Source organism: Panthera pardus, unplaced genomic scaffold, assembly GCF_024362965.1.
Source record: "Panthera pardus isolate Hobbes unplaced genomic scaffold, ASM2436296v1 HiC_scaffold_6, whole genome shotgun sequence".
NCBI lineage: Eukaryota > Metazoa > Chordata > Mammalia > Carnivora > Felidae > Panthera > Panthera pardus.
This window is the reverse complement of record NW_026526991.1, coordinates 59254865-59371009: the sequence shown is the minus strand read 5'-3', so window position 1 is coordinate 59371009 and position 116145 is coordinate 59254865. Positions and strand designations below refer to the sequence as shown.

At 46.4% G+C, this 116145-nt stretch overlaps 9 protein-coding genes and 1 long non-coding RNA gene across 20 annotated transcripts; 5 read left to right on the top strand and 5 right to left on the bottom strand.

Moving 5' to 3' along the window:
- Window positions 1–7254: 7254 nt before the first annotated feature.
- Window positions 7255–10960, top strand: BLOC1S1 (biogenesis of lysosomal organelles complex 1 subunit 1). Its single transcript, XM_053894832.1, has 4 exons — window positions 7255–7425; window positions 8220–8292; window positions 10369–10501; window positions 10775–10960. The coding sequence occupies exons 1-4, from the start codon at window positions 7365–7367 to the stop codon at window positions 10883–10885; spliced, it is 378 nt and encodes a 125-aa protein (XP_053750807.1). The 5' UTR covers window positions 7255–7364; the 3' UTR covers window positions 10886–10960.
- Window positions 10961–10964: 4 nt separating this feature from the next.
- Window positions 10965–15791, top strand: RDH5 (retinol dehydrogenase 5). 2 transcript variants are annotated; one of them, XM_019454694.2, is made up of 5 exons: window positions 10965–11777; window positions 12360–12687; window positions 12843–13101; window positions 15019–15182; window positions 15469–15791. In XM_019454694.2, the coding sequence occupies exons 2-5, from the start codon at window positions 12378–12380 to the stop codon at window positions 15690–15692; spliced, it is 957 nt and encodes a 318-aa protein (XP_019310239.1). In that variant the 5' UTR covers window positions 10965–11777; window positions 12360–12377; the 3' UTR covers window positions 15693–15791. The 2 variants fall into 2 exon arrangements, with proteins under 2 accessions (XP_019310239.1, XP_019310238.1); XM_019454693.2 differs by having other exon boundaries at window positions 12341–12687.
- An 846-nt stretch (window positions 15792–16637) lies between these two features.
- On the bottom strand, window positions 16638–19837 carry CD63 (CD63 molecule). The gene is made up of 8 exons (XM_019454695.2): window positions 19725–19837; window positions 19054–19130; window positions 17994–18182; window positions 17743–17817; window positions 17548–17643; window positions 17295–17435; window positions 16972–17055; window positions 16638–16797 (listed from the first exon to the last, which is right to left on the bottom strand). Exons 2-8 carry the CDS (start codon window positions 19117–19119, stop codon window positions 16732–16734), a joined length of 717 nt encoding a protein of 238 aa, XP_019310240.2. The 5' UTR covers window positions 19120–19130; window positions 19725–19837; the 3' UTR covers window positions 16638–16731.
- A 4836-nt stretch (window positions 19838–24673) lies between these two features.
- LOC109270593 (uncharacterized) lies at window positions 24674–27135 on the bottom strand. Its single transcript, XR_002081597.2, has 3 exons — window positions 27044–27135; window positions 25905–26079; window positions 24674–25626 (listed from the first exon to the last, which is right to left on the bottom strand). It is a non-coding gene; the product is annotated as an uncharacterized LOC109270593 (long non-coding RNA).
- Window positions 27136–30990: 3855 nt separating this feature from the next.
- Window positions 30991–40775, top strand: GDF11 (growth differentiation factor 11). The gene is made up of 3 exons (XM_019454703.2): window positions 30991–31538; window positions 36458–36855; window positions 37378–40775. The coding sequence occupies exons 1-3, from the start codon at window positions 31103–31105 to the stop codon at window positions 37756–37758; spliced, it is 1215 nt and encodes a 404-aa protein (XP_019310248.1). The 5' UTR covers window positions 30991–31102; the 3' UTR covers window positions 37759–40775.
- On the bottom strand, window positions 38342–94066 carry SARNP (SAP domain containing ribonucleoprotein). 2 transcript variants are annotated; one of them, XR_008419630.1, is made up of 12 exons: window positions 93833–94066; window positions 82972–83071; window positions 81257–81303; window positions 80977–81044; window positions 76444–76495; window positions 75310–75383; window positions 74838–74866; window positions 72392–72417; window positions 71191–71259; window positions 49355–49444; window positions 45085–45304; window positions 38342–40727 (listed from the first exon to the last, which is right to left on the bottom strand). XR_008419630.1 is itself a non-coding variant. In XM_019454709.2 (11 exons), exons 1-11 carry the CDS (start codon window positions 93866–93868, stop codon window positions 45263–45265), a joined length of 633 nt encoding a protein of 210 aa, XP_019310254.1. In that variant the 5' UTR covers window positions 93869–94066; the 3' UTR covers window positions 45014–45262. The 2 variants fall into 2 exon arrangements, 1 of the variants encoding a protein (XP_019310254.1); XM_019454709.2 differs by lacking the exon at window positions 38342–40727 and having other exon boundaries at window positions 45014–45304.
- Window positions 94067–94170: 104 nt separating this feature from the next.
- Window positions 94171–96753, top strand: ORMDL2 (ORMDL sphingolipid biosynthesis regulator 2). 2 transcript variants are annotated; one of them, XM_019454710.2, is made up of 4 exons: window positions 94171–94283; window positions 95203–95377; window positions 95543–95694; window positions 96270–96753. In XM_019454710.2, the coding sequence occupies exons 1-4, from the start codon at window positions 94198–94200 to the stop codon at window positions 96403–96405; spliced, it is 549 nt and encodes a 182-aa protein (XP_019310255.1). In that variant the 5' UTR covers window positions 94171–94197; the 3' UTR covers window positions 96406–96753. The 2 variants fall into 2 exon arrangements, with proteins under 2 accessions (XP_019310255.1, XP_019310256.1); XM_019454711.2 differs by having other exon boundaries at window positions 94199–94283; window positions 94876–95377.
- Window positions 96754–96983: 230 nt separating this feature from the next.
- On the bottom strand, window positions 96984–104979 carry DNAJC14 (DnaJ heat shock protein family (Hsp40) member C14). 5 transcript variants are annotated; one of them, XM_019454699.2, is made up of 8 exons: window positions 104712–104967; window positions 104009–104524; window positions 102092–103557; window positions 99461–99567; window positions 99113–99232; window positions 98348–98508; window positions 98163–98265; window positions 96984–97962 (listed from the first exon to the last, which is right to left on the bottom strand). In XM_019454699.2, the coding sequence occupies exons 3-8, from the start codon at window positions 103499–103501 to the stop codon at window positions 97752–97754; spliced, it is 2112 nt and encodes a 703-aa protein (XP_019310244.2). In that variant the 5' UTR covers window positions 103502–103557; window positions 104009–104524; window positions 104712–104967; the 3' UTR covers window positions 96984–97751. The 5 variants fall into 5 exon arrangements, with proteins under 5 accessions (XP_019310244.2, XP_019310245.2, XP_053751546.1 ...); XM_019454700.2 differs by having other exon boundaries at window positions 104009–104157; XM_053895571.1 differs by having other exon boundaries at window positions 96984–97957; window positions 104009–104979.
- A 370-nt stretch (window positions 104980–105349) lies between these two features.
- LOC109270299 (transmembrane protein 198-like) lies at window positions 105350–109834 on the top strand. 4 transcript variants are annotated; one of them, XM_019454704.2, is made up of 5 exons: window positions 105351–105583; window positions 106590–106849; window positions 107452–108033; window positions 108448–108608; window positions 108729–109834. In XM_019454704.2, the coding sequence occupies exons 2-5, from the start codon at window positions 106675–106677 to the stop codon at window positions 108864–108866; spliced, it is 1056 nt and encodes a 351-aa protein (XP_019310249.1). In that variant the 5' UTR covers window positions 105351–105583; window positions 106590–106674; the 3' UTR covers window positions 108867–109834. The 4 variants fall into 4 exon arrangements, with proteins under 4 accessions (XP_019310252.1, XP_019310249.1, XP_019310251.1 ...); XM_019454706.2 differs by having other exon boundaries at window positions 105353–105583; window positions 108451–108608; XM_019454707.2 differs by lacking the exon at window positions 106590–106849 and having other exon boundaries at window positions 105350–105583.
- Window positions 109835–110045: 211 nt separating this feature from the next.
- On the bottom strand, window positions 110046–115660 carry MMP19 (matrix metallopeptidase 19). The gene is made up of 9 exons (XM_019454712.2): window positions 115434–115660; window positions 115034–115119; window positions 113992–114122; window positions 113550–113765; window positions 112819–113064; window positions 112261–112386; window positions 111499–111663; window positions 111210–111337; window positions 110046–111030 (listed from the first exon to the last, which is right to left on the bottom strand). Exons 1-9 carry the CDS (start codon window positions 115521–115523, stop codon window positions 110575–110577), a joined length of 1644 nt encoding a protein of 547 aa, XP_019310257.1. The 5' UTR covers window positions 115524–115660; the 3' UTR covers window positions 110046–110574.
- Window positions 115661–116145: the final 485 nt, after the last annotated feature.

Below are 116145 nucleotides of genomic sequence, written 5' to 3'. Positions count from 1 at the left end.
CCACAGGGAACTGCAAGCCTGTCCCTTTTCCTCTCCCTTTCCCCCAGGCTGAGACAGAAGCAAAGGGAGGGGGACATTTTCCAACCCTCTGCTATTTATAACTCCAATCCAGAAACGGAGCCAGGAGGAGAGATAGGAAATAATTTGGGACAACTGGAACCTAGCTTGTTCCCACCTCCCTTCTCATTGGGTGTTGGTCTTTTGTATATCCACCTGTCCATCTTTCCCTTGTCTCTCTATCTTGTTTTGTCTCATCTCAAACTCTTTTTGTCCCTCTTCTTGTCTCTGTCACTTGGAACCCTTCTTCAACAATTTTTCAATATCTATATGTTGTCTCTGCCCCTCAAACTTTATTACACTCTTGAGATTTTCTCTTCTCAGGGGCGCCTGGGTGGCTCAGTGGGTTAAGCGTTCAACTTAGGCTCAGGTCATGACCTCACAGTTTGTGGGTTCCAGCCCCTTCAACTCCCCTTCGGCCTCTGTACTGACAGCTCAGAGCCTGGAGCCTGCTTTGGATTCTGTGTCTCCCTCTCTCTCTGCCCCTCCCCTGTTCCCTCTCTGTCTCTCAAAAGTGAATAAACTTTTTAAAATATGTATTAAAAAAAAAGATTTTCTCTTTTCATGGAGCACCTGGCTGGCCCAGTCTGTAGAGCATTTGACTCTTGATCTCAGGGTTGTAAGTTTGAGCCCCACATTGGGTGGAGAAATTACTTAAAAGTGAAATCTTTGGGGGGAAAAAGATTTTCTCTTCTACCCTTTCTTAAAAGCCCCAATGTGTCCTACCTAATTTTTCCCCATGCTCCCTTTGTCTCTCTTACTTCTTTGTCCAAGATTATACTTTTAAAAAACAAACAAAAAGGTAGGCTTTCATTCTGCTGGCCCTGAGACAGTCCTTGCCCTGGGTAAGTTACCATACATTTGAAGGTTTGGTCCTCTGTTTTTGCAACACTACATTTGTGGACATCCCTTCCAGGGGACTAGCACTATAAATAAGTACTATCAAGGAAATACATGTGCTGCCAGCAAGTTGGCACCAGGATCCTACTTTTATTATCCCCAAGATCTGCCCTCTCCATCCCTTTTCTATCTCAGAGCCCCAGACAGTAGAGCTGATATGTGACTGCAGAGTAGTAAAATCAGGATCGAACCCAGGACTCCTGACTCTGAGCCCAGATCTCCAACAGGAGTCAGAATGCCTTTAGAGCCCCAGGTGCCTTCCTCTCTGCACCTGCAGCTTCTGCCTCCCTTCATCTCCACCCCACTGGCTCCTGCTAAATCCAAGGTTGAAATCAAATGCCAAGAATCTGCTTCTGACCTCCTCTGCCCAAATATTTGAGAAGTCATCTCACCCGCCACAGGAGGAAGGAGCAGGAAAAAGAGAGAGAGAGGCTGCCCAAAATTAGCCTGGCTATAAATAGTGGGGCAAGGGAGGGCAGTTGAAAATGTAAGAGCCCTAAACCAGCCTAGTAAATTTAGACATGTAGATTTTCCCTAAACCTCTTTTAGGAGGACCAGGGGCGCCTGGGTGGCTCAGTCGGGGTTAAGCGTCTGGCTTCAGCTCAGGTCATGATCTCCCTATCGTGAGTTTGAACCCCGCATGGGGCTCTGTGCTGACAGCTCAGATCCTGGAGCCTTCTTCGGATTCTGTGCCTCCCTCTCTCTCTGCCCCTCCCCCACTCACACTTTGTCACCCTCTTGTCTGAAAAATGAAGAAACCTTAAAAAAAAAAAAAGTGGTTTTAAAAAGAAAAGGAGTGAGACCAGATTGTTGGAGTGAGGCACAATATCATAGGTAAAGGGGGGGAATGAAGAAGCAAAAGGGATCTGAAAAATAAAGGAAGCTCAACGTGTAAATAAATAATCTGCCAGAGAACTTCTTGTATTTGAGTGAAGAGTTTGGAAATTCATTAAATTAAAACTATAAAGATGAAGAACAGGTTAGTGATTGCCAGGGGACAGGGATGGGAGGAGATAAATATAAAAAGATAGCACCTTATACCTGAAACTAATATAACACGTATGTTAATTATACTTTAAAAATAAATAAATAGGGGCCCCTGGGTGGCTCAGTTGGTTTAAGCGTCCATCTTCAGCTCAGGTCATGATTTCACAGTTTGTGAGTTCGAGACCCATATTGGGCTCTCTACTATCAGTGTAGAGCCCACTTCAGATCCTCTATCCCCTCTCACTCTCTGCCCCTAGCCCACTCTCGTGCACTCTCTCTCTCTCTCTCTCTCAAAAATATATAAACATTTATAAATAAGTAAATAAATACCAAATACCAAAAATATATATATATAGCATGGGAGGTTCCATTGTGATGATGAAGAAATCTGTATCTTGATTAGTTACTCAGATCAATACATGGGATAAAATTGCACGGAACTACACACACATGTACACACTTACACACACATGAATACATGTAGAGTACTGATAAAAACTGAATAAAGCCTGTAAGCTAGTTAACGGTATACCTATGTCAGCTTCTTGGTTTTGATATTGCTACAGTTATATGAGATGTCACCACCGAGGAAAGCTGGGTGAAGGGTACACAGGGCTTCATGTACTATTTTTGCAACTTCCTCTGCATCTATAACTATTTCAAAATAATTTTAAAAATTGATAAATGTCCAAGCCCAGCAAAGCTTTCAGCCTCTATCTGAGTGGAAGTTGAGACTTTCTCCAGCCCCACCTCCATGTAGGATCCCTGTTTTTCAGCTTCCCCAGACTAGACATTTTCTAACCACTGCCTCTAGCCTACAAGCAAACACTTCTAGAACACACTGCAGGGTTAACTTCCCTCCACCTCATCTGGCAGCAGAGGCTTGGAGCATACATCCCAGGGTCAGCCTCTTCCTCCCCAACACACACAACATGAGGACTTTCTCACCCCACCCACATCTCTAGCACTGGATTCCTTCTGCCTGCCTCTGAATGCTGGCTGTAGCCAAAGCTCAAACTATGGGAGTAGCTGGGAGAGAAAGAATATAAGTTTGATTGAAAGGAGTCACGGGGGAAATGACTTGACTGCTTTAGGGATCCTAGGGAAACCCATGCATCTTCTGGAGAAGGGCTGGGAGGTCACTTCCCACAGGGAGCCATTTAGGCTGTCTTGAGGGCCCTTTTCTTGGAGCACTGGCCTTGGGCCAACATTTGGAACTTGGCCACACCACCAACGGCACCCCCCTTCTTGAAGCCCAGCCAGACTTCCCAGCATGAGAAGCCTTCTCCACTCACTCCATGTTCTCCTTCAGTCCCCACCCAACCCTTAACAATTCAGCAGCTTCCGGCCCTAATGTTTGGCCCCATCTTCAGTTTGAAGCTTGCTAATTAAAGCTAACTCAGAAAGAGATTTCAAAAGAACAAGGAAATGAGTGGGGGAAAGGAGCGTGGAGTTGCATCCATTCATTCATTAAGAAAAAATAATCTAGGTGGGAAAGTGTACAGAGAGGTGGGCAAAAAGAGATTTCACATGTCAAGTCATTCTCCAGGGAGGCACGAATCTTGTGCCCATCTCTACCAAAGGCAACTGGGGAGCTGAGCTTCAACTCAGCAGAAACTCAAGTTACACAGTGAGCAGCAAAAGCCTAGAAAAAGAGCATCTGGACGATGACCCAGAGAGATCAGCTGGGGTCCCCAAATACAGGTACCTGTGTCCTCTGCCCAGCTCTAGGGCAAAGGAACAGCCAGTGTGGGGAGGAGGGCAGGGCTGATGTCTGCAGAATCCTGGCAGTCTCCATGCCGATTGTGAAAATGTCAGGCGGTTGTGCCAAGGGGGGTGAGGGTAATGCAGGATGGGCTGGCACTCTCCCTGAGTCAACTTAATCTTAACATTCACAAACTCACCACTGAAACCCCCGACACCAACCCCCCCTCATTAGCCCCTGCCCTCTGTTTCACATCCCCAAGTAGCCATTTTCTGGAACCCCTTCCAACCCCTGCTCGTCTCTCCCAGGCCCCACAGCTCTGGGAGTGAGGCACCCAGCATCTTCCAATGTGCTTCTATTTTGCTTGCTCATTGCAGTTGGAAGCTGGAGCCAAGTGGGGGGTTGGGGGTAGGATTGGAATAGGCTGCCCGGTGATGCTCTCACTCTTCCCACTTCTATTGATCAGCCCCTTGCTAGAGCAGAACCTCTTCCCAAACACTCCTCCCCTTGCCAGGATTCTCTTCAACTGTGCCCACAAGCTAGAAGGTCATAGTGATGAGAGACAGACTCTCCCCTCCTGGGGTCTTTCCCATGGTTTGTGCAGCATAGTACAGTGGTTACACTCGGCCTCTGGAGCCAGATAGCCCGGATTTGTATCCTAGCTCTACCACTTAGCTCTATTACTTATCTGCTCCGTATCTCAGATTCTTCATCTGAAAATTGAGGACAATACTTCACATGATAGTTCTAGGGATTAAATGAAGTAATACATGCAAGGCGTTTGACCCATGAGAAGTACTCAGGAAATGTTGGAAAAGTAAATGATAGGACACATACAAGCATAGACACAGACGTACACACTCCAACATTTTTAAAAAAATTTTTAATGTTTATTTACCTTTGAGAGAGAGATAGTGACAGAGCGTGAGTGAGGGAGAGGCCGAGAGAGAGAGAGACAGAGAGAAACAGAGACAGAGACAGAGAGAGACAGAGAGAGAACAGACAGAATCTGAGGCAGGCTCCAAGCTCTGAGCTGTCAGCACAGAGCCTGACACAGGGCTCAAACTCACAAACCATGAGATCATGACCTGAGCTGAAGTCGAACACCTAACCAACTGAGTCACCCAGGCGCCCCCACAGTCTAACATTTTTTTTTTCAACGTTTTTTATTTATTTTTGGGACAGAGAGAGACAGAGCATGAACGGGGGAGGGGCAGAGAGAGAGGGAGACACAGAATCGGAAACAGGCTCCAGGCTCCGAGCCATCAGCCCAGAGCCTGACGCGGGGCTCGAACCCACAGACCGCAAGATCGTGACCTGGCTGAAGTCGGACGCTTAACCGACTGCGCCACCCAGGCGCCCCTGTAACATTTTTATTCAGAGTTTTTATGTTGGGGGCATTTAATGTCCTGCTTTATGCTACCACTTAACTATTTCATTCACTAACACTTTCAAGGTTGCACACCTCCCAGGACTTAATATGCTACTCTCCAAATAGCTGAATGACTCAATCAATCAGTGATCCTCAACTCTTTCTCAGAAAACCCAAGAAGAATGTTTTATTCTAAATCAGCACCTATCGGGGTGCCTGGGTGGCTCAGTTGGTTGAGCTCAAGTCATGAACTCACACCTCGTGAGTTCGAGCCCCGCGTCAGGCTCTGTGCTGACAGCTCAGAGCCTGGAGCCTGCTTCGGATTCTGTGTCTCCCTCTCTTTCTGCCCCTAACCCACTTGCATTGTCTCTGTCTCTGTCAAAAATAAATAAACATTTAAAAAAAAATTTTAATAAATAAATAAATCAGCGCCTATTTCTCTTCCCCTGCAAGTACATATAGCAAGGCTAATTTTCTTTTTTTTTTATTATTTTTTTTAACGTTTATTTATTTTTGAGACAGAGAGAGAGAGAGCATGAACGGGGGAGGAGCAGAGAGAGAGGGAGACACAGAATCGGAAGCAGGCTCCAGGCTCTGAGCCATCAGCCCAGAGCCCGACGCAGGGCTCGAACCCACGGACTGCGAGATCGCGAGATCGTGACCTGAGCCGGAGTCGGACGCTTAACTGACTGAGCCACCCAGGCGCCCCAAGGCTAATTTTCTAGTATGTAACTGGATCACAAAATGAGACTGCCAAAGTTGGAAACAGCCTTAGATATGGTTTAGTCCAACGATTCTCAATGTCAGATGCATACTAGAATTAGTTAAATAACTTTTTAAAAAATACTTGTACTGGGGCGCCTGGGTGACTCAGTCTGTTGAGTGTCTGATTTCGGCTCAGGCCATGATCTCATGGTTGACAAATTCGAGCCCCTGGTCAGGCTCTGCGCTGACAGCTCAGAGCCTGGAGTCTGCTTCCGATTCTGTGTCTCCCTCTCTCTCTGCCCCTCCCCCACTAGCGCTGTGTCTCCCTCTGTCTCAAAAATAAATAAACGTTAAAAAAATTTTAAGTTTTTTTAATGTCTATTTTTGAGGCAGAGAGAGACAGAGCATGAGCGGGGGAGGGGCAGAGAGAGAGGAAAACACAGAATCGGAAGCAGACTCCAGGCTCTGAGCTGTCAGCGCGCAGAGCCCGACGCAGGGCTTAAACTCACAGACCGTGGGACCATGACCTGAGCTGAAGTCGGATGCTTAACCGACTGAGCCACCCAGAAGCCCCTAAAAAATCTTTTTCATAAAAAAGTAAAAAATATTTGTACTTGGGGTCCACTCCTTACAGATCTAAGTTAATTTACCTAGGGCCAAGGCATTTTTGCAAACTTCCCCAGGTGGACCTAATGTTTAGCCAGGGTTGAGAGCTGCTGATTTAATCCAATCCCCTTATTTTACTAGGGGGAAAATCAAAATCCAGAGTGCATAAGCAACTTGCCCAGAATCACCCAGCATGTTAGTGCGTGGTGCACCAAGAGAGATTATGGCAATAGCAAGAATATGTTGATAATGTTTACAGATTTTTCTTGTTGGAGTTAATCCCGGAAGCATTTCTCTTTAATTCAGAGAGGTGTTATATGATTTACCTTTTACTGTGACAGCAGCACTTTTTCTTCTGGTCAGACTGAAAGGGTTCGCATTCCCTGACCACAAAAGGACAGAGATGGGATTATACTTTCACCACACATGGTCAACCAAATTAGCAAAGCTCCCTAGGAGGCCGCTTGAAATGCCGAAAATGCTTCTTCTCCACAATGATCACCCAGAGCTGAAGAACCTTGGCAGAGTACTAAGAGAAAGGGCTGGAAACGAGAGGAATGCTTTCCCTCCCAGAGGGAGAGTGCTCAGAATCAACTGAGAACCGGCCAGAGCTGCCAGAAGGGAAAGGCGAGGAAAGGAAAAGAATTTCAATGAGTCCAGGGAGTCTCTGCTCCCCCAATACGGAACAAGGATGGATATCCTGGCAGTACCAACCCTCCCGGGAGCCTTGAGATCCAAAGATGTCCAAAACGAGCTCTATAATATGGGTACTGGAGAAAATTTCTTCCAACACTGACCAAAAAGGGAGCCCCCAATAAAGACAAAAGCTCGCTTACCCCCAACCCTCTACAAGTCCCTCTGTTCCCAGCCAAGATCTTCTATGTCCTCTACCCTAGGTCTCAAAAGGGGGCGGTCCAGGGCTCACGTGACACTGCGGTCACGTGACCCGGGCCCCTCGGGAGCCGAAGCACCAGTTCCAGTTCCCGCAGTCGGAGAGGGCCGGGCGCGCCCAGCCCCCAGCGCGCCGCGATCATGCTGTCTCGCCTGCTGAAAGAACACCAAGCCAAGCAGAACGAACGCAAGGAGCTGCAGGGTGAGCAGAACGTCCCTGTCCGCCGTTTTCTCTCCCGCCGCGGCCTAGCCTCAGCCGGAGCCTGGACCTCAAGTAACGGCCCAGATCCAGGGAAGGGCGCGGGCTAGTGGGCATGGGCGTCGGGGAGGGGGTGGGGGCGCTTTTTTGGAAATTCGGTTCCCTTGCCAACGGGCTCTGGCCCCTCGGCAACACTACGGCCTCCTCTGGGCCACGCCCCCCACGCTCTGTCTTCCCGTATCCTGGTCCCGCCCCTGCGCGTGGAACGCGGTGCCGATTGGCCCAGGGAGCCTCGCGTCCTGAAAGTGGCAAGGGACGCTCCTGAAGGTAGGGGGGTGCTAGGACCCGACTGAGCCGGGACTCTTAGAGGCCTGAAACCACCGAAATAGGGGTGGGGCCCTTGTTTCCTGAATCTGGCCAGGGAATCCGGGAGTTACCAATCCTCAAGCCAAGACTGTGGGAAAATAGTGCCCGAGGGTCTGGAGTCCTGGGCGCTGCCACTGGAAGTCGTTAGCGTTCCCGGGTGAGTCGCTTCCCCTCCCAGGGTACCAGTTAACTCACCTCTAAAATGAAAAGGCCTAGAAAAAAAGTTTTCTAATAAAAATTTTTTTTAAATAATGAAATAAAATGAAAAGGCTTCCTTTATGTTTTGCAAGGTCCTTTTCAGCTCTGGCGCTGTGAGATTAGCTGAGATGTTCCCGCAACTAGCGGAATAGTAATTAATGGGTGGTGAACCTTCAGCACCACGCTTCAAAAAACCAAGTCTCCACTCCAATCCCTTTTCCCCCCACCCCCAGAGAAGAGGAGGCGAGAGGCTATCACTGCAGCGACCTGCCTGACAGAAGCTTTGGTGGATCACCTCAATGTGGGGTATGAACCTCTTCCCATCAACCACCACCACCCCCCCGCCCCCCAAATTTAGGCACTGGCAACGTCTAGCCCTCAGATTGCTGTTGAGGGGATGAGATGTTCCATTTCATTCCCTCCATTCCTGTCACCCAGCTTAATTTTATAGAGAAAGGCTTGAGTCAGCTCTGACCCCTAACGTTGCACAAGGAGGAGCAGCAGCAGTGGTTGAAGAGGCAGCCAGATTTCCCCCTCCCCCTAATAACTTCCCTGGTGCTCACAACTTGATGCCATCTGCCCACTTCCCTTCACTCCTCCAAGTCCAGCTGTCACTTCAGCAGGAGGGAGAGCACCCTCCTTTACCACAACTTGCCACCCTCTCCTTCTCTACCTCCCACCCTCTGGCAGGCCTGGGGAGCAGCTGGCAGGAAAGAGGTGGCACAGCCAGTGAGGGTGAGGGCAGAACCTATGCCAGGAGCTGTAGCAGAGCCAGGCTGTCTCTTCCCTTCCTTCCCGGTCTCCAGAGACCACCCCCTGTGCCAGCCCTATATGAGAATGCCAGTAATAACCAAAAACTTGGGAAGGAGCAAAGAATATTGTCTCTTGACCCTGAGTGACCCAGAAGAGTGCTGCGACGATGATGTGATAGGCTATCTGTCGGAAGAAAAGGGGCAGTATGATGTCTTCCATGGCAGGGCAAGTAGAATAGCTTGGCTGTGAATCCAGAGACTGAGTCACCCAAATGAGCCATGCAGGGACTGTCATCTTCATTACTCATCTCTGGGGAAGATTAAGGGACAAGAAGGCAGTGGTTGGAGCCTCTGATCTCTCCCCTCCAGACCTCTCCCTTCACTCAGTGTGAAAATAGGAGGTCAATAGGAAAAACTGGCATTTTAGGAACTCCCAGGGGAATCTCTTGAAGCATTGGGAGCCCGCTATTACTGTTTCAGCTCCTACACTACCCCCTACTATGGCCAAGCTGTCTCCCAAAGAAAAAGGACAGGGTCTGCCCCCTTTCCTTCCTCCCACATTGGCGCCTCTCGGGCTCTGCTGTGAGACTGGCCCAGGCTTCTCCCTATGCTCTTCCTTTGCTAGGGGCCACCCCTCTTTCAGCTTAAAGGACAGCTAAGCCAAAGCCAGATTAGAAAGGGTTTTGTGTTCTGCCCACGGGTCCTCTCATTCCCTGGAAAGGAAAACAAAGGCTCAGTCTATCTCAGCCCCTGTCAGGTGTCCTTCCCACTCTTTCCACCCACCCCAACCCGTTGCCCCCTCCAGCCCCCACAGATTCCAGTGGGGGGTGGATACCGGATGCGGAGTCTCCCAGCTGACCTAGAGCTTTGGGATGGTGAGTGAAAAGACTCCCTAGCCAGTAAGAGAGAACAGTTATTGTGAGATTGGGGGAAGGGGGAACAGGGCAGAGAGTTGGAGGTACCAACCTCATGGTATTAATGGTAAGTACAGCCAACCTTGGTTGAGGAGAAAAGAAAAACTGCCTAGAGCAGAAAGAAGGAAGGGAGAGAGAGAGATTATGTGTGTGTGTTCGTTCATCTGTGTGGGCGAAAAGAGAAGGGTTGGGAGAGAGACTTGAGAGCCAAGAGGCAGCCCCTGGGATATCTTCTCTTGACCCTGAGTTCCTGGGGAGGGGAGCCGCTCTCCCATCGCATCCCAGAGTCAGGGAGGGGCCCAATTTCCCTTCCCAACTTCTTGCACAGACCCTTGGGCTTCCAATCACTGCCAGATGTGTCCCTGCTGCTGGATTTTCCCAGCTTCTCTGCACCCCCTTTACCCTCTCAGCTTCTTCCTCAGGGAATCCTCCCTTCTCTCACCCAGCTTCAGGAATTCCTTTGGGGGGGTAGGAGATGGTAAGTTTCTAGTCAGCTCCCAGCTAGGCTTTCCTGGGAATCCTGGGAGTGGGAGGAAGAGGCTGGTTCGTTTGCATGTACAGTAGTCATTTGCATCACATCCAAGAATGGCCAAAATCATGAGGTTTTCCCCAGCCTGACTCCTGGCTGACCTCCGGCTCTTGCAGTGGAATATTAGTCCTAGAGACCACTCCCCACCAGCCGGGTGAGTTGATCTCGTCTCTCTTCCAACCTCTAGTGTGGCCCAGGCCTACATGAACCAGAGAAAGCTGGATCATGAGGTGAAGACCCTACAGGTCCAGGCTGCCCAGTTTGCCAAGCAAACAGGCCAGTGGATCGGGATGGTGGAGAACTTCAATCAAGCACTCAAGGTGGGCCACACTCCCTACATCACTGGCCCCATCCTGGGCCCCCGTTAAATGCCTCCAGTCGGGTCACCTTAGGCCTCAGGTTAAAAAAGAAGTGGGGCTGGTCCCAGAAATGCCATGTATGGCCCCAGTGTCAGAAAAGCTAGAGAGATGAAAATAGCTGGTGGGTCCAAGCAAAGCCCTTTCTAGGGGATGGACGGAAAGTGCCCGTCTGTCTCCTTAGAGCTACATTCTACCCACCCTGATTCCCCACCTCCCACCTCCTCCCCTTCCCAGGAAATCGGGGATGTGGAAAACTGGGCTCGGAGCATCGAGCTGGACATGCGAACTATTGCCACCGCACTGGAATACGTGTACAAAGGGCAGCTGCAGTCTGCCCCCTCCTAGCCCCTCTTCCCTTTCCTCTGCCCCGCCCCTCCTATCTCCCCTGGGGCGGGGGGGCGGGGGGTGGGGGCAGAAGACAAGAATAAAACACAAGCCTCCATTTCTCTGTGGTATGTTTCAAAGAGCTACCAGCCCAGCATGGTGGGTAGGAGTGGAAGATTCAAAGACTGTCTCCCTAAGCTACAGGTACCCTTTGGCTAGAGGGTGGAACTAGCTTCCTCTTACTATCTCACCCCTCTTTTCCTCTTTGGGCCTGGTGCAGGTGTATGTTGGGTACCTAGAGGGTAGAAGTTTCCCGCACCTCCCCAGAGAAGGTCTGGGTGCCCTGCCCCAAGCTTCCTAACACAGGACTTCAGTTTCTTGCAGAGGAGAAATAGGACAGGGAGCAGGCCTGGTGCTGGCTCTGGCTCTCTGCCTCTCCACGTGCTCGTGGCCTCTCCCAGCCTGGTGCTAAGCGGTGTCATGAGTCCGGACCAGGTTGGAGATTAATTCTTGGTCATGGGGGCACTTCAGGGCTTGGAAGAAGGAGGAGTGTCAGGTCCAAGGTCACCAACAGAGAGGGGTAGGTGCCATCCTTGACATAGCCCTCTTCCTGGGAGCCCACGACACAGGTGGTCAGGTACCCCCAGCTGGTAAAGCCAGCCAAGAAGGGGGCTGGGGCACACCTGGCCTGTGCCAAGCCTTGGCTTCAATTGCCAGGCTCCAGCTTCCCTGGCTCCTCCTCCCAGCCCCTCCCCTCACCCACATCCACTTAATACCCTGACACCCAGTCCGCCCACTGCAGACATTGGCATTAGCTGTAGCTAGTGTGGAAACCTGGGAAGACTGGGAGCAAAGCCTCTCGAACAAAGGAAAAGGATTTGGGGCACCTACCTGCTAGCTTTCCCCAGAGGAGGTAAGCAGGGCACTGGGAGCTGGGTGCTATGAGAGGAGTATCCAGGTGTTGCATGTATTGATAAGTCAAAGCTTTTCATGTGTTTCCTCACACATTATCCCCTCTGACCCTCCACAATTCCCAGGTGGACCACGGTGGGTGTTGGCCCCACTGGTAAAATAGAAAACAGGTGAGATACTCAGCATCCCACAGTAAGTTTAGGGCCACCAGGACTAAAATGTGGGGCTCTTTGCCCCATGTGTTTCAAAAAATAAGGCCCAGTTTACATTTAGACAATTTAGATGTCCCTGGCTTGGCGGGAGAGGTGACTGCGAACCAGATCCCTCTGCTCCCGTGCAGCAGGCCTGCACACAGGACCCCGCTAATCTGATTTTAGTTAAGTTAGCAACAAATATAGGGTCTGCCTCAATCTTTGCTTTGCTTAGATGAGCCCTAGTTTGCTAATTACCCGCCCAGCAGGTAATTTCTCAATATGCTCAGACCAGACTTCCAGTGAGGGAGGGGAGGATATTAGGGGCAAGGGTTTAAGAGCCAGAGTAAACTAGACAAGTTTTCCTGCCCAGTCTCGGCTGCCACCTGCAGGTCACTTGGGCTCTGGCCATGTGGCTGCCTCTGCTGCTGGGAGTCTTGATCTGGGCAGCGCTGTGGTTGTTCAGGGACCGACAGAGCCTGCCCGCCAGCGATGCTTTCATCTTCATCACCGGCTGTGACTCAGGCTTCGGGCGGCTTCTGGCACTGAGACTGGACCAGAGAGGCTTCCGAGTCCTGGCCAGCTGCCTGACCCCCTCAGGGGCAGAGGACCTACAGCGCGTGGCCTCCTCTCGCCTCCACACCACCCTGCTTGATGTCACTGAGCCCCAGAGTGTCCAGCGGGCAGCCAAGTGGGTGGAAACACATGTTGGTGAAGCAGGTGAGTAGCAGTGGGGCCACAGGGCTCGTGGTGCAGGGTGCTCAGTCACAGGGGCGGCGGGAAGCAAGAAAAACTGCGTGGGGAAGGAGGAGTGATCAGGAGAGAGTGTTGGAACGCCTTACCTACCCGACGGGATCTGTTTCATCTCTCCACAGGGCTTTTTGGTCTGGTGAATAATGCTGGTGTGGCTGGTATCATTGGGCCCACGCCGTGGCTCACACGAGATGATTTCCATCGGGTGCTGAGCGTGAATACGCTGGGTCCCATCGGGGTCACCCTTGCCCTGCTCCCCCTGCTCCAGCAGGCCAGGGGCCGGGTGGTCAACATCACCAGTGTTCTGGGTCGCCTGGCAGCCAATGGTGGGGGCTACTGTGTCTCCAAGTTTGGCCTGGAGGCCTTCTCTGACAGCCTGAGGTAAGGGGTGCAGAGCCCTGGGCTGCCCGGCAGAGATGACTAAAACACTGCAGAGTGCGATACTGAAGAGGAGACAGCTGAGGGCTTAGCTTTGTGGCTTCAGACGCCAGCCGTCTCTCATGGGTGCTTTGTGACCTTGATAGGTTACTTCTCTTTTCCCCCAGTTTATTCCCTACCTGTTAAATCAGAATGAGAAGACCTGCCTCATGGGTGTTGTGAGTAGAATGAGGTACATGTAAGGCCCCAACAGAGACTGGCATGTAGAAAATGCCCCAAGAAGCCTGCTGTCATTATTAGTATTATTATTAATAACTGTTACTTGTGATGAGCTAGTACCTTTGTGGAACATTTTCTCATTTCTTCCAGCAACCTTATATGGGATTAGGTATTAATATCCTCAGGGTAATATAACTTACCCAAGTTATTACCCAAGACCACACAACTAGTTAGTAGAAATGCGGGGACTTGCCCCCAAGTCTGCTTGCCTGGTCATTACATTCTCCCATCCCTCATCTTTAAGCAATAATGTCCAAAGTCCCTTGAGAGCATAAAAGAGACTTGACAAGTACCACATGAGACCAGAGCCTGAATTCTGAGCAGTACAAGTACCCCCCAGCCAGCCTATCTTCTGTAGGAAGCCTGCCTTCGTCACCTTCACTCAGCAATGAATTTAAATTATATACCTTTGGCGGGGGGGGGTTGTTTTTTGGTTTTTTTGAAAGAGAGCGCGCATGTGCGTGCACAAGTGGAAAAGGGGCAAAGAGAGAGGGAGAATCTTAAGCAGACTCCATGCCCAGCACAGAGCTTTCGATGCAGGCAGGGCTCAATCTCCTGACTGAGATCATGACCTGAGCCGAAATGAAGAATCTACCACATAAGCGACTGAGCCACGCAGGCGTTCCCTATCCTTGGGTCTTTTCATTTTCCACTCAGCATCATGGAACACAGACTTTATACTTGGATTTCTGCATCCATGTCAAGGGAGTTGGATGTATCCCTGCAGTCTCCACAGCAAACACCAATCTACTCCCTTCATGTCCAGCACTCAGGATTCCATGCTGTGTTCTGGGACCTAGGGAAAGGGGTTCTTCTAGCTCAGGAGTTGGTAAACTGGTTCTTAAGCCAAATCTGGTCAGTAGCCTACAAGCTAATAATGGTATTTACATTTTTAAATGGTTACACTGTAAGTGATTATAGAAGTACCTACCTGAGGGCACCTGGGTGGCTGTCAGTTAAGCTTCTGACTTCAGCTGAGGTCATGATCTCCAGGTTCGTGAGTTTGAGCCCTGTATCAGGCTCTGTGCTATCGAAGTAGAGCCTGCTTCGTATCCTCTGTTTCCCTCTTCTCTGCCCCTCCCCCACTCACTCTCTCTCTCTCTCTCTCTCTCTCTCTCTCACTCACTCAAAAATAAACACCTTTTAAAGTACCAGGGCACCTGGATGGCTCAGTTAAGGATCCAACTTCAGCTCAGGTCATGATCTCACAGCTTGTGGGTTTGCACCCCACGTCAGACTCTGTGCTGACAGCTCAGAATCAGGAGCCTGCTTCAGATTCTGTCTCCATCTCTCTCTGCCCCTCCCTCCCCCCTCAAATACAGACATTTAAAAAAATGTAAAAATAAAAAAAGTACCTACATGATATCATTAATTTTTATGTCTGCGATGCCAAAAGTATTTACTGCCTGGCTCTTTAAGAAGTTTACTGACCCCCCACTCTAGATCATAGAATATAAAGGAAACCTCAAAAATACCTGTTCCACTTGTCCCCATCCCAGGACAGCAGGGATCTCCTTTACCATCAGGACCTCTGTCCCTGGCCTGTGATAACTTCCCCATTTTAGCCCCCATACCCATGTGTCAGAAGATCCCTTTCCTATAGAGCAAGAACCCAAAAACCTCCGGTCTACTCCCATCCAGGCGGGATGTGGCTCCTTTTGGTGTCCGAGTCTCCATTGTGGAGCCTGGCTTCTTCCAAACCCCTGTGACAAACCTGGAGAGTTTGGAGAACACGCTGCAGGAGTGCTGGGCACGGCTACCTCCTGACACACAGGCCCACTACGGGGAGGCCTTCCTCACCAAGTGTGAGTATCTGGCCCCACACAGGGTCGTACGAAGGGAAATGAAAGTGCCAGAAGGGCCCATCCTACACCAGCCTGCTGGGAGGAGGTGGGCAGAGAGGAGGTGAGGGAGAATGAGATGCCAAAGAACATCCAGGCCATGTGGAACCTGCCCACTCGCCAAACTGGGGAGGGGACTAAGGATCCATCTCACCTCTGCCGGGGACCAGTTCCAGGACCCAGAAGACAGGGCCTGAGATAGGCTGGGGTGGGACAGGGACACTGATTACAACCACCTCCTGGACTGCAGACTTTAAAATGCAGCGGCGCATCATGAGCCTGATCTGTGACCCAGACCTGACCAAGGTGAGCAGGTGCCTGGAGCATGCCCTGACTGCTCGTCACCCCAGAACCCGCTACAGCCCAGGCTGGGATGCCAAGCTGCTCTGGCTGCCGGCCTCCTACTTGCCAGCCAGCCTGGTGGATGCTTTGCTCACCTGGGTCTTTCCCAAGCCTGCCCAGGCAGTCTGCTGAATCCAGCCTTCCAGCAAAAGATTGTTTCAGTCCCCACCCGGGTACTGCCTGGTACTGGTACAAAATAAGTACTGAATAAATGTGTATTGTTAAAAAAAAGCACTGGAAGTGGGCAGAAATGGAGTTGCCCAGTGGGGGACTGACCCCATTTAAGTGCTAGCCCCTAGGCTGATTTAATGCCCAGGGTCTCTGGCCTGTTTAATGACTGCAAAACAACTAGCAACTAGCGGGAAGGGGGACAGAGGCTAAGGGAACTGGCTTGTGACTAGGTGCTCTTTGAAGCACATGGAAGAATGGCCACCAGATGGCACTATTGGGCATGTATTTTCTACAAGGAGTCAAGTTGCAGCTCAGTGTTGGGAGTGCAAATGGCCTTCACCTGCTTTTCTTGGGAGGGACAGAAGGTGGTGAGGAGGGGTCAGGGCCAGGATGGGTGGTTTCCATTGGGGAAAAAAGGCAATACCCACTTCAGTTGTCTTCTATTATCTAAGTCCAGAAAGATGGATACTGGCCACAAAGGTGTCATAGCAACTTATCACCAGCCTGAAAGGAGCCAGGTCCCCTTTGTTGGGGAGGGAGTTGCTGGGCCCTCAGAGGTGGGCAGAAGGCCAGGGAAAAGATGTCCATGGTAAATCTGGGCTGGCCTCTCCCAGACAGAACCTTTGTGGGGAACCCCCTGACTTTTGAAGGAGATGGCTTCATGAACATTGCAGCACATGGCTAGGAGACAGGGAGGACAATGGGCCACAACCTCCAGATCCCCCTTCCACTGCTAGCCCCACTAACGCCTTCAGCAAAACCTGCCTTTCCAAAACATCCCTCCCCACCCACCCCCCCCAAAATTAGCCTTTCTTGCCCAAGGTGCAAATACAAGGTCCCACAGGACAGGAACACGGTGGAGGAGAGGGAAAGGATAAAGTATCATTCTTCAAGACAAACTGAGACTTTTTTTCAGTCTGAAAAAATAATCAGTTTAATTGAAAAACCTGGAGTGTGCTACCCCACTCCCTTAGATGAGGGGGCTGAAGCGACCAGACCCCTACATCACCTCATAGCCACTTCGGATGCTCTTCACGAGGCAGCAGGCAAAGATAATTCCCAGTACCTAAAAGCAAAGATAGAGGGGTGGAGAAGAGTCAGAAAGGCAAAGTACCCCAGACCCACCCAAGAGACCCCAAACACAACCAGGGCCCTCATCTCCAAGCCAGTACCTCCTCAGCACCTCTTCCCACTGCCCCTACTGCTCAGATGCCCCAGAAGTCCAAAAGATGCCTCTCACCTCCACAAAGGCAATGCCCAAGGCTGCTGCAGCCACCACCAGCACATTGCTCCTCAGCCAGCCCCCAATCTTCTGCACACAGCCCTGAAGGGTAGTAGCCACACAAGGCAAGAACACAATCAGAAATTTCCCACCCACCTCCTGGGTCCTTTGATCTCTCCCGCACGCTCTGTATCTTTCACCCTGCCACTAGCATTCCCAGATACCGACACCCCCCCCATCCCAAAACCCCAACCCTCTCCACCTCCATCCCTGGTCCCTCTCAACTCTTGAAACATTTCCCAGGTTTCCCAAGTCCCCTGTTCTCTCAACTTCTCCCTTACCTCTTCGTGGATCTCCTTCACCTTGAAAGAAATCCCACAGCCCTGGGTGACATTGATGCAGCAGGAGTCCGGGACTCGGTCCTTGGGCATGAGAGGGATGCTCTCCCAGTCTGTGTAGTTAGCTGCCCCACAGCATTTAAACTGCACGAGAGGAGAAATACCAGGCAGAAGGTTATTGCGTGAACATCCACCTTCAATATGAAGATGAGAATCTTCTTCCCCCACTATCCCTGCTCCCAGAAACCTCACTCACATCTTCCTGCATCCTGTCCACAATCGAAACCGTGTGGTTGTTTTTTGGATAATTCTGCATCTGCTGCCGGAAGTCCTTATTAAATTCTGACATCACCTGGGAATTGGAAGGAGCATTGTTGAGGTCAAACTAAGGCAAACGGGTCCCAGAGCAGCCAGACCTCTGAGGCAGGGCCCTCCCCTTTTCCCTGCTTACCTTGTCTCTAAACACATAGCCAGCAATGGCTACAGCCACCTCCACCAGCATGATAAGAGACAGGAAGATGGCAAACTGCAGGCACAATGGGCAAGGGTCAGGTTTGGAGTCTTGGTGAGAGTGGCCTGCTGTGGCCCAGCCAGCCTCTAGCTCCTTCATAAAGGTTTTCCTCACCCACCTCCTAAGCCCTCACAGTAGAAGTGCCCTCCCAGCAGTCCCAGACACCCATGCTGGCCCCACACTGTGCTCACCGTGACCATAAGACAGTAGTTCTCCTTGCAGGCCCCACAGCAGCCTACGAAGGCCACCAGGAAGAGGAAGGCACCCACTGCGATGATGACCACGGGCAACAGGGAGCCAGGCGTGGCCCCCTGGACAATGGTCTGCCTCAGGACCAGCTGGGCCCCTACACCCACGGCGATCAATCCCACTGCACAGGCCTGCGAGGAGGGCAGGTCAGGGTTAGGCCAGACCCACGACCTGGCAGACCTCCGTGACAGAGGGCAGCAGCTGCACCCAGGACACAGACTTAGCCCCATCCCAGAGAGACAGATTCTCACACCTGGGAGAATATGGTGTGGGATGACCCATATTTGCCCCACAGTTTGATCAAAGGCCAAAAGAGGAGTTCCCAGAAAGCCTTGACCCCAGGGCACATATTTCTAACCTAGAGTGGTGCTTCCTGTGGGCCTCTAGGGCTCCCAGAATTGCCATCTCACTATCTTCCAATGGCCACCCCCTCCTCCTCAGCTGTGACTCAGGTTCCTCAGGCCCACAAGGCCAAGGAGGAGAAGGGAGAAGGAAAAGAGGTAAGAGTGGTGAGCTCCTCCCTGGACATAGAGCAGTCTCTCAAGCCAGGACCCCAGGGCAGGAGCAAATTGTGGCCGGCTGAGCCCTTCCCCACCCCGAAGCGGTGAGAGGGATGAGGGAATGGAAAGGAATGGGGGGTAGGGGAGAAGGGTGGGGAGGAGGGGGAAGCCCCAAGGCGATAGCATCAGGCCGGCCGTTGGCTGGTTGCCCCATTACCCGGTATCACAAGTGGTTGGTTGGGTCACCAGACAGGAAGGGCCAGAAGGGGCGAGGGGGAGGGTGCTGCACACCCACGCAGTCCATTCTTGGTCCAAACTAGCCTCAGAGGTCCCTGAAAGCTGGAGGGGGTGGGGTGGCCCTGCTGTCTTCGGCCCGTTTCCCGGGCTCTCCCGCATCTGGTCTCCAGCTGCCTTCATTCGTGGCCCCCCAGCCCTCACCACTCCGGATCCCGGTCTCCCCACACCCTGCCAGCGCGCCCCGATCATCCCCCATCCCACTCACGCAGAAGGCCAGCAGAAGAATGTAGAGCAAGAACTTGACACATTTCATTCCTCCTTCTACCGCCATGGCTGCCGGGCCTGGGGCAGAGGGGAGGGCAGGGGGATCAGAACAGGCCGAGGAGGGGGACCTCGGTTGCAAAGCTCCCCGCCGGCCCTCGAGGCCTTCCCTGCTCGGCCCCCTTTCCCGGCCCCTCCCACCCGGAAACCCGCGGTCGGATCCACGTCTCCCAGCCCCCTCTTCTTCCAGGCTGGAGAGGGGTGGGGGCGACCGCCGCGAAGCCCGGACCTGCCCCGCAGCCTCCCGGGCCCCGGGGCAAGATCCCAGGGCGCCGACAGAGGCCGGAGCCCGACGCCCACCCTCGGCCCGCCAGCCCCCCGGCGCCCAACACCCCCTCCCCACCCCGCCAGTCCCTAAAACAATGGTCCTCGGCCAAGCGCGACCCCCAGCCGCCTTCCCCTGCGCCCTGACCACCCCCAAAACAGAAGCGCGACCAGCTCGCCACCGCACCCCGCCCGGGCCTCTGGAACTTTTCAAAGTTGCAAAGTTTGTAGGGCCAGGGCGCGCCCGGGAGCACGGCGGATCTCCGGGGACCCGGGCCGAGCCCCGGAGGAGGGAGCTGCCAGCGACCACCCACCCGAAGCCGAGGCCGGCCGTGGGCCCCGAGGCCTCACCTGGGCTCCCCGAGGCTGTGCGCTCCTCTCCCGCCGCGGCTCAGGGGCTCTCTAGCGGCGCCCCCGGCTGCGGCCCCGCCCGCCGCGCGGCCCCGCCCCGGCCTCCAGCCACAGCCCCCTCCCCCGCCACCTCCCCCGCCCAGTGGCCGCCTGCCTCCCTCATGTGACGCGGTAACAGCTGCGGCCTGAGTCACCCGGCCGCGAGGGGAGGGCCGAGCCCCCCGCCCGGCCAAGGCCACGTGGCCCCTACCCAGAAGACGGCGCCCACCCCCGAGAGGGGAGGCCACCGAGGGCAGGACCTCAGGGTGCCTGGGGCCCTTCTGGCGTCCCCGTCCCCATACCACCTCGACTGGGAGAGCGGGACCGAGCGGCGCCAGATTCTCTCTGGTTCAGGGAAGCGGAGGAAGCGTGTGCGAGCCAAGCAGGCGTGAGCGGCCCGGAGTTACTCTCTGAGCGCCCGGACCGAGCGACCGAGCTGAGGCAAGGTGACGGAATGGTCTTCAAGAGGCCGCTTCATCCTGCACCCGGAGCCCACCTTCCTCTGGCTCCATCTCTATTGAAGCCCCCATCCCCATCCCCGAGTCGGCAGAGGGCGCTGCTAGATCCCTGGGATCGGGTGGGGTCAGAATAAACACTTCCAGAAAGTCCCTGGCCTCACATCCTGGGAGTCCCCCAACATTCTAGAGTGGGTATTCTGGTCCCCCTTCTGTTAGTCCCTTTCTCCATATTCTGGGGCTCCGGAGTAGTGGGCTGAGCACGGGAAGAAGTCAGTCAATCGTGACGCCCCAGAGTCTGGTTCCTCCCTCTGGGGGTGGGTTGACAAGGTCTGTGCTCCCACCACCCCCACTCCCTGATGAGCTTCTTATCAGGTGGAGGCCTGGGGGAGGACACTAAAGCAGGCATGGCATCTATCTTATGGATCTCCCATCCCATACCAGCAGGCAGCACTTCACATCCCAGGGGGCAAAGCCAGATGAGGGCTGGAAGGGGAGGTGGAGGCCTCAAGCTGCCTCCCTCCATTGTGTGCCACAGTGGACCCCAGAAGGAGCTGTGTGAACCGCCAAGGACAGAACCAGCCATTACTCCAGGCTCCCCCAAGCCTGGGCCCCACGCCCGAGGTTCTTATGGTCCTGACTTAAGAACCACTTCCTGAGTCTTAGTATGTGTACACAAAGAAGGAAAGAAACTGTTAACAGCCAAAGGAAAGAGATCTGGGCTGGGCTGGGAACCAGTTAACAGAATCACAACCTCCCAGCAAGGCACACCAAGCCCATTCTGAACCTTGCTCCCTAGTTACCACAGTAGGCAGGCAGTGGAAGAGGAGAGAAGATGCTGGAAAAAGTATTCATCTGTTTATTGTGCTGCCACTAGATGCCAGGCATGTGCTATGCACAGGAGATGGAGAGGGTGGACAAGGGAAGGAAGACAGTGGCACTAACCTGGATCAACAGACAGAGCCAAGTCCACACTGTAAGCACAGACAGAAACCCCTGGTGGTAGGTGGACAAGCTCAGAGGGAGGGGCAGGTGGTATCTCTGCCCCAGAGGAGAAAGAGAAGGAAGAGATTTCAGATTTCTTATCACAAAGGTGGGTGGTACTCTCTGAGATGACCTTAGAGAATAAAGAAACAAGCTCTCAGTTCCAGGGACCAGGAAAGAGCCAAGTATAAAAAAGGAATATTTTTAAAAGCCCAGGGCAGGCTGGGGTTGGCTAGCTCAAAGGGTTCAGGAAGGATGTGGTGAAAAATGGACAGGACGGTGGTCTGAAGTTAAGATTGAGAAACTTTAGATGGATAACAACCAAGTATAACGCTTGGTCTTTGATTAAATCTTTGTCTGAACAAATGAACTGTGAAAGACATTTTGAGAACAACTGGGGGAGTTTGAATATGGACTGAGAATTAGACATGAAAAAAATAATTTTGTTAGTTATGATGATGGTATGATTATATAAGAAAATTATTTTTTAAAGATGCATGCTAAAATATTTAAGAGTGATGTGATAGCTGTATTTGCTTTGGAATACTTCACTAAACAGATGCAGCAAAAAGCAGAGAGTCTAGGTGATAGGACCATTGAGGGCCTAGAAGGCTATATTGGGTTTTTTTCTTTCTTTTAAGTAAACCTTATGCCCAATGTGGGGCTCAGACTCATAACCCCAAGATCAAGAGTCACATCCTCTACGGACTGAGCCACCCAGGCACGCCAATGTTCTAAAGGCAGTGGGGAATGTTCTAAAGGCAGTGGGGAGTTTTTGAGAGGTTGAACATCTTGGGGCTGGTCCTACATTGAAATAAGGAGGAATGAATGGCAGGTAGCCCAGAAGATCTTTGAGACATCACTGCCACCATCCAAGGGAGAGTTAATGAAGGCTGGAACCACAGGGTGCCTGTGTGGCTCAGTCGGCTAAGCATCCGACTCTTGATCTCAGCTCAGATCTTGATCTCAGGGTTGTGAGTTCAAATCCCACACTGGGCTCCGTGGTGGGGGTGAAGCCTACTTAAAAAAAAAAAAAGAAAAAGGAGCCTGGAACCCTGGAAAAGAGGGAAGTCTGAGTGGCATTTCAGAGGGCAAATAAAGGACTGGGTGACTGCCTACCTGTGGAAGGGGAGAGTAAGTGGGAAAAGTCCAAAACAACTCAGAGCTTCCAGACCTGGGCACCAGGGGAGGAGGTGGTGGTCACCCAAGACAGGAGGCACCCACAAGGGGCATCCAGGTGGAGATATCCACCAGAAATTGGAGATGTGAAACTCAGAAGAGAGGAGTAGTCAGACTAGAGATAAAAAGTGATATTTAAATTCATAGATGGATGAGGACCAGAGCAAGAGAAGAAAACAAAGACAGAGCCTCAGGGAACCCTTATGTTTCAGGCACATGTGGGAGGGGTCAGTATCCAGTAAAGGAACCAAAAGGAAAAGAAAGCTGTGGAGCAGGACCCCCACACTCTACCAGGCTCGGTACTGGCATTATACACATGAGCTCATTTGACCCTCAGAACAACCCTTTGAGATCTGTATGATTTGTCCTGTTTTAGAGATAGGAAACTGAGATTCTATGATAGGGAATGACATGCCCAGAGTCCAAACCAATAATCACCAGTGTTAGAATCTGAACCCAGATCTCTCAGGGTTCCAAGGCCTGTGTTCTTCCACTTTTCTTTTGGGAGTTGGGAGAAAACAGAACTTCACAGCAAGAGGAGGGACAGCGGCCAGAAGCATCAAATAGTATAGAAAGGTCAACTTGGGTGAGAAACAAGAGAAAACCGTTAGATGGGGTGGTCTTCTCCAGAGCAGTGTCAGGGCAGGATCTGGAGCACCTGCTGGGCCTGAGAAGGGAGGAGAGGGAGGTGGAGACGTCCAGGTGGGCAGGGGCAGAGCTGAGGTGAATGTCAGGAGAGGAATTCCAGATTAGGGCCAGAGAGACCCCTGGAAAACAGCCAGTGTGGTGCTGGTAGCGGGAGGACAAGAAAAACCCACACCGAGTCAAGTTCATGGAGACAGATAGTAGAAAGTTTGTTGCCAGGGGCTGGAAGGAGGGAGGAATGGGGAGTTAGGGGTCAATGTGTTTCAGTTTGGGAAGATGAAAAAGTTCTGGAGATAGATGGCCATGATGGTTGCATACCACGGTGAATGTACTTAGAACTGTACTCTTTTTTTTTTTTTTAAGTTTATTTATTTATTTTGAGAGAGGGAGGGGCAGAGAGAGGGAGACGGAATCCCAGCACAGAGCCCGACTCAGAGCTTAAACCCACGAACCATGAGATCATGACCTGAGCAGAGATCATCAGTTGCTTAACCAACTGAACCACTCAGGTGCTCCTGACCTGTTCTCTTAAAAATGGTTCAACTGGTAGATTTTATGTCATCTGTATTTTAACACACACGCACACGCACATGCACACACATACACACAAATGGCCTACCCCCTAGTCTGGAAAGTTGGCATATAGCCCTGTGCCCCTCTGAGTGGGGAAGCAGCTGACTGGGACCTGGCCCCTCACATCATGTCCTTCAGAGCTCCCAGCACCTACTCCAAAGGTCTGGCATCCAGATATGTCATCCAGATATGCAACTGTGGGTGCCCTGGTAGGAGAGGCCCCATGACCTGGGAGCTGCCACCTGCAGAGGCCAGTGGGGGTGGGGAGCATGAGAAAGGAGTGAGGAGACTGGGAAGGACTGGAGGAAAGAAAGAGTGAGGAGACTGGGAAGGACTGGAGGAGAGAGAAGGGAAGAGAAGAGTTGAGGACAGCTGGGAGATACAGGAGAGAATAGGGGAAGGGGAGGCATGGAAGGACGGCTGGGGGGTGGGGGGGTGGGTAGTGGTGGTGAGGGAAACAATACAGAGGGGAAAAGAGATGCCAGGGAAACGGTGGGGAGGAGGAAGAGGAGGAGAGGGGAGGGAGACAGAGGAACCAAAGGGTGCAGCATCAGGGCCATCCCTTTGCTAAAGAGGATAGAAAGGGTGGTGGCTAGAACTTAAGGTCAGGAGGTTGTGTCTGAATTAGGGAACTGAGATCTAAATCCAAAGGCCCCAGCTTTGGTTATAAGGGAGGTGTGGGTGCTCGATGGCAGCTCCCAGACTACAGGGTTAGATCAAAACAAGGGCAAGGTCAGAGATGCCCTGGTTGGTGGAGTCACCATGGTGGCCCTCTCTGACTCCCCCAGATGCCTGGCAAGACAAGGTCACAGCACCCTAGTACCCAGGAGAACACCATCACTGCCAAAGTCACCTTACATCCTTTCTTCAAGGAAAGCGAGGCTCAGGGGTAGCCTGCAGATCCCGCAGGTACCAGACACACAGACTCTGGGTGCACCCCGCCCACCTCCAGCAGGTGCTCTAAGTTCAGAGGCACTCGTGCCACACAGGCTCTGCATGGCACGAATGGGGGGACTTTGGCCAAACGTTCACACTTCCTGAGCCTCAGCTTCCTCCCCACTTAAGTAAGAGGAAAACTACTCCCTTCCACACTTTACAGGGCAGTTGTGAGGATTGCAGAAGACATTAAGGGGATCGATTTTGTTACCTTAAGCCTTTATCCTACCCTGTTTTGGGGTAACATGAGAATGAAAATGATTTTGCTTTGAGAAATATCTGGACTCCACGCCACTTGACGTGGCCAAGGAAAGTGTTGGAAGGGACAATTCAGCCTCCTTGCATCCCTCCTTCCCACCTTGGTCTCAGCCCAGAGCCCCGTTTCAAGCCCCAGGGCCTTCCCCAGAACCCCCTCCACTGCCCAGGCTCCATCCGCAGCGCTCTGCCCCAGTTCTTGCCTGTTCCTTTCCCTGCTCCTTGGGCCGGACTTCTGGCCCCTCCTTCTCCCCAACCTTGCCTGGCTCCTGTCCCAGCCTCCTCACCGTTGCCAGTGGGGTCAATCTAGATGCTCAGCTGGTGAGTGAGCAGGGCAGGTGCCCCAGGCTGTTCATGCACAGCCTGGGCCAGGAGGTCAGCTGCTGTGTGGTTCTGGTCCAGGGCCAGCTCAGGAGGGCAGTGGTCTCCCACCTGACAATCACAGACCCACACAACTAACCAGTCCCCTGGGATGCAGCAGACATGAACATGGGAGCAACGAGAAGAGGCAATGCTGGGACAGGGTAGTTACTTCAGCTTTCTGTTCCTTGGGGCATTCCTTCATCCATCCATCTATCCATCCAGTTACTGAAAGCCTAAACCAGCCAGGCACAGGGACTACACAGAGATGAGTGAGACACAGTTCTAGTTACAGCCTGTAGGCACAGACAACAAATAGTGTGGGTAGGGGTGTGCCAAAGAGAAGCTCTGGGTGCTGGGAGCCACCTACCACAGGCTGAGGGGAGCAGAGAGTACTGAAGGCCTCGGGGAGCATTCACTCAACCTGCTCACACAGTAGACTCCTTCCCATGGATGCGGCCTTGCAGTCCAGGGCACTAGAAGTGAGGAGAGCATGCAGGGTTGAATGGGTGGGGGTCGCTGGCACCACCAGGCAGAGCCCAGAGCAGTCTGTCCTGCCCTCACATCTCTAATCTCTGGTTCCCATTCCCAGACCCCACCCAGACCTTCTGGCCATCCGCACACCCTCGCCATTGCTACACACAGACACGCGCGCACACACGCACACACCTCATTTGGCAACAACCTTGACCTTCACTGCCCCGTGCTTTCTCCTAGACATTGGATTCCCTCTGAACATTCCAGCTCTCCTCACCTGGCAGCCCACCTCCCGGGTCAGCACAGCCACCAGCGTTCTGAAGTCCCTGGAGAAGGAGAACCGGCTTTATGCTCAGACCCCTCCTTTCCTTGGATCAGCAGGTGCCTTGTGCTGGCCAAACTGGGCACGGGGGCGGCCTTGGCCGTGGCCCCCAGCAGGACCCATGTCAGGCCTGGGCCTGGAGAGGGAGCAATTGTTGAGAAAGATGGGAAAAGATGGAGAAGCCTGGGGAGACTGAGTGAAGGTGGGACAGAGGGTGCACCTGTGAGTCTGGAGGGCTGGGCCTGCCCTAAGAGGAGCTGAAGGGGGCAGGGTAGGGTATCTTTAGGAAGGCCAGTGGGCAAAGGAAGATGTGACTTCCAAATGACTCTCAGAGTTCCCCAGCTGTACTCCACCTCCACCTGCTCCCCACAAAATACAAACTCTCTGGATCCCTCCTCCCGACCTCCAACTTCTCTTCAAGGCCTGGGGTTAAAGAGGTTAACAGGCCTGCTAGGAGATCCAGCAGGGTAATTATAGGGTTTAGAATGTGGTGTGGAAGAGGATGGTAATTACACAGTGAGGTCCTCTCTGGGGGCTTCAGGCTTTGTGGGCAGAGACCTGGGAGGAGTCCATTCCACTAACATTCCAGCCCAGAATAGTCTCCCCAAACCACATTCCCAGAGGCTCACCCTGGGAGGGCAGGAGAAGGGGGAAGCAAGCCTAGTAGGGAAGCCCCTCAGCCCCTTCCCCTCAGCAGCTTCTCAATGACCCAGTCCCTCCCCTCCTTGGAAAGACCTGCGGTGCCAGGGAATGAGCCACTGATCCTAAAAATAGGGACTTTAGGAGGAAAAAGTGACAAGAGATGGCTTTAGGGATCCTGGGTTGCTGCCCACTGACCCAGCTGTGAGGGATAAGGCAGTTTAAGTATGCGGGGTAGTCTGCGGGGAAGGGGTGCACGATGGCAGGAGTCCTCCCTCTTTATAGAGCTTCCCCAGTTCTGGTGTCTCCTGCTCCGAGAGTGGCCCAGGTGTCTCTGGCTTGAACCCTGGTGACCGGCTCCCAAGACCTCCAGTTCCTCTTCCTGAGCATGGAACAGACCCTCCACCCGAGGCTACACGGGCGCCTCTTTCCTCCAGTAGCTCCGGAAACCTTACCCCTCCCCCTGGGACACCTCCTGCTTCTCTCCGGGCAGCTCGCAGCCTTCAAACCTCAATGCCTTCCCTTAGGCCCCGACCCACATTTGCCGTGAACCAGTCAGGACCTTGAAGGAGGCGGGCCTTGAAGGTTGCCTGGGTAACGCCTGAGAGGGGCACCCCTGGCAGGAAGACAGTTGCTAGGGAGACCAGGACAGTGGGCGGGGCCCCAAACCCTGGTTAGCCTGTTTGGGGATGAGAAAAGATCTAAATGTCCAGATCCTCTCTCCCAGTTCCTTTTCTGTGAAGCCTCCAGGGCCCCCTCCTGGGGACTGGGTCTAGGGCAGCTGGAAGTCTGAAGCTTCTGAAAGAGACCTCCCAGGGGTTAGTTCCTGCAGCTCAGGGGAACCCAACAGTAATCAAGCCTGAGAGAACTAAGGAACGAGGCAAGATGCGGGAAGGTCTGGAGAAAGAAACAAGGCTTAATGCATTATGATATAGAACTCTTGGGTTAGAAATCTAAAGTGAAAATATGCAAAGTATGCAAAGCAAAACAGCAGTTCTAGTCCCACCTCCAAGGAGCTAAAATTCCAGATTCTACCACCAGATGGCAGTCTTGCCCATTCATTGGATTAAGCCCAGTCCTGGAACTGGTGGGGAAGCCAGGAGGTGAAAATCTTTTCTGTCTCACAAGTTGTTCCTGACTCCTGCTCTCTCTCTGGCATTTGGCAGACACTCATAACTCCTCATGGCCATAAATACCCAGTTTTCTCTCCCCCCAACCCGGCTCTGACCAGATCCAGTTAGCGGGGTCCATTCATTCTTCTTTCAAAGGAGCTAAGGAACACTTCCGTGGAAAAATTTCCTGTTGCCTTGGATCCCAGTCACAGTGTAAGGGTGATAAATTGGGGTAATAGGAATGACTAACTAACTCATTTAGAATTGTGTGTCAGGGGGAAAAAAGAATTCTGTGTCAGGGAGTTAATCCTCATAACCTTATGAAATAGGTACAATATTGTTATCCCCATCTTACGGATAAGCATAAAGAGCCAAGTTTACACAGCCAGGTAAGCAGGAGGGCGGGACCTTGAACCCAGGCAGCCTGGTTCTAGTCTAGAAGCTATGTAAGAATAACCTCCATACCACACAGAATGGTGCAGAGGTAGCTAAGAAAAGCATCTACTCTAGGCTTTGGAGTCAGGACTGGACTTTTGGAAGACATGTCTAAAATCTCTACACTGCAACCTGAAGACAGAATAAATTTGGCCAAGAGACTGGGGAGTGGGGGCAGGGGAAGTAGAAAGGGTAGTTGTTCCAAGAAGAGGAAACAATTTATGCAAAGATTCAGAGATGATCAAGAGAAAAAAGGTGAAGTCTAGCTCCAGGTTTCTGGCCTGATGATTCTTATTCAATAAAATGAAAATGTGCCTCAGCAATGGCACACTGGGGGCACATTTTCAGGGGAGAGAAGGAGTTATCTATTTATCATATTTAACTCATGATATTTGAGGTATCTTGGGACATCCAGATAGAAATATCAAGAAGGCATCTGTCTTGGAGTTTTGGCTGCTACTGTTTACCTAGTGTCATGTCCACTCTAGATGATTCCTGAGGAAAGGGGCTGAGTCATTTATCTTTGCATCTCTCGTAGACTTACCATTAGAAACATGCTTAGTGAGGAAGAGAAGGCTAGGCAGCTTCCTCCGAGGAAGGAGAAGGAGGTGATATCACCTCTGCTCTCAAGGAGTTTCACTGAGGAAATTACATCAGAGAAACATTTTGGAGAACAGGCTAGGCCAGGATATGTGGTAAAGGCAATCATTGCTCTAGGAGATCAGAAAGGAAAGAGTCACAAAGAAGAAGGAGCCCATCAAGGCCATTATTGATTGATTGATTGATTGATTACTATGTAATCCTCGCAGCTTGTTGCAGAGAGATGGTGTGATCAACATTTTATAGATGAAGAAACTTGATGAAATGTTGAGATGCCCGTGTCTTGGTCCAAAGCAAGAGAGAGAACAAACTGTCTAATTTACTCCATTCTGTTGCAGTCTTAGTTCCTGTTCTCCATGGAAATGGTTCATCTCTTCAAAGCTCCCCAGCTTGGTTTTCCGGACCCCTACCCAACCTTCCTGCCTCACACCTGGACCTCCAGTTTCTTCCCTCATTTCACTCCAGCTCCCAACCCAACTTTGTCCTTATGCCTAGTGTTCCATTTCAAGACATTCTCTTGGGCTCTAATCCACAGAGGAAAGCGGTGTCTCTTTTTTCTGCCTGAGAAGCCCAATAATGATCATCTCGTTACTCAATAAAATACTGTGTGTACCAGGAAGTGAGCAAGACCCAATCCCTTCAAACATTTTCAATCTACTGGTTGTCTATTGATCTCCAGGGCTCTGGACTCAAGAAATAAGCATGGGCAAACTGAGGACTGGGAAAAAGAATCCAGAACCAGAAGTCAAGCACCTCAGGAGCATTTTAGCTCTCTTTCACTCTGCCCTCTAGCTGTACCCAGAGTCACACCTGCAAGGTAGGGCTGGTCCCACATCTGGGTTTCTCCCTTTGCAACTTGCTGTCTCCAACTCAAGGCGGCTGAGGGCAGACTTCTCTCTCATTCTCTGCAATTACAAGAGCCTTCTCAGACTTCTAAGACCCTGCAGATGCAACAGTGTAGCTAGGAATTCAGAGTCCCAGATTCCTCTGCAAGCAAGTGGTCTCCCGCCTGCTTCCTCTACTCCTCCCCCAGTCCCAGTGGTCCCCAGTGGTCCATAGTTCCTGCCTTTTTCCAGCCTGCTGACTCCTTTATCCCTTTCAGGCCTCAGTTTCAGGCTCACACTCTTCCCAGCTCTAAGACTCCCTCTTGTATCAGGGCTTCCCCACCACCTCCCCAACTGCTCAGATTGTCCCTGTTCTCTTTCTCTCCTAGTCTCTCTTGCTACCCCCATGTCCCTTCCCTCCATTTCACTGTTCCTGAGCCCCTAGGGAGCCTAGCCTGATGCTTCCCTCCATGGCTTCTGGAAACATTTTATTTGGGCTACCTCTGGTAGCTGGGGTTCCTCTGGGTTCAAATTCTCTACCTCCTCTCCCTTGGGCTCTCCATACTCCCACCAAGGCTGACCCTGTCACTGTGCTGTCTCTCCTTCCCTTGCCGAGTCTCTGTCTTCTCATCTCTGCCTTCCTCTGATCTTCTGTGCCTGCCTCCTCAGGGGCTCCCTTGGCATCTCCCAAGCCTCCCTTTCTAGATTTCTCTCCCTCTCCTTCTTTCCCGGGGCTCTGGTCTCTGTCCCATCAGTTCCTCTGCCCCGGTTCCCATCTCTCTGTATCCCTGACCTCTTGCGGTCTGGCTCCATAGACCTCCATCTCTTCCCTCGGTCTGGCCATACTTCTCTCCTCTCTCTGGTCTCTCTCCCCTGTCTTTGTCCCTGATTCTCCCCCCTCTAACTGTCCCACTAGTTCTACCAGTCTCTTTCCTTCTCTGTCTCTGTCTCTCTAGCTAAGTCTCTCCTCTCTCTGTCTTCTCCCCTCTGTCTTCTCCCCCCTTTGTCTCTCCTCTTGCTGCTGCTCTTCCTCTCTGTCTCTTGATCTGTCTCCTACGTCTCTATCTCTCTGTCTCTCCTTGGTCTCTCTGACTCTGACTTTCTCTTTCTCTCCATTCCTCTCCCTCAGCCCGGTATCTCTGTCTCTTCATCTCTCTCTGGGCCCTCGCTCCCTCGCTCCCTCTCCCTCTCTCCCTCCCTCTCTCTCTCTTTTCCTCGGCTCTCTCCGGCTCCCTCTCTCGCCTCGGATGACAGCGCTGCCTCTTTTGTTGGCTCCGCAGCCAATCGCGGCCGCTGACGACACGGGGGCCGGGGCTATAAAGGGCCTGGCCCGGGCTCGGGCCCCCCCAGCCGCCCGCCCCGGCCGCCCGCCCGCCCCGCCCGCGTGCCCGCCGCCCCCGGCCCCCCCGGCCCCCCCTCGGCCGGGCAGCCCCCAATCCTGCGCCGCCCGGACCCCCTCCTCCTCCCTCCCTTCTCCCTCCGCCCCCTCCCTGCGGGACTCCGGCGTCCCCGCCCCCCAGTCCTCCCTCCCCTCCCCTCCAGCATGGTGCTCGCGGCCCCGCTGCTGCTGGGCTTCCTGCTCCTCGCCCTGGAGCTGCGGCCCCGGGGGGAGGCGGCCGAGGGCCCCGCGGCGGCGGCGGCGGCGGCGGCGGCGGCGGGGGCCGGGGGGGAGCGCTCGAGCCGGCCGGCCCCGTCCGTGGCGCCGGAGCCCGACGGCTGCCCCGTGTGCGTGTGGCGGCAGCACAGCCGCGAGCTGCGCCTGGAGAGCATCAAGTCACAGATCCTGAGCAAACTGCGGCTCAAGGAGGCGCCCAACATCAGCCGCGAGGTGGTGAAGCAGCTGCTGCCCAAGGCGCCGCCGCTACAGCAGATCCTGGACCTGCACGACTTCCAGGGCGACGCGCTGCAGCCCGAGGACTTCCTGGAGGAGGACGAGTACCACGCCACCACCGAGACTGTCATTAGCATGGCTCAGGAGAGTAAGTGGGCGGCGGGGCGCGAGCAGTGGGGTGCTAGCTCGGGCTCCGGGAAAGTGAGCGCCTCCCGCTCTGAAGCGGGGCGCTCGCGGCTGCTCTGGCCCAGAAGCCTTTTCTGCGAAAACTTGACTGATTGGGGGACGGGGGCTGCTCTGCAGAAGTTTTTTGAGCGGTGGAGATGGGCTGCGGAGTTGTATGCACACTCCGTTCCCTGAGGTGGGAGGGCAAACCGAGAGGGTTGCGAGATACCGCCTTCCACCCCATGTGTGCGAAAAAAGACCCGTGTTGCGGGGAGACTGGGGAAGCTGGGGCCCATTCGCAGCGGAGTGGAAGGGGCAACAGCTCAGTCCTGAGGGGCGATGGTAGAGAGGCTGGAGAACCGAATCGGGACGCTTCAGGACCCCCGCAGTCCCTAGCGGGCTGCGGTGCTCTCTGCCTCCCAATGGCCTTGGCACCAACTCTCCACCCTTTCCACCCCTGGCACCGCAGCGCGCCCACTTGAGCTGCAGAGAACTGAGTGCTCTTCTCCCTCCAGCAGGAGTGGGGTCCCAGAGCCCCGTGTCTCTCCTGGCAGCCCAACTGGCACTCATTTCACCCAGAGCCCTTCTGACACCAGGTCTCCCAAGGGGCTGGAAAAGCTGTGTCTTCTCCGTACTGACCGAGCTCAGAGAACTCAACTCTTGCGCTAGGGCTAAGGGCAGCCCTTTGGCTACTCAAAGCTTATCGTTCCTTTCCATATTCACCCGCCTTTACTAGAAACCGGATTTGAGGAGAGAGAGGGAGACCTAGGGAAAAAAAGAAAGAAATAGATAAGGAGGGAGGGGGAACCCAGGCATTCAAGCCCCTGGCCAAACGGAAGATGAACATGTTAATAGACTTGAGCTGCTTTGAAATTTTATGGCCTGGAAAATCCAGGCCAACCCCCACCCCCCCCCCCCCAGCTCTCCCTAGGGTCAGATGACTCCCTTTCCCCTCCCCCACTGAGGTCCCTTCACCCCTTCCCCGCTCCAACTCCAGGGAACCAGGCCCTCCCTTATTCCCTAGTGGTTTGGCAAAGTCACTCCCCCCACCCCACAGTTTGGTTTTATGGCTCTGAACAGAAGGGGGGGGGGGGACTGGTTTATTGGCAGATGGGTCATAAAAAGCTGGGGGCTGAGGTGGAGTCCTAGTAGCCCACCCCATGGGAGAAGCAGGAACCCAGGTGTGCTTCTGGGAGGCTGAGTGCCTCATACTGCCACCAGTCTTTCTGCAGACCCTAACTCCACAATACTTGCCCAGGCCATAAAGAAAAGAAAACCCAAATGACTAGGAAACTTGCTGAGGAGGGTGGTGGTGGTGGTGAAGAAAGCCTGGGATCTGTCTGGGTTCCTCAGTCTCCCTTGTGTTCCTAAGGTTTCTGCTTTACAGAAGCTAGGGTCAGTCTAAGATTGACTGAAGGCAGGGGTGGGGGTGGGGATTCTAGGAAACAGTTGTAGAGGAATTCTGAAAAAGAGTTTGCTGGAAGAAGATGAAGGGTACAGAGAGAAAAGGTACTCTGGTCCCTGTGGTATAGTGTGTGTAAGGAGTTTCAGAATGGGTGATGGACCTTCCCCTTGCCTTTCTCCATCCTTAGCATCTCTTAACCAACGGACTTGAGCCCAGAGTTAGTCTTGGTAAAGGGGGTGCAGGAAGTGAAGGCACTCTGTGCTTGCATCGGGAAGTGCAGGTTAGGCTGGGGTGAGGGGGGGTGCAGGGAAGAACACCAGTAGGTGGGGTTCTTCCCGAACTTCCGCCCTCTTTTCACTTAAGGATAACTAGGGAACTAGGTCTCCAGCCAGGTATTGTACGTCCCCTTTAAGAGCAAAGCTGAGCTCTTATGAGAGGGAGGGGGAGCGGAGGGGAAGGGAGGGAGAGAGGGGAAAAGGAAAAAGAGACTTTTATAGTCTAATCCCCAGGGACCCGCTTTAATAAGAGACTTGTGCTCTGCTAATCGGGGGAGGTGTTTGTCAGCAGAGATGGCCTCCGCTCCCCTCCCCCTTCCTCCCCTCCCCCAGCCCTCAGCCCTGGACCCCAGCCCCCACCTCTCCTAGGCTGCAGTGCCTGCCCTAGTTCCCTCCACCCTCTCAGGCTCTCCCACCCCAGCCTTCATCCTGGGAACCCAGCCCCCTTGCCCTTCTGGGAGCCAAGCCCAGCCCCTCAGTTTCTCTCTGCTCTCATACACCAAGAGGCCCCTGCCCTCTCAGCCCAACCTCCTGCCCCTAGGCCTTCCAGCCTGGGTAAGGAGAGTGTGTAAGGGGGTTGGGGGGGGTGGGTGGAGGAGGAGGTGGTGAGCTGGGAGGGGGTTGGGCTTTTGCTGAAAATAGTGCAATGACCTCTCTCCAGACCAGCACCGCCTACTAAACCTGACCTGCTGCCTGCCATCAACCCGATCAATCCAACACAGATGTGGCTCCTTCCCCTCCCCTTGGGAGCTGGGCCTATGTGTGTGTTGGGGACTCTCCCAAGCCTCTTGTTTCCCTCTGTGGCACTACCTGCTTCTCCTTTGTTCCTCTCTCTGTATCCTTCTATCCTTTCTCTTTACCCCACAGAGCTTACTACCTTCCTCCTTTCACTTTTTAGCCTCCACCTATTCCTTTTGCATTCCCCCTTCTCTCCCAGTGTTCTTCAACTCCCAAGCTTATTTCTTCTCCCCCTACCATGATCTTCCCCTCTCCCTTCCTCCTCTCCTCCAGTTCTCTTGCCTGTCTTTTTCAGCCTGCCTTCATCTCTTAACAGTGTCTTCTCTGTTCTTATCTCTCTCACCACCTCCAGTCTCTCTCCTGTCTCTTCTCCTTTCCCTTTTCTTTCTCCATCCATCTTGGCCCCGTCCCCTTGTAGTACCAATTGTCCCACATCCACTGGGGGAGAAGGGGATGGTGATTCCCTGGGGTATCTGTCTGAAGAAACCAAACACTTGGAGAGATGGGGCCCTGGTGCCCAATTCTCCATTTCTAAACCTTGGGTCAGCTTAGGTAGGGCAGTATGTTTAGAGTTTACAAAACTAACAATAAACCACCATTTACTGAGAAGCTACTACTATTTTCATTCTTTATTTAATGCTGAGAACTCCTATGAAACAAGAATTATTAACTGTATCCCTGAGACATTTGGTGGGTAAGGTCAGATACAGGTTAATGAGAAGTCAAGCAGTGATCAAGCCCACTTTGACTGTAGTCAAAGAACAGTGTTTCAATGCCAGGAAGAACTTTTAGGCCCTTGCCTGTATAATATAAGATTTGAAGTTTCGGGAGTTCATTCAGCATGCATTTATTGAACACTGCTTGGTATTATGGGAGGCATTAAAGCTACAACAGGGAGCAAAACAGACACAGTATTGACAAGTGTCCACCCTCATGGAGATTAATAGCTAATAGTGAAGACAGGTGGGAAAATAAGACAACCTGATGAAATTAGGCATAGTAAGTAGCCCCATCTCACCAACAGCTTCCCCGCCCCATCTACTCTCTGAATCTCTACTCCCTGAACCTTCCCTTGAATACTGGCACTACAGCTCCAGCAGGAGGATAACTGGGAGGACTACCAGTGCCCTAGGACCTCAGAGAAGAACCAAGGGAAAGGAAGCTACCAGAGGAATTTTGTGTCTCATTCCTGAATATATGAAGATCGTAGAACACTTTCCTCCTCACTTCACCTGGAAGACCCTCCTTCTCCTGGGGGGTGGGGGGGAGGCGGGGATGGGGCAGTGCTGATGGGAGACAATAGATGCTAAGTCCTCCATGATTATGCAGAACTCAAGACCTGGGCATGATACCTAAGGTCCTGGACTTCCTGCTCATAATTACATAGCTCTGGACACTCATTCCTCTTTTTCTCTCAGTTTGTTTAGAATGAGAAACATTATTTAGGGCATTTCCAACTGACTTAAGAGCTCAGAAAGCGGAACTGAGAGGAACTGAAATGGAAGCAAAGGCAGATGCTGAGGATCAGCCATTAGGCCCAAGAAGGGTCAATTTATAGTCCAGAATAAGGGGTAATGGGCCAAAATGTAAAGTTGAGATGTTAAACCTTTGTAAAGACTTATTGGCCTTGGACTGAGAAACCAAAAGAAACTAGGGGGAGAAAAGAAGACTGATTCCAGTTGATCTGATGTGTTGAATATTATTGCTGATGCTTTTGGGCAGTAGGAGTAAACAACATGGAGGTAGTTTTTCCCTTCCTCAAAAGTTGAGGCAGTATGGTGATGATGAGGAAGAAGCAGCTCAGGAAGCTTGTTCTCAGGTTCAAGGGACTGGAGAGTCAGATGCACAAGAAGTACTTGAGTAGCTCCATTCTTCTGAGTATATTATTTCTAGCATGAATGGTACAAGAAGCCTAAGATGCTTCTTGGTTTACCTCATGGAATACATTTAGCCCCTGTTCCCTACCTGGACCCTGGTTATCCACCCTCAAGACCATCTGGTTGGGGGTGGGGGCTGTGCCAGGCTCCACCTGGCCACCATACAACACAGAGCAGAAATGGGGCAAGGTGCCATGAGGACAGCAGGTGTGATATGAGGTTTGGCTTCTATGAAGAGCATCAAAAGTTCAGAAAAATGTGGAGCCCTACATGCTGGGGGGCAGGGGGTGCAGTTGGAGGAATGGAAGGCTGCAGGTGGAAGGGGATTTCCCTGATAGCTATCTGTGCAGGTTATCTGGTAGAGGGGATTGTGTGTACTGGGGAAAATGGATGCAGATCAGTAAGGCCTGAGAGAGATATCCTATAGAGAAAGAAAGGAGGCACTGTTCTGAGTACCAGTGACATAGTAGTCAACAAGACAAACACGAGAAGGGTAAAGAACTGGACAACTCAGGAGGAGTTTTCTAAGTTGTCAATGCCACCCAGGGCTGCTGATGCCCTTCACAAATACCCTTTGCTGATGCTGTGCCCCCTTCTCTCTTATCAGCGGACCCTGCGGTGCAGACAGATGGTAGCCCTCTCTGCTGCCATTTCCACTTCAGCCCCAAGGTGATGTTCACAAAGGTACTGAAGGCCCAGCTGTGGGTGTATCTACGGCCCGTGCCCCGCCCAGCCACAGTCTACCTGCAGATCTTGCGACTGAAACCCCTAACTGGGGAAGGGACTGCAGGGGGAGGGGGCGGAGGCCGGCGTCACATCCGTATCCGCTCACTCAAGATTGAGCTGCACTCACGCTCAGGCCACTGGCAGAGCATCGACTTCAAGCAAGTGCTACACAGCTGGTTCCGCCAGCCACAGAGCAACTGGGGCATCGAGATCAACGCCTTTGATCCCAGTGGCACAGACCTGGCTGTCACCTCCCTGGGGCCGGGAGCTGAGGGGCTGGTGAGCAGGGAGCTTGAGATGGTGTCAGATATGTGTAACCTGGTCCTGAGGAGGTGGGATGTTGGAAAAGGTAGATCAGGGATGAGAAGGGCTGGGGACCAGCATTATTTCTCTTGGGCCAGGAGCTGATTCTAGAGGAGCAGTTTTGGGGGATTGGGTGGGGAGTGGCAGCTAGTGTTTTTCAGATACAAGCCAGACAACAGCTGAAGACTGGATTTGGGGTGAAGTGTGAGTTAATGGGAGATCCAAGAGAACACAAAAATGGGCTGTTGAGGCCTGGGGCCAAGGGGCTGATCAGGATCAGGTTGCCAGGAGAGGGGGAATTCAAGAAGTGAGTTGAAGGACAGATAGCTAGCTTACAAGGAGAGAGGGTAGAAGATATGGGGTATGGGAGCAGAGGAACAGCTTAGAAGGCAATGGTCTCTGTTCTGATGCCCCTGTTGAAGGGCAGGTGAGAAAGGAAAGGGAGTAGGAACTCTTCAGGGCTCTATCACATCTCTTTCTCCTCTCCCTCATCCCCAGCATCCTTTTATGGAGCTTCGGGTCCTAGAGAACACAAAACGGTCCCGGCGGAACCTGGGCCTGGACTGCGATGAGCACTCGAGTGAGTCCCGCTGCTGCCGATACCCCCTCACAGTGGACTTTGAGGCTTTTGGCTGGGACTGGATCATCGCGCCTAAACGATACAAGGCCAACTACTGCTCCGGCCAGTGCGAGTACATGTTCATGCAAAAGTATCCGCACACCCACTTGGTGCAACAGGCTAATCCAAGAGGCTCTGCTGGGCCCTGCTGTACTCCCACCAAGATGTCCCCAATCAACATGCTCTACTTCAATGACAAGCAGCAGATTATCTACGGCAAGATCCCTGGCATGGTGGTGGATCGCTGTGGCTGCTCCTAAGGTGGGGGACAGAGGATGCCTCCCCCATAGACCCTACCCCTAGACCCCCAGCCCTGATCCCCATGCCCCCAGGCCCTTGAGCTCCCTCCACCTCTTCCCATGAACATCACACCTTGTTCCCTGCCCAAGCAGTGTGCAATACAACAGAGGGAGGCAGGTGGGGATTGATGGGTGAGGGGTTTGGGGGACAGGGGGAAGAGGGGGCATGGTCAGGTGGGGAGTGTTTGAGGTTTGCAAGTGAGAAGGTTTGGCAAGAAGACGGAGAGACGTAGAGACAGAGGTAGAGCAGAGGGATAGAGACAGAGGAACAAAAAGAGCAGCAGTGAGAAGGCAAAGGGAGAGAGAGGCAGAAGAGACAGAGACCAGGCAGAGATAAAAGATGAGAAAGAGGCTGAAATGGAATAAGAGAAAGCCCCACACCCAGCCTCCTTTCTTCCACTGGCAAGGTGGGGGCTTGGTATGGTTTGGGGAGATCCCCTGACTACCATTCTCAGTAGGAGGAAATAAAAAATCCATTCTTAGCTTCTTCCCTTTCTCCCTCCAGCAGTGGCCAGGGGAAGGGAAGCGAGGGCAGGGGCAAAAGTAAGGATTTTGGAATTTTATTTATTTATTTATTGTGACTTTTCATTTTTTGGTATTTGGCTTTACTGAAATAGAAGGGCCCCTGCCCACTGTGCCCCATTTCTCCCTTATTACCCACCTACCCACCCACTGTTCTCCCTCAATACCCACCTACTTAAGCACTTGTATAAAGCCTCCAGGGTTGGGAATGGGAGTAGAGGGCAAGAGGGCTAACACATGGAAGTTTCCAACCCATAATCACCCAACTTAACCTTCCTGAGCCAAATGGGTTGAACTGAATTCCAGCAGTCATGGAAACTGGTAAGAGGTTAGGGCTTAGGAGCTGGAGGTGGGGAGAAGGGGAGGGGAGCACCCTCAACATTCAGGATCTGTATGAGAGCCACTAAATTAACCCTCATATCCACCCTCATAGTCCTGAGTTATTTAGCCAGAGGGTGTGGCCCACATATGCCCAAATTCCCCCCAGCTAAGAGAGAGACCAAAGAGCCTGTGGAATACCCCTACTCCCAGCCTCTATCTTCAGGTCAATAAAAAAAGTATAGAGATCCCAGAGTCCCAGGTCTGGGAAGGGTTAGGAGGAGTCAAGAAATTAGTAAGAAGGTTGAAGGTTACAGGGCATTTGAATCCAAATCACTGCTCTGGGCTAGGGAGTAGAGCCAGCAGACCAAGATGGAAGGGATTCTGGAGGGGGGACATTCTAGTTCCTCCAAACCCAAAGCTCAGGGTGGAAGGGGGGAGAACAAGGGAGCAGAGTGTCTATAATTATTTTTATCTTTTATTTTTGGAATCTAGCAGTACCTGGCAGCAGGGAGGGGACAATACAATGGGGAAGGAAAAAGCATCTGACAAGGCCAGTTAGAGCAGAGGATTAGAAGGATGGAGACTCCCTGGTTTGGAAGGCTAGGAAACAGGCAGGGACTTGTTGCCACTCCAAGTCACTAGCTGGGCCTATTCATTCCTCCCATAATCCTGACCCACCATCCTCTGGACTCACTGTGCCTCAGTTTCTTCCCCTCGATGGAATGAGAAATAGCAGCACCCGCCACAGCCAAGAGATGAATTCTGAGCACTTACCACGGGCACTTTATGGACATAAAATACCTCTCGCTGTGGGACAGATAACCAGGGCACCAGAGTAGTGGTGAAGAGATGTGAGGCTTAGAGGAGTCACAGGCTTCAGAGTACAAGTTCCCCTCTGCCTCCCAGCTGGACAGTGTGCCTGAAGCCAAGGAGTTGAGATTCTCCTGATCCACACCCTATCCATACCTCACCACAGACCTCTTGGCTACAGGAAAGAGCCTAGAGGATGTCAGGAGAGGAGATAAAGAACCTTCAGCAAAACTGTCACTCTAAGTAGAGCCAGCAGTTATGGGTCTGATGCAAACAATACCGGACTAAAGCCCGGCCTGGAGAGATGACCTGGAAGGCCTGTTCTTCCCGAGTATGACTCTCCTGACTGGCCCAGGTAGAAGGGGCAAAGGTATGTGACCACTCTTGGGAAGGTGATGTTGGTGAGCTTTAGTATCTTCTTCCCATTCCCATAGTGAAAAAATGAGATGAGGTGTTTTGGTACAGGAATGGGCAAGGGCTGTTAAGTATTTCAACTCGCCTCCCATATAACAGCTATGCTAACCCCCAGCCTCTCCTCTCTGGCCCTGTTCTTCATCCTTCCTTCTACCCCAATCTTGGAGAACAAGATACACCTGACAACACCATTCACATTTCCTTGGTTGAAGGAGAGGAACAGAGAAGTGAAGAACAGAAGATGCCTCCTCCAAGATCAAATGCTCCGGTCTCCTAATCTTGGCACAGGGTGGGGGTTGGGCAATAGACATCAGGTGACTTCCCTCTACAAATTCTAGAGAGCTGAAGCATTAGACTTGGGGGACACTTAGACTATGCCCCTTTAACACCGCCAAATAATTACCTTTGTTGGGGGAGGGTCTTTTTCTTTTGAACATAAATCTAAGAGTTGAAATCTCATTTCCTTGGTCCCCCTCACCCCCAAAGAGGCATGGGGTTAAAGAGGCTTGGAGGCACAGTCCAGCAACCTAGTGGGAACTAGCACCCCCTCTCCCACTTTATGTTGTGTGTGGACCTGGCCAGTGCCCCTCTGATCATAAGTAGTGTAATTATTATTTACTTTGTGTATTTGTTACACCATGTGTGTGATTGCCTTTGTTTGTTAAGGGTGACTGAGGAGTATGGGGATGACAGGGGCACTGGAATGCCGGGAAAGGACTTCTTCACTGAGATCAAGGCTTCCTGGAGGGAACCATTGCAAAAAGGCCATCTGGCAGTTTTCAAGTTATGTGACAGAGGGCAAGGATGGCCATAGGGTGCTCTGAGTTTTGGGATGGTCACATGACACAATCCAGCACTTGAACCTGAAAAAAAAAAAAATAAATAAAAGCAGTCAAAGAGTTTAGAATTCAGTGATGAACTCTTCTCCCTAATCAAGCGCCACATTTATTCATCGGAGACCAGGAACAAAAGAGGCTCTGACAGGATGAAACCTTGTGCTCAAAGAAGATGGGGGTTGGGGGTGGTGGTGGTTTTTGGAGCAAAAAAAACATTAGGGGTATTTGGGATGAGGGTGGGGACATATATAGTCCGAGGGAGGATGGGCAGAGAATGGGAAAGGGAGGGGACCTGCAACAACTCCTCTCTGGATAACTTGATCCAAAACAGTCCCAAAGATTACCAAAACCCTCTTCTAGGCTCACACTAACAGAAGATCTGTAGGTTCTCTTAAGATGATCCAGCTAATATCTGTCCCATTCTCCTACAGTTCCCTGATCCTAGGTTTCCTCAACAGTTTCACCAAAATCCACAAACCAAACCAACATAGCCTTCAACTTGTAAATGTACCGAGATGATTCAGCATCTTAAATAGTCTTTCTCTGATTCAGCCATAAAAATGTCTCCCATGTACCTAGAACAAAAGAATATTGCCTAATTCACATTTAAAAAGCAAGCAAACAACAACAAAAAACAAAGGAAAGCTCCTATCACATCAACCTGATCTGTAATAGGGGCCACTGTAACTGTTAACAGTGGGTTCAGTGTGCCACCATGTTTTCCCTGTCCTATCAGTTCTGTCAGTAGACTGACCCCACCTCAGACCAACTACAACAATAAGGTTGAAAGAGGATGAAAGTGCTACATATTGTATTTTCCCAAGGAACTGCTTTATCCACACCTACTCCTAGATTTTGGCTTGAGCTAAAAATAGGTTTTCTCTCTCATCACTCATTTCCTATGTTGAAAGGACACCTAGAAGAGATTGCCGGATGACTTTTATCCCCAAACCACCCCCCACCCCATGCATGAGTAGCTATCCTAGTCTCTTCCTTGGCCCACTTTTAGGATGCCAGGGCCCCAAGCTAAGAACCAGCAACCAGTGGCATTTATAGCTTCTGATCCTTAGTGAGGCAGAGGCAGGGAAGTCAATGCCCCAGGCCACAAGGTCAGCTTTCCTGCCCCTGAGCTGGAGTATGGGAGCAATTGGGACTCCCACCTCTTCCCACCCTCAGAATCCCTACATGCATCTGCATATGCAGCGCTTGAGCACATACACTCACAAACACAGTCAAATGAATCTACTCAGCTCCCTCCCTACCCTCTGGCTGGAACCTACTCAGGGAAAAGAAATATTTCCACTGTAAGTCACCTAGTAAAATTAAGAGTTTACTGAATGATTACTATGCAAACTATGGTAAACAAATTGTGCTGAGTACATAATCTGTTATCAATTTTCATAGGGTCGCTACTGGGTAGTCTGGAAAGTCATGGAATGATTTGCCCAGTCTGAGCCAGTAGAATTAGTATGGAGGAATGAGGAATTACATCTAAGTAGTTGCTACACAATATTCCACTCTAATCTGTTCTAGTAATAGTAATCTGAGAGGCAGAAAAACTAAAGGCAGGGAAAGAAAAGGACAAGAAAATTTTTTCTTTATTTCTAAAGAGAAAGCTGGGATCACCCTGGGCACAAAGGGTACGCAAAGGTATGAAACCTGCCATTATTTTTCAATCCCTTTGAAAGTAAAAAACAAGAATGTGGACATGTAGCAAGAGGGGGAGGTTAGATTTTAGTGGATTTCAAGAATCAGAGGGAAGACATTACCTGTGAGAGGCCCACATGGAAGAGAACAGAGAAAAAGTTATTCTCCCTTATATTAAGTTCCTTTCTTCCCCCTCATCTGTTTCTCATGTCAGACATGGCAATACGACTCAAACCCAAGAAGTCCTGCTCTTATTCATGTCTTCCTTCCTATAGCTCTCACCACTACAGAAACTTCTAGCCTTCTATCTTCAGAAGTTCCCAGGAGTTGGAGTAGGGGGAAGGGCAGTTTGGGGTGATGGTGGAGAAAAAGAACGATCCCATGGTTCTCAGAGAACCATAAAAAGGCACAGATTTATAGCTGAGAAAGGTAGTTCCCTCCACATCTTTTATAGACTCTCTCATTAAGAGCTTCCAGGTATGCAGAGAATGTCACAGCTTCAGGACAGGGAAAAGAGGACTGGAGTCAGCTAACTATATCTGGATCTTAGATCAGCTACACTAGGGCGAGTGGGGAATAGAAAGGAAAGGTACTTGGATCTTAGATAATGAATTCCAAGCCTGGATGCTTTTAAAGGGACTTACTATGTTAAGATTTGAATTATTAAAAAAGGCAGGCATCCTGAATTTTCATACACTCAAAAAGTATGCAAGGAATGACTACAATGAGACAGGAAGAGGAGGATTTGGTGATCAGGTTTGGAGATGAACTTCTGATCAACATAAGAACAGCTGCTGGAATTGGATGAAAAAGGTTATTAAAAAATCCATTTAGGGGCACCTGGGAGGTGCAGTCAGGTAAGCGTCCCACTTTGGCTCAGGTCACACGATCTCACTGTTCTTGAGTTCAAGGCCCACATTGGGCTCTGCACTGACAGCTCAGAGCCTGGAGTCTGCTTCAGATTCTGTGTCTCCTCCTCTCTCTGCCACTACCCTGCTCACACTGTCTTTCTCTCTCCCAAAAACAAACGTTAAAAATTTTTTTTAACAAAGATGATGATGAAGAGACAAAGTGAAGAAAACTTCTGAAGGACCCAGTGCTCTATTCCTATACCTATTTCTTACTTTTCCCATCCTTGGGTAGAAAACCCTTACTGAATCTATAGTCTCTCTCAAGCTACAAAACAACTAATTTTCTGTGGTTCTGTTTTCAAATAAAGTAAGAGACACAGTAAAGAGAGGAAAAGTTAGCCTCAAGATCAGGGCCTGGAGAAAAGAAAAGGAAGGCAAACAGAACAGGCCAGAAGGAAGAGAGGGAAGGAAAAGTTTAACCAGTGTTCCCTTTTGTTCACCTCTCCAAAGTCTCAAATTGGGGCAATTTTCACAATAAATAGGCAATCTTTGGATCTGCTCTCCAAGGCATAGTTTTTTTAAAGCATCTAAACTTAGGTCCCCATCCTACTCAGCTACCAAAGAGGCATTGTGGAAGGAGATTCTTGTTAGGAAGGAATTCAAACCATTACTTTTCTATTAACCACAAAACCAGGAGAGTTTTAGTAGAAACTGAAATAAGGAATTACACCACAGCAACACAGGATCTGATCAAGGTATGAAAGTCTTCACGTAAGGTGCCAGGCATTTAAGTTTTATTCTAAAAAACAAAACAAAAAAACCAAAAACTAACCTTACAGAGATGTCTAGAAATAAAGAGTAAGAGGAGAAACCCTATACCAACATATCCAAAAAAGATTAAGTAGGATGTCTCAAATCTAGGTGAAACATCAAATACAAACAAGTAGCCTGCTTAGAGCCAAACCTAAGAGGCTTAGCAAGGAAAAGGAGTTTTAGTAATATCTAAGAAACACAACCACCAAAACTGTATACTTCTGAAGACAACAAATTAGCACAGGATTTGATTAGATAGAATGTAGAAGCTTCCAGGGGGGCCTGGCTGGAAGAGCATGCTTTTGATCTCCAGATCTATCTTGAGTTCACTGAGCCCCAAGCTGGGTGTAGAGATTACATACATACATACATAAACAAACAAACTTAAAAAAAAAAAAAAAAGTAGAGGCCTCCAGTCCACTGCTTCCTAATGACCTAGATAACAATTCTTAACACCTCTGACCATCTTCTGTCTTGCTTTGAATCCCTACACTTTCTTCTAGCTCTGAGGGGTAACTGACCCATCTCCTTTCCTGAACTGCATAACCAGTAGGGTTCCACATATTGGCTCTGACTGAAACCAGATAGTATCATACCATGTCACTCTTGAAAACAGGGTCCTGCTAGTCTCCTTAATAGGGACACGGAACTCCATTCCCTAACAGACTACCAATCATCAGCCCTTGTATTTATATCCTTTGCACCTCCTAAAACTCAGGGTTCCCCCATGTTCTACTCCTATGGGTCACGCCAACCTGCCAAAGCAAAGAGTCAGGGCGAAACTTGGCCTCTTCATAGAGGATAAAGAATAAAAGGATGCTTGTGAGTATGAGAGAAGGGAATAAATAGGCTTAAAGGGACAGACTCAAATCCTTTTCCTTATTCTCTTTTGTAAAGGATAAAGGCCTTATGGCTAATTTCCTGTAATATTTGCCCTTGAAGCTCCCCCTTATCTAGTCTAATCTGGCCCCAAGAACTCAAAGGAGCATCTGATAAAACGCATTGTTTTCTTTTCTATTTGTTTTTTATTAACAAGCAAAATAATAATTAAAAAACAACACAAGAACAACAACCTTAAAGTTGGAACAGCAATGAGTCAAATTGCTGCTGAAGTTCCTGGATGTACCCGGGGTACATGCTCTCTCACTGTGAGGCAGGACCTAGGCACATGACTGTGCATTTATATATATGACCAAGAAAAGTCAGAGAGATGGAAACCACTGGAGAACAGAAAGCATTAAGAGCTTTTCATCAGGCAATCCCAAAGCGCTCTGCCCTTTTCCTCTTCTTTGCCTGTAAGGAAGAAGCAAGAAGAAAAAAATTAGATTGCAAGACAACAGTGGCCTGGATTCCTGGATGCTTTAATCCAAACTCACATGAGCTATCACAAGGTTCAAGAAGGAGGGAAGACCCAGGCTTAAGCTTGCTAGCCAGAGATTTCATTCCTGAATCTCTCTAGTTATCTAGTTAGGGCTGGGAAGATCTGGTAGGAAAGGAGGGGAGAAGACTGTAGGGAGTGGGGAATAGGGAGTGGGGGGGAAGAGAAAGAAGAGAATAGTGGTAGAAAAAGATTCCTGAAGGAGAGGGCCACTCAGCCTTATAGCAAGTTAGTCTGGAAACAATGGACTCTTAACAGGCTGGAGAGTATTCCAGTCAGTGGGGAGATGACAGATCTCACAGGAAAAGAGTTGACCAATGCTATTTTTTCACAGAGAAAGTGAGGAGGATGCCCTTCTGGGCGTTAAGCCCCAACCACCAGCTATTCGGTAAGCCTCCAAATCCACAGAGGACACATAAATCTACAATGCTCACAGAATAACTGGGAGGGAAGTGAGTCCTTAATATGAATCTCCTTAAGGGAGTCAGTACTGGAGAGAGGCACAAAATGAGGAGTGGAGGAGAAGGAGATAAAGATGTTTTTGTTCTGGGAGTGACTCACAAACAGCACTGAGTCTTTCATCCTCACTCCAACTACTGCCTCCAGCAGAGGGGACTTTTTTTTTTCATTCCATCCACACAGGAAGTTTAATTTAGATTAAAAAGAAGAGTGTAACGGGGCGCCTGGGTGTCTCAGTTGGTTGAATGACCGACTTTGGTTCAGGTCATGATCTCATGGTTTGTGAGTTAGAGCCCCACATCGGGCTCTGTGCTGACAGCTCGGAGCCTAGAGCCTGCTTCGGATTCTGTGTCTCGGTCTCTCTGTCCCTCCCCTACTCATGCTCTGTCTCTGTCTCAGAAATAAACATTAAAAAAAAAAAAAAAAAAAAGAAGAAGAGTATATAGAGGGGTGCCTGGGTGGCTCAGGCAGTTAAGCACCTGACTCTTGATTTTGGCTCAGGTCATGATCTTGCGGGTTGGGAGTTTGAGCCTTGCATCGGGCTCTGCACTAACAGTGCGGAGCCTGCTTGAGATTCTCTCTCTCCCCCCCTCTCTCTCAAAATAAATAAATAAACTTAAAAAAAAAAAAAAAAAAAAAAAAAAAGAGTATATAAGCCCAGCCCATTTTACCTGGATGACTGACACAATTCTTTGGAATCAAATAAAAGTTACCTGATTCATGTAAACTCCATCAACCTCTGATGTTACTACTGCTTTACATGCACTGACTCTCCCAACAAAAGCCACTATTCCTTGGCAAGCAACAAAATCCTCATGTGCCTTATCTTGGAGAAGCCAAATGTACCACCTTAGTGAACACCACTAGTTCAACAGTTTCCTTGGCAAAGAGGGAGCAGTTTTACTACAATTAAAACAAGCCTTTAAGGGGGCACCTGGGTGGCTCAGTAGGTTAGGCGTCCGACTTCAGCTCAGGTCATGATCTCACAGCCAGTGAGTTCAGGTCCCTCAACGGGCTCTGTGCTGACAGCTCAGAGCCTGGAGCCTGCTTCAGATTCTGTGTCTCCCGCTCTCTCTGCTCCTCCCCCACTCACACGCGCTCGCTCTCACTCTCTCTGTCTCTCAAAGATGGATAAATGTTAAAAACAAAACAAAACAAAAAAACAAGCCTTTAAGTTTACTACTGCTCATTCTGGCGAGTCAGTAATTAAGCTGATATTTATAACAGGTAATGCTTTATTCTGAGGCACCTGGGTGGCTCAGTTGGGTGAGTGTCAACTTGGGCTCAGGTCATGATCTCACGGTTTGTGAGTTCGAGCCCATCAGGCTCTCTGCTGTCAGTGCAGAGCCCACTTTGGATCCTCTGTCCCCGCCTCTCTCTGCACCTCCCCTGCTTGTACTCTCTCTCTCAAAACTAAATCAACATTAAAAAAAAAAAAAAAAAAATAGGTAATGCTTTATTCTAAATTAGTAGCACAAAGAATACAAACTTCTTCAAGTTTCTTCCTAATAGAGATGTAAACTTATCAGATTGTAAAATTTTCAGGGTTTATTTACAAGACTGACTGGGATATTTATTTATTTTTAATGTTGATTTAGTTTTGAGAGAGCACAAGCAGAGGAGGGGCAGAGAGAGGGAGAGAGAAGATATGAAGCAGGCTCTGCACTGGCAAGGCTGACAGCACACAAGCCTGATATGGGGCCTGAACTCACCAGCCTTGAGATTACCTGAGCTGAAGTCAGATGCTCAACTGACTGAGACACCCAGGCACCCCAAGACTGACTCTGATATTTATTCATAAAAAGACTTTGTAAGATTTTGAATGTGTTAGGTAATAGATATTCAAAGGTCATTTCCAGGGCTGTCTGGCTGGCTCAGTTGGTAGAGCATGCAACTCTTGATCTTAGGGTCATGAGTTTAAGCCCTATGTTGGGCATACAGCCTACTTTAAAACAAAACAAAACAATAAAGTCCATCCCCAGAGGTAGATGGAAAGAGGTAAATGTGGATTAAAGGAAGAAAGAACATTGCAAACTTTACCACCCAAGAAGTTTCTAGAATTCTAAACATATTATTTCAACAGTTCTTTATGTAAACCTCAGGTGATACTTGGTCTCCATTATAATAAAATACCTTTTTTTTTTTTTTTTTTTAATAATCTCTATGCTCAAGGTAGAGCTGGAACTTGATCTGAGATCAAGAGTCCCATGCTCTACTGAGCCAGGACCCCCATTATTGATACTCTTAAATTTAAATTTAAACCAAATCAATATTGTCTGTCAAAGCTCTGAGTAGTTTTGCCAGTGCTCAGGGTCTCAGCAAACTCAGTGAGTTACTCCGGTGGATAAACACAAGTCTTTAAAAAACAAACAACAGAGGCCCCCTGGGTGGCACAGTTGGTTAAGCACCCTGACTCTTGATCTTGACTCAGCTCATGATCTCACAGTTCGTGAGTTCAGTGCAGAGCCTACTTGGGATATTCTCTTTCTCTCTCTTTCTCTCTCTCTCTCTCTCTCTCTCCCTCTCTCTCTCTCTCTCTCTCTCTCTCTCTCTTTGCCCCTCCCATGCACTCTCTCAAAATAAATAAATAAATAAACTTAAAAAAAAAATTAAAAACAAAAAAACTATAAATAAAGTGGTAAGAACAAGAAGTCTCATTTGAGTCCACTGACCAGAGGGGAGGTAGGTTCAACTAGTGTCTGAGGTGGATACGGTCTTCACTAAATAATCAAAGAAATACGCCAAGCACATAATCAAACACATTGTTACTAAATATAATATGATAGGCTTTGTGTCAAGCATTTTACATAGAATCATCTCTTTTTACATAGAATAATTTCATGCTTAAAATACCACTCCGAGGTAGGTATTATCTCTACTTCCCAGATGATGAAACTGAGGCTCAGAAAAGTGCCATAACTTGTAAGTAATACTAAGTGGCAAAAACACTTTTCAAATCCAAGCTTCTGTGATTCCAAATCTTGTGCTCCTTTCTAGGCTAATTGGCTTTAACACCGAATTAAATGTACTGATGGAATTCAGTGTGGCCACTTTATCCAAACAGATACCAAGCAAAGAACAAAAGATCTTATTACTTGGGCACTTAAGTAGTATGCTGAGGAAGGGGCACCTGGGTGGCTCAGTAGGTTGACTGTTCAACTCTAGATTTCAGCTAAGGTTGTGATCTCATGGTTCATGGGTTTCAGCCCTGCATTGGGCTCTCTGCGCTGGCAGTGTGAAGCCTGCTTGGGATTCTCTCTCTCCCTCTCTGCCCCTGCCTCTCAAAATAAATACACTTAAAAAAAAAAAAAAAAAAAAAAAAAGGCCAGGGAGGGGCACCTGACTCTTGGTCTCAGGGTGGTGAGTTTGAGCCCCAAGTTGGGTGTGGAGCCTACTTAAAAAAAAAAAAAAAGAAAAGGTAGTAGTAGTAGTAGGCTGGGGAAATAATGTTTCTTCACCCTCACTTCCTTTCAAGGGCTCTATGAAGCAGTCTAGGTATATTTTACCTCTGTATCCTCTGTGGTTCCTGTTCCAGCCGAACTTGTGACAATCCCAAATCGCTCCTTCCTCTTTTTCAGTTTCTCATCATCTTCAGACTGTTCAGGGACAAAGAAGAGGATTGAAACAAGTGAGCTTCCACTCACAAGACAAAAGAGAATGAAATTGTAACTTAATGGTCACAATATGCCAGCCAATCTTGCACTAAGAACTAAGTTATCACACAAACAGAAAAAAACAGGAAACTGAACAAGCAAGCATACAGTATGCCATCCCTAAGAATGATGAAAAACTTAATTTTAAGTAGGGCCTCAATATTCATAAGACACGTGGAGTCAAGAAAACAAACAAAATACCCATACAACAAATTTCTGTGAAAAAACTTCTGTAATTCACAGATATGGAACACTGAGGCTTCAATAACACCTAAGGACAAAAGGTTAGTAGGAGACACCCAAACTATTTGTTGAACACTGCTTACAAGTTCCATTTACTTGTCAAGGATTAGAAGGGAAAGACACCAGAGTGATGTTTCTGAAGAACATACAAAGAAAACCAAGCATTATGAATGCCCAGCAAAGTCACAGAAGGCTCTGAATAGTTTGAAATGATTTTGAAAAAAGGGGAGTCAAGAAATTAGCTGCAGTCATCTAAGAGAAAAGATGCTCTGGACCTTTCCCAAGCTTCTAAGAGATTCATGATACCTGCCCTGTAACTGGAGAGAATATTACAGCTAGTATGCATTAGAGCTGGTCATTCTCCTATAGCTATTTTAATGACTGAGCTAATGTTCACATCTAACACTGTTCAATGTTAAGAGGCTCATATATATTCTCATCAGGACCTAAACCCTACCAATTTATTTACCCCACTTTAAACAGTTATTTTCGGGGCACCTGGCTGGCTTGGTGTATCCAACTCTTGATCTCAAGGCTGTAAATTCGAGCCCCACGTTGAATATAAACATTATTTAAAACTGAAATCTTAAAACAAAAACAAAACAAAATTATTTTCTCCTTTTCCACCTTCCCCCCACACCCAATCACCAATAATCAAAACCACAGCCCTGGGATTAGTAAACATATAAAATCAGGGACGCCTGGGTGGCTCAGTCGGTTAAACGTCCGACTTCAGCTCAGGTTATGATCTCGCCGTCCATGAGTTCGAGCCCCGCGTCGGGCTCTGGGCTGATGGCTCAGAGTCTGCAGCCTGCTTCCGATTCTGTGTCTCCCTCTCTCTCTGCCCCTCCCCCGTTCATGCTCTGTCTCTGTCTCAAAAATAAATAAACTTTAAAAAAAAAATTAAAAAAAAAAGAAAAAGAAAAAAAACACATAAAATCAGATGGGCTCCCTGGGTGTTCTTCCATCCAGAAGGATTTTAAAGAATCTGGTACACATCTAGACAAAGATCCTATCCTCTCCGTATATCTCATGAGACCCTCTACTCCATACATACATATGCACCCTCACCAAGGGCTAGGACAGTTTCTTTGACTTTATTTACAAAAGGTAACCAATATAAGGTCAAGTCAATAGTTCAAACAAACTTTCGAACATACTTCTGTGTGATGCTCCTGAGCTAATTTTTTTTTTTTTAAACCCCAGAGAGTTCATACCCTGCAGTCTGAAGGTAGGTTGTATAAGAGAGTCAAAAGAAAGGCAATCAAGAGATCTACAGAAACACATTAATTTTTTTAAATTTTATTTTTGAGAGAGACAGAGACAGCGTGAAAGAGAGAGGGAGAGAGAGAATCCCAAGCAGGATCCACTCTGTCAGCACAGAGCCCGATGCTGCGCTCGAACTCACAAAACCATGAGATCACGACCTGAGCCAAAACCAAGAGTCAGACTCTTAAATGACTGAGTCACCCAGGTGCCCAAGAAACACAGGAATTTTTTAAAACCTCTAACTCTCATCCCCAAGGAGTTGCCTTTGTTCCTATGACCACAGAAGCCACCACTTTGGCGAAAAACAGGGCAGCTATCCAACCTTCTGGGTTTAATTTATTTAACTAGTCCAGTTCTCTGAACACAGTAGGCAGGAATACTTTCTTGGTCTTTGGTTCTTTCAGCTTGAGAAGCATGTTTATTTTTTCCCTTTTGCTGTACCTGCCTTCTAGTAAGTTAGAAAGAAGTCAAGAGGGGTGCCTGAATGGCTCAGTCAGTTAATAAGCGCCTGACTCGATTTCAGCTCAGGTCATAATCTCTTCGGTTCATGAGTTCAAGCCCCACATCAGGCTCCGTGCGGACAGTGCAGAGCCTGGTTGGGATTCTTGCTCTCTCTGCCCCTCCTGTGCACGGTCTCTCTCTCTCTCAAAATAAATAAATAAACTTAAAAAAGAAAAAGAAAAAGAAAAAGAAAAAGAAAAAGAAAAAGAAAAAGAAAAAGAAAAAGAAAAAGAAAAAGAAAAAGGAAAAGAAAGGAGCCAAGAAAGGTTGGTGGCTATGAAAGACTGAAGTATCCAACACACACAAGTTCTCACTTAATCATAGTGTATTACTAAGAAAAAAATATTGCCTACATAGTTTTTCTGCCTTTTTCATTATAACCATCAGCAAGTCCATAGTGGGCACATAATTGATGCAATCTAAACTACTGTAAAACACTGAGCCAGGTTTGAAGAAAAAAAGTATTCTTGTTTGTAATAATCATAAATTAAAATAATGATATTACTGTCACTAACATCTGAGTGCGTACTATATGCCAGGTACCGTATGAAGTTCTTTACATGCAGTTATCTCATTTACTTTTTTTTTTTTTTTAGTAGGCTTCAAACCCAGCATGGAGCCCAGTGCAGGGCTTGAACTCACACACGACCCTGATATCAAGACCTGAGCGGATATCAAGAGTTGGATGCTTAACTGAGTCACCCAGGCACCCTTACTTTTAAAATTAATTTTTTTAGTAACTCTACTCCTAACATGGGGCCTGAACTCAAGACCCCAAGATCAAGAGCTGCATGCTCTTCCAACTGAGCCAGCCAGGCACCCCTCATTTACTTCTTATAATAATCTCAAACACAGTAGGTTTGTACTAAATAGGTATGTACTATTACATACATAGTAGGCACTATGACTAAATTCATTTCATAGATAAGAAAACTAAGACTTGGAGAAATTAAGTAACCTGACCAAAGTCTCACAAATAGTAAGTGGCAGAGCCAGGAATGGAACCCAGGACATTTTACTCAACCCACTTTCCTAACTTTACCATTTCCTCAAGTATCTCACATAAGCATTTCTTTGGAAGAACAGTAGCAGAATGGAAGAGCTGCTTAATTCCTAAAGGAAGATGGATTACTAGGACCCTTAGCTAAAGGTAGTTGTAAACTACTTCAACCATTTCCATATCAAATAACCTGGGTCAATGCTAGGATCCCATCCTCTTTTCTACCATAACATATGCCTCCACACTGTAACTAACTAGGGATCTAGGGAAAGGACTCCAGTTCGTAATCTTATACTAAAGATTTTCTCAACTGAATTTGTTTCTAATTTTGCCTAACTGGCTACTCCATCTGTTGAACTGTAATAAAAGAATTAGGAAGGTTTCCAATGAACACAGCTCTCATATATTTTCCTTACCAAAGTCACTAGGAAAAGTTTTCTTGATTTTATCTACCACCATTTAGATAAAAGTAAGATAAAAATGGAGCACTCAAAATGAGAATCTCTATAGAATATTCTAGATGAAACCTCTCACTTTCATGAAGTCTCCAGGCCAAGCATGGTGTTAGGGGTAATAAAAGGAGCATCCACACTCGTCATGAGGAAAGGCAAGACTAGATCCTATATTGCTGAACTATCACTATATACTTATTTTCATTCAATTCAGAGGTAGGGGTACTTTTAACAAGTTCAAATTACAGACAGGGAGATGGTACTTTTGAAACACAGCCCTTCTCCCTCCTCCCCCCCTCACCCCCCCCCAGTGCAAACCCTGGGGCCACTCCCTTCACAAACCTCATCACAAAGCCTATGTCTATTTAGAATGTGTGGGACAGCCTTTCCTCTGGTTCTCTATTTTGCTACATCCTGAAATGGGGATTTTCACTTCCAAATTAAATTTCCTGTGCTTCCTTTTGAACTAAGAGGTGAGGAAAGACTGAGGGAGGAAAAGAAAGGAGAGGGGGCACACTTCTCTAGCCACTAAGTCTAGGGTCAGAGAGTTCTCCATGAGCTTCCCTTTTTAATCAGACCTTTGGTATCTCTACTGGAGATCCAGGCAGAGCATCTGCTGCAAATCTACCAGGGGCTCTAGGGGGAAAAAAAAACAATACAGATCCCCCACCTCCCACCCCCTACAAACAGCCTGCCCACCCCTCACCCGCAGAGACCAGTGAGGGTTTTATTTATTTTGTGCATGCCTGCCCTTCCCTCCCCACCCAGAGCCCCTCAGCTCCCCTCCTAAAGCCTCTTTCCTCCTTGCCCTGCAGGGAAAGTGCACAACAGGCCCAGTAAATCAACACAGTTCTAATGATCTCTCTCACTTGACCCTTCTAGCGTGACGGTGTCGCATGGAAACAAACGTACAATAAACTTCACTCCATCTTTAGCTCCTTGCTGACAGGTTTTGATTCATGGGATGGTGAGACCCATCTGAGGGAAATTACCTCGATCAAAACGCATCTCTCTCTGCATTCATCAGGCCAATACTCCCTCAGGCCATGCTCAAGTGCACAAATGGGGTTGTGCATCTGCAGGCAGCACTGACCCCTCTAGCTCAGTGTCATATTCATTTGCAAACCTTTCCCTTCTTGATTCTCCCCCCACTTCCCTCCCGCAAACCTTCAACCACCAACAAATCCTTTTTTTTTCCCCATGTATGCTCCTGTGTGGGAAGAATAGTGCTGGAATCTAAAGTGCCCTTATTTCTTATCAAGTGGAAACTCCTCAAAACATACAACTTGTATCCAAAACCAGAAAAGGAACCTGTCCTCACTGACTAAACACAGGCATTGGATGTTCAGATTGATCCATATACTTCACTTGCCCCATCCTCAAGACTTAAAGAGCAAGCCAACTGACTGACAGCCAGTAATTTCAGCATACATAATCCTTCTATCTCCCAATAACTGCCTTGTCTTTCTTTTTAAAAGCTCGTTGATAAAAATAAGAAAGAGAGTTGTGCAAAAGATGAGAGAGCCCATATACAAAACACAGGACAGAAAGCAAGGTATATATTTAAAAAGCCAAATATCCCCATGAATTACTATCAATGTATTTTCCATCATGGAATAAGATAGTTCTAAACTGAGCTCTTCAAATTCTTCAACTTTCCAAATTCACTTTTCTTGTTTCCCTTTCATATTTGGAAAATCCTCAGGCAACATAAAGAAAACAATGCCTTCTAGAAGGAAAAGACTGAGACATTCAAGACTACCTTGAGATATAAATTACATGTGTGAAAGCACTTGTATATAGGGACTATTATATAAACATTCAATAAATGGTAGCTATTATTTCCACTGCAACCTTCCTCCTGGTCTTTGAAACAAAGTCTGAGACCACCAACAAAATTCCGAAGATAATAATACCATTTATTTATCTTCTACATTAGAAGCAAAGTCATCAAAAGTAGGTAAGGGGGCTCCTGGGTGGCTGAGTCAGTTAAGCATCTGGCTCTTGATTTTATCTCAGGTTATGATCTCACAGTTTGTGGGTTCGAGCCCCATGTGGGGCTGTGCACTGACAGTGCGGGGCCTGCTTGAGATTCTGTCTCTCTCTCTCAAAATTTAAAAAAAAAAAAAAAGTAGGTAAGAATCTTGGGGTGCCAGGCTGGTTCAGTCTGAATACCATGCAATTCTTTTTTTTGTTGTTGTTGTTGCTAACTTTTTTATTTCAATTTGCCGATACATCTAACTTCTTGCCTATTTTGATTAATGTTTTTTTTTTGTTTGTTTTTTTTTTTAATATATGAAATTTACTGTCAAATTGGTTTCCATACAACACCCAGTGCTCATCCCAAAAGGTGCCCTCCTCAATACCCATCACCCACCCTGCCCTCCCTCCCCCCCCATCAACCCTCAGTTTGTTCTCAGTTTTTAACAGTCTCTAATGCTTTGGCTCTCTCCCACTCTAACCTCTTTTTTTTTTTTTTTCCTTCCCCTCCCCCATGGGTTTCTGTTATGTTTCTCAGGATCCACATAAGAGTGAAACCATATGAATACCATGCAATTCTTGATGTCAGGACCATGAATTCAAGTCCCAAGTTGTGTACAGAGATTACTTAAGCTAATAAATAAAAACTTAAAACAAAAAAAGTAGGGACACGTGGGTGACTCAGTTGGTTAAGCATCCAACTTCAGCTCAGATCATGATCTCAGTTTGTGAGTTCAAGCCCCGCGTTGGGCTCTGTGCTGACAGCTCAGAGCCTGGAACCTGCTTCAGATTCTGTGTTTCCCTCTTTCTGTTCCTCCCACTACTCACACTCTGACTCTTTCTCTCAAACATAAATAAACATTAAAAAAAAAAAAAGTAGGTAAGAATCAGACCCATTACCAAGACAACAAAGAAATTCCCTTTGTCTGCAAAGTGAATGAGTATTTGGAATGATGAGTAGATTTAGGGTTAAAGTGTGGCAGAATAAGTAATGAGACAAAACCAGTCTTCTCCAACAAGTATTATTAACCATCTTCTTCTGAGACCCTAAAAAAAAATTTATGCTGCCAGGCTTTACCGATTTCATTAAATCTAACAATTAATGACAACACCAAAAATATCTAGATAATATCCAAGGGAACAGAGCAAGGATCCAAACTCTAACTCTGTAGACCCAATCTTAGGTACTAACTATAAAGGCCCCTGAGGAATTGCTTTCACTGAATTACAGACATCAGTTTCCACTGACAGTTTGGAGCCTAATGTGGGGCTTGAACTCACAAACCATCATGACCTGAGCTGAAATCAAGAACTGGAATCTGGGCACCTGGGTGGCTCAGTCAGTTAAGCGGCCGACTTCGGCTCGGGTCACAATCTCGCGGTCCATGAGTTCGAGCCCTGCGTCGGGCTCCGTGCTGACAGCTCAGAGCCTGGAGCCTGTTTCGGATTCTGTGTCTCCCTCTCTCTCTGACCCTCCCCTGCTCATGCTCTGTCTCTATCTCAAAAATAAATAAAAACATTAAAAAAAAATTAAAAAATTAAAAAAAGAATTGGAATCAACTGAGTCACCCAGGCATTCCTCCATCAACATTTTAAATAATACCACAAAATTAATCCATTCATCCACTAGTCATTCAAATATCTACTTAGTGTCTAGGTTAGGCACTGTTCGGGCATTGGGAACAGAGATGAGTAAGACCAAGGTCCTTAACCTCATGGGACTTATGAATTTACGACTGAGTTCTGGTAAAGATGTATACTATTGTTTATTACATTACTGCATTATGAGGACCCATTGGGAAATTTTCTTTCTGGTCCCCAGATGTAAAATAATTATGCTTTTGCTGATCAACTTGTAAGTTTTTACCTTCTGAACCCTGTGAATCACTGGAAACACTCTGTGTTTTTTCCTATTGATAGCTATAAAATTTGGAGCCAAATGTATGGTCTGTCTCTGGTAAGCAGTTTTGAAAATATTTCTATTAGCCAGAAGTATTAAGGTGAGAAAGAAGTATTAAAGTGAGATCTAGAGACAGTGATCCAATACCCAGATCCCTAGACAGAAGCTTAGAAGATGAAGTGAAGTTAGTTACAGGGTTGCTGCTGGTGCCTTAAGAACTTACTCCTCTCGGGGAACCTGGGTGGTTCAGTCGATTGAGAATCCAACTTCGGCTCAGGTCATGACCTCATGGTTTGTGAGTTTGGTCTCACTGCTGTCAGCGCAGAGCCTTCTTCAGATCCTCTGTCCCCCTCTCTCTGTCCCTCCCCTGCTTGCGCTCTCTCAAAAATAAACATTTAAAAAAAAAAAAAAAAGAACTTATTCCTCTCTAAATATAATGGGATTAATTAGAAAACACTTCAGTGCCCCCAAGAAGGAAAAAAAGAGGGAAAGGAAGTACCAGGTTATTACTAGACATATTAAATTAAGGGCTCTTGTCAATGGTTTGCATGGCATATATATACTATAGCCAGGAATTAAGTCCCAAACGGAAGATCAGCTACAACAATCAGCAGCCTGAAATTCATAGACACTTTCTAAAGTGATTGTTTCTTTCTATGGCAAAGGGTAGCAAGAATATCCAAGATGAAGTAGATTCTAGCTTTGTTATCTTCCAAACCCAATCTGCATCTTCAAGATACAATCTTATTACCAATGTCATCCTGAATCATCAAAAGAAACTAGGAGTGGCTTCCTGGCTCAGTTGGTAGAGCATGCAACTCTTGATCTACAGGTTGTAAATTCAAGCCCCATTCTGGGTACAGAGACTACTTAAAAAAATAAAATACTGGGGCACCTGGGTGGCCTCAGCTGGTTACACGTCCAACTCTTGATTTTGGCTCAGGTCGTGATCCTAGGGTTGTGGGATCAAGCCCCACACGGGGCTCCACACTGAGCATGGAGCCTGCTTAAGATTCTCTCTCTATATATATGCTAATTTGGATGGAAATTAAAAAAAAATAAAATAAAAAAAAAGACTTTAACCATCAAACATGTCTTAACAAACTAAAAGACTTTCTCTTAAACCTAAATTTTCCTTTTGTTGAGAATAAAATGAAACTACCCCCCCAAAAGACTCTCTCTCTCTCAAAAATAAAATAATAAAGTAAAATAAAAACATATATACACACACACACATACGTATTTGAGAGAGAGAGAGAGAGAGAGAGAGAGAGAGAGAGAGAGAACGAGCAGGGGAGGGACAGAGGGAGAGAAACAATCTTAGGCAGGCTCCACGCCCAGTGCAGGACCCAAAGAGGGGCTTGATCTCACAACACAGTGAGATCATGACCTGAGCCGAAAGCAAGAGTTGGATGCCTAACAGACTGAGCCACCCAGGTGCCCCCAAGAATAAAATCTTAGAAGAAGAAGAAGAAACAGAAACAACAACAACAACAACAACAACTAGGAGAAACAAAACAGCGACCCAAATGTAACCAAGACTTTTTTAGGGAACCGTAATTCCCAAAACACAAAACAAAAGTATTTACTGAATTTAAATGTAAGATATCCTCACTACTGGGGTGCCTAGGTGGCTCAGTCAGTTGAACAACCGACTTCGGCTCAGGTCATGATTTCATGGTTTGTGAGTTCCAGCCCCATGTCGGGCTCTGTGCGGACAGCTCAGAGCCTGGAGCCTGCTTTGGATTCTGTGTCTCCCTCTCTCTCTGCCCCTCCCCCACTCGTGCTCTGTCTCTCCCTGTCTCAGAAATAAACATTAAAAAAATAAAATAAAATAAAATAAAATAAAATAAAAGATATCCTCACTATTCTCAGAGGAGACCAAATGAATTAACCAAGCCAGACATTTTCCCTGGTCAGTGCAACAGCTCATCATTCATCATCTCTCCTTATACCATGTTTGAGAAGCAGAAATTTCAATCTAAACAATTCAGTCAGAGATATCCTTATAAGCAGAAAAAGACACTTCAGGGAAGCTCAGGTACTACTATGAGTTGGAGCAGGCTGTTCTCCTAGAACTGTTTTAATGACAGCTATTCTTCACATTCAACACTCTTCAATGTTAAGAGTCTCCTATATATTTCCATCACGACATAAACTCTGCCGTTTTATTTACCTCACTTTAACAGTTATTTTCTCAGAAGTCTTTTGCCTGGAATGATAGAACAGAGACTAAGAGCGAGCCAAAATGGGTTGCATTTCAAAAATAACAAATAACTGTCCCCTTTTGTAAATGAATTATCATACAAAAATGTTAACAGTTCTCAGGCCAGTCTGATTTTCCAAGGGAATGTAAGGTAAGAGTCAGGCAAAAAGAAAAGGAAGAGCTTTATGGGCACTTTCCTGACTCTCACTGCCACGTGACTGATGTCAGGATGAAAAGCAGAGGCTGGGGGCTTTCAAGCGATGGTAGATTAATAATGACATGGCCTTGACTTCCCAGAGGTAAAGGTTATGAAACACTCCAGGGTAAGTGGGCTTCCAATTTCATACTCTCAGAGTGAATGACAGCAACTGATGTTTTTTCTCTCAGGAACACTGCAATGCTTCAGCACACAGCTGTCACCTCCCTGTCCCAGTTTCTGAAATTTATCTGAACATGTTTATTCCTGAGCCTGCTTATGCCAGTCAGACCACAGAACATAAGGTGGTCCTAAACACTAATGCACAGAAGCTAACTAAAAAAGACAAAGGTGAAGGGCTGGACTAGCAAAGGGTATGCCATTTTAGCACATAATAATAGAGACACTCCCAACACCCACACACATAACAAAAAATACACTTCCCAATACAACCATCTTACCTACTCTAAAAACTTTTCAACTGTGAGATCAGAATCAACTTTCTAGGGCCAAGAGGATGCCAGGAAATTTAAAGCTACATGAGATTTAGAGACCACCAGGAACTGTATCTCCTCCTATCTTCCCAGGATTTGAAGTCCCCAAACACAGCTCAGAACCAAACACTCTTCTGAGTCACTAGCTCCCATCACTTTTTCTCTTTATCTAAATCAAGTTCCTTCCCCAACCCCCACTCCTCTCCAACCCCAGAGGAGGTCGTCTCGGTCTTGATCTAGCTGACTGTAGGACAAAGCAAGGCAGGTGGAGGAAATGAAGGCTTCACACTTGAGACCCCCGGAAACCAAGTTTCTATTAAAAGTCCCCACCCTCTCTCCCTTAAAAGCCAGGAAGCTGCTGCTTTTAAGGATAAGTGATGCAGAGCTTGGCAGAAATGTCAAGAAGTCAGTAGAGGGAAGCTAAAAACTTTGAGGGGAAGTAAATGTGGTCTTAACCAAATATACAGAGAACGAAGGATGATAGTTACCTAGCATTCAGAAATTAGAATGGGCACTAGGAAAGCAGATTCTTCTCACCTGTAATATACACACACACGTGCACACACACATATTTTAATGTAAGAGCTACGCCCAACATGGAGCTCGAACTCACGACCCAAGTCACATGCTCTACCAACTGAGATAGCTAGGCACCCCATCTGCAATATTTTAAAATGCAGATTTCGGGGCACCTGGGTGGCTCAGTCGGTTGAGCAGCCGACTTCAGCTCAGGTCATGATCTCGCAGTCCATGAGTTCGAGCCCCACGTCGGGCTCTGTGCTGACAGCTCAGAGCCTGGAGCCTGTTTCAGATTCTGGGTCTCCCTCTCTCTGACCCTCCCCTGTTCATGCTCTGTCTCTCCCTGTCTCAAAAATAAATAAAACGTTAAAACAAAAAAATTAAAAAATAAAATAAAATAAAATGCAGATTTCTGGGGCACCTGGGTGGCTCAGTTGGTTGAGTGTGATTCTTGATTTTGGCTCCGGTCGTGGGATAAAGCCCCACGTTGGTCTCCGTGCTGAGCATGGAGCCTGCTCAAGATTCTCTTTCTCTCCCTCCCTCTGCCCGTCTTCCCTGCTGGCATGCTGTCTCTTGCTCTCTAAAATAATAAAACAAAACGCAGATTTCTGGTTTCAATCCAACCTAATAAACCTGAATCTCAAAACGAAGAGCTTACTTAGGGAAATGTATTTTAAAAAGGGTCCCCTGGTGAGCCTTATGTGCAGCTACAGCTATGAATAATTGCAAATGGCTTTGAGAAAACAGAGACCAAAATTACAAAAAAAAAACCAAAAAAAAAATCTCACCAAGTCCAAACAAGGCTGCTGCTTGACTCCCAATTTTTCCCCAAAAGCGTCAGTCCTTCTAAAAAAGTTTACACTTCCTACAAACAGGGTATCTCAGCTGTAGGGATGTGAAAGGCAAAACAAAGCTATGAAGAAATCACAGCTGGCTCTAAGGAGCACACCTGTCTTACTTCCTTTGTAGAATTCAAGCAGCAGAACACAGAAACTCTTTTGCAAGAGGAGCTCAATACAAGGAAAACATGCCAAAACAAGATCAGGGAAGACTTCAGGCATGTGGGGGAAAGAGGGAGGCAACTAGGTTCAAGTACACAAAAGTATTTTTCTTCTGCAGAATTGATACAGAGGGTGAGGGGGAATATCAATAGAGAGCAGACATGAGAACAGATAGAATTGTCTTCGGGCTCATGTGCTTTGCTTGTTATTTAGAGAACCAAAGAAGTCCATTACATGAAGGCTCTCATCTTACAGCTCTTTTCACTTCCGGCTGCACTTCCTCAACTACCTCATACCTAAGCATGAACATGGTAGTGAAAATTCTGTAACTTCCTCCTCTACTCTATACCTCAATGAACTCCTCACCTGATACTTTCTAAAATCCAGAAAGCAAGCACTATAAACATAGTATCTTTCTCAGGAACACATCTTCACTGCTAGAGATTTAAAGATTCAATATTTGACATGAATTCCAAGTGTAGAACATCCTGAATATACATTTCAATTTCTGACCTAAGAATCTGCTCTAGCAATGAGAAGGTAAAATTTGGTTAAAATACTATTTAAAAAAATGTGAGAAAAGATTAACAAAGGAAAGGAGGGGAGGGAAGGAGCTAACATTTTCTAAGTCTTAACAAGACACCTCAGATTTTATTTATTTATTTTAATATTTATTTTGAGAGAGATAGAGACAGTGCAAGCAGGGGAGAGGCAGAGTGAAAGAGAAAGAGAAAATTCCAGTCCCAAACAGGCTCCACACTGTCGGCACAGAGCCCAACACAGGGCTCAATCCCTTGAACTGTGAGATCAGGACCTGAGCTGAAACCAAAAGTTGGATGTCCAACCGACTGAGCCACCCAGGCACCCCCAACACCTCAGGTTTTATTAAGAACAGGAGGGACTTTTCGTGGTGCCTCACTGGCTCAGTCGGTATAACACGAGACTCTTGATCTTGGATTGTAAATTCAAGCCCCAGGTTGGGCATACAGATTACTTAAAAAATAAAAAAAAATCTTAAAAAACAAAAAACAGGGCCTTTGCTAGTTTGCAAACATCACCACCAAATATCCCCCCATAAGATATCTCCCAATCTGACACCCTGGCTCATCCCCATCCCTATCTCCAAAATATACAGCATCAGCTATCAGGCCTGAAAAGTAATTCTATTATTCCAGTGAATACCTAAGAAAATGAACTGTCACATAATTATTAAACTTTATTTGAATTGAACTTATATCTATTTTTTTTGAACCTGTATGTATTTTCAAAAATAAAATGTTACTTCTTATCGATGTTAGTCCAAGGAACACTATTACTCAAGTGTTAGCCTCTCAAGTATTAAAATACATCTTAAACATCCCTATGTTGCTGCAACTCTCAAACCATGAGCTCAGACCACCTCCCAAAAGTAGTAATACACACCCACCCCCCCCACACACACCAACCACCAACCCAACCCAAAAAACACCCCATACTTTTTTCTCCCATACAGATTCTGAAGGACAGATAGACTTGGATTCAGAAACTAAGCTCATGCTCACATTTCACCATAGGGAGAGTATCTGAGAGTGATCAGACAGATACTGCTCTCCTTAAAAATGCCAGGCCAGCTACTGGTCACCTCGAAATTAGACACAGGTACTGGTCACTCCCAAGTCAGACAGACTGATATACAATCAGATATGTGTTTGCAAGTGAATTTTTAAAATGAGGGGCACCTGGGTGGCTCAGTTGGTTTAAACATCCGGCTTTGGCTCAGATCATGATCTTGCGGTTAGAGCTCACATTGGGCTCTGTGCTGACAGCTCAGAGCATGGAGCCGGTTTCCAATTCTCATCTCCCTCTCTCTCTGCCCCTCCCCTGCTCGCACTCTGGCTCTCTCTCAAAAATAAATAAATGTTAAAAAAAAATACAAAAAATTATTTACCTTGTGTACCATGAATGGAAAAAAAAATTTTTTTTTAAACTGACACTCAGAGAATGATCCCACCCCAACAACCTGGCTCGCACAAACAACTAAATGTATTTAAAATAAAACAGACTCAACAGAATCCAGCATTCCCTCCTTTTCCAGGCTGTGTTTATTCTTAGGGAAAATACTACAGGGGGACCACAAAGAGGCATAAAACTTGTTTTTTATCAAAGTCATCAGTTCTGACATGTTAGAAGAAGGAATGCAAAGAGGTAAGTGGGGGTGGGGTGTTAAGCTGGGGAGATAGCAAAGAGTAAGTTTTTTTCTTACTACAAACTTCCTTACCTCTAGTTCTTTAGGTATAAAATCAGGAAAGAAAAATAAAATGAAAAGGTATAAGATCCTTAGTGTTCTCAACCATGCACCCTAGGGAAATACAACCCTCTACCAGAAACTTCTCAAAGACCCAACTTACAGGAAACAGGGCAAAACACCAGCCATAAATGCTGACAAAACATCAAAATTTTCATCTAGCTTCCACAAATTTTTCAAGTTTTTCTTCTTCGAGTGTTCAATTTATATTCCTAACACTTTTTATCCAATTTTTCCCTCACACACAGCTAGGTAAAAACATGTTTAAGGGTTAGAACATAGATGGGAGGGTAGAAGAAGAAACAGAGCAAAGAAAAACCTGACTCCTATTTCTCAAGTTAAAATTGGAATACATTTTCAAGAGCCCTGGGCAGGACAGAGAAAAATTCCATTCTGCCTCTTTGCTCTTCCAAATTCCTATAGCCAAGTGGCTCAACAGCAGTTGAATGGCACACATAATGACATCATTGATTGGAACTATAATAGAAGAGAGTGAGAAGAGCGGGTGGTGGGGGGGAGTGGGAAGGGAGGGAGGTGAAGATGTATTTGTGTTACAGACAAAAGACAAGTTCTGTTCCTCAGCAGGGACAAATGAAGAACCAGATGAGGGGATAAACTGAGGTCAGAGAGTTTTCCCTATTGTTTCCTCTTTAAACAGCTCCTTCACCACTCCCTCAACGTTTGTTCCAATGGGCGGGTGGAGAAACAGCAGTTTTTATCTTAGAGAAGAGGCAGGGAAAAAAATGGCCAAATATTCATTTTCAAATTATTATTAATTAGAAGAAGATTTTAAGGACTGGTTAAATTTTAGTTGGGCCCCAAAATGCTCCTAAGAAATGCCGAAAACTAACTATGTGGGGTTCATCTTAGCTCTTCCTGAAATTCATCCTGACAGCAACTCTCAAGTGCTATCTGTACCATATATAAAAAACCCATACAAATCTTTTCTTGTGGGTTAATGTAAACTCAAAATAATGTAGTTTTTGAAGTGGAAGAAGCATTTTTGGGAAAACGCCAATCCAGGATGAGGTGTGCGATGTTCCCCCCCAAACCCCTGCTCAATGAAATACAATGTCTAAGTAGATCTACAATTAAGTTCTTCCCATCTACAATCCTACTATATGCATTCTTCTTGGTCTCAAGGGGCCCCATGAGAAAGGCTAATAGAGAATTAAGTAGTGTACTTGGCCTAGGTACTGCTACTTGAGTATATATGGATGGAAAAGAATCCAAACCCACTTAGCAGGCTACTTTTCCAACTTATCTTGGGATCTAAATCTTCTACCACTACGCTTTTAAAAAATATTCTACCAAATTCCTCACCATAGCTTATGGTTCTTCAGGTTCTTATAGTACCATGTTGGCGATGTCCTATGCGTGGCCCCACAGTTCTTCCTTTGGAAAAGGTTTGTATACATATACCTAAACTCTAACAATTTATAGACTCTCTGAGAAAGCTGATGACTATGACTAAATCCATAGTGTGAACTTCCTTCTCTCCACATCCCTCTATACCAAAACCGAATGCTGAAGGGGAAGAACAAACATTTCATTTATTTCAGGTGGTGGAAGGGAATATAGACAGAATCAAATAGGCCTTCCAGAAGAGACTGAATGGAAACCAACCCACCATCATTTAGCCACAGTGAAATCTGTATGCTAGGAGACACTGATGCTCTCCTGTGCCTGGAACTGACTCTTTGTCCCAGCTGCTTCTCTGATAGCTCAACAGATTTCAGTGACAAGATCCTCAAAAAACTAAGTCCAGTATCTCTCTCACTCTGATGTGGTTCATCCCCAAGCAATGGTGAGCAAAAACATGTAATTACATGAAAAGTTCATGAAACTAATCACTGCCTGACAATCTTCTAACTACCAGCCTCAACAACAAGACAATGATCAATGGAGGGATATTTAATTTTTTAACATTTTATATTCGGACACTGTATAATAACACAGACCATAACCATCAGGGAAGAAAACTGGCAAAAATCACAACACAGGAAAAGCAGACTTTAGGGTATACAGGCCTCAAGATAACTCATTAGGACAGTGACCTTAACACAAGCTACAAAGTAGGGAAATCTCAGTAAAATGCCAGCCCAGAAATAAGGAAGATATACTAAGGTCAATAGGGATAAAAGATGCCTATAGTTTCTACTACTAATTAAGAACCAAGAAGCAGTAACACATGCCCCTCACATGTGGGGGAGAAGAGTATAAACTACATTTCAGTTTTCTGCTTAGTGCCTGAGTTTGGGTTTTGTTTTGTTTTAATACTTACTAAGCTGGATGTTCTATAACTTCCTAAAGTATCAAGTTTTACTTCCCCCAAATATGCCAACGTTTGGGGAGAAAAAATGAAAACAAAACAATCCAAATTAGCTACATCACTTAACACCATAACTCTAAGCCCAGAGTTTTGATAAAACTAACGTCCTATGACCATCACCTATTAACTGAGCTGGCTTCCCATCTATTCCCTCTATCCATCTCTCACTCCTTTCAAAGATGAGTTTCTTACATGCCAAGCCAAGTCCTGTCCTTCACCAATAGGACTAACCCAAACACTACTCCTCTTAGGAGACATGGAAAACTGACAGAGAGAGGGGGGAGAAAACAACAATAACAACAACAACAACCAGTGTAGCACAAGACTGAAAACCTAGCTGGTGATCAATCAGAACCAACCAGGCAGAGGTTATTTTATCTGGGTTTTGTTTTGTTTGAGGGGGTGGGAGGTTTCTCAGCCCATAGTCACCATGAGGCTTATATGAGAAAAGGCATGCCATTCTATCCTCAAATAGTCCAAAGAGTTGGAGGGGACAATTTACAGCCTCTTGTGTAAAAAATGTCTATAAATGCCAGTGCCATTCTTTGCCCTGTCACTTCCCATTATCCTAAACCAACAGGATTCTATTCACTGAGACTTGAGCTGGAAACATGAACGGACAGGCCTTTCTTGGGCAGAGGGAAAGGAGGAAGATGATTGGGGCGGGGGGGGGGGGGGGTGAGGAGGGAAGCCAGATTTCTTTAAGTTTCTGTGTACTGCCTAACATGTAAAGTATACTAATGGAGATGAAAGCTGAAATACACGAGCAGTCATGCAAAAGTCAGCCTAAGAAGAATAGCAGAGATTTAGTTTCCTCAAATTTGTAACATGCTCAAGATATAAATCTAAAATATAAAGAAAAAATGATCGAATTGTGACAGTTAAAAAAAAAAAAAAATCAGTCATAAACACTATTGACCCATGGCTCACTTCCTCTCACACGCTTTCTCTTTATCATATACACTGGTCTATAGAGGAATCTACTGAAGAGAAACCAGCAAGCAATCTGGGATTTAAGCTGGATCAAGCAAACACAAACCCCATGCAATGGAGATAACAGGAGGGGGGTTTCTCATTGCCTTTTTCAGAATACTAGGATGAAGAAGAGAAATCTCTACACTACCCGCTAACTTCCACTATTTGCATTTTACCTAAATGAATGAGATCTGTGCCTAGAGAATTATAAAACTTGAAAGACAGATGACCAAATTATATTAGAGGAGGCTATACTGGAACCCAGGACCCCAGAGTATGCTGATCTGGCTGTTCCATAAATACAAACTTAATCAGGTCACTAACCTTGGCCAACCAAATACTAAGTAGCAAATCATCTCTGGTGATAGAGAACAGTTAAGCACAAGATTCTGAACCAAACAACTCTCACTGAGAATGCAGCCAGTTGCAATTTGAGGATCTGGATCTAGAACAACTAAGTTCTGGGGGAAAAGTTACTTGAAAAAAAGAACACTTAGTCCTTCTTATCTCTTACTACTCCCTCTCCTCCAATTTCTCTCCTTCCACATTCACTCTGAGGTTGCATATATATATTTTAATGTTTATTTTGAGAGAGTGCGCTCATTGCATACGTGCATGCAGGAGGGGCAGAGAAAGAAGGGCAGAGAGAGAAGAATCCCAAGCAGGCTCCACAAAGTCAGCACAGAGCCTGACATGGGCTCAATGAAATCATGAAATCATGAAATCATGACCTGAGTGGTTATTAAGAATCTGTAACTGAACCAACTGAGCCACGTGGAGCCCCTAAAACTGCTTATCTTCTATAGGCACTAAAAAATTCTGGGCTACAGAGACAGTGGTCCAAGTATGTGGTCTGATAAAGAATTTCCGGGGCGCCTGGGTGGCGCAGTCGGTTAAGCGTCCGACTTCAGCCAGGTCACGATCTCGCGGTCCGTGAGTTCGAGCCCCGCGTCAGGCTCTGCGCTGATGGCTCGGAGCCTGGAGCCTGTTTCCGATTCTGTGTCTCCCTCTCTCTCTGCCCCTCCCCCATTCATGCTCTGTCTCTCTCTGTCCCAAAAATAAAAATAAAAAGACGTTAAAAAAAAAAAAATTAAAAAAAAAAGAATTTCCATGATACTTCCAAGTGTGAAAACTGTGTGAGATATAAGGCAGGCTTGAACTGTCCAATATACATGTAGCTATTTAAATTTAATTAAAATTTTCAGTTTCCAGGCACCCCTAAAAATTTTAGGAAAGCTCTCTCTGACCAAGAGATCAAGAGTCACATGCTCTACTGAGTGAGCCAGCCAGGTGGCCCAAATGAATTAGAAATTTAAAAAACCTTGGGCACCTGGGTGGCTCAGTTAAGCATCCGACTTGATCTCAGCTCAGGTTACAATCTCATAGTTTGTGGGTTCAAGCCCCACGTCAAGCTCTGTGCTGACAGTGCGGAACCTACTTGGGACACTCTCTCTCTCTCTCTCTCTCTCTCTCTCTCTCTCTCCACCCTTCCACCACTCACACTATCTCTCTGTCTCTCTAAAAATAAATTAATTAATTAAATTAAAATTTTTTAACTAGTATTTTGCTACAGAATTTGAGAAAACTACTCTAGAACACATGTATGACAATGAACGTTATCTGAAAACGGAACTCATAAAGTGAGAGTTTTACCAATTACCATTATCTGATTATAACCCTTCAAAGATTAATTTTTTAAATTATTTTTTTAAGTTTATTTATTTTGTTTTAGTAATCCCTACACCCAGCCTGGGGCTGGAACTCACAACCTCAAGAGTTGCACACTTTGGGCAAGATTGCCCGACTCTTGACTTCAGCTCGGGTTATGATCTTGTGGTTTGTGAGATGGAGCCCCACGTCAGGCTCTGCACTGATATCCCGGAGCCTGCTTGGGATTCTCTCCTATTCTCCTCTCTCTGCCTCTCCCCTGCACACACATGTGTGGACTCTCTCCCTCTCAAAACAAACATACATTTAAAAAAAAAAAAAAAGAGTCGCATGCTAGCCAGGTGCCCCAACTCTTCAGAGATTTAAAATAGGAACTGAAATCTTATCAGTGATGAACTAAAACACAAAAGTTAATTACCTCAATTAAAGTCATAAAGCCAGGTGGCCAACAGAACTAAGAAAACAAACATTTATTAAAGATCAAAGTGTCACTACTTTAGATAATTTCATATACGCATTTCCCCTTCACAAACAGTGTTAGGTAGTTTTACTAGTGTTACTAGTTTACTAGTGTTACTCCCAGTTTTACAGAAGTTTAGTAATTTGCTCAAAGTCACAAAGTTAAAAAATGTATTTATTCATGCTTTAGCTTCTTCCTATGGACTAAAAATGAAAGCAAGTCAAATATGGAGAAAGATTCTAGGTAAGTGAAGTGAAAAGGCCGATATCCCTGTAATGAAATACTATGAAAATAACTCACGTGGGCAGTATAAAGTGAGGGGCAAACTCCTCTCAGGAATGTACCCAAATGAGCTACATAGCTGGAGATAGTATGTTCAATTTTGTTAATTTTAATGGAACACACAATTCTCTACAGTGAAGTTACTGCTGAGATTTCTTCCAGGAACCACTTTGCTTGGAAGCTTGTAACTTTTGAGATATTCTCTTTGCATACAAGTTCCATTTATTACACTGATTCCAATACGATTCTCAGACACCTAGTCTTCATATACAAAAGGAGACAGATGAGAACTGAGGCCACAGATCCAAGCACCCTTCCCCTTGGCTATCGAGCAAAACACAAAAGACTTGGTTTGTTATAATTTTTCCCAATTAAGCTACATGTGGTTTAAGAATCACATACTCTGCCTACTCTCAACTCCTTTTTTTTTTTTTTTAATTTGAAATAGGGGCACATGGGTGGCTCAGTCGGTTAAGCAGCAGACTCTTGATTTCAGCTCAGGTCATGATCTCATAGTTCTTGTGAGTTTGAGCCCCACAATGGGCTCTGTGCTAATAGCACGGGCCCTGCTTGGGATCCTCTGTCTCTCTGCCTCTCTCAAAAATAAATATTTAAAAACATAATAAAAAAAAAAATTAAAATTTCACATAAACTAGTAAATACCCCTACTGAACACCTATGGTCTCAGCATCAAGCTGGGCACAAAGACCTGATGTTATGCTTCTGGTAAACATAAAAAATGTAACCTAAAAGGAAGGAAAATGGAGCACACTTTTGTCTGAGAAGCCCCACTGAGTCACAAGTGTTTACTTTTTAGTGCTCAATTTTTCTCCTGAGCAAAAATGTAACAACCACTGTCAGTATTTTCCAATAGATTTTCAGAGAGTTAAATGTTTCCATACTCAAGTAAGAAATGACTTTTTTTTAGGTTTATTTATTTATGTAATCTCTACCCTCAACATGGGGCTCAAACTCACAACTCCGAGATTAAGAGTCGCATGCTCTTCCAACTGAGCCAGAAGGCGCCCCAGTGACTTTTTCTTTTGACAGTTCTTCTGGTTTGAAGTAGTCTTTCTTAATCCTGTCCCCATGTCAACAACCAAGAAACATGCTTTCATTCTCACAGAGCAAAGATTAAGAGACTACCTGCTCTAGGCAAAGGAGAATCCTCAGCATTTTCGCCAATGTGCCTGGCAAAACTCCAAATACAACAATGCCCTGTAGAACTGATTGCACCACACAGCAGGTGTTATCTTGCTTAATAAACTCAATAGTGTCTGTTAGCAGAGGAGCAGAAAGAATGAAATAATTTTCTCGTTTTTGTTCCAGGAAACCTTCAAATTTTGTTTCTAGGTACCTTTGACCTAAAGACAGGACTGTCATCTCCTGTTTCCATTATAACTATATCAGAAGTTACAGCAGATGTAGCAGGTTTTTAACATCATTGAATTCAACATCCTAACCAAGAGAAATGCAGACCATGTTCTAACTGCCTGAGTGAAAACTATGAAAAAAATCTGCAGGGAAAAAAAAAAAAAATTCGCTATGTGAAATAATTCCTGTAATGCAATCAAAAGTCAGTGGGAGGAGGCCCCTGGGTGGCTCAGTCAGTTAAGCACCCGACCTCAGCTCAGGACATGATCTTATGTTCAATGATCGTGAGTTCAAGCCCTGTGTCAGGCCCTGCACTAACAGCTCAGAGCCTGGAGCCTGCTTCAGATTGTGTCTCCTTCTCTCTCTGTCTCTCCCCGCTCATGCTCTCTCAAAAATAAACAAACGTTAAAAAATAAAAAAGTCAGTGAGAAGAGGTGATAGTCAAAAGACTTCATGAAATGAAGTGCTGAATAGCTTGCTATATTCTCAGGACAGTCATTTCCAGTCTATGTAGCCCCCAAGCTGTTCTAAGGTGGCAAAAACAGTACTTTACCTTTCTGGAGATTGAAGAGACATTCAAACCAAATCTTTGAGCTCTTTCCTTTAGTTTATCAAGGTTAACCTATAAAAAAAAGGCAAAGGGGGAACCCATATTAAAAAAAATCAAAACAGAAAGTACAAAAAGCAGAAATTATAGTCCAAAGCTAAGAGTTCAATTAAACCTACGATATCAAAGATACTCTATATGTGCCAAATCAGGAAACTAAGCAGCACCCATCCATGCCATTAATTATTAAAAGGCCTTTTCTGGAATGAAGTCAAAGATTCAGCCCAGCCTCCTTCGTTCATCAAAGGTGGCAAGAGCCTAAAGAGGGTTTAAAATCAAAGTAGGCCAAACACTCCTTGAAGGAGCAAACAAATATCTAAATAATCACCTCCAAACAAGTCTATTATTCACAGTTCAAAAATCATTAATTCCTATACATAGCCTTTGCAATAGTTCTTAACTCTATACCCAACTCTCATTACTTCAGAAACCAAATCTACCACCAGTACCCAATTCAATTCTCTTCCTTTTTCTTGGAAGCCTTGATATACAAAACTTGCTATCATAAGGATATGTGGGACATTTCATTACTACTACTGCTACTACTACTGCAACTACTGGTACTACTACATTTCAGCTTCACTTATGATACTACACTGTAATCCCAAACAGGATTTCATAAAGTCAAACATCATCCACCCAAAGCATTTGTTTTCATTTTCTAAATATGCCACCTAATCACAATGGTCCAGACATATTCTAGTATTCCTTATTTTACGATTTTATATTTAATAGGTAGTGTTGAAAAATACCAGTATCTACCAACAGAACTCTTAAGTTGCTTCCACAGATTCACTTGTGGTAACTAAGAATCAGACATTGTCCAAAGCCACTGGATAAGGCCTAAAACTACAGTATCATAAAACAAAGAATTATATGGATTGTCCTGTAGCTAACAAAATCTATTCATTTTTTCAAGAAGAATGATACGAAGGAAGATGTCTATAGTGACTCTGAAGATATGGCATTTTCCTGACCTCTAAGTACTCAATTCATTTTATTTAGAACATAAAACACTATATTGAAAACAAACAGTCACCAAACTCATATGATCTCAGAGAGTCCTATGATCTGGGGAGAAGTTGTTTCTAACTTTAAAACTAGAGTTGAGATTTCTCTCTCAAGGTATAAAAAAAAGATGTCTTACCATAGGCTTGGCATCAGAAGACAGGCCTAAAGAAGAAAATAAGAAAGTTTTATTTAACATTTTAATTCTTTTTAATGTTTATTTTTGAGAAAGAGAGACAAAGCAAGTGCAGGGGAGGAACACAGAGAGGGGGAGACAGAATCCCAAGCAGGCTCCGTACTGTCAGCACAAAGCCCAACAGAGAGATCATGACCTGAGCCAAAGTCAGATGTTTAACTGACTGAACCACCCAAGCGCCCTGGTAGAGCCACTTTAGAAAACAATTTGGCAGTTACTCAAAAAGTTAAACAGAGAATGTACCGTATGACCCAATAATCCCACTTCTCACTATACACCCAAGAGAAATGAAACATACATCCACACCAAAACTTATATATGAATGTTCACAGCAGCATGAGCTATAGTAGCCAAAAGTAAAAACAACCCAAATGTCCATTAGCTGATGAATGGATAAAATGTGGCATATGCATACAATGGATAATTATCCAACATTAAAAAGAAAGGAAGTACTGATGCATTCTACAATATGGATGAACCCTGAATACATTATGCTAAGAAGCCAGTCACAAAAAACTATGAATTGTACAATTCTATTTATATGAAGGCAAATTTATATGCACAGAAAAAAATGAGTGGTTGTTTGGGTAGGGGAGGTGGGAGAGAATGGGAAACAATTGCTAATAAGTACAGGGTTTCTTTTTGGGGAGATGAACATGTAAAATTAGACTGTGGTGATGATTGCACAATGCTGTGAATATATTTTTTAAAAAACCATTGAATTATATACTTTAAATGGATAAGCTATATGGAATATGAATTATATTTCAATAAAGCTGTTAAAAAAAAGAAAGACGGGCGCGTGGGTGGCTCAGTTGGTTAAGCGTCTGATTTCGGCTCAGGTCACGATCTCATTGCTTGTGAGTTCAAGCCCTACATCAGGCTCTCTGCTGTCAGCACAGAGTCTGCTTTGGATCCTCTGTCTCATTCTTGCTCTGCCTCTCCCCCGCTCATGCTCTCCCTCTCAAAAATAAACATTTAAAAATAAACAAACAAATAAAACAAAACATGTAGTGATAGTGGCTAGAATTTTGATAGTCTTTTTAAAAAGCACACCAAAACACTAGATCTTTGGAGGACTAGATCCACCAAAACACTAGATCTTTGTGTTTTCTTAACACACTTTAAACTGACAGATCACTAGGAAGACTAAATCAGATTAAGATATTACATTTAAAATTTAAGTCTCTAGAATGTGGACTTTATTCTTTTTGAAAGTAACTTTTTCCTGGGGCACCTGGGTGGTTAAGTAGGTTAAGTGTCTGACTCTTGCTTTCGGTTCATCATCATCTCATGGTTTGTGAGTTCAGGGCTCACTGCTGTCAGGGCAGAGCCTGCTTCAGAGCCTCTGTTCCTCTCTCTGCCCCTCCCAGCTTACACTCGAAAGAAAAAACAAAACAAAACAAAACAAAAGATTCTCTCTCTCCCTCTACTCCTCTCCCGTTTACACTCTCTAAAATAAAAAAATTTTAAGAAGTAACTTTTCCCCTAATTTATTACAAGATACATATTCAACGTACTAATTTTAAAAACACAGACCAGCAAAAAGAAGTCACTCAAAATTCCACCAATCAGAGACCAGGAGCAGTAACAATTTAGTATATATTCCTCCAACCTCTATTCCTTTTTATATTAAAAAATTTTTTTAATTTTTATTTTTTAGTAAACTCCATGGTCACATGTGCGGCCTGAACTTACAACTTTAAGACCCAAAGTCACATGCTCCACCAACTAAGCCAGTCAGGCAACCCCAACTTTTTTCTATCCATATGTGTACTTCTACTACCAAAAGGGGAATATACTGCAAATACAATTTTATAACCTGTTTTCACCTAATATTTTTCTGACAAATTTTCTTCAATATCACTTTAACATTTACATAGTCTTCTACTATATACTATGGTACACATTTATTTAACCAATTCCCTATTGTATATTACATTGTTTCCAATTACCACTAAAAATAATACTGTGATAATCCTTATGGCTAACTAAGTCTTTAAGCATATCCAAGATCATTTCCTTGTAAATTCCTAGAAGTTAAGACTGCTGAAGCAAAAGAACTCTGTTCTTTCACCACTCACATAAGGCAGAACACTGGACAGGTACACAATAATTACATGCTGATTTGAAACACCAGAATAAGTAGGGAAAGTAATAAAAAAATGAAACTTCTCTAAAGATGTCCAAGAAGACCAAAACAAATGTTGGTACTCCCTCCTATGCTAAATTGCCTGGGAAGGCTTAAGTATGGTTTTACGTAAAGCAAAGAGGTGAATGCTATAACCTCTTAAAGGTTTTCTAAAAGTAACAAGTTTGCCTTAATTTGTTGTGACAGAAAAGTAAAAAAATAAAGACAACTTTCTCATTAGAGTCTCTGTACTCTTACCTTTTGATGGAACTGAAGAAATCCCAAATCTGTAGAAAGAAAAACAAGTTAAATTTTAGGAAGCTGTTCACACTCCTGGTTGTCTGTCTCCGTGTCAAGTGTACATATGGCACTTCTTGCTTGTGATCTCAAGCCTTGCAATCATTAGCTAATTCTAACAACCTCATGAAAGAGGTTCAGTTTACTCTTTTTCTCACCAAGAGCCCACAGAATAAGCTAAAAGGGAGCCTTATCAAAATTGGGGGAAGTCAGTTTCTGACTTTCACCTATTAGAAAAATTCTGCTTGATAACACCCAATCTATAGCTACTACATCCAAATCAGGAGAGATGTTCTGAACAAAGCCAAAAGAGTATTTCTTTTCAGCAAGGTCTCTATTCTACTTAAAATCAAGAATTATATTTAAAATCTAGGATCATGCCTCCACCTTCGTATTATCACTATCTCAGATATAAAAGGCTCAGGACACTCACCTTGCTGCCCGAGCAGCTTTTTTACTCTCTAAGCTCACAGGTACATTGAATCGCTCAGCTCTCTTCTGCATTCTCTAGGTGATAAAAAGACAAAAAAAGTGGAAGAGAAAAATTAATTTCTGGTTTCCTTCTTTAAAGAGAAAAGTTGTTTAGAAGAGGGTATCTTTAGAACATCAGGAGTATATTTCATAAGGTCTAAACTGAGAATACTGACACCCCTAGAGGATATCAGGTTGTATCCACCCAGGGCTTAACTCAACAGCCTTTTCCAGAAAGCAAACACAAAAGACTATTATTACATTCATGTCCTCAAAAACAAAAGGAAAGGAATAAAATAAAACCCACATTCTGCACGAAGCCAAGAAGACAAAAGCTGTGTTTAGTTGACCTTTGAAAACGGATCAAAGGAACAGCTTGGTTCCAACACTAGTAGTACTCTTTCAGTTAGAAATGAGGCAGTGTTGTCCTATGCCATCTCTACTTTAAAGGTACCAAAACAAAACAAAACAAAAAAAACCCCAAAAAACCCCATACATCTTAACTGGAACCTAACTTCAGAGATCTTGACACAAAGTTCAGAGACATTTCGGTCTTACCAGCTGTCCAGTAGTGACATCTTCCCTTATTTTTCATCTTTTCCAAGGTACAATCCTCCCAAACTCTAATCCTAGTTTGCCAACATCTAAAGAGAGATACCACTAAAGCCTTAGTACTATATACAAAAAGACTAGGGCTTCAAAGATGACTATGCCAACCCAAATATTTTCCCAAGCGCAGGTGGCAGAAAAATATATCAATACCAAAATCTGTCAATACTGATTTTCTGCGTATGAGTCAGTTCTTTAAAGTGACGATACAGATAGAATAAAAAGGGTGCTTGGGTGGCTTAGTCAGCTGGGCGTCCAACTTCATGATCTCAGTTTGTGAGTTCGAGCCCCATGTCAGGCTCTGTGCTGACAGCCTAGAGCCTGGAGCCTGCTTCGGATTCTGTGTCTCCCTCTCTCTCTCTGTCCCTCCTCTGCTCATGTTCTGTCTGTCTCTCTCTCAAAAATAAACATTAAAAGAAAAAAAAAAAGTAAGAAACAGAAAGATATATAGAAAGACTGCTTTTCTACTAGGGAGCAGAATACCTACCTCAGTCTGTGGTATCTCAGATGTAATTTTTACCACTTTCTTCTCTGTTGTCCTGGAAATGAAAGAAATTTTTTTTTTTAATCAGAAAACTTATTAATATTCTAACCCTAAACCTTAGAATGTAGAAGAATTCACCTGAATCAGGTCTTCTGTCCCATTATCTCTCCATCATCCCTTAGTCCAAAAAAATATGAAACCCAGGAGAACTTCAGTTTCTTGAACTGCCATCTATTGATGAGTTCAAATAACAGACTAACTTACTTTGCTAAATAAAGTATTAAAAAAATAGGGGCGCCTGGGTGGCTCAGTTGGTTGAGCGTCCAACTTCAGCTCAGGTCATGATCTCACACTCTGTGAGTTCGAGCCCCACATTGGGCTCTGTGCTGCCAGCTCAGAGCCTGGAGCCTGCTTCAGATTCTGTGTCTCCCTCTCTCTCTGTCCCTCCCCTGCTCATGCTCTGTCTCTGTCTCAAAAATAAATTAATAAAAACATAAAAAAAAAAAAGTATTAAAAAAATATATCAGAAAAGAGGCCTGGGTATATACACTGGGTTGAAGGAAAACACTCAAAGGACACCAAAAACCATTTCATTTACTTTAGGAACTTTAAATTTACTTCCGGACTAATGACTATTCCTCCAATCCTCATTTAAATGGCAGCTCTCAATTTTCATCACGACGACGATTAACAAGTGTTATTCTACAGGCTCTGGTTTCCTTGTGTTAAAAATCCTTTATTTCTCCCATGGGGACTGTAGCTCTAGCTAGAATAGTCAAAGTGAGACAAATAAAAATGCCAAAGGGAGTGGGAAGAAAAAAGGCTATGGGGAGTTTGAATTAGGAAAACATGGTAAGCTACTAGTCAAAAGGTTTAACAGAAAACAAAAGAGGGGGGACCATAGGGGTGGGAGACAAAGTTCGGAAGTACCCAGGATAAACGGAAGGGCATTAACCCTCCACCAAACAACTCCCATAAAACTGTGGGTCATAACCAGTCTCATTAAGGTCCCTCATTTAAAGACATGGACAGCCTTTGTTCCAGTATCCCGGACACTTTTCCCATTTGATGCCCTGAAAGGTAGTAATGGTTTAATGGCATTTTCAGAGGAAGCAATTCTGGAACAGGAACTTACTCTCTCCATCCTTTTGTTGGAGGTCCCTGAACTGACAGATGAGCAATGGGTGCCCCCTGCTGACCATAACTACATCCTACAATATTTAACTGCCCTGTTTGGGGATGGAGGGTGTTGGTGAGGGGTGGGGAGGAGATCAAACTAGAAACAAGCATATTTTGGGAGAACCTCAAGCCAAAGATGAAGCAAGAAGATCTCCTTTTGAATGTTCAAAGCACCTATATTAGCCCTGAATATTCCTACTTTAAAGAAATTCCTGAATTCTTCCCATTTCCTGGTCATTCTTCCTTCTCCAGCTCTCGCTCTGTCTTGTTCTGGCAGAAAGGGTCACTGAAGTTTAATGTTTTACTTGAAGTCCAATGCCATTAAGACCTCCGCCAACCTCAAGCTAATGACTTTCTTCACATTCCCATCTTGAAGCACAATTACTGCAGTACACCTCGTGGTAGAAAGGGAACCCCAGAGAGGAAGCTTCCTTCTGCTGTGTTCTAACTCCTTCAGGCACAATTAAGCTCAAGCCATAAATACACATCACATTTTGGAACTCACGGGAAATTTCTTCTCTTCACTGAGAAATTTCTCTCCTACTCATAGGCACATACAAGACATCCTCCAAACTTCAGGGACCCAGAACCTTTCTGTAGTCTAACCACGACTATCCCTCTAAAGAGCAAAATCACCTCCCCAAACACACACACTTTCAAATTCCTTGTTTAGAAATTCATTAATAAAATCAAAGCCCTCTAAATGAAAGAATTACACATTTTATATATTCTAAGGATAATGAAACTTCTAGAATTTTCAAACTTCACTGTTAACCCACACAAGCCAATTATCACTGTATTTACCTCATCTTCTTTCTTACTCTAGAAGTCCCCAAAACATCAGTACTTTAAAGCTATTCTATAGGGCGCCTGGGTGGCTAAGTTGGTTAAGCGTCTGACTCTTGATTTTGGCTCAGGTCATGATGTCACAGTTTGTGAGTTCAAGCCCCATATTGGGTTCTGTGCTGACAGCACGGAGCCTGCTGGGGATTCTCTCCCTCAAAAATAAGTAAGTAGGGGCGCCTGGGTGGCTCAGTCAGTTAGGCGTCCAACTTCGGCTCAGGTCACGATCTCGCGGTCCGTGAGTTCGAGCCCCGCGTCGGGCTCTGGGCTGATGGCTCAGAGCCTGGAGCCTGCTTCCGATTCTGTATCTCCCTCTCTCTCTGCCCCTCCCCCATTCATGCTCTCTGTCTCAAAAATAAATAAACGTTAAAAAATGAAAAAAAAAGTAAGTAAACTTAAAGCTATTCCATAAGCCATTTCCTTAAGGTAATATATCTAAACATAAACCTCCTATGATGGAAGATAACTACATGGCTTTAGAAAGCAGTAGTGTTAGACAAAAATGCACATCCCCTTGCAGCAAATCCACTGCAAGGAGTTTATCATATGGACATACTTGTGTCAGTATAAAAATAGTTATACATAACAACATTCAGCACTGCATTTTTTGCTACTATGAATTATCTAAATTTCCACCAATAGGAAACTGATGAAATTACTGTTTATCTATAGGATGGAGTACTATTAGCTGCTAGAAAGAATAAGGTTCTAAATTGATAAGTATTAAATCTGGGTGATAGGTATATGGGGATCTATTATACTATTCTCGTAACTTTTGTATATACTTGCAATTTCCCATAACAAGCTAAAAAAAAAAAAAAAAGACCTATCACTTACAAGGATAATTATCCTTATTCCATACAGCTGATGTGAGGATTAAGCGACAATACACGTAAAAATGCTTATAACCCTGCCTAATATACACAGTAAAACCTTGGTTTGCGAGCATAATTCATTCAGGAAACATGCTTATAATCCAAAGCACTAGTATTTCAAAGCGAATTTCAAGAACCCTTGGCTCAGTTGTGATCATGTGACATTTGGTGTCACATACTACTTGTATTGCAAGCTATCGCTTGTTAATCAAGTTAAAATTTATTAGACATGTTTGCTCATCTTGTGGAACACTTGCAGAACAAGTTACTCACAATCTAAGGTTTTACTGTAACTCACATTTAAATAAAAACATTACATGTAATGATACAAAAAGATCTCCAGATCTGAAAAAAAATCAAGGAACCCACAATATGTCTGGTGTGTGTATGTATCTGTATATACACAAACTCCCCATATAAAACATTCTGAGAGAATATACTGAAAACCTCTGGGAAGTCAGATGCGGGTGAGAACAAGAGGTACATAATTCTCTATTCATATACTCCTCTACGTATTGTTTGATTTTCACTAACACATATATGATCTCTTATAATTAACTGCATAAATATAGCTACGAGGAACAAAAATTTTAAAAAGGATTCAACTGTTACTAATGTGGAGTATAAAATGGCCAGACATTCATAGAAAGAGTCCCCCAGAAAGATGTTTGTGATCAACCTTTTTGTTTGTCTGTTTTATTATCAACCTTGTGGGATAAATAAATCAAGATCTACTTCCCACTCTAGTACTTTGGCCTCCCTTCCTCCACTGTAAATCAAAAAAGGAACAGAAAATATAGTGTTACCTCAGAGATATAATCTCTGCTCAGTACCCTCCCTCCTTACAAAATTCCTTATACACAGAGAATCTATATGATTCTCTATATGGAAAAAGAATCACCTATTATGGTGCTACCCCAGAGGCTAGAACTAAACTCTGTCTGGGCTTGAAGTCTCCTGGTCCTAATTATCTATTACATAACCCAGAGACAAACTACTTTGCTTCACTGGGACCGTGTACTTAAAATGAATTAGACTCTTCTGAAAATGATCTAATGGGAAATGAAAAAGACAATGAGAGGGCACCTAGGTGGCTCAGTTAGCTAAGTATCTGACTCTTGATTTCAGCTCAGGTCATGATCTCATGGTTCATTAGACTGAACAGTGCAGAGCCTGCTTGGGATTCTCTCTCCCCCTCTCTCTACTCCTCCCCCGCTCACTTACCCTCTCTCTCAAAATAAATAACCTTAAAAAAAAAAAGAAAAGAAAAAAATAAAAATCCAATGGGAATGTATAAAAGGTAAGCAGAGTAAAAGACTAAAATCCCTCCATTAGGGCTCCTGGATGGCTCAGTCGGTTGAGTGTCCGACTTCGGCTCAGGTCATGATCTCACAGTCCGTGAGTTTGAGCCCCGCGTCGGGCTCTGTGTTGACAAATCAGAGCCTGGAGACTGTTTCAGATTCTGTGTCTCCGTCTCTCTGTGACCCTCCCCCGTTCATGCTCTGTCTCTCTGTCTCAAAAATAAATAAATGTTAAAAAAAAAATTTTTTTTTTTAAAAAAGGAAAAAAAAAGACTAGAACCCCTCCAAAACCCAGAACTGTCTGCCCTATACTCAGATCATAAAAAAGGGATAGTTACATATCAACAGTTTTCTCAGGGGGTTCTTCCTCTTTGATAGGCAGTTCTATGGGCTTTGGTTCTTCTTCCTAAAACCAAATGAAACAATGGTTAATATAAATCAACAGTAAATACCCACCAATAAGAGAATATGAGAACTCAAAAATGAACCAATTTTTCAGAACCTTCATTCCCCCTCTGTGCTCCCCTAGCACATTAGCATTTGAGCCCTATAATAATTGATGTTAAGCAATGTGGCCAAGGTAGCAGCCACACTGACTAACCTTACTCTCCAACTCACCTCTGTTTCATCTCCCAGTACATCTTCTTCATTTGCCTCCTCTTCAGCTAAAGAATATTAAAATATTCAGGTCAAGCCCTGCTAAAAAACCATCTTGATCACTGTACTTAGGCTAGAATTATAATCATTCTGCTTTCCCAAAATAAATTCAATAATAGAAGGTAAAAATGATGCTCTTAAAATTTGTTCCACACGGAGAAAATAAAACAGTATTCTCTAACATTAATACAAAGTTGAACTCCAGCTGGACTGAAAAATTGTGGTGAGGTCAAACGACAACACTAGTAAAAAGTAATGTGGGAGAATATCTTTAAGATTTAGTGGTGGGGAAGGATTTTTGGAAAAAGCCCTTAAGCAAAAGTAATATATGAAAAATCGCAGATTTTCCAAAACTAAGCAAGGACACCATGGAAAAAGAAACAAATGACAAAGAAGGTACTTGTGCCTAAAACCAACAAGGGAATAGTTACCAGAATGTCAAATAAATGTCTGCAAACTAACAAGTGAATTATGGGAACACCAACAGAAAGACAGCAAAGGAAAAAGCCAAAAAAAACCATGAACACAACAAATGTCCAAACGTTTTAATAATTAAAGGAAAGTATATTGAGCCAGCAGATTAGCAAAAATTAAGCCACTTGATAAAATAGTTCCAAGTTCAGGTGTGTGGAGGAGATACAAGAACCCTCATGCACTGATGAAGAGAGTGTAGATTTACAGAGCAATTTTGGAAAACAATTTGTCAATGCTTAATCACATCAAATACACATTTATAAATAGATATTAATTAGCAATCCCATTCCTGGGTATAAACTCTCACAGAGAAACACAAAGGAACATGAAAGTAGACCAGGAGGCAATACAGGTGTCTATCACCAGGTGAATTAAAGTAAAATGTGGATTCCATACATGGTAGAACACTATGCAGGAATTTGAATTAAAAGACTAGATGACCACACAGCTGCAGGCCATACGAATAAGTCTTAAAAAGAGAAAAAAAAGAAAAAAAAAAAGACAGTACTTAGAGAAAAAAAAGCAAGAAGGCAGGCTATGGCCTCATTGCCAATTCTATAAAAATATTGTATTCCAAAACAACACTACATGGTTTACAAGGACAAAGACAAAAATTACATATCAAGCACATTAGAATAGATGCCTAAGGGAGCTGGGGTAAAAGAAATGAGAATAAAAGGGAATAAATAAAAATTACAGCAGGGACTTGTACAACCGGGGATAATAATATGCCTTAAATAGAGCGAGTTTTGTTTTTAAAAAGGTGGAATTACAGAACGTCAGAGCTAGAAGGGACCAGAGATTACCTAGGTTTATGAATTTCAAGGGTGGAAACACGTGTCTCATTTCATAGATCAGAACAGACACCTAATCATGTAAATAGTGACTGTTCAAAGTGACAGAATAAATTTGTCATAAGAGGATTCAGAATTCAAATCTTCCCATTCTCAGTCTAACGATACTTGTTTTCCCATACTTCCTTTTAAATAATTTGCTGAAATAAACTTAGTGTCTTAAAAAAGGGGGAGGGGTGTATTTCTTTACATTATAACCACTGTTTTAAATGATCAAGAGTTTTCCTGACACAGTAAATTAAGAACTTACATCACCAACAACCTAAAGGAAGAAAAGAAATCTTCATACGGCAGAGCCTAAAAATTAACCCCCTCACTCATATTACTCTGCCTCTACAAAGCACTCACCATGCTCTTCAAGATATGCCTGGAGCCTGTTGATGAGATCTTGTTTTATTCCCTTGGTCTCCAAACCACGAGCAAGACATTCCTGCTTTAGTTCAGCAAGCTGAGAAAAAAGAGTAAAGCTTTTCCTTAGTTAACAGAATGAACCTGGTGATTTAAAAAAAAAAAAAATTACTTCTCACAATAAAGAAAAAATGAAAAGTTCAATCCAAAACTACTGCTCCTAACTACACCAAGCCTCCAGATCCACAAAGATGGTCCACTTCCCTGTAACAATAGTCAATATACAAAAGGACTTTTCTAACAGATGGTGAAGAGTAAGTGTCCTACTTTAATAACAATAAAAAAAATGAATCTTTAAGTAGAAAATCTAATTATCTAAAAGCAGATTCTTCTTACTATTATCCCAGATCCTTTACTGCAATCTACTATACACATGCATACAGGCCTGACCACTGAAGAATTAGGTAGATGTGTTAGCTATTTTAATGTCAACAATCAAAGAATCTAGTCAAAGTGGAAAAAATATCTAATGGCATGCCATAGGGTTCTGTGGAAGAGTTTTAAATTTTTTTTAACGTTTATTTATTTTTGAGACAGAGAGAGACAGAGCATGAACGGGGGAGGGTCAAAGAGAGGGAGACACAGAATCCGAAATAAGCTCCAGGCTCCAAGCTGTCAGCACAGAGCCCGATGCGGGGCTCGAACTCACGGACCGCAAAATCATGACCTGAGCCAAAGTCGGCCGCTTAACCAACTGAGCCACCCAGGCGCCCTAGAAGAGTTTTAAATCAGTAATTTGACTAAACAAGTAACAGGTATGCTTATCAACTGTGCAGACAACAGGAGGAAGGATCAATGGATTACTGACAGAACTAAGGGGTGGGGAGGGCAGGGAGGAGATCTCTTCAGAGAGAACGAGCCAAAAAGAAGATTCAATTTAGAAGGAATAGGTATACCTATAATTACATTTATATTCAAAACTTAAACTGTTCAAAAACCAGATAAGGAAGATCTGACTCAACAGTAACTCTAAGGATACAGACCTTAGAATTTTAGATGATTACAAGTACAAAGAGGGTTAACAGTATGATTTGCTGCCAAAGTAATTCCAGGTTATGGTAACTGAAAAACAGAATCTATATTATTAAGTGATTATTTATTTGATTCTTATTTTAAGAAGTATAATGACATGCTGATCCAAGGAAAACAAGCAGGAAAAGGAAAGCTCCAGAAATCCTATATGCAGATCACTGCACAAATAGATGTGCACTGAAAGAAGACCAATAAGAAGTCAGAAAGCAGATCCCTATAGAAGAAAAAACTTTACAATTAAGGGAATATGCTGGCCATCTCTAGAAGGCTTTCAACCAAAGGAGCATTTGAAAATGGAGAGGAGAGCTTTTCTCCCCCCCCACGATGATTGGGCAAGTGGAGCATTCATTGAGCAGGTCAGGCAGGCAAGGATACTTAAAAATGTGGAATGGCTGCACAGCATAACATGGCCTCTTTTAAAGTCACTTGGATTCAAATTCTAGCTTTACCACTTACAGCTGTGTAACCTTGCATGAATAACTTAACCTCTTTGTGCCTCAGTCTCCTATGAAGTGGGGATAATGCAATAAATAGTACCTATACCATAGGGTTGTTAGGAAGATTAAGTCAGTAAATATTTGTAAACCATTTACAATAGTGTTTGACAAGCTAGTAAGCACTTCATAAGTGTTAAACACTGGGTGAAGGGTTAGACAAGATTAGAATCACTGCTTCTCAGATTTCTGAATTTCACAGATCAGTGTATTTTTTATTAGGCAGACTGATAGGGCTGCCAGCTTTTTATAATATTCCAACAAGATGGATACTTTTATAAAAAACAATAAAAACTGATTACTAGAAAAAGGATCACACATTTGGATGGAGCACTGATGCCAAACTGCTAGAAAAAGTTTCTTTCCTTTCTTTTTTTTTTTTAAACTTAGCTCATCACTAACCAGTAACAGTTCATGGACCAGCACTGGCCTGCAGGCCATACCCTGAATAGTATTAAGCTAAAATCTAGACTTAAGTGATCTCTAAGGTCCATTTCTTAAGAATCTGGGTCTTTCCCACATCGGTACTTTGTTTCTTCATTTTCTTTCAGCTTCCTGGAGAACAAGGCTTTTGATTTTAGTTACAGTTTAAAAAGTTTTATTAGTTCCTTACAAAAGTACTGTTCACTGTAGAATGGTTTGAAAATTCCAAAAAGTATAGAAGAAAATAAAACCTTATGTAAGCCCAACACTCAGACATCTAACATTTTAAATATATCGTTTGTGTGTATGTGTTTAGAAGGTGCTGGTTGGTTATTTACATAGCAATACAACTTCTTTATTTCTTTTAACCCCTTATCTTCCTCAGAAGCCTCCATTCCTTTTCCCCCTGGTTTAAGTAACACTTTTGGTAAATATTCAGACAATTCAAAGTTTGACTTGCTGGCTCAGTTGGTAGAATATGAGACCTTTAAAAAAAATTTTTTTTCTGACATTTGCTCATTTTTTGAGAGACAGAGCATGAGTGGGGGAGGGGCAGAGAGAGAGAGGGAGACACAGAATCTGAAGCAGAAGCAGGCTCCCGCAACCCGCAAACTGTGAGATCATGATCGGAGCCGAAGTCTGACACTTAACTGAGCCGCCCAGGCGCCCCTAGAATATGTGACTCTTAATCTCAGGGTTGTGAGTTCAAGACCCACATTGGGCATGTAGCCTAGTTAAAAAAAATAAAATCAAATTAAAATTAGTGGCGCCTGGGTGGCTCAGTCAGCTAAGCATCCGACTTGGGCTCAGGTCATGATCTCACAGTTCGTGGGTTCGAGCCCCACATCGGGCTCTGTGCTGACAGCTGAGAGCCTGGAGTCTGCTTCTGATTCCATCCGATTCCGTGTCTCCGTCTCTCCCTGCCCCTCCCCTGCTCACACTCTGTTCTCTCTCAAGAATAAACATTAAAAAAAAAATTAAAATTAAAAAAAAAAGCTCAACTTTCTAACAAAGCTTTTCCTCCCTTCTCTTTCCTTCCCCAAACTGGATAGCATTTGACATTTGACATTAATCATTCATTCTCCCGATTTCCTCTAGTTTACAAATCTTGAATTTTAATTCAAATCTTTTTTCATCTGTTATCTCTCAATCTGGTTTGTACATTCTTTGAAGGCAGAGACGCCTTATATAATTTATAATATTTCATATGACAGGAACTGAAATTTATTTTTTTAATGTTTATTTTTGAATGAGAGAGTGCAAGTACAGGAGGGGCAGACAGAGAGGGGACAGAGGGTCTGAAGCAGACTCCGTGCTGACAGCAGAAAGCCTGACAGGGGCTCGAATCCACAAACCCTGAGATCATGATGGGGGATGAAGTCAGATGCTTAATCAACTGAGCCACCCAGGGGCCCCTCAACTTTATTTTATTAATCCATGCCAGATAAAGTGCTAAGTACTTTGTTTTTTATTTTTTTAATGTTTATTTTTGACAGACAGAGAGAAAGAGAGAGGGTGCGTGTGAGCATGAGTGGGGGAGGGGCACAGAGAGAGGGAGACACAGAATTCCAAGCCGTCAGCACAGAGCCCGATGCAGGGCTGGGATTCCACCAACCATGAGATCATGACCTGAGCCAAAGACAGACGCTTAACAGACTGAACCATCCAGGCCCCCACCTCCAACAGCACTAAGTACTTTTGATTTCCTCACTTAATCCTCACAACAAATATATGTGATTAGTAGTACAACCCCACTTTATAAACTAAGAAATTAAGAAAATGAAGCTTAAAAAAATTCAACAATTTGCTTAACAATCACACAGCTAAAAAATAGTAGAGATAATATGCCAGCTCAGGCTCTTTGATTTAAGCTCTATCTTAACTACCAAGATGCTGGCACTGCTCTCATATACAAGCTCTATCTCCCCGCCTTTTAAAAAAAAAAAAATTTTTTAAGTTTATTACTTTGAGAAAGAGCCAAGTGTGTACACGCACGAGCAGGGCAGGGACAGAGCAATGGAGAGAAAGAGAATCCCAAGCAGGCTCTGCACTATCAGTGAGGAGCCCTTGACGTGGGGCTTGAACTCATGAATCCTGAGATCATGACCTGAGCCAAAATTTAAGAATTGGAGACTTAGGCGTGCCTGGGTGGCTCAGCTGGTTGAGCCTCTGACTTCAACTCAGGTCATGATCTCACAGCTCGTGGGTTCGTGCCTCGCACCGGGCTCTGTGCTGACAGCTCGGAGCCTGGAGCCTGGAGCCTGCTTCGGATTCTGTGTCTCCCTCTCTCTCTGGCCCTAACCCACTTGCATTCTGTCTCTCTCTCAAAAATAAATAAACATTAAAAAAAAAAATTAAAAGAGTTGGACACTTAACCTACTGAGCCACCGAGGCACCCCTCTATCTTTTCCTTGCTAGCTCTTCTTCCATCTAACCCTGTGAATACTGATATTCACTAAGACTGCTTTGGCCTTCTTCTCATTCCATTTATATCAAAAGCTTTATTTTTAATATTTATTTATTTTTGAGAGAGAGAGCACAAGTGGGGTGGGGGGAGGGAGAGAGAGAGAGAGAGAGAGAGAGAGAAAGAAAGAAGGAGACACAGAATCCAAAGCAGCTCCAGGCTCTGAGCTGTTAGCACAGAGCCTGACTCAGGGCTCGAACTCATGAACTGTGAGATCATGACCTGAGATGAAGTTGGACGCCCAACTGACAGAGCCATCCAGGTGGCTGAGCCACCCAGGCTCTCCTCAAAAGCTTTTTCAATCTCAGAATCCAATCATTGGCAAATCCTGTCAGCTTCGCTTTAAAATACAGTAGTCCCCCAGGGCACATGGGTGGTTCACTCAGGTTAAATGCCCATCTTTTTTTTCTTTTTTCTAAATGTTTTTCTTTATTTTTGAGAGAGAGAGAGCACACAAGCAGGCAGGGGAGGGGCAGAGAGAGAGGGAAACACAGAATCAGAAGCAGGCTCCAGGCTCTGAGCTATAAGCACAGAGACCGACTTGGGGCTCGAACTCATGAACTGCAAGATCATGACCTGAGCCGAAGTCAGACACTTAACCGAGCCACCCAGGTGCCCCAAGTGTCCGTCTTGATTACAGCTCAGGTCATCTCTCTCTCCCTCTCTCTCTGCCCCTCCCCCCTTCAAAATAAGTAAGTAAACATTTAAAAATAAAACAAATACATAACATAACATAACATAACAGTAGTCCCCCACTCATCCACAGTTTTGCTTTCTGTGATTTCAATTACCCTGGGACAACTGTAGTCCGGAAGTACATGATCCTCCTCCTGACACTTCATCAAGTCAATAATAGCCTAGTACTATGTCCTAATGCCTGCATAATTCACCTCACTTCATCTTAGCACGAAGGCATTTTATCATCTCACATTATCATAAGGTTGAGTATAGTACAATATTTTGAGAGAGACCACGTTGACATAACTTTTATTACAGTATATTATAGTTATTCTATTACTTACTGTGTTAATCTCTTACTGTACCTAATTTAAAAATTAAACTTTATGGGGTGCCTGGGTGGCTCAGTTGGTTAGGCGTCCAATCTCGGCTCAGGTCATGATCTCATGGTTTGTGGGTTCATGAGTTTGAGCCCCGCGTTGGGCCCTGTGCTAACAGCTCAGATCCTGGAGCCCGCTTTGGATTCTGTGTCTCCCTCTCTCTCTGTCCCACCCCCACTATGCTCTGTCTCTCAAAAATGAGTAAATGTTAAAGAAAACAAACAAGTAAAAATTAAACTTTATTATAAGTATATACTTATAGGAAAAAATACGATACACATAGGTTTCCATACACTAGATTTTAGGCAGCCATTGGGGGTCTTGGAACATATCTCCTATGAATGGGGGGTGGGGGGAGGGATCTACTGCATCCAGAATCTAACCCTTTCAGGTCTTTGATACAAATTACTGTAAAAACTCTCAGCCCTTGCACCTCATTATAGTTTACTCTCAACAAAGTATCCAGAGTGATCTTTTAAAAATTTAAATCAGGAAAAAAAAAAAAGTCAAAACATGTCATTTCTCTATTCAAAAATCCCCCACTGGTTGCTTATCTCAAGGGTAAGCCAGAGTTCTAATCACCTAAAAGGTCTTCTTATAACACTTTGCATGTAAGACTCCCAACTTCACATCTGAGTCTCTGCTTTGACATCACCTTCTCACCAAGACCTTCCCTAGTCACCCTTTTTAAAATTTTAATACCCTTAGTCCCACTGTACTACTACCTAACCCCTTTACTATTTTTCTCTACAGACCTTATCACTATTTGACATACTATAAATTTTATTTATTGAGACTTCCCCCACTAAAATATAAACTCCATGACAGCAAGAATTTCATCTGCTTTGTTCACTGCTATATGTTCAAAACCTATGGTAGCACACATGGTAGGTACTCCATAAATATTTTAAGTTGCAAACCTTTCCTATCAGCCCTCAGCTCTTGAACTAGAGACCCACATTTGCAACTGACTATTAGACATCTCCAAGTGCAAATCTCAAAGACACTTAAGCCAAAAACTGAACTTATCTTCTCTGTTCCACAAAACTGACTTCTTCCTCTTCTCTCAACCAAGACTACTCAAACCTTGGATTCATCTTTCATTCCTCCTACATCTAACTGATCTATACATACTTACAGTTTTATATCCCAAATTTACTCATTTACTCCCATTGTAATAGCCACTACCTTATTTCAGATTTTACTAAGTTTATTCACTTGACAGTTATTGAACACCCATTCCATCAAGCATTATCTTAGATACAAGGAAATAATCATAAACAAAAGATAAAAGAGTTCTTGCCCACATGAAGTTTACAATCTGGTAAAAAACAAAAACAAAAACAAAAACAAGGCAATCAATGATCATTAATATAATGTTTAATTAACATAAAAAAGTACAGCATACAGGGCACCTGGGTGGCTCAGTCGGTGGAACATGTACTCTTGATTTCAGGGTCGTGAGTTCAAGCCCCACATTAGGCATGGAGTCTACTTTAAAAAAAAAAGTACAGGGTCCCATGAAAGCATTTAAAAAGTAGTCAAATCATGTGTGTGGATATGGAGAACTTATCCTACCTAAGGGTTCCTTGGGTAAATGATGTTTGGCTGGTATCGGAAGGGAACTAGCAGTTAATTAGTTAATTAGACAAAGGTATGGGGGATGGGAGTGGCAGGAGCACTACAGCCAAAAGCATGTATAACAGTTCTGGGTTCCGAGGTAAGACAGGCTGTAGTGCAGTGATTAAGAACACAAATCTGGAGGGAAGCCTGGGTGGCTCAGTCGGTTAAGTGTCCAGCTCCAGCTCAGGTCATGATCTCACAGTTTATGAGTTCCAGCCCCATGTCAGGCTCTGTGCTGACAGCTCAGAGCCTGGAGCCAGCTTTGGATTCTGTGTCTCTCCCTCTCTCTGCCCCTCCCCAGCTCGTGCTCTGCTTCTCTGTCTCTCTCAAAAATAAACATTAAAAATTAAAAAAAAAAACACAAATCTGGGGGACAGGCTATTTGGATTTGAGCCACCACTTATTAGCTCTGCAACCTAGGGGGCAAGTTACTCAGTTAATCTCTCTGAGCTTCCAATTTTCTCATTTTGAAATGAGAATAATAGAGGCATTTACCTTACAGGGTTATTTTGAGAATTACATCAGTTAACCTATGTAAGTAGCTTCAACCAGATCTTGCAACATAGTAAATGCTAAGTGTTAGTAATTAACACAGTCATTCTGAGGAATGAAATAAAATCAAGCCACTGTGGTTGGGAGTGTAAGAAACTAAGCTGGATTTATAAGAATATAATTAAAAGTTGTTTTCTTTTTTTAAGTTCATTTATTTTGAGAGAGAGAGAGGATGTGCATGAGCAGGGAAGGGGAAGAGACAGAGGGAGAGAGAGAATCCCAAGCAGGCTCCATGCTATCAGTTCAGGGCCCAACACAGGACTCCATCTCAGGAACTGTGAGATAATGACTTGAGCCGAAATCAAGAGTCAGATTCTTTTTTTTTTATTTTATTTTTTTAAACGTTTATTTATTTTTGAAAGAGCAAGAGAAACAGAGCATGAGCCTGGGAGGGGCAGAGAGAGGAGGAGACACAGAATCTGAAGGAGGCTCCAGGCTCTGAGCTGTTAGCACAGAGCCCGACACGGGGCTTGAACTCAGGAGCTGTGAGATCATGACCTGAGCCGAAGTCAGACGCTCAACCGACTGAGCCACCCAGGCGCCCCAAGAGTCAGATTCTTAACCAACTAAGCCACCCAGACGTCCCTATAATTAAAAGGTTTTAAGCAGCGGAGTGACTACTATAATGAAAATCTAACTGGTAAAAATCTCTGTCTCCAGACTCCATCCTCCATACTGCCAAAAGAACAACAACTGATCATATCAGCTCTTCCTTTCAAATTTTCAAAGGCTCCTCACCTTCCACCTGCATGACAAAAAACAATCACCTTACACAAGTCAAAAGGCCCTTTTCAACATCACTCCATTCCACCTTTATGGTTACAAAGTTCACCTGCTTTCCAAACTATCTTCAACCACCAACACACATGCGCTTTATGCTTCAATATTATCTAACACTATACTATACACCCTTGTGGTTCTCTTTGCAGTAGTCCCTGTTTTCAGCATGGACTATAAATTTGGTACTATTATAATTCAAGGCATTTTCATCCACATTCAGTCTCTTTCTGTGTTAGAATGACTGCATTTCTACAAAATCTTCAGAAATTTGCTGTTGATGTGGACTTACATATCAATCCAATTAATACTTTCCCCTCTTACTTCAAAGCTTGTTTCTTTCTTCTGGGACTCCATACTAAAGCCCCAAATTCTTTTTATAAAACTGGGAGGAGTTTTTAAAAAAGAGATAAAACTCTAAGTCAACCCAAAAATCAGGATCACTCCATCAAGATCGCCAGTGGAACCAAACATTAACTGTCCCGGAAGTCAGAATTAAAGGCATAGGTTCTTAACCAGAGGTCCACGGACTCCTCAGGGCTACAAGGTAGTTTTATGAAGCCCCTCAAATCGCATGCAAAGTATGTGTACATGCCTTTTTCTGGGGAAAGGGTCCATACCTTTCATCAGAGTTTCAAAGATATCTGTGACCTCCAAAAGGTTAAGAAGTGCTCTAGAGAAAAAGCAAAGACAAGCAAATGTGATTAAAAGAGTGAATCTTTTTCAGGCTGTCAGGAGTGCCTCATGTTCTCTCAGACTATAAAACCCGAAATCAGGTCAGAGGACATTATCCTATCAATATCAAATTTAATACACACCTGACAAAACAGATCGCATAGAAAGAATCACTCCATAAACCAATATAAAATCCATAAAGGCAAGTCATACAGCTGGTGACTTACTCCAGTGATTTCAAAAGTGGAATAAAAAGAAAATATTAAATCTTCTATTCATATTTCCTTTTTATCTCATTCACTCAAAACTTTCTTTCCTGTGCATGCTTTATAACATACATAACATTACGGCAGAACACAATTTATTTAAGTAACTACACATATGACAGAGGTGGTTACTCAATTTTTTTTACTCATATTAGGAGACCACAAATATGATCTACACATTTCAGTGCCACCAATTTAACAGTAACTCCGTGATCCATGAAAACCCACTAGCACAGTTTAGAATCCATTAGTAAGAAACCAGTTTTCACAGAAAGGTTAATTGGTGTCAACTAGTATGTGTCCTCTCTACACTTATTCTCCTTATGTCTTTATTTAAGCTCATCAAGCTTTAAAGCATCAGTTTTTAGCTTTGGCTAAATCAGCCTGGTTTGTCTAAGGTTCCCAGGATGTGACCAAAACAAGACCAAAACATCTGATGGGAAAGCTACTTGTGAAACCACAAATGGACAACGAAAGAAGTCCTCTTAATTCGCCCTAAAATTACTCTTTTCTTCTAGAAAAATAACAATCTCAATGTGTCGAAGCTACCAACATTCCTCAAAGATACAACTTAAAACCACCCTGTGACTGAGAGTGTCACCCAGTGGTGACACCAAGAGATGCAGGGTCCGGGTCCATCCGCAACGTGAAAAGGGAAGAGCTAAAGCTAACCTCGGAAATGCTTTCCCAAAATATTAACAGCTATGACTGAGTTGTCTCTCTAGTGGTAAGGGGTAAGGGTAGGGGGTAAGGCTGGCGGGCGGAGAAGCGCGTGGGAGAATTCGAAAAACTTTTAAATCTGACCTATCTGTGCCTTTACTAACCCTTTAGGTCTCGAAACCCCTGGCTTCTACGGAGAGGCCTAGCTTCTGAGGCCTCTCCTCAAATTGCAAAGTTAGCTCCGAAGGCGTGACCCCACCTAAAAGAAAAAAGAAAAAAAAAAAAAGGAGTGGAAGCATTTTTTGGCTCCTGTCTGAGACCTGGATGGGCGGAAAACACAAAGGTGCCATCTGCTAACCGCAATCGCGGCTCTGGACAACAGACTGGGAAGCATCAATCCAAGGAAGAGATAGGGGTCCCGGCTCCAGCACGGGGCAAAGAGGAGGGGACCATTGACGTAATGCAGCTCTGACGAGAAACGAGAAGGGGGTATAACAGGTTGAAAGCACTTGCACACCCGGTGGGGAAGTGACACAGATGAGACAACGATGAAGAAAGAGTCAAAACAACAAAGATACCGTAAAACCATGCGGAGAAATGGAAAATTGGGGAAGGCGTAGCGGGGACGTAGGGAGGCACAAAAGAAAAGAACTACGGCGGGAGCCAGAAAACGAAGTGGAAAAGCCTGCAAGGTGAACACGTAGGAAAAGGCGCAAGCCACCCAGCAGAATTCAGTCCCAGCAAAGTCCAACTCAGCCCTTCCCCGCCTCACGGTACCTTCAGCTTATGGAGCTCCACCGTCTCCGACGCCATCTTGTTACCCCTCCAGTCCACCAGGCCCCCACCCGCAGCCTCGGCTTCCAGGAGCTCCCGCCTAGGCGCAGACAACCACGGCCGACCAATCGCTGCCACTCTTACTCCCACCTCACACTATCAGCTCTTCCCATTAGTCAACAGCTGACGTCGCTCTCGCTCTTCCAGGCAGCTTTCCCCACCTCTCTCAAAAGGTGGGACAGGGAGAGGGGCGGGTTCCGCACTTCCCGACCGGCGGAAATGGAGACCAATTGCGCGGCTCCATTGCAAACTGCCAACCAATGGGTGGTGGCAGCGCCGATTCTGTTCCACCAATAGAAAGAGCGCAGATGGGCGAGGGCGGCTGCTTCCTGGAGACCGCAGGTGTGGAAGCGATCGCCGCGCCTCGAGCCCCACGGGCTTCTGAAGCCAGCAGGTAGGGGCGGCCGGCCGACAGGAAAGGGGTGCTGAGGAAAAGTGGTGAGGGCCGAAAGGTGGGGGGAAGGAGGGAGACAGAGCAGCGGCGAGTTAAATACCGAGAGAGGAGCTCTGAAGAGAGCCTTGAGAACAGCCAATGAACGACAAACGAGAGAGGGAAGCTGGGAGGAGCTTGGGGTGGTTTCATACCAGGGTGTGAGGAATTTAAGGGGGAGGGACGAGATCTGCTTCCCAAACAGACCTCAAGTTTAGAGTTAGCACGACTTCAAGGAGCCAGGTTCAGACGCTCAGAGCCGCCCCTGGACTCGGGGAAAGGGCTCCATCTCTCAGGATGCTGAGCGCAGGTCCCTTCGTAGCTCAATCCAAAAGTCACGGGTAAATACTTGGCAGCGCCCGACGCTTGAAAGAAGGAATTGGGATGCTGCCTGCTCACATGCCAAGGGGAGGAGAGACAGGACGGGCAAGCCCCAGAGGAAAAGGTGGGAATTAGAAGTAGTTTTATTACCACAACGTTTCTCAGTGGCTCCTTGTTTCCCATGACCTTCTAATGAAATTCTGGTGCATGTAACCTCTCTCTGATTTCTTATAAGCTTCTTCAGGAAAGTGAGATACCTGTTTCCCTTGCTGCTTGAAGTCCCTGCCCAAGCCTAGGCGTGCCCCTTCAAGTTATAGTTGAAGTGCAAGGATCAGAGTAAAGATTACTATTAATGTCTTGAAGAGTAGAGAGGACCCATCTCGTCTTTCAAGTTTTCTTCCCTAAGTCTTCAGTTTTTCCTTTGTGCGCAGTGGGGGAAGTTCCTTCATTCCCAATAGAGGTCAGGGGATTTGGACTATACAGGAGACAACTTGGGGGAACAAACTCAAAGAGGTGGAGAGGAAATTGAGTAGGACTCCTGCCTGATCCCCCACTGTGGTAGGATGAATGTAGGGGTGGCACACAGTGAAGTGAACCCCAACACTCGAGTGATGAATAGCCGGGGCATCTGGCTGGCCTACATCATCTTGGTAGGACTGCTGCATGTGGTTCTACTCAGCATCCCCTTCTTCAGCATTCCTGTTGTCTGGACCCTGACCAACGTCATCCATAACTTGGTGAGCACTAAACCACACCATTATACCTAACCCAGGCTTTTCCCAACCAAAACCAAAAGCACCAATTATTTGGGGATGTATGTCTTCCTTTGGGGATCTCAGTGTAATTCTTGGGCTGAAGGACCATTTTCTGCCTCCTCACACTGCCCCCATCCCTCTTCCCAGGCTATGTATGTCTTCTTACATACTGTGAAAGGGACACCCTTTGAGACCCCTGACCAAGGAAAGGCTCGGCTACTGACACACTGGGAACAGATGGACTACGGGCTCCAATTTACCTCTTCCCGCAAATTCCTCAGCATCTCTCCTATTGTACTGTGAGTCCAGGGGGAGAGGTGGGAAATGCTCCAAGTGCCAAGTACAAACACCCACAGGGAAGTTTTAAAAAAGCAGACTACGCACTTAAACACTTTGAAGATAAGGTATGATCTAAATCTAGGAAGAGCAGTAAAGAAATGGAAGACAGTGAATAGATTTTCTTTGCTGTCCCTTTGGTGGTAGGGGAATGGAGAAAGGACTAAGAAAATGCCAAGTAAAACCAAATGGTGTTACACTTCCAGAGGAAGTGAATGAATAAAGCAGAGATTATATAAATCTGTGAAAACTGTTGGGAATGGAAACAAAGGGACTCTGACATATAGGCTTCAGCTGTCATTTGCCACATGTCATTAACAATTAAAAAACACTCTAACTTAATCTCCAGTTAAAGATGTCATCTGATTATCTCGCCAACCCCAAAGTAAACACTGTTAAAGTGACCGGAATATTTTCAGATATTCTAGGACTACATGCAATAAAACTGGTCATTTAAAATAGAAGAGAAAGTCACTGGAAAGGCATAAATACGGATAGGGAAGGCCAGCTTCATTCAACCCATTTCTTCTCTCCACAGCTACCTCCTCGCCAGCTTCTACACCAAGTATGATGCTGCTCACTTCCTCATCAATACAGCCTCATTGCTCAGTGTACTGCTGCCTAAGTTACCCCAATTCCATGGGGTTCGTCTCTTTGGCATCAACAAATACTGAAGGATGGGGCTGGGGATGACACTGGACCAAAGGGCTGTAACATCCTTTCCTTCTCCATACTGTCTTCTGTATCTTGAAAGCCTGAGAACTATACCACCTTTCCCAAACTCCCAGGAAGAGAACAGATAGGAAAATGGGCCTCCCTGGGCCCAGCCCTGCTAACAGCAGGTTTCTTTAAATCAGGAAAGGCGGGAAAGATAAGGGCCAAATCACTCTTTTTTCCACAGAAGGAAGCCAAGTTTGGGCAGCTTGTTTGGTGATTTAAGTTTTTCTAGATCTTCCACTCCCACTACCTTCCAGCTTTGTTTTACTGTGTATTTTCCTTATAATAAAGATAATTTTTTTTCAGATATGACTACAGTTCGGTCAGCATGAAGGGTTGGGAGATGTCCTCATAAGACTGGGGAAGAAACGATAGTAACTTTCTGTATAAAACTTCTCTAAGGTTTTTTTTTTTTTTTTTAATCCCCTCTCCCTTGGTCCAGTAGGAGATGCCCTTCACTCTCAGCTAAGAGTAGGAAAAGGATTCTCAAGTGAGAAAAAGGGCTCCACTATATGGGCAAAGAAGAAAGGGAAGATACAGGTTGCCAGTTATATATTTATAGAAAGATAATCCCCTGGCTTTAAATAGATATGTACATACAAATATGAACAAACTTAAAAAAATACAAACCCTTGGATCATAAAGGGGCTGCTGGGAGCCCCTTTTTCCTTCCCTCTCACCCAAGGGCAGAGGGCATGAGTCTGCTTTTTAAAAATTATCAGTTTTGGCCATCCCTGCAGCAACAAGCATGAAGTTGGGTGATTACCCACAAGGTGAATGTCAGGAAAAATGTAGAGTTCCCACTCTTTGAATTCTATGTATAATCTCCTATAATTAGGGCTACATGCTTTCTTGTTCTGTCTTTTAACTAGTATGTTGGGGTAAAGGAGGGGGCTCCCTCCTGAAATGGGTCAGGAAATCAGATAGACTTACAGTTTTAAAAGAGGGGGGGAAGTGTCATCTGCTCTAGAAGCAAAAGACAAAGGCATACAGACCCCAGGGAAATACCCAGTTCCCATGCTACCATGGGAGATACTGTCCAGCCCAGATCCAGGCTCTAGGTTCTTTGCTCTAGCCACCCCCTATTTCTTTGGTATTGTCTAAAGACAAGTTTCAGTTCCTAGGTGCTGGTGGAGGAGGGAGAGTGGTTCTGGGGCTTCCTACAGGTACTGAGTGAACAATTTGAACTTAAAATTTTCCCTTTTTTCAGTATTTAAAAATAAACAAATCAAAACTCCATCCTGTGCTATACACAGCCCTTTTGACTCCCTGACATTGATCTGAGGAAAGAAGAAAAGGGGTGTCATCGTTGGAAGGGCCTCCTCACTTTCTTCCGCCGCTTCGGTTTGGCTTCTCCCTTGGGTACTGTGCTGTTGGGCTTAGAGGCTGCAGTGGCCCCAGGGCCAGGCTGAGGAGCTGCAAAGAAGTTCCCATTGGACATCTGGCCTGGGGGTACTTGAAAGATCCGGCTCAAGAAATCCTGAAGGTCTGCAGGAGGGGCTTCTGGGGCTGCTCTGAAGGGACAATAGAAAACATAACGAGGCAAGAAACACTGAGTTATATTGTTACCTGTTTATACCTAAGTTAAAGACATACTAAGTCAGTTGCCAGACTTCTTAAGGGTGAGACATCTAGGTGTCCTAAACGGCATGTCGTCTGAAATCATACTCAGAACTAGAATAGCAGGTAGATTGTTGAAAGAAATAACACTTACCTCTGCCGCCCACTGGTGCCTGGAATCCGAGAACCAAATGAGATGTGATAGGGGACTCTATGAGTATCTGGGGAGATTCCCACACGCTGGCATCCAGCCCACTCTGCAAGCATGAGAAGTAATTAGCCAAAACATTACAGTTTTGAGCGTACATAAGCCCATATTTCTAGAGAACAGAAGTATACCTGTAATGTCATACACCTTTCCATCCATTAGCGCAAAATAGGTGATCTTGAGGCCCAACATGCTTGACTCTGCCCAAAAGTCTCCTTCCTCAGCAGGATGCAGTCTATTACACTCAGCACAGTATCTGGCACTTTTAGGTTCCCGGTCCATTTCAAACCTCCTACAACCCAACACAACAACAAAAATTCCTTAATTTGTCAAGCCTACGGTGTTGCTATAGTATCATCATTATGATCACTTCTCAGCCTTTTGGCTAAGATCAAGTGTATCTTTTTTTGTTGTTTGTTTTTGAAAGACAGAGACAGAATGCGGGTGGATTAGGGGCAGAGAGAGGGAGACACAGAATCCGAAGCAGGCTCCAGGCTCTCAGCTGTCAGCACAGAGCCCGACGCAGGACTCGAACCCACAAACTGTGAGATCATGACCCGAGCCAAAGTCAGACGCTCAACCGACTGAGCCACCCAGGCACCCCTAATATCATCGTTATTAACAAAGATGGCTGAAAGATCTAAAATTATCTCCACTCAGTTGTTACATATGCCTACAAACACCCTTACCCTCAGCCTTCTATATTAAATCTAAAAATAACTACTTTTTTTTTTATTGCTAATTCAAATCCCCAATCTCTTGATACGATGGCAAAAGCAGAAACCTCAGGGTCTTTTTACTCATCATCTATATCCCCCAACTACCAGAAATACAAGGAGGTCTTTGGCTACCCAATCCCTAAGTTGTGGCTGTCCCATTCCTGTCCTATTTCATACCTATGCTTTCCCTGGCATCGGCTGCACATCATAGTGTTCATTGCCTCTTTGAGGTCATCCTGCAGCTTGGACAGAAACTCATTCACCGACCGGCTCAGCTCATTCTCTGCCATTCGTTTCCTAAGAGAAGAAAGCCTTTGTAAATGAGAGGGTATTGAGCAAGGGACAAAGGGAGATGAATATTTTAGCCTCTTGAGGCTCCTGGCCAGCTAGAAAGATAAGCAACCCCAATTCCCTCCACCTCAGAGAGCCTCCTCCAGCCACAAGTCCAGGGACCTCTACTACTGAAGATAACTCATTTACCCCACTTTCCTATTTTCCACTTACAATTTCCTATTTCCCACTTACATCTCATATTCCTTCCGCCTTTCAGGATTGCTGACAATGTCCCAAGCTGCCCGCAAAACCTTGAAGGCCTCCTCGGCCCGGGGATGATGATTTTTGTCAGGATGAACCTACCAAGACAAAGATTTCCTCACAAATCCATTCCAACTCTCTCCCCATCTTAGGTCAAAATAACCTCTTATCAAAGTGTTCTCTTTGACTACCCTTTTGGAGAGTCAATACACCTAGATAAGTAATTGCTCTAGCTCTGCAAATAGTTATAGGATCAAGGCCCAGGTCTGTCACTATTAGCTATATGACCTAGAATATTGTATCTATCACGGATTATTGGAAGTATCGAATGAGAATACACATGATGTACATAGTACAGAATTTGGCATTAGGGTGATCCACCATCTCAGTGTGCTTGGGATTGTCCCAATTTTAGCACTGAAAGTTCATGTCTCAGGAAACCCTCAATCCCAGGCAAACAGGGATGTATACGCTACCTGGTATACATATACTAAGCCCTCACATTTTAGCTTTATCATCAATCATAAAGAATTCCAAGGATATTATATCCTCAAACTCATTCTTTTTTAACTAGAAAATTCTCATATATACTTCCTACAACAGTTTGCCTTTCTGTCCCAGAAATGAAATATAGCATATTGTGATCCTCACAGCCTTTTACCCACTTTTCAACCTTTTCTCTAGGACAAATAGTATCCTTACTTCCTACAGCTTCTTGATTGTTCCCACCCTTATTTTCCAAAAGCACAGAATAAAGCTAGTCTCCTGATGATGCCAAATAAATAGAATGCTGCTAAATCTCCCACATATCCAAGCTTAGAGAACAGCCTTTTAGTCATGGTCACTCTGGGGCCTCATAAGGGCAGTGAGAGGTTCCGTAAAAGAAGCCCACAGACACTGGCCCAGAACAAGGAAGAATTCTTACATGTGTTACAGGTGTGTTGAAGATTGGGGGACTTAACTCCATCTCTACTCCAAGAAAGCAAGTTGAAAATGAAAAATTTTGTGACAATATTTCCCAAGAGAGGATTATCTGCTAAAAGACATGAAAGTGAGGGGCGCCTGGGTGGCTCAGTGGGTTGGGTTGGGTTGGGTTGGGTTGGGTTGGGTTGGTTTGGGTTTGGTTGAGCGGCCAACTCTTGCTTTTGGCTCAGGTCATGATCTCGTTGTCATGGGATCCAGCCCCATGAGCCTGCTTAGGATTCTCTCTCTGCCCCTCTCCCGCTTGTGTGTGCTCTCTCCCTCAAAAAATAAAAATAAACTTAAAAAAAAAGAAAGACATGAAAGGGAGAAAAGAGCTCTACTACTAGTATCGAACTGAGTGTAAGCTGTTGTTCCCCACTCTTAAGAATATGGACCCGTCTATCCACTAAGGGGCATCAATTTCCCACCAAACTAATGTAGTCCTCTGCTAAGTTACACACCTGGTATATTACTGTGTCTTGAATAGTTAATGGACACCTTGGTTACTCATTCCTATTTGGTGTCATGCAATCATTGAGGTAATTTACACACCATGATTTTTTACCAGTCCAGTTCCATACACTCAAATAGGCCCCCAATGGAATTTACACACATTACTTAATATTCATAATATAGTTTAACTTACAGAAAATAGCAATAATCATCACATCTAAAAATAATTACCTAATATCTACTAATAGCAATTTGATTGCATGCTCGTGTTAAACCATTTCCCTGAAGCATATGGGGCATCACAACTGCCATCTGTACCACGCCCCCTTATCAACAAAAGCAACCCTATCTTGGGGTGCCTGACCAGCTCAGTCATTAAGGCAATTGTGACTCTTGATCCCAGGGTTGTGGGTTCAAGCCCCAAGTTGGGTGTAGAGATTACTTAAGGCTCGCTCAGTCAATTAAGCATCAGACTCTTGGTTTCAGTTCAGGTCACATGATCTCACAGTTAGTGAGATCAAGCCTCGCATTGGGCTCTGTACTGGCAGTGTGGAGCCTGCTTGGGATTCGCTCTCCCCCTCTCTCTCTGCCCCTCCCCTGCTCACACTCTAAATAAACATTAAAAAATAATTAAAAAAAAAAACATACAGCTGTATCTTCACGTATGACATACATATGCACACGCCTCTCTATGGTTTATGCTCTGTTCTCTTTCCTTTTCCCACTCTATATTGCTGGTCCTGAAATACGTTTCCTTTCACCTGGTCCTGGAATAATCACATGCATTTCCTGAACTTTCCCACTCTAGGTCCACATTTGCCTCTCTGGGACAGATAGCTGGATTTCCCCATGTTCAAAAAACCCTCTTTTGTTCAAGGTAGAGGAATTGACAGGCTATCTGACTAGGCCTTTTCTCCACCCTAGTTAGAGGGACTTCACCTGGAAATTCCAGGGTGAGTGGTCCAACATTGAACCACTAGGTTCATTTCTTTTTATTAAGAATCTCATGACAATAAACTTAAAATGAAGGGAAAGTCAGATCCCATAGTGAAAAAGTCTTTATGACTGTTTCCTAAGAATTAAAGTTACTCCAGCTTCAAGTTGACTTTTTACTCTGCCTTCTCTTTATTCTACTCTCCCTAAAATTGGAATAGAAAATAAAATTTAACAAAAGAGGAAAAGGAAACAGAAGGGAAGAATACTCACCATCACTGCCAGCTGCCTATAGGCCTTCTTCAGTTCAGTATCTGATGCTGTGGCTTCAACCCCCAACACATGGAAAGGGTTTAACTCATCCTCAGGAACCCCAGCCATGGTCAAGAGTCGAGCCACTTCTTCTTCAGGCTGGCAGTAGCGACCACCAGCTATAGGTGCATTCCCCTGCCTGTCAGTCCTTGGCTTGACCCAAGGCAACTCCAGCCAACCCCACTGAAACATTTTTACCAACTGTTGCCATGGCCTGCTATCTCTCAGCAGAATCAGGCAACGCTGCAGGGTGGGAAAATCCAGCCAAGAAAAGAGCCAAGTGGCTTTACCCCTCCAGCCTAACCTGTCACCCAGTCCCACCAGAAACCGCCAGCCCAACTGTAGACAGCCCAACAAGAGGGCCAGAGCCAAGAGGAGCAAAGCACCCAGTAGCCTAAGAAAACGGGTTAATAGCCCTGCCCCATAGCAACATCCTTGGCTCATAAATTGGAACATCACCTGGGCCCAGCCCCGCAGCCGCCCTGCCCAGACTCCCACCCAGACTCGAAAAAGGTCCAGATCACTGCCTTTCAGCTGCCTGCATGCATAGATGAGATGGCCACAAGTTTCCACATACTCTCCCACCAATACCAGCAGTTCAATCAGCCACCAGAAGCCTGCCTGTCCAAGCTGACACAGTTCCTCTGCTCCCCATAATCCCAGGCCTCTGCGCTTATCTGCTTGACTTCGTTTCCGGCCCAGCCTATGTCGGCCAGGGGACCTGGGATCTCTGCGTCCACCTTCCCGAGTATCCTCCTTGGCTGGAATGCGGTGCCGCTGTCTCCGGGGTGGTTTCTTTCCACTGGGCACACGTGAAAAATCACTGGGGAACTTAAGAGTTTCCTCATCATCATATTCCTCTTCCAACTCTTCATCTTCCCCCAAAACTGGAGAGGTACAATGGTGGCAAAAGTTGCTAGAAGAGCTATCTCCTCCCTCAGGGTAAGGCCCTTCAGGGATTCCAGGGGTTCCCTGGCAGTTGCAAGCAGATGGAATGGAAAGAAAAGAAGGGTTCCCATCCTCCTGGTACCCAGCCTCATTCTCTCTTGAGAGTTCCTGGTCCACTCCTGACTCTTCTTCTGAAGATGCCTCACTCTGATCAGGGTCCTCTCCATCCCTAGGGGGTCCTGGACCCCTTGGGGGGCCATGGCTTGGATCCGACCAGTGGGCTGGGTTTGGGGGCTGTGTGTACTTAGGACTAGAGTGCTCTGTGAGGCAGCGGGTACCATTAGAAGCAGGCCTCGCTGAGTCCCTGAGTCCTGAGAATGAAAGTATTTCAGGGTCCACAGAGGATCCTAAAGTCCTGAGGGAGGCGCCACCACTGTGGTGGGCTCCACACAACCCTCTTTCTCCGGGGTGCTTCTGGGCCATGACCCCGGGGCTTCCTGAGGATTTTAGGTCACAGCCATCATGGTAAGTTCTGAGGCCTGTAACAAAGGTATTAAGGTGGGGATGATCAAGTATAGGACACAAAGAGAGGGGCTAAATAATCTTAAATTGGGGATACAGTTAATGCACCCACCTCCCTTGTTTTCTCAGATTCTTCTGGAGCGTTCGTTGTCCCCAGCAATAAGCAAATACTCCATTAACCACAACCATGCTCCCTCCCCTCCTCCAAATCCCCTTAGTTTTTCTTCTTCCCCCAGAAAGCTACAAACCAAAATTTGGGAAAGAGGGAGGTACCGTAAAGGGTGTGGTCCTAGGGTTACTCGTGGGGGAAAAAGGGAAAGACGACCGGAAAGGGGTGCCGCAGGCTGCCCGAAAGGGTGGGGACCTCGCGGCTCTTAAGAAAAACCTGGGGGACCGAGCTTAGGGTTGCAGCTGAGAAAGACATCCAGGAAACCCTTGGGCTGGGTAGAGGGGGTAAAGGTAACGTACCGGAAGAGCGGCGGTAACTCCTCCCCCTCCAGCAGCTGGGCCTAGGGCCAGGGGGAGCTACGAGAGCAGCTCCCCCGGCTCCGCCTCCCGCTCACGCTCAGCTTCCGCCTTCCGTCCCCGCCGTGGCCACCGACCTACAGTTACTTCCACTTCCGGGGTCACCAGGGAAGAGACGGGAAGGAAACGAAAAAGCGGTTGGCGGAGGCGCGAGCCAGTCCAGCAAGCGCTGAGTCAAATCGGAGGAGGCGGTCCTAGGGAAAACTGGCCCCTCCCCTTAAAGGGCTCTCTGCTGCAGCCCTCCGAGTGCTGGAGTCCTATCCCCGCTGGCTGCACCGCTGGTGGGCGCTGCAGCTGTGCCTGCGGACTGGGGGCAGATTTTCAGGGTTCCTCTGGCTGTATTCTTGGGCTTTGTAGAGACTGGGAGATAGAGGATAGCCAGCGAGCCACAGTCTGTTTCCTTTGCAGACAAAACCAGGGAGCGTAGAGGAGCCACCGCCCCGATCCTTTCCCTGCTGCCTGTAGCGAGGACAGAGGACCTTTTGTATCATGCGGAGGTGGAGCGGCGGGGAGGACGCCCCGGGCTAGCCCCCACCCTGGCCTCCCTGCACTGCCCCTTCTTTCCCAGCAATCTTCGGCCTCCCCAGCGCCAGACCCAGCTGGCGAACTGCCCGGTATAACTACAGCTCCCACGGCCCAGACCCACCCCTCAGGACGCAGCTCCCAGGCACGGTCACGGAGCGGTTCCAGGCGACCAGGAACGTAGCTCCGCTGGGCTCAGGACCCGAGCGGAGTGCCAAAAAACACTGCACTCATCTGCATGCTGCTTTGCGTCTCATTTGCATACCGAGCTGCTCTCGGTCGACGTCGACACGCGCCCCCGCCCCCACGCAGACCAGGCTTGGGTCCCCTCTCTGTCGGTCCCCTCCTCTGCACACGCCTCTCTCGTTAGTCCCCTTCCAGACCCCGTCTTGCTCCGCAAGTTTTTCCGCCCATGAGCCCCTCGCCGGCGCCCCCAGTCCTGTAAAAGCCCCTTCCCCGGGTCCCCGTCTCGACCACCAGGTTCTCCAGAAGACAATACTCCAATTCTCTGGGAAGTGGAAGAAACCAAGCCGGGACTAGGGGGGCGCTGGGACCCCCGTTGGGGCTTTGAGAGCTTCTAATTGTCGAGTTATCGCCTAAGTATTCAGAGACATTTTCTTCAACTTCGTGTGGTGCCCCCAAACCCTTCCCTGCTATGGTTGCGAGGGTCTCTGGTCCCATCTTAGATCAGTGGGCAAACTGGGTCCCCCCACACATAGGGAAAAGAGTTGGAGGGGCCCGCCCCGTGATGTCACCCCCACTCCCCCACCCTCACACACACACCCTGTCCCCTTCCTCCACCCCCTAGGCTGATTGCATTTAGCTCTCAGGGCTTGGGCTACGACTTGCAAGAGTTTAGGGGGGCAACGAACAGAGTGGCCCTGGGGGTGCCCACGCCCGACAGCCGCCCCGACGCCTAGGACCTCCGGGCAAGGATGCAGCAGGGGGGTTAGGGAAGCACTTCTACCCCCTCCTCTCCTGAGTCCTGGCAGGGTGGTGAGTAGTTAACACTCCTTCCCCAACCCTCTCCTTATTTAGGGTCCCTAGACTTCCAAGCGGATTGAGGTGAGGAGCCCCAGGGATTCCCCACGCCAACCCTCCAGCCTGTTAGGACCTTGATGTCCAAAAGAAGACAGCTGAAAGTGCCTGCATCCACCCTACCCCACTCCCACAGTGCTCCCAAAACCAGCCCTTCCTTGGTGTTCTCCTTTCAGGAACTGAATTCAAACCCCACTGGCAACCCTGACACCCCTGGGGAAAGGGGAGCGGGTAGGAAAAGTCCCACCAGTGTCCTGAGGGGAGGAGCAAGAGGCTACCAGGATGTGAGATGTCTGCGGGCAAGGTGCCTGCTTAGTCCAAGAGGGACCATGGGAATTGGACTGTGGCCGGATACCCCTTCCCCCAACTTAACTCCATCTACCTATGAAGCCGAGGCTTCAGAACCTTGACAAAGTGCGGGAACTGTCTCTGATTCCTTGTCCCAAACTTTTTTGATATGCTTCTTTTTAAGTCTTCCTTCCCTGGGGTTGGAGCAGCTGTCCAGAGACCCCACTATGACTCATTCTCTCCTGTTTCTCCTCCTCCCCCCAGGATTAACCCCACCTTTCCCAGTCCGGTAGGGTCGTTTTGAGTTCCAGCTGCAGATTGGGCAAGCTTTGTTTTTAGCTCGAACAGGCGGCTGAACCTTCAGTTCCCAGTCCCACTAATGCCCCTGGGCCCCTCCTTCCACCCACTTAGGACTTCTGACTCTTCCCACCCTGGAAAGCTAGGGAACAAAGTCTCATTACTTTATAAGAGTTTAGTTTAAGTTTCACTTAGTGTCCTTGTTTCAGAGGTTAGTAAAGAGACAGCCAGCTCCCCTTGACCCACTCCTGTAGATTTTTTCAGTTACCCCAGCAAGTCCATGCTCCCTCTTGAAATGGGCCTTTCTTCGTAAGACATAGAGGTACAGAATCCTCAAGATTCATGGGCACCTAAGTTCCTGCCCCCTACCCCCTTGCAGGTTTCCCAACCCCCTCAAGACATTCATGGATGGATGAGAGAAGCTGACACTGACCTTCCCCTCTGTGATCACCTTTTCTTCGGCCATGGAGGAAGCCTTGCTGCCCCTGGCCATGACCTCTGACCCCAGGCCCTTTAATCAACAACTCCCAGAGCCTCCAGACCCAAGATGTGTCTTGGAACCCCAGGACAATCCTGAACTGGCACCCGCCCTGGTGTGTGCTCTTTGCTGCTGCTTTGGAATCATCTACTGCTGCTTCGGTGAGGGCAGGGCCAGGATTCTGGGGGGCAGCTGCCCAAGACTCTCATCCTCAAGGATGATGGGAACTTTCTTCTTTGCTCCTAGGCCACCTCTACTCCTCTATTAGGGGATGCCTACCTTCAGTGTAGCCCCTGCTGCTCTTGCCAGCTCTTCTTGTCCACCCCCCCCCCCCCACACACACACACACATCCATGCCCCCTGACTCTGACCCCTGGCAACTATCACTTGCTTCACCCTTCCCTCCTACCTCAAAACTCCATTCCCACATTATCCTCCATGATTCTTCAACCCTTCCCCAATAACCTGAATCAGCCTGTGCTGATTCCTTCTGCCATCCCTGGAAGGACTAAACCTTTTTTCTATAGTTATTTCCCTCAACATGTCCATCTTTCCTCCTAATTTTTCCTCCCACCCCTCACAGGTTTTGAAGGGTCCCTGCCCTCCCTGAGATGATCCCTTTTTACCCCTTGCCTTTTGGTCCCTGGGTTGCTGCTCCTGTCTTCTGCTTCTCGTTAGCCACTCCTCTCCCTTGTAATTCATCAGAGTCATCCCTGTAGATGCCCCCTTTCTGTCTCTCAGTGCCTCCTGCCTCCCTTCCCAGGCTACCGCTGCTTCAAGGCAGTAATGTTTCTCTCGGGCCTGCTGTCAGGAGCTCTGGTGATCTTCCTGCTGTGCCACAAGGAGCGAGTGCTAGAGACACAGCTGAGCCTGGAGGTGAGCGCGGGCATTGCGCTGGGCATCGGACTCCTCTGTGGCCTGGTCACCATGTTGGTTCGCAGCGTTGGGCTCTTCCTGACTGGTCTCCTGCTAGGCCTAACCCTGGGTGCCGGGGCCCTGCTGGGCACAGAGCCCATCTACCAACCACCTTCAGCCTGGGTGCCAGCTGGGGGGCTGGTGGGGCTGGCACTGCTGGGAGCCCTGCTCACGCTTCGGTGGCCACGTCCATTCACAGTTCTGGGCACGGCCCTGCTGGGTGCTGCGGTGCTGGTGGCCTGTGCTGACTACTTCCTAGAGGGGCTGGCACTGGGCAGTCGGCTGGGCCAACGCTTGCAGGCACTTCCAGCCTTGCCTCCTCTCTGCTGGTATAGCTGGGTCTTGCTGGGCACCTGGCCAGCCCTGGGGGCCCTTGGGGCCCTGGCCCAGTGGAAGCTCATGGATGAGGAACATGGAGGCCACGCCAATGGTGAGTTAGTGCCATGGTACAGAAGCAGCTAACCTGTGCCCATGTCCCCAGTTCCCAGACTTGATGGGAGGGAAGAGGGGGGAAGTGTCTAAGGTGAATGGGGCAGGGCATCGGAAGAAAGTTAGAGTTGGAGGAACCAACGGTCTGGGTGAGAATGAGGAAAAATTGTCAGAGGGAATAAGGAGGAGTTAGTTACTGGGGACCGTTACAGAAGGAAAGGAATATCTCAGGGAAGTCCAGGAGGAAAGTGTAGGAGGATTCCAAAGAAGAGTTTCTTTTAGAATAACCAGGGGAAAGATGAGGTTTGAGAGACCCAGAACAGGAAGAACAAATGGGTTTCTGTCGAGGGTGAGTGTGTTTGGGGGTGGGATTTAGGGTCTAAAGAGGCCTGAGTCTGTATTGCCCCCTCCCAAGCAGTGGTCTTGAGCCACCAGCGAAGGCATCTTCAACTCCTTCGGATCCGCCAGCAAGAGGCCAAGTGGCACCGAACATCCCCTGGGGTGGGGCTCTGTGAGGGCAGTTACCGGCGCCAGCTCCCCCACAACGGCCGGAGCCCTGCTGATAGTCTGGCTCCTGTGAGTGAGGGGAGGGGCACACCTGGGGATGGGGCAGAGGGCACTCAGGGCTGGTCGGGGTGGGAGGGGGGCTCTGACCTAGGCCCTTCCTTCTGCCTTCTCTGCCCTGTGCCTCTCCAGAGTTATCTCCAGAGCCTTCGAGAGCGCCAACTGGGACCAGGCACCCGGGCCACAGCCCCGCACACCGTCCTGGACTTGGATTCTGACTGTGGTTCCACTGTACCCCTCACCACACCTTCTGGTTCCACCCATACCTGAGCCTAAACCTCCACTGAGGCTTCCACCCCAGCAAGAGCCTGGGAACACCCAAATGTGCAAGGCCTGAGCCCACAGGACACACACACAAACTTCCCCACCTCTCAGATTGGGGATAGAATCTGTACTCCAACCCAGACCAACCCTGTAGGGATATGTTTCAGGGACAGGTAAAGGAGAATCTCGTGGGGAGGGGAGAAAAATGGAAGTAGGAGAACCTACCTCTTCCAAAAATAGAGGTGCCCTGGTCCCTAAAGTAACTGACTTTCTAATTCCCTTTAAACCAAGGAGAGCCCTTACCCAAATAGCCTTTTATATACTTGCCTTGGTGTGCCTCACAATGGTAAAATAAGGAGTTTTGTTGTTTTAGGACCTATTGAAAATCAGGAAGCCCCCTAAAGCACTTGATAGCTTTTTGATGGGGAGAAGGACACAGAGAAACTCTAGGATCACCTAATCCCTAGGCCTCTCTCATTAAAAGGTAGTTGGCTTCCTGGTTAGCCTTTACTCCTGAGTCCCATAGGCTCAAGCCTCCTTCTCCTACCTCAGTTGGGAGTACTGTCCTCCATGGTGCTTCCTTTTCCCTCCTTAATGTAGGGAAGACGATGGGGCAATGTATGGAACAGCACCTGCCTCCCCCAAAAGCTGGCTATTTGCCCCAAGGAGAAAGCATTGGCCCACATGCCAGAGTCTTGCCCTTTTGCCCAAAGTAGCCTGGTCTTCAAGGCTGCACAGGAGACAAGTGCCTTCTCTGCTTCTCATTGTAGGTGATGCTAATCTCCTTAACTAGAACTTTGTCCCACCCACTAACCCATTCTAACTCTCCCTCCTCTGATTCTCCCGCTCAAAGTCTGTTTCCTGGTTCTCCAGACAGCATGAAGGAAGATATATTCCTCCCCTGGGCAACAAAGCTAGGATGGGTAGGAAGAAGAACATGGGAGCACGTGAATAAAATGGCATTGAACACTGAACCAGGGAGTCCAGCCTCTGCTGTTGCTGTTTTTTTCTTTTTCTTTTCTTTTTCTTTTCTTTTTTTTTTTTTTTTTTTTTTTTTGCATCCCCAGTTAGCCAGACTGACAAGTCCTCTGTCCCCTAAAGGTCTGATATGATCTTATCAGATTGGACTATGGTACACACAGCTACACACACACACAGCCAGAGGAAGAACTGTTCAGTCCTCCCTAATGAACATGGAGTTAGCCTTTATTAAGCACAAATGTGCCAGACACTGTGCCATATACTTCACAAATAGTATTTCATTTAATGCAATAACCCTGCAGGATTGGTATCCACCTTATTTTGCAGATGGGGAATCTGAGGCTCAGTGAGGTTAGTTAACTTGTCCAAAGTCATCAGCAAGTAAATGTGATTCTCAAGTGTTCCAAAGCCCTTGCTCATTTTACTGGCCATGCTGTTTCCTTGCACTTTATCTAGGAAGAACCGGACCCAGGCATTTAGCTTCCCAGCTTTGCTGCCTGTAAGCCAGGGGCCTGAGTGGTGCCTTCCTTCTACCACTGTCTTCCAGAGAATAGATAACACAGCTGGAAGTGCTATCTAGGATGGAGGAAAAATGTCTAGAGGCTGACCCAGAGTTAGGGAGTCACTGCCCAGGAGGGAAAGAGCACAGAGGAGTAGTGGCTAGGAGTTAGAGGCCTGGGGTCTACGGCATGCCCCTGGTGCAGCCCTCCTGCCTAGTGAGCAGACATTTGCTTCACATCTTATCATCTGCGAGGGTGACATTACCAGGGAATGAAAGGGTGGTGGAGACTGTGGCTGAGGGGGTAATGTCCAAGGTTGGGTCTCTGGCTGAGGGGGCTGTGTTCAGGGTGGTATCTATGGCTGAGGAAGTGGTATCCAAGTTTGTTCCTATGGCTGAGTTGTCAGTCCCTGAAGGAGTGGTGTTCCCACCCAATGGAGTATTGTCTGAGGTCTGGGGACGACAGTGCATCCAATTGTGGGCGGTATCTCTGGGATAGCCTTTCTCTACTCGAAGCTGCTGGTTGAGGCGCCAGTACTGTTTACCCTTGAAGAAGTAGACATGGCCATCCCGCCAACCCATAGCAGCAGAGGGCTGGTCTGGCACTCCTGTAAACAATCCCTTGATTGGTTTAGGGTAGTGGCTGAAGTCAGTTCGGGCCAGCTCGTCCCACTGCCAGTACCCGGAGCCCTAGGTGTGGGGTGGGTAGGGAAGAGAAGAGGATGAGGAGAGAGCTTAAGGATCCCCAGAGGTCTAACCCCAACCCACCGCAGCTGCAGATGATCTCCCCTCAACAGCAAGTTGGCTTCTCAGTGTGAGGTAGCCCACCCCTCCTAAGAAGCTGTTTGCCCTTGCTTTGAACTGTTTACCTTAAAGAGGAACACCTTTTTATTGAAAGGCCAATAGAGAGCTGCATCCAGGTGGGGGTCTACCCTATTCAGCTTCTTGGGAAAGCCAGGAGACATCTTGAAATTAATATAGCGCCACACCTTGTCTCCTGAGTGCATGTAAGGAAAGAACAAGTCATCTCTGTCTTCAGGTGATAGCTTTCGGTCCTCCCATTCCACCCTTCAGGAACTTCTCATCTCTCCCTCCCTTTTATGGCTTCTTTAATGGTAGGCCCTCCTCAGGTAACACACTGTAAACTAGTCCCTTTACCCTTAAAGAAGTGAATCCATTGTGTTCGAGGAGAGTAGACAGCAGCATCTAGGTTTCCTGGGAGCCCCTCCCAAAGGGCAGACACTTGGAACAAGGGACCCAGCCCTGAATCTGTCACAGTCCACACGTAGTTCCCCTTGAAGGCATAAGTCTTCCCACGGGGCCCTGAGAGCAAAAGTGTGTCAAGTCAAAAAGAGATGGGTCAAATAAAGACTTGTGGATACCTCAGACAAGCTGATAATCTGCCTTCATCCCACAGGCTGGTCCCTCAGAAATTCACTCAACGTTAATTCAAAGAGAAGATTAAAGGTAGAGAAGGAAGACTCCGGGTTCAGCCTCTTTGCTGTTCAGAGCAGTTTAGCTCTGAACAATAAAACAAAAGCCCTGCAGATAGCTGCTCCCCTTTGGGGACCTCACCTTCCATTCCAATAGCTTCCAAGTTGTCCTTCCATGTATGTATAACACGCTCTCTAATAGACATTCCAGTAAATATAGTTTTCTCCATCTTGCTAGATTACCAGATGTGTTTTAGTGACCCTTATAGGGAGGCAACCGAGGTAAATGCCTGCCTAACCCACCTTTAATTTGGCTCTGAAGCCTCCCTCCCCATGCCACATGCCTCCTTCCATGGCCACTAACCTCTGCTGGGTATCTAACCCCTGTTGCTCATGCTGAGGTTCCATGTCATTCCCATTTGTCCAAGTCTCAAGTGAGTGGGCTGCTGCCACTGCCCACCTATAGCCTGAAAGGGAAGGGCCTCACCCAGCATCACGGCATCCAGTTCACCACTGCAGGGGTCTGGCATGGGACTGGGTTCTGTAGGCACGTGTGGTACAGTGGGGAGCTCCATCTCTTCTTCCTCATCCTCTGTCTCTGGGCTCTTCTTCCCTGCAAGGTAGCATGATGCCGTTCAAGGAGAGAACTCATAGCAACTGACCTCCCCCCACTCTTCTGTAAGTTTGGCTCAGAGGCCCTGTATAAAGGGGAAAAGGGAATCCTAGAGTGTTTCTCTTGATGGGAAGCAAGATCATATTGATATCAATTGATAGTGTTGACAGGCACCAGAAAGGGAGAAGGAAGTTTGCTGGAATATTCATTCTTCATCCCCAAGAAAGGGCAAGAGGGGAGAGAGGCCTGGAAGGAAGATCAGACATGGAAGTGTCAGAAAAACAGCTCCTGAAAATGAAGATGCCTGAATAACTGGGTAGGAGGAAGAGAAGAAGACAAGCATTTCCGGCCACGGAGGTTAGACCTGTCTCTATAAGCCTGAAGAGATGCTGGTCACACTGACCCTCATGATCACTGGGGGAAAAGACTAACCATATAGAGCCTGAATCCCTGCCACATCATCCGGGTGCAGCTTGAAGTGGGGCCGATAACCAGCATAGACAGGGGCCATGAGGGCCTGTGTATATCGGGAGTGCCCAAGCCCCAGGGCATGGCCCAGTTCGTGGGCTGCAATGATGCGCAGGTTCACTCCCCGGTAAGTCCTCTCCGTCCAGAGTTCATCTTCATCAAAGTGCACACTGCCCAGCTCTGGGATGTCAGCATGGGCCAGGACCCTCCCTGGACAAAGGCAAGGGTGAACAGGAATGAGGTCAGAGTCTCCTAGGCTAGAGCATCCCCTGCCTATTATAACCCCCAATTTCTCCATTCCCTTAAAATTCCATCTACTTTCAGTCTCCTGCATGCCTCTCTCTCTCTCACCTTTCAGATCCCCTGTCATCACCCACTTCTCTCTGGGATGCCCATCACTCTGTTTCTGTACCTCCCAACCACTCTCTTCTCTCTGGCCCAATCCTCTCTGAGATGTGCCTTGAGAAGGGGAACTTAGACCAAGGAATAAGACATAAGCTTCAAAGAGGAGGCTTGATAAGGCCCCAGGGAGGTGACCAACTGCTCCCCAAAGGAATATTAGAAGGTAGTTAGAGAGTGTAGGGTGCAGTTGGACATAGGCGGCAGACTGAACATTAAGGTTCCAGAGTCACTAGCTCAAGGGGACAGAGATAATCTCGAGGCCTGTGATGTGGGAGCCAAGAGCTGGTACCTACCAGGCCCATCAAAGGAATTGGAGCAGTACCGGCTCTGGCGGCCATGGAAAGAGAGGCGGATGTCAGCCCAGCCAGCCTGCACCTCCCGGAAGGTCAGGGGAGCCACATTGCTCCAGTACTGGAAAGCTTGAAGCAGGGCTGCCCGGGCTGTGTGGGGTGGGAGGGTGGAAGGCAGGTTCAAGATGCGGAAGGTCAGGTGCTTCTTTCTCCAGCGGCCTGGTTATTAGACCAGAAAATAGGTTAGAAACACAGATCCCTTGCCAGCCCCAGAAAGATCCCCTGAGTCTGGGCATTCATTCAGCAAAGCTATGTCTCCAGGCAGGTGATGATCAGGTAATCACCAGGTGATCATCCATTCAACACTGAGCTGTCCCAATGTCACCTGTACTCCAGAGCCATGCCACCCCCTCCTTTCCCTCCCTTTCCCAGTCTCAGTCCTCACCCAGCAGGAGGTATTTAAGGGTCTTCTGGTTGAAGGGGTCCTCCAGGCCACAACGGGGCTGCCTCATGCGGGCCCTTGTGGCATCATCCAGCTGACCTGACACTGGCAGCTCAGATGCTTCCTGAAAAGCTCTGAGAAGAGGAAGAATGATGGGCCCAGCAGAGCAGGGGAATCTGGAATGACTGGAAGCTGGGGAAAGCTCTCTGGCCACCTGCTGCCCAAAGTGGTAGCAGAGAATGGCACAGAATCTCTGAAGCTGATGGGATCACTCCAGTATCCAGTCCTCATAACTAGGACTTTCTCTCCAGTTCTGCAGAAATAGCGATACTCCAGCTTCATCTCCTCATCTTCCGTCTCTTATTTGTGTTAGGTTTCCCTCAGGTGTAGCCCTCTTCCCCTACAATTTCTAACCTTCTCCTGAGGAAGTGTCCCATCCCCCTGCTCTGGAGACTCTCCCACCTCTGATCCCACCTGAGGGCCTGTCCTCCCTCAGCCTTGTCCTCCTGGCTAGACAACCCCCCCCCCCCCCAAGCCCAGACTGCTCTGGGGCAATTTCATCCCATAGGCATGTCAGGCATCGTGGTTTTTGAAGGGACTGTAAACATAACCGAAAGCAGAAAGAAAAACTATCCGTTAGATCCAAAATATAAAAAGAAAACTTCAAAATATAAGTAAATGCTGACTTAAAAGTCTACAAAAAGCAACATCATGTCAACAACTCAACTCCAATTCAACCCAACTCATAGCTTTACATACAAATCATACTTCATGTGGGATGTCACTAATAGTATATTGGATATGATGTGGAATGGAGCCCCCAAAGCGATGCTTAGGGCTTAGGAAGACCCAATGACTGCTCCTCATCTTTGATCCCCATCTCACTCCACACCCCACCACCCAAACTGTGGCGTGTCCTATTCCCTAGATCCCTGACATGGATTTGGGTCAGGCAGAAGTGGGCCTGGGGAGAGGAAGAGATGAGAAGAAGGAAAGATGACCTTGCAACCTCAACCTTTACAGCATGTGCCTTATGACCTCTCACCTCAGAGCCTCCATGATATCTTCTGGCTTGAAGTCATCAGGTCCTTCGAGAGGCTTCTGTAGGTATCCATACTGCAACAGGTAATCCTATGATGGGGGTCAGGGTAAGCAGAATAAAAAGGGAGTTAGTCTTAGGGTAAAGCTTCTCAGTGATCCAACAGATCCATAAGGATAGGGGAGGACAGACATGGAAGGATTAAAGGAGAGAGGCACCTTCAGGAAGGGGCTCAGGTAGAACAAAGGCAAGGAGTGGGAGATGGGCCAGAATAGATCATAAAGTAAAGGAAGGAAGAGGCACGTTGAAGTTCAGGATGGAGGCCTGGATGGGACTGTGGCGCAGTACCCCGATCCCTTCCTAGGCCTTGGTCCCTCTTTCCCCGGGAGGGGTGTGGAGAACTCACCACAGCTGCCTCCTTCCCTGAAGGCCCCAGGGTCCGGCCTGAGACTGTCATAAGGAGTAGGAAGCCCAGCCATAGCCACTGCCAGTTCATGGTCCCACTAGGCAGGAACTCCAGAGGCTGTCCTTGTCCTCTGCCCTGAGATTTCTGGGAGCCTGGGGAGTCGGGCTTGGTGGGGGGCTCTTGCCTCCAGTTCTTTCCACTCTCCAGTCTCTGGCCCTCTTTACAAAACTTAACGGGAGGGGAATTGGGGGGAGTGGCAGTGGGAGGTGACTAAGCCCAGAGGTATGTTGCAATTCTCCATTAACCCCTGCCCTGCCACAGAGCTTCCATCAAGAAGGGCCCCCAGCCCATTCCCACAGGGTCCTCTGCTGGAGATGGGAAGACTTTTCATACTGCCCTGCCCCAGGGGTGGGCATCCTGGCAGGATGAGAAGCAGAGTCTCTGCAGAGCTAGGGATGGGGACCATGGCTATCCCCTGGAGTTGGACATTCCTGTGCCCCAGGAACCCTGGGCAGCAAACCCCTCATCTTCAACCTTCATAGGTCCCTGTCTGCTCTAGGATAGGAAAAACATAAAATAAAAGTGAAGAGGTAGGAAGCAGCTTAGGTGCTCAGGTTTCAGGTGGAGGAATCAGAGATGAGGTCTCAATTTCTTTGTACTCAAGACCAAATTAGGAATTTAAATGTTCTTGAAGCCTACTTGTGTCTGCTTT

What these genes read in the sequence shown, in the direction of transcription:
- BLOC1S1 (XM_053894832.1), top strand. Translation starts at nt 7,365, where the DNA reads ATGCTGTCTCGCCTGCTGAAAGAACACCAAGCCAAGCAGAACGAACGC. An exon ending in GTGGATCACCTCAATGTGGG is followed by an intron (nt 8,293 to 10,368) that starts GTATGAACCTCT and finishes TCCAACCTCTAG; the next exon opens with TGTGGCCCAGGCCTACATGA. An exon ending in ACTTCAATCAAGCACTCAAG is followed by an intron (nt 10,502 to 10,774) that starts GTGGGCCACACT and finishes TCCCCTTCCCAG; the next exon opens with GAAATCGGGGATGTGGAAAA.
- RDH5 (XM_019454694.2), top strand. Translation starts at nt 12,378, where the DNA reads ATGTGGCTGCCTCTGCTGCTGGGAGTCTTGATCTGGGCAGCGCTGTGG. An exon ending in AACACATGTTGGTGAAGCAG is followed by an intron (nt 12,688 to 12,842) that starts GTGAGTAGCAGT and finishes ATCTCTCCACAG; the next exon opens with GGCTTTTTGGTCTGGTGAAT. An exon ending in GCCTTCTCTGACAGCCTGAG is followed by an intron (nt 13,102 to 15,018) that starts GTAAGGGGTGCA and finishes ACTCCCATCCAG; the next exon opens with GCGGGATGTGGCTCCTTTTG.
- CD63 (XM_019454695.2), bottom strand. Translation starts at nt 19,119, where the DNA reads ATGGCGGTAGAAGGAGGAATGAAATGTGTCAAGTTCTTGCTCTACATT. An exon ending in TGGACAGGATGCAGGAAGAT is followed by an intron (nt 17,436 to 17,547) that starts GTGAGTGAGGTT and finishes CCTCTCGTGCAG; the next exon opens with TTTAAATGCTGTGGGGCAGC. An exon ending in TGGGCATTGCCTTTGTGGAG is followed by an intron (nt 16,798 to 16,971) that starts GTGAGAGGCATC and finishes CTTTGCTTTTAG; the next exon opens with GTACTGGGAATTATCTTTGC.
- GDF11 (XM_019454703.2), top strand. Translation starts at nt 31,103, where the DNA reads ATGGTGCTCGCGGCCCCGCTGCTGCTGGGCTTCCTGCTCCTCGCCCTG. An exon ending in CATTAGCATGGCTCAGGAGA is followed by an intron (nt 31,539 to 36,457) that starts GTAAGTGGGCGG and finishes CTCTCTTATCAG; the next exon opens with CGGACCCTGCGGTGCAGACA. An exon ending in GGCCGGGAGCTGAGGGGCTG is followed by an intron (nt 36,856 to 37,377) that starts GTGAGCAGGGAG and finishes CCTCATCCCCAG; the next exon opens with CATCCTTTTATGGAGCTTCG.
- SARNP (XM_019454709.2), bottom strand. Translation starts at nt 93,868, where the DNA reads ATGGCGTCGGAGACGGTGGAGCTCCATAAGCTGAAG. An exon ending in TGGAGCTCCATAAGCTGAAG is followed by an intron (nt 83,072 to 93,832) that starts GTACCGTGAGGC and finishes CTTTTTTCTCAG; the next exon opens with CTTGCTGAACTAAAGCAGGA. An exon ending in CTTCTGATGCCAAGCCTATG is followed by an intron (nt 71,260 to 72,391) that starts GTAAGACATCTT and finishes TTTTTTTTATAG; the next exon opens with GTTAACCTTGATAAACTAAA.
- ORMDL2 (XM_019454710.2), top strand. Translation starts at nt 94,198, where the DNA reads ATGGGCGAGGGCGGCTGCTTCCTGGAGACCGCAGGTGTGGAAGCGATC. An exon ending in CGGGCTTCTGAAGCCAGCAG is followed by an intron (nt 94,284 to 95,202) that starts GTAGGGGCGGCC and finishes CCACTGTGGTAG; the next exon opens with GATGAATGTAGGGGTGGCAC. An exon ending in AGCATCTCTCCTATTGTACT is followed by an intron (nt 95,695 to 96,269) that starts GTGAGTCCAGGG and finishes TTCTCTCCACAG; the next exon opens with CTACCTCCTCGCCAGCTTCT.
- DNAJC14 (XM_019454699.2), bottom strand. Translation starts at nt 103,501, where the DNA reads ATGGCCCAGAAGCACCCCGGAGAAAGAGGGTTGTGTGGAGCCCACCAC. An exon ending in ATAGGCAGCTGGCAGTGATG is followed by an intron (nt 99,568 to 102,091) that starts GTGAGTATTCTT and finishes TTGTCTTGGTAG; the next exon opens with GTTCATCCTGACAAAAATCA. An exon ending in GGCACCAGTGGGCGGCAGAG is followed by an intron (nt 97,963 to 98,162) that starts GTAAGTGTTATT and finishes TTGTCCCTTCAG; the next exon opens with AGCAGCCCCAGAAGCCCCTC.
- LOC109270299 (XM_019454704.2), top strand. Translation starts at nt 106,675, where the DNA reads ATGGAGGAAGCCTTGCTGCCCCTGGCCATGACCTCTGACCCCAGGCCC. An exon ending in AATCATCTACTGCTGCTTCG is followed by an intron (nt 106,850 to 107,451) that starts GTGAGGGCAGGG and finishes CTCCCTTCCCAG; the next exon opens with GCTACCGCTGCTTCAAGGCA. An exon ending in CTGCTGATAGTCTGGCTCCT is followed by an intron (nt 108,609 to 108,728) that starts GTGAGTGAGGGG and finishes GTGCCTCTCCAG; the next exon opens with AGTTATCTCCAGAGCCTTCG.
- MMP19 (XM_019454712.2), bottom strand. Translation starts at nt 115,523, where the DNA reads ATGAACTGGCAGTGGCTATGGCTGGGCTTCCTACTCCTTATGACAGTC. An exon ending in CAATTCCTTTGATGGGCCTG is followed by an intron (nt 113,065 to 113,549) that starts GTAGGTACCAGC and finishes GCCTTTGTCCAG; the next exon opens with GGAGGGTCCTGGCCCATGCT. An exon ending in ACTGGATGCCGTGATGCTGG is followed by an intron (nt 111,664 to 112,260) that starts GTGAGGCCCTTC and finishes TTTTGCTCTCAG; the next exon opens with GGCCCCGTGGGAAGACTTAT.